Source organism: Dendrobium catenatum, unplaced genomic scaffold (genome assembly GCF_001605985.2).
Source record: "Dendrobium catenatum unplaced genomic scaffold, ASM160598v2 fragScaff_scaffold_1680, whole genome shotgun sequence".
Lineage (NCBI taxonomy): Eukaryota > Viridiplantae > Streptophyta > Magnoliopsida > Asparagales > Orchidaceae > Dendrobium > Dendrobium catenatum.
The window spans coordinates 1,264,274-1,408,452 of record NW_021320142.1 but is presented as its reverse complement, the minus strand read 5'-3'; the positions used below and the strand labels follow the sequence as shown (position 1 = coordinate 1,408,452).

At 33.7% G+C, this 144,179-nt stretch overlaps 4 protein-coding genes and 2 non-coding genes across 9 annotated transcripts in view; 5 read left to right on the top strand and 1 right to left on the bottom strand.

Moving 5' to 3' along the window:
* The window catches only part of LOC110106874 (tRNA-dihydrouridine(20/20a) synthase), a 49,944-nt gene extending 40,640 nt beyond the window's left edge, over positions 1-9,304 (bottom strand). The window contains exons 1-7 of one of the 3 annotated variants that reach the window (XM_020836940.2): positions 9,176-9,304; positions 8,094-8,321; positions 7,888-8,014; positions 3,051-3,178; positions 2,892-2,961; positions 2,675-2,777; positions 1,700-1,817 (exon numbers count right to left, since the gene is read on the bottom strand). In XM_020836940.2, coding sequence (XP_020692599.1) covers positions 1,700-1,817; positions 2,675-2,777; positions 2,892-2,961; positions 3,051-3,178; positions 7,888-8,014; positions 8,094-8,290 — 743 coding nt within the window. In that variant the 5' untranslated portion in view covers positions 8,291-8,321; positions 9,176-9,304. Of the gene's footprint in view, positions 1-1,699; positions 1,818-2,674; positions 2,778-2,891; positions 2,962-3,050; positions 3,179-7,887; positions 8,015-8,093; positions 8,322-9,001 lie in introns of those variants that run through there. The other 2 variants (XM_020836938.2, XM_020836942.2) reach the window with 2 other exon arrangements.
* An 11,004-nt stretch (positions 9,305-20,308) lies between these two features.
* LOC114581371 lies at positions 20,309-20,415 on the top strand. Its single transcript, XR_003703300.1, has one exon. It is a non-coding gene; the product is annotated as a small nucleolar RNA R71 (small nucleolar RNA).
* Positions 20,416-53,148: 32,733 nt separating this feature from the next.
* LOC110106869 lies at positions 53,149-69,641 on the top strand. The gene is made up of 3 exons (XM_020836931.2): positions 53,149-54,227; positions 68,501-68,795; positions 69,134-69,641. The coding sequence occupies exons 1-3, from the start codon at positions 53,349-53,351 to the stop codon at positions 69,268-69,270; spliced, it is 1,311 nt and encodes a 436-aa protein (XP_020692590.1). The 5' UTR covers positions 53,149-53,348; the 3' UTR covers positions 69,271-69,641.
* Positions 69,642-78,762: 9,121 nt separating this feature from the next.
* On the top strand, positions 78,763-78,869 carry LOC114581372. Its single transcript, XR_003703301.1, has one exon. It is a non-coding gene; the product is annotated as a small nucleolar RNA R71 (small nucleolar RNA).
* Positions 78,870-90,874: 12,005 nt separating this feature from the next.
* Positions 90,875-93,583, top strand: LOC110106868 (rust resistance kinase Lr10-like). The gene is made up of 2 exons (XM_020836929.2): positions 90,875-91,726; positions 92,417-93,583. The coding sequence occupies exons 1-2, from the start codon at positions 91,003-91,005 to the stop codon at positions 93,517-93,519; spliced, it is 1,827 nt and encodes a 608-aa protein (XP_020692588.1). The 5' UTR covers positions 90,875-91,002; the 3' UTR covers positions 93,520-93,583.
* Positions 93,584-112,854: 19,271 nt separating this feature from the next.
* LOC110106876 lies at positions 112,855-142,138 on the top strand. Of its 2 annotated transcripts, none has more exons than XM_020836945.2 (7): positions 112,855-113,039; positions 113,192-113,313; positions 119,664-119,793; positions 119,875-119,933; positions 120,035-120,233; positions 140,865-140,978; positions 141,730-142,138. In XM_020836945.2, exons 1-6 carry the CDS (start codon positions 112,979-112,981, stop codon positions 140,972-140,974), a joined length of 681 nt encoding a protein of 226 aa, XP_020692604.1. In that variant the 5' UTR covers positions 112,855-112,978; the 3' UTR covers positions 140,975-140,978; positions 141,730-142,138. The 2 variants fall into 2 exon arrangements, with proteins under 2 accessions (XP_020692604.1, XP_020692603.1); XM_020836944.2 differs by having other exon boundaries at positions 112,859-113,039; positions 141,747-142,138.
* Positions 142,139-144,179: the final 2,041 nt, after the last annotated feature.

Below are 144,179 nucleotides of genomic sequence, written 5' to 3'. Positions count from 1 at the left end.
TATGTCATTTGATATGTTAACCAACAATCATTTGGAATGATGAACATTTATTTAGGTTAAAATATTTAATTAGATATATACAAATGTTTCATTATCATTATTATTATTATTTATTTTAAATTAATTATGCGCGGATCTTTGTTTTGTTAAAAATTTCGGCAAACTCCAGGCATCCTCTCCCATAAATGGAGGTTGGGCAGGCACTTGCCTTTCAATCCACCCGGCCAGATTAAAGATTCGATGGCTGAGGGCTTCGAGACAATGATTAGTCTCAGCACAGATCTTTGAGTCTCAAAGTGAGGTACATGTTATTCATTTGATTTTTTTACAAACACTCTTACACACTCATATGCTCACATCAGCTATTAGCAGGATGACAATCCAACTAGCAGGCTGTACGCGGCCCCGAATCTAGTCGGTAATGGGAGCGAGATCAAATAGAGTCAAACGCACAATCCGCATATGTGATGGATAGGGGGTGGGGGGCTGATCGGGTCACACGAGGAGAAACGGAGATGGAGCAAATGGGTTCGAGCCCAGGAGATCGGGACAGGGGTCTCAGTGCAGCAGAGGTAGTTTGAGCGAGAGGGATCGCTAGCAGGTAGCGCGCAGGAGTCTTACGGACGAGAGAGAACATGCGGGATAGAGGATTGAAGTTCATGGCGAGGCTGGTCGGGATCGTACGGGATAGTGTGGGTGAGATTGGTCGAGCGTGAAGGTTGGTGTGGCTGGCACTCACGTGTGGCAGAGGGAGATCAAGAGAGAGGGTTGGGGATGGAATCAAGACGAGCGGCTTCGACTGGGGACGCAAATGATCGGGACGAATCATGGGAGGGACACGGGAGTGAGTCCTTCTTACGTGCGTGAGAGTAGAATGAATCCTCCAACCGCTCCTACGAGCAGTTTTGAGGAAACGAAAGAGTGTCCGTTCAATTGCATCGTTTGGGAGCGAGCGGTTGCATGAGTGGGGCCAGCGGCTGATTTGTGGTCAACAATATTTAAAAGAAGAAAAATTAAAAAAAAAATGAAATGTGATTGCCAACATGTCAAGGAAATACAATAACGCCATATGTCTCACAAGATAAGAGAGAAATAACTTGTAAGAGATATCAAAGAAAGAGGATTAAACAAATACTAAAAATTACAAACTTAAAAAATTCCTCAAAAATGGCACCATCATTTCATTGAAATGATATTTTTTTTTTTATTATTTCATTGAAATGATACTTTGAATTCTCATAAGTCATAAACGAATTTCTAGTGATTCTCTTCTTTTTCATTCACCATTTATCCCATCTTCTTTCTCTTCCCAATTTCTTTTGAACCTTTAGAAAAGCTCAAGATTATCTTATGGTTACACCAAAATTAAACTTGCATGCATTAATTTATATAGCCACCAACCTAATACAAAATTACCAAACATATTTTCAAAATTTCACACAAGAAGCTTTATACCTATCTCATCATCTGATTCATGTATAGATATTAAGTCAACAACTAAGCTTTCATACAACAAGTTTGAAGCATGTCTCTTCATGTAATTCATGCATTATATTATGTCAAAACTTAACATTTGACTAACAAAATACACTTGATAAGATTCAGTAAAATCTCTAGAATCATTTGATTTCATAATTTAATGATTTACAATAAAAAAAATGCGTCCAAGTTGAATTAACAAGACCATATATATACATACTTCAAAGGAGGAACCTTTCGATTCTCAGCAGGACTGAGACCACTAAGTAATGCCTTCCGAGCATGTATGACAAAATGGTTCGTGGGTGACTGAGAAGAGACTGTATATATGAAGTCACCTGATAATAGAAAAAATAAATTCATCTCCATGCATTGCAAGCAAGTTTACCACACTTAAGCATGTAAAACGCATAATTTGAAGATAATGATATCCACCGACATCGAGAAAATCAGTTTAATTGTTATTTGAGGAAAAACAAAAGAAGTGTCGACTACTCTCAGATAAATGGCTACGATCGTGTTTAGAAAAACAAAAAAGATAGATTGCATAAAAGGAAACTAAGAGCAATATTTCCATCCAATCTGACTGTATAAATAGGACAACTGTTGGTCATGAACATTGTTGAAATAATCAAATGAAATTATTAAAGCAGAACAACTGTGATCAATATTCTCAAAGAAAATAATCTTAATGCCAAAATAAATTAATTCAAGAGCACTGTAAGTGTTGTCAAAAGTTTTTTGGGAATAAAATCCTTGTTTTTCATGAATATGAGAATCTTTAGATATTTAGTGCTATTCTATATAATATTTAAGTTCCAATAGTCCCAAGGAAAAAGAGGTACAGGGTGTCACATTAGACAGTGATATTTTAAACAAATTGGTTGTGTATTTAGCAGAAATTAAATATTTCCGATTAAAACAACACCTGCACTTTGAAGATTTAAGATGGAAGATAAACCAAACTACATAAGCTCCGGGTGGAACACCTTAATTGACTCGGGTAAGCTCTAGAAACAACCTAAAGCGAAGAACATACAGTATTCTATTTGAAGTATTAACGCTTAATTGTTTAAATCGATATTTATGAAATTAACAAAAAAGCTCAAAATTATATTTTCCCACTCAATCAGCATTCCTGAAAAGAAACAATAACAGAAATATGGTATAGCCAACATAGGAAGTAGGGCCTTACAGAGTTCATTATATGAATCACGATCATCAACACCTATTCTGCATTTGACACTAACAGGAACGTCAGAATTGGCAGCAATAGCAGACATAGCATGTCCAACAAGCTTTAGACAATGCAAACAAAAAATTTCAACCAAGAGGAAGAACAGGAAGAAAAAGAAGATAAAATAGATAGTAGGCATAATATTAATAAGGTTTCTTTAAGTTAAACACCAAACCTTTGGATTGAACATAAGGCGTGCACCAAAGCAACCATGACCAGCAACTTTTCCACTAGGGCAGCCGCAGCTGATATTATATTTAGAATAAAATTCAAGAATAAGAGTAAGAAAAGACACAAGATGATGATAAATGGTACATTTAAAAGGTTAACCAACTTGAAGTTGATTTCATCATAAGAGTATAAATTTGCAAGTTCAGCAGCTTTTGCCAAGTTCTCCAAGTTGCTTCCACCAATCTGAAGAACAATTGGGTGTTGATCTGGGGAGAATGCCAAGAACCTATCCTGAAAATTTTAACACAAAGAATAACCATAGGATCAAAAATCAGCAAACATCCTTCTACAAAATATTATAGAACATTGATAGAATATGAACGAAGGGGCATGATAGATATTATTTTGGTTTTTTTTCTTTTTTCTAATTAGAAAATTGAATTTTTGCATTTATTTTTGCACAATTTCAAGTAATCCATTGTGTTAATGTAATTAATATGATTTATGTTGGCAATCACAATTTAGTTAGATTTCAAGTGCTAGTCATGCTAAAGGAGTAATTGTAGTCATTTGAATAACATACGGTGCATCTGGTGCAATTGGAGACCTCTGACACCCAAGTGCCCAATCTCAAATTTTGCCATTTTTTTTTACAGAGAACATGGCGTCTGGGCATTTGACCCAGAGCCTAAGAGCCTGACCCATGTCTACGCACCCGACCATAATGCCTAAGCACTAATTACATTTTTTTTTGGAGAAGTTCCATTCCAATTCAGAAAGGTTATTCAAGTGTCAAGGGCCCGATTGGGTGTCAGCCCCATTTTAAGCGATTGATGAGCTAAAAATTGCTAGTTTTGGAGGTAGAATTCAAAAGGAAATAAAAGTAACATTGTTAAGTACCATGTTGGATCATAGAATAGAGATGCCTATATGAACCCATGTAACTGTAGGGATCCCTTATGTCAAATTATTGAAATCAACTATCATTAAATTTACCCTAGAGATAGAGGTAGGCTGTAAGAAGACAAGATACAAGTTTAGCGCCATACATTATAGCGAACACTGAAGAAGTTGTTGTAGACCTGACTAAGGGAGAGCCTAGCCTTGAGCGACTATGCCTTGCTAACCATCCACAACATACCACAGGCTATTGTCAACCATGGGATCCAACATAATAATTTTGAGATCAAGCTGGCAATGCTTCAGATCATCCAAAACTAGTAGCATGGAGACTTAGCCACCAGAGACCCGAATTACCACATTATAAATTTTCCAGAGATTTGAGTTATCTTCAAGAACAAGGAGATATCTGACAATGCTATAAGACTAAGATTGTTCCAATTATCATTGTGAAATCAAGCTAAGAGTTGGATCAATTCTTTGTCAAGCGATTCAATCACTATCACATAATGTGCTCCAAAAGTTTCTATCCAAGTACTTCACTAGCAAGGATGGCAATGATGAGAATAGAGAAATCCAATTTCGCCCAACTAGAGGGCAAAACAATATATGATTTTAGGAATAATATACCGACTTTTTAAGAAATGCCTACAATACAGCTCTCGAAGTGGATGAAAGCCCAAACCTTCTAAATGGTCTATGTGGAGCAATGAGTACATTGATTGGTGCCAAATCTAGCATCACATTCACAATTAAGACGCAAAAGGTGGCTTACAATATGCACGAGGAGATGTCCATGAAAAACTTTGGGAGTCCTCCTAAGAAGAATGTTGTTGCCATTCAAGACTCTAACCAAATGGAAAAGCTCACTGTTAGGTTGATTCACTAAAAAAGCAAATCAACACTTTCATTGTCAATGTCATCCACACACCTATTATTAATATTTGCTATAAATTTTGTGGAGGCATACATTATAACAGTAACCATCAAGTAAATAATCCGTTCACCCAGCCTTATTTGGAGCAATCACATTTTGCACAGACTATATACCGCAATCCAACAATGCCTAATCGAGCACCTACAATATGAGATGGAAAAATCACCCAATTTTTTTAAGGAAGAATCAACAAATCAGACAACAACCTCTTGGTTTTCAACAACTGACAGGATTCCATCAATGATCCGAATTTCAAATATTTGGATATCAACCACAGCAGAAGGATGGAAAAGTCTCAATCAAAGACGCTCTCGCTCAGCTGAATTCGACAACAATGCAATTAATTTCACGTATTGATGCCACCTATGATGCACGAGAAATGGACACGGCAACATGCACACAAGACACGTCAATTATTAAAAAATCTGAGACACGGACAGGAGTTGGACATGGTATTATAATTTTTTTATTTAAAAATAGTATCTAGAAATTGAATAAACATAATATTAAGAATAATTGTGAAATAATAAGTCATTTAATTATGATATATGCTTAAAATAATTAATATTTCAATGTCGAGAGATGGATGTGGATGTCGTGTCAGATATCAAGAGAGGAGATGACAACGTTGCTGAGAGTCAGGTATTGATGTCGAGACAGCATCAGCCTTCGATGTTGATATGACGAGTGTCATCAATAAGGAGATGCTGATACAACGCATGAGCATGATTGTGGGTGTAAAAATTACTAGAGTGAACGTCAAGGTCAAGACAGCATCAAACTTCGATGTTGATATGGTTTTACAATATTGATGTGTGACGACATCGGACGTCAATATTGAGATGGCATTGTGCATTGTTGTGAAAATCTAGTCATAACCCGCTAGAGAGAAATGAAAAATGGGAATGTTTGGTGAATAGGTTGTTGTGTACAGACAATTGATTTAGGGTTGTGGAGAGAAAATAAGAAATTTTTTTCAAAATATAAATTAGAATGTTAACCTAAAGATAAGAACCAAAACTCAGCTCAAATTACATACCTAAATCCACAAAATCCTCCGTAATCCCTCCCGAAATCCCGCAAGGATTTCTGCAACTCGGCGTCGTTGTGTCGCTTCTCTGTGTTTCCTTCCAAAATCCCGTTCCAGCTGAGCGTTCCTCTCGTCTTTAAAAGCTGGATGAGATGAGGCTTCCGGCTCCTGCTGAACACCGGACAAAACCCCTTCCATTCACTGCTCTCGACCTCTCTTCCACGGAAAGAGCTCTCCCGATCTTCTCTGCGTCCGAACTCCTCTTCCTCTCCCGCTCCAAGCCACGACCTCCTTGCTTCCCCGACCGCTGCCTGTCTCGATTCCCTTTCTTCCACTTCATTCGTCGGCACAGAGAGAGAGAGAGAGAGAGAGCTACTATCAGGAACATTGAGGACCAAATCGTTCAGCTACCTCAACAGCTTTTTGCAAGGCAGCCTGATGCTCTCCGGATCAACAATGAAACAAAGCCAAGTGAGTAGGTGAAGACTGTCAATTTAAGAAGCAAAAAAGGAGTGTATGGAGCCAGAGGGCAATGAGAAGCCCAAGTAGAGGACACAGGAAAGGAGATTAAAAGGGGTGGGAAGCCAAAATCCTAGCTATTCCTAAACAATCCATCACTAAATGTCCCGCCATAATCATACCCTCAGTGATTCCAGAAGCAAAACTCAATAAACAATTTTTCAAGTTCCTGAATGTATTCAAGTAACTTCACATAAATATCACATTTACTGACACATTGGAACAAATGCTAATCTATGTAAAATTCATGAAAAATACACTTTCCAATTAAAGAAATTTGGAATACAAAAATGTAACATTTTTTGAGGGGTGCAATACAATGTTGCAAAGGAAACTGCCAACTAAACAAAAAGATCATGGCAATTTTATTATTCTGCTTTCAATTTACAAAAAAGTTAGATTTAAGAGAGATAAAGCTGACTACAGTATCAATGCAACTAGCAGATGGTTCGGTGCAATATTCTGAATGCATTGTGAAAGAGGTGCTAACACAATTCGACACATTTATCTTCTTAATAGATTTTATCATTCTTTATCACTCTTGATATGGACGATGAAGACCCTAAGTACCTGGACATTTTAGGGCGACCATTCCTAGCGACGAGAAGAGCCCATATTGGTATTCACAAGGGGTAGTTTCATCTCTGAGTACAGCATGAAGACAAGCATCAATCTGAGGAGACTTGTCGCTATATAAATATTGAAAATGTCAACCATCAGGAGCACCAAGTTGCTTCTTTGACATCAAGAAAATTTGGTGAGAAGGGGTTGCTCCTATGAGCAACTTAATAACTAGGAAGAAACGGGCGGACACACTGAACAAGACACGATAGGAGGTGAGCTATGTTAAGTTGAACTAAGCGCTCATTTGAAGGCAGCCCAACTTGTCATAATATTAAAAAAATTGAGAGCAATGTGTTTTTTTTTTCAAAAAATAAATAAATAATTTTTTTGGCATGTCGTTGCCATACCCTGCAACGATGCACTAGTCTAATTTTTCAAAAGATTTACATCTCCCATGCATAATTCAACTCAAGATCCCAGGAACTTGAATTAGGCAACTAAGTGCCTATCATGTTTTTTCTAGAATTCTCGTCATGAAATTCAAGGACTAGGCCAACACCTAGGCGTCTAGCCAACTATTAATGAAAATTTTAGTGCTTTCAAATAGTGGAAGAAGATATATGTATGATTGATTCCCTCCATGTCACCTTTATAGTATTGGAAATACTTGTCCACATTTAATCTACTAAAAGGCATTGAGGAAGACAAATGGCTAAAATGCATTAAGAATGGCAACATATGCAATCAATTGAAGTAATGGTGGGTGACACTAAGGCAACATTTTGTGGATAGTCATATTCTATTTGGAGACTATAAATAAGAGGTAATTGTTAAAGAAAACTCACACCACCTCCAAGCAAAGCCCTCAAACATATTCAGAACCTACCTATATAGTTTTTAGTAATCCCCTTCCACTATTAGTCTGAGAACAGTTGGTTACATGCTCAAAGGCTACATTTACCAATTTCAAACAATATTGCCTCTTTAAAAAAAAGCAATCACTATGGCTAATGCCCGCTATTAGTCTGAGAACAGTAATGGGTCTCTTACCAAATTATCTTTTTGATGAACAATTGTCTCTGCCACAACCATTTCAGTGTAGAGCCATGCATGTCTTGATATGAGGCGAGCAAGTGTCCTATAATGATTATCTGTCCAGTCCATCATCGGAGCAACACTGGACAAAAGAAACTTGGTTCAAATTGCCAGATATCATGCACGAATACTTTACTGTGTTGCGTCCTAAAAATATTCACCTGAACAAAGGAGGATGACTCTTACCACCATCCAAACATGTTTCTGTATTAATTTCTAGTTTCCTCTTTAAAGATTGAACTCTTTTAAATTGAGCAGAGGCATCATGAAGCATACTAATGGACTTCCGATAAGCTGCAGCATTGCCATGGTAAATAGGAATCAGCGTGCACAGCAGAGTATGCATTGCTGTCTTCATGATAACGGGTCAGAAGCATTTTCCACTAAAGCTGCATAAAGAATGAATTCAAATAAATATTCATCAGGACAACCTGATTGAATCGCATAACGTTTAACATCTCACAAGGGTAGCAAAAATATAATTAGTGGTCTTTTTTTTTTAGTCCAGAGGATATCTTACTCGCAAAGTTCTTTTTTTTTTAACAAAGGAAAAAATTAAAACCTCGTAATAACCGAAAAAAACAATCCATAGTACAGAAACAACTGAAATTTTTTGGGTATCTTCAGATGGGGTATTTGAGCAATACATTGCAAGAACACTTATTAATAGTTCAGCTAGCATTACAAAATCATTAAGATGGTTTCACTTTATGTTTGAATATTTCATACCCTTCCAATTTTGGTAGAAAACTTTTACAGGTTATTTATATAAGTTGAGTTCTATTACATGTCACAACATCACAATGAGAACAAATACCTTCAATCAGACATTTCAACAAACATCTTTAAGGAAGTTCCAGACCCAAAAAAGCAACCTTTCGCATTCACATAGAAATTTCACCCTTGATCAAAAATTTTGCAGTTTTCACCGTGCCTAAGTTTCAAAATCGTAGAAACAAAAAAAAAATGAGTCTGTTAACAGGTCTTGATGCTTCATAGTTATCTCCTACTATCCCACCATCTCTAATCCACAAATTTCCAATTCAAGAAATTGAGGTCATATGCTTACCGGGTCATTAAACAAGGTAGCTTGTTTGATGACTAAATCGCAAAATATTTGAAAAGCACCAAAATAAATTCATAAATCGCTCATTTAAGCAAGGTAACTTGTCAAGACTTGGGCATTGAATCTTATTATGGAGGCGAAGCGTGGAAAGGTAGAAGGACAAATATTAGGGTTTACAGAGTTTTGCTCGACCAAGCTCAGTTTCGTCTAATAAATTTGTCCGCCAGAGGATAAAGCAAGCGCGCCAGAAGAGTTGGAAGGACGAAAAAGTTTGCGTTATGTGAAATTTTAGTATTAAAATATGATATTTTTTATTAATGGAATATAACACTTTTATATCTTAAGATTTGATGGATTTATTTTCAAAAATAGTATAAATTTAGTGCTTTAAATATATAACAAATTAATATAAATTTAAAATAAATTATTTAAATATTTAAATAGATAAAATATATTATTATCAATAGATATTTCTTTATAATTTTCTAAAATAATCTCTTAATATATGTGTGATCATGTTATGATATAGAGATTGTTTGAAAACAACACTATAATTTTAAGAGGTTTTTACATATCTAACACTTAAAAATTTTTTATTTACTCATCTAACACCTAAACTTACCTATTTACATTCCTACCACCTAAAACTAATTTTGCTTTCAAAAATACCATTTTGTCACCATTACGTCTTCCAATGCGTCAAAACCCTCCTGGTACCACACAAATCATCCGCCTTGTTGTTTGTTCGCAAGAAACTCCAAGGGTCGAACCCCATTTCCTTCTTTATTCCGCAGGTCGCCAGTCCTACTCAACACCGCCGACCTGTCCTAGCCACCAGCTTTCCTTCCTTAGCAAGGTGAACTCTCCCTATTCTTCTCTTTTCCTCCTCCCTATTCTTCTCCATGTAATCTCTTATCAAATATCCTTCTCATTCTCAAGTAATCATTCCATTTTTTGTTCTGATTTTATGTAGGGATAAGAGTATGTGTTTGCTTTGTAATATACTTCCTAATCAACCCTAAAATTCTAGGTTTGTTGTCTATTCGCATGCTTTTGGATATTTCATTTTTATGTGTTGTTTTATAGTTGTCAGATTGGTTTTCCATTGATAGTTTAGTTATATCATTTTCATCTTTTCACAATTGTATATAAGTTGTTCGATAAAATGACACTAGGAGAACAAAATGAAAAAAAAAAATTGTAGAGATTAATAGACCTATATAGTTCAATCTTAAGTTGGAAAGATATAATTCTGAGGCAAGATACAGTGGTTTATATGATTTAGTTAACTACATTTACAATTTTGTCTTTTCTTGTCATTGCAGTAATTTAGGATTTCTAACATGAGCTCGAGTCGCTCCACTCCATCACCGAGAAGCGAAGATAATCCAATGTATTGTTATTGCAATCTGCAATGTCAAATCTATATTTGCTATAGAGATAATAATTGCATAAGAAATTTCTATAGAAGCCCCAAAAACAGATCGAAAAATGATTGTAGATATTTTAAGTGGTTTGACGAAGAAAATGATGAAGCAGAAGATATGAATCTCTTAAGGAGTGCAAATGCGTTAGAAGTTCATTCCAAGCATGCAATCTCAGCTACATTGAGTTGTTTCAAATTAAACTCTTGTTGCTTATCCTAATTTTTCTTATTGTTTTTGCCGTCAATTATTTATCGAAGCCTTGTAATTGCAAATGAATGTAATTTAGAATGTTATTAAGAAATTCTTGTGTCTTATGTTTTAATGAAATAAAAATTGAAGCTCTATTGACTTTTGTACTTGGCTTTGTTATAAATATAAAAGATGAAGTTCTATTGTGAGCAGAAGATGTGAATCACTTGTTCTTCGTACTTGATTTTGTAAGTGCAGAAGTGCTGTTTGTGACAAAGCTATTCAAAGGATACCAAATTAGTTTGTGTTATCAGAATTTTAGTAAGCTTTCATAGTGTTTTGTGTATATGTTATAAGGAAATTATTGTGTGTCGAATTCGGACATAGAGCCATGTGTGGATGCCAATAAAATCCTTATGCGTGGTATGCTTACAAGGAAAGTGAAAAGTCTGGGATATTCATTTGACTTGCAACTCGACCCATTTGTCTTTTCAAACCGACTGGAGACGAACAGACACCCGCTGGCCCAAAATAAAGGTAAAAAGATGAAAAGGAGGAAATTTTTCACATTTCAAACGCCTATACAGTTTTTAATTTCCAGCATTCACAGTCCTCCGAGGTTCCGGCATCGTGCAAAAAATTCTTCTCAAAACTTCCAGCATTCTCTTCGACTCCAATGGAGGGAAAGGAGTCACCTGCAAAAACAAAGGTTCGTTCTTGCGTACAACAGATAAGATGTACTCCGTATTTTTTTAATATTCACTGCGTATTGCTAAAGAAATCATACAAAAATAAAAACATCCAGATAACGATAAAAGATTATATATTTTTCACCTTCTACGTGTTTTCTGCGTATATTTTGCTTAATCTCTGTGTATATGTTGAAGACTCAAAACCTAACATTTTAAAATAAATACTATGGATATTAAAACCATTTAAAAAATTCCAATAAAGAAAAAAAGATTAGTCATTTCTTGACTTCTAATTACTTTGAGTGAAAATAATTCTTGATTGCGTATAGATTATGTATCGTATACATACCGAATGTGTACCGTCTTATCCCGTATAGTATGTATATCATATGCGTATAATATGCATATAGATTGCGTATATTATGTGTATATTCTGCTTATCTTATGTGTATTTTCTGCGTAATATCTGCGTATCAACTGCTTATCTAATTTAATATTTATTTTCTTAATTTAAGCAGATCTATGTCCATCCTATCTCTTATCGCTACTATATTTCAACATTAAGAATAATATGTGATACTTTTTCCGAGATAATTCCTCCTGAAATTGAAGACAAATTGAAGAATCTAAATATCTACCAATTTCTTAGATTCGAGCAAAAGGTCCCACTTATTTACCAACTGATGATAATGTGGAATATAACAAAGTAAAGTTTTATTATAGAGGGTCATGTTATACCTTTCATAGCTCATGAAGTGGCCCTCCTTATTCGTCTTCCAAATAGAGGTGAAGAGATTACATGTCTTACCTTGCCCACTACAACCATCACCTCAAATGATATAAAGTCGGAAATGCTAGAGTTAAATAGACATAACCCCCTAGAGACTATGTTCAAAATATTTATTATGTATTTATGTTCAAAATTATTTTTCAAACGAACCAACTTCAAAATCCCTATGTTGATACAAACAATATCAAATAATGTATATAAGTTTTCATCAATTAACTAGGCATGGTCGATTTGGAATTGCTTGGTTGAAGAGTTTAATAATGTATCTACCAAGATTTCAAAGAATAAGTAATGTGGTTACCTCAATGGTTTTGTGCATATGCTAATTATTAGTTTTAAAATCATTCTAATTTAACATTTAATTTAACTAATTTATTTGTTGAAATTAACTTTGATCTTATACAGGTTTGATTCATGGAGAACACTTCTATTCATCACACTAAGTACCCTGACAAAAGGCTCTATTTCCTTCGATGAGCCGATGACATTATATATAATACCAAGAAGATCGCTAAATTATTTGTTAATTTAAAGAAAAGATAGGTACGTATACAGATCTATTTGTTAATTTTATTAAATATCTCTTAAAGATAGTTGAGAATAGGGTTTTGCTAACAAATTAATTTTTTATAGATTTTTGTTGACCTCCAAGGAGTTACCAAGGAAAAAGCTAATCTTCTGAGCATCAGAAATATCCATCAAGCCATTATTCTCCCATTCAAACCCCCACTCCTGAACAGCTTCCCCCCCATAATCTCCTCAGCAACCCCAACCCAATCTGGCCATTAACCCCTACCCCAACCCCAATCACCTAAGCAATCACACTTTCCATTTTCACCTTAATCATTCGATGTTCTCAAAGAGAAAATAATCAAAATAGTCCAGGATACCTACACAAACCTTTTCCATGAATTTGAAGGTAGGTTAAGTAAGAAGTTTGAGCAAATAGTTCAAAGATTGGATTTGATTGATTACAAGCCCCATAATTGTATTAATAAAGGCACTCTCTATCATGATCAATAACCTGCTCCCTCCTCATTATGTAATTACCCTATACAAAATATAGGGATATCTTCTGAACATACAAAGACTCAAGGCCCAGCGAAGACCAAACCCCCAACCGAAACCAAAGTCCTAGAGAAGTCCAATGTCCCAGAGAAATCCAATGTCCCAGAGCAGTCCAATGTCCCAGAGTAGTTCAATGTCCCAGAGTACTCAAATGTCTCAGGTCAATCCAATGTCCCAGAGATGACCAAAGCTTTTAATGATGAAGAAGCTGGTGAATTAGAAGAGGATGTCAGTTTTATAAAAATTCAAATAGTGTACAAGAAGCAAAAATTACATATTTCTAATCCCTCCCATAAAGAACCCTCCCACAAAGAACCTTCCCAAAAAGAATCTTCCCAAAAAGAACCATCTCAAAAAAGTTCCATCCCAAAAAGAACCATCCCAAAAAGTTCCATCCCCAAAAGAACCTTCCCAAAAAGAACCATCCCAAAAAGTTTCATCCCCAAAAGAACCTTCCCAAAAAGAACAATCCCAAAAAGTTTCATCCCGAAAAGAACTAATCAACGTTGATAATGTTATAGTAAATCCTAACTGCAAGTCTAATAGTGAACTACATTGGCATAGAGATGTTGAGTCCTAAGAAGAAATATTTTATTATAGCTATAGTAGTGCTCATCCACATATGTCTACCACAGATTGTGATGATTTGTTCCAATAAATGCTACACCATTCATACATGGTAGTTCATATAATTGCCAAAACCCACCACTACACAAATGGTTCTCTATGTCCACCTCATGACGCTCAAAACTTCCATCAACTTTGACTTTTGTTGAAGTTGATTGGAGTATAATGAAATGTTATTTCTTGTTGTAACATCTCTAATATAGTCATCTACAAATGGAACCAAAGGGTCCTTCCAAGATGTAGAGTTTAATTTCTGTTGCAATCATTATTCCATCAGCATTCCCTTTATCATGTCGATCAAATCCATAACAGGCTTATTCCTTGACTCCTCTATGCACAAATTTAAGGATTTAGCCATGTTTTTTATGTTGTAGTGGTTCTTAATATGCTTTGAGAAAGTAGCTTTTGACCACTTAGATGTCAAAGAACTTAGGTAGGAATGAACTTCAGGACTAATGCAATCTATTTCTTCGATCTTCACATTAAAATCATGTTGATTGTAATAATTTGTAGCACTCCACTATTGCAAACCTGGATTCAAAGATTATTTGATGATAACAAATATTTCTGGTATTTATGTTTCTCTACTATTTCCCTGCCTAATAATGTTTTAGGTCCACAAGATCAATTGCAAATCAAGCTAGCTCAAGACTGGGTAGATTAGGACTGAGTTGATCTATAAGTGTACTTCAAGTATTTTTACCTTTTCTTTAGTCAAATGTAATAAAGTGGATCCTGATGCTAAGTGACCTTGCACACACACTCAGGGGGAGAAATCCTATAGGTTTCAAAGTTTTTCTATTTTTGATCATATCGTAGAGGACGATCCAAAATTATCATGGACGATCAGTTAAAAATAGAAACACTAATTAGAGCACCTGTGTTAAGACAATCAAATTAAGCAAATCGTCCTTGACGATATTAACATTGTCCTGGCAATAGGCTCAAATTAGAAAGAATCAACCGCCAACTCTTTTAAGTATGCTATTATTTTAGAAATCGTATAGGATGATCTCATATCATCCTAGAAGATTCATTACAATTATGCATAAATTAGTCAGATGATTAAGAAAAGCAATTAAAGTTTGATTGATCAATCATATAATCCTGGATGATTCGTTAGAAAAATCTTAGTCTTCTCTTGGATCACCTAGATGATCAAAAATGATATGCTGGACGATCAGTTCAAATTCTCAATCGTCCAAGTGTTTCACCTAGACGACCAGAACGATGTTCTGAATGATAATCCCTATTTTTGAACTAATCATATGGGATGATTCAAGAATCATACTGGATGATAAGTTATGTTTCTTCATCATCCAACATAAATCTTTTGGACGACCAAAACAATATGCTGAACGATATGTATGGTTTTGAACTAATCGTATAAGGTGATGTCCTTATCATCCTTGATGATCATAACAAAGAAGGGTTTTAATCGTCCAGCCCTCCCTGATCGTCCTAGCAGAAAGGAATAAAAATACACTAATCGTATAGAAGTATCTGTCGATCATCCTGAACGACCTTTGTCGGCAAGTTGCAAATTAGGGCAATTTTTAAGCCCTTCTTTATAAGATCTCTTGTTTATTCAAGGATTGTCCTAACCTGGGAGAACTAAGAGAAGGAGAGGGAGAACTTAAGAAAGAGAGAGAGAGAGGATCTTGTGAGGGCGAGTTTCTGAGGGGTTCACAAAGGTTTCTCCAAACAAGGATCTGAGTCATCTTCTCCTATCGACGTCCTTGGTTCTTTGGAGGCTTTAGAGAAGTCTTCTTCAACAATTGATCAATGTTCTCTGCTTTCTTTAGGAGGAAGCAAAAGGAGGTCGGATTCTCTGCCTCACCAGGGTCGGTGGAAAGGAGTTTGTAAATGCTTCTCCGCCTTGCTGTAGGAGCAAAAGGAGTGTCACTGTGTTTTAGTGCAATACCTTGAGGAGAGGCTCCGGGGAGTGAACGTAGGTCAAGTTGACTGAAACACAATAAAATCTGGTGTGCTCTTTCTTATTACATTTATGCATTTAAATTTTTGCACTTTCATAATAGTGAATGGTCAGGTCCACCTAGATTTTCTTCTATTCCCTTAAGATAAAATTTTAATTCTTTTACAGCCTAAAACGCCTTATGCTCTAATTTTATAGGAAGTTGAAAAGCTTTTCCAAAAACAAACCTTTAGGGAGACATGCCAATATGAGTCTTAAAAATAATTATATAGGGTCATAATGCATCACCTAATTTAATAGCCCAATCTTTCCTATTAGAACTAATAGTTTTTTTTTTTCTAGAATTCTTTTAATTTTCTTATTTCTTATTTCAAATTGGCCACTAGTTTGGGGATGATAAGATGTTGCAACCCTAAGATGAATACCATATTTCTTTAATATTGCTTCTACTCTCTTATTATAGAAATGACTTTTCCTGTCACTAATTAAAACTCTAGGCATCCTAAATCTAGAATAGGGTTTGCACTCCTTCAATTCATTTTGATATATAGTCAACAACAATCAAAATATACTGGCATCCATAAGATTACGCAAATGGTCCCATGAAATCCAATCACCAAACATCAAATATCTCAATCACCCAAATATAGTTCTAGGATGTATTTCATTTCTTCTAGAAATATTACCCACTCTTTGACATTGATCATATTTTCTAACATAATCATTAGAATCCTTAAATAAAGTAGGCCAATAAAATTCTTATTGGAGTACCTTAGAAAAAGTTCTAAATACTCTAAAATGCTCTCTATAATGAGAATCATGACATTCCCTAATTTTGGGATATACTTGTTCCTCGGGGACACATCTCTTAATATTTTGGTCATTACATGCTTTAAATTAATATGGTTCATCTCAAAAATAATATTTGACATCATGCAAGAACTTTATTTCTGAACAAAGGATAACTTAAATGGAAGCATAATAAAATTGACAATATCAGCATATCATGGGGATTTATTTAAATGCAAAGAAAATAGTTATTCATCAGAAAAAAAAAAGTCATTAATCTCAAGTTCGTTAGATGCATGGTCTGCATTTGAAATTCTTGACAGATGATGAACAATTTGAATTTCAATTCCTTTTTACTTGAAATTTCTACATCAAATTCATGTAATAGAAGAATCCACCTCACCGATCTAAGTTTGGTATCTTTTTTGTCATAAGGTATTTGATTGTAGAATGATTACTATAAATAATTATTTTTATGTTAATCAAATAAGCCCTAAATTTATTAAAAGAAAAAAATAATGGCTAGTAATTCTTTTTCAGTTGTAGTATAATTACACCGTGCAAAATTTAACGTTCCACTAGCATAAAAAAATGATATGGAATGTCTTATTTTACTTTTGACCTAGAACAACACCAACATCAAAATCACTTGCATCGCACATTACTATAAAAGGTATGGAAAATTAAAAGCAATAATAATTGAGCAATAATCAAATGACGTCTCAACATATTAAAAGCTTCAAAACATGTAGTATCAAATATAAAAAGAACATCCTTTTCCAACAAATGACATAAATATTTTGAAAATTCGAAAAAATCCTTTATAAGCCTCCCATAAAAGAACTTTTATTACATCCTCTGACCGGATGTAAATCTACGTTCGGTCAAAAGATTGTTACTCAATTTTTGCTCGGTATTTGGTCGGTATTGCTAGGAATTGTTTGATAATAACGAGGAATATCGCTCTGGGAAAACCAATACCGAGTAATACCGAGCAATACCGGGTATTACCAAAAAACACCGAGTTTTTCTAGAAAGAACTCGGTATTTTTTGTATTACTTTGTATTGCTCAATATTGCTTGGTATTACTCGGTATTTTGTCTTCACATAATGATATTTCTCGCTATTATTGGTATTGCTCGGTATTTGCTCGGTATTTCTCATTTTGTGCCTGCGATCTTAGTGCCGGCCAAATGTAGCTCTACGTATGTTCACCGGACCAAATAAAAGTTCCCCATAAAATCCTGCATGCCCAGAAAAGCTCCTTATTCCTTTAACAGAAGTGGATGGGGGAAGTTTTTCTATAACTTGAATTTTTAAAATGTTTACCTCTAATCCTTCCTTATAAATTTTATAATCTAAAACAACACTCTTCATCACCATAAATTGACATATTTTTAAATTAAACACTAAAATTTTCTCTACATATCTTTTCAATATACAAGTTAAATGCTCAAGGCAAGAATCAAACATAGTGCTAAAATAGAGAACTTATCCAAGAAGATTTTAGTGCCCTGCTTAATTAAATTGGAACAAATTGGCATCAAGCATCTTTGAAAAGTAGTAGGGGCATTGCAAAGACCAAGAGGCTGTCTCTTAAAGGCAAATGTCTCATAAGGACTAGTGAAGGTAGTCTTATCCTAGTCTTCAGATTTTATAAGAATTTGGTGATACCCTGAATGGCCATATAGAAAATAGTAGAATGAATGTCTTACCAACCTATCTAACATCAAGTTAAGGAAAAAAAAAAAAAGGAAAATGATATTTCTAGTGGCCATATTTGGCTTCATATAATATATGCAGATTCTCCAACAAGTGACAATCCTATTATGAATAAGTTCATTGTGTTCATTAGTTATTACATTTAAACCATCCTTCTTAGGGACATAATGAATGGGGCTGACCCAAGAACTATATGAAATAGGATAGACAATTCAATATCAAGCCGTTTAAGTATCTCCTTTTTGACAACTTTTTTTTATAAATTTTAGTCCTCTTTGAGGATCAGTTTTGATATTGAATTAAAATCTATTAAAATTATATACATACAGATCGACGGGCTAATTCCTTTAATAGTATTTAATCCTAATCATATTTCTTTCTCATTCTTTTATAATCATATAAAAATAATCATAGGCAAAGTTAAATTTTTACCAAAAAGGCATACTTAAGATGGCTGGGAAAAAAAACCTTTAGCTCTAGGTCAGGTGCTTCTAGAGAAGGTCTCTAAGTTTTATCCAAAAAATGAATTTTATAAAGTTTCAAACTTCTCCCTAAATATTTTAATATTATCTCTAATTAATTGAATAGATTCTCCTAAGTCCTCACAATCTTCCTCAATATCTTCTAATGATTCCCCTTATAACAAATCTTCTTTAAATCTCTCCACTATAGTGTCTTTCAAATTAACTCAAATAATATTTATTCTTTTCATGAGGGAACTTCATAGATTTAAGAAATAAATAGTCACTTATTGATCTTGAACCCTCATTATCAATTCTGCTTTATAAACATCAATGATAGCCTTCCTAGTGGCTAAGAAAGATCTTCCTAAAATAAGAGATATCTCCATATCTTCTTTCATGTCAAGAATAATAAAATCAATGGGGAAAATAAACTTATCAACCTTAATCAGGATATCCTCTACCACCCCTTAGGATAAATGAAAGATCTATCAGCTAGATGAAGGGTGGTAGTGGTGGGTTGAACGTCACTTAGATTTAATCTTCTAAAAATGGATAAGGGCATATGATTGATGCTAGATCCTACATCATATAAAGCTCTACCAAAAAAAATTATCTCCTACAATTATGAGAATGGTGAAGATATGGGGATCTTTTAATTTTTCAAGAAGTTTCTTTTAAATTATAGCACTACACTTTTCAGGTAAGGCTACCATTTTGAATTCTCCTAACTTTCTTTTTATATTTAGAACATCCTTCATGAATTTAGCATAGGTGGGCATCTACCCTAGTGCTTCATAGAAAGTTATGTTGATGGTTAACTTTTTATACACTTCTAAGAACCTAGAGAATTATTTATCCAAATGTTGTTTGATCAGTCTCCGAGGAAAAGGTAGTAGAGGTTTCTCTACAACTTTTCTAATTGGTTTTTCAATTTTGTTGATGAATTCGGGTTGTTCAGTAGGGGGCTCAGCCTCTAAAGGTTCTTCTACATCATTATCCTTTAGAGATTGATTTATGTCCTTATGTGGGCCTCCTAAATCTATCCACTCCTAAGCTAGATATTATTACATTGAGCTTTTAATTTTTGACTGTTGATCAACCTAGCAAGCTTCCATATATGTCTTTTATTTTTTTAAGCGTTATAGATTGATCATACAGTTAAGTCTCCAATTTTACTACTATCTCTTCCAATGTTATCTTCCTATTCCCAAATTTATAATTATGATCAAATCCTAAAGGGTAATGGTGAGGTGCTGTAATTGTGGCACTATAGTGCTCATATGTTTAGGATCAATTGCAGGATTAGAGTAACAATTATTCCTATATGGTCTAGTTCAAACTCCCATATTGTCTAATCTCTTTGAAATTGTAGATACTTAAGTAGTAAAAGTTGAAAAAGAATATTATTCATAGACTTTAGGTACTCTCTTAGGATTCACCCTATCAGCAGGCCAATGAAAATTATATATAGCCATTTCCTGTATTAGTTCATATGATTCCTAAAATGGCTTAGACATTACAGTTCCTCCAGTTGCAACATCTATGATTGATCTAAGGGATCCTACCAATCTATTATAAAAAGTTTGAATAACCAACCAATTGGGTAAAGCATGGTGAGGGTATTTCCTAAGCATTTCCTTAAATCTCACCCAACTTTCAAAAATCAATTCTCCCTTAAACTATACAAAAGATGTGATATCATTCCTAAGTTTGGCAATTTTTTAAGGTAGAAAATACTTAATTAGGAATTTATGATACAACTCAATCCAACTTGTTATAGAGCCTTAGGACAAAGAATTCAACCATTTCTTAGCTTTGTCTTTTAGATAAAATGAGAACAATATACGTCTAATAATATCATCACTAACACCAATAAAATTAAATGTTGCACATATTTCCAAGAAATTGGCTAAGTATAATTTGAGATCTTCAACAGGAGTATCCCCAAAGTAAAAAATTTTAACCATTTAAATTATAACATATTTCAATTCAAAGTTATTAGCATGGATAGCAGGCCTATTAATACTCTGATGGATTCCTTCAACTACAGGGTTAACATACTCCCTAAGAAGTCTAGAATGGTATGATCTTGCACTGGTTTAGAAATCTATAAATATGTTTAGTTTTTCAAAAAATATTTGTGAAGGTCCTTTCTATTTTAGGGTCAAATAACAATGGCCTCTTATTAGATCTACTAAGCATGCAATAATGATAAAATACCTAAAATAAATACCATGAGCTAAATAATTAACAAAACAATTTTTTTTCTTTTTTTAATTTTTTATCAAATACAATAATGATAAATGGTACAAGTAGCTTTAAATATGCAATTGTTTCAATAATATAGTAAAAATTGTAACACATATGTTACTTCCCTGAAAATGATGCCAAAAACTTGATGGGGGTTTACACTGAGCTACTATGTGACTTATTGAGTTTGAAATATGCTTGGACTTTTTAATATAAAATTAATAAAATCCCACTAAAATATGTAAGTATACACGTCGAATAAAATAGTAAGGTGATAACGTAGAGTGTCAAACCCATGAGAAATATTCTAATTAATTGTAACGTAACTGCTGATGCTTACTTCAAATGCATAACTTATCATACTGAAAAATAAAAAAGATTTTTTGGAGTTTTTTTCATTGAAAGAAATAATTGTAAGGAGATTTTGATACTTATAAAAATAAAGTATTTTAAACTAATAAATATAAATAACATAGTTTTCCTGATGAGACTCTTTTGGTTTTAGATGTGGATCAGAGCATATTCATCGCTAGATTTCTATCGAGCTTGTAGGAATAAAATGAAACATTTGTAGCCTTCCTATAATTTTATTATATCCATATAACCTAGAATATTAAAACATCATATGTCTAGGCATGATAATATTCCATTTCAATACTCACTTTGTTATCTTTTTGAACAAAAATGGTAATATTGTTCCTCCACTGATCAAAGATTTTGGTCTTTGGGAAGTATCATCATCATCCAATGAGAAGGGTTTCAATTTTTTCATATGAATTGAACACCTATGGATTCTAACAACTGATTGTATAGTTAATCATTCAGACCTTTCAATTCATAAATGTGGATCTCAGACCATCCACTTTATCATCTCTATGGGATTAGATCCTGAATTATTGTGAAATAAGAAAACAAAGAGACATTGGAAGTTAATATTCTTGCGCTTATTGCTATTGCACTGTTCATTTTAGTTCCTAAACTTTTTACTTATCATATACATCAAAACAGTCAGCCAAAATGATTAATTTGAATGAAACTTGAATTATTCATTTTTATCAATGATTGAAGAAATGAAAAGTTTTAAAACTCTATTTAAGTCTTAAAGAATCAGAAGTATCTAAGATACTATGATAAATATTCTAACATTCCTCTATCAAGACTATACATTATACTCGGTATTAATAACAAATATGACAATTGTATATATTAAATGAAGAAGGAGAGATATTAAAAAAATTTATTTTATCATTCAAGGGATAAGAGTCTGTATCGGTACTTGTTATATTTTTAATATCATCAACCTAAAACTAGAGAATTAGTAAAACATGAAAAATAGAGTAAGCAAACTCATCTTCATTTCATTCATTGAAAGATAATATAAAAGGGAAGTAATATTAAATTTTCACAAAGAAGGATCAAATGATCTTTTCCACACTCCTTCCTCCAACCACAGAGTTTCTTACACAAATAGGCTAAGATATCTACAAGAAAAAGTATCTTATACTTACCTATCCTCCCTTAGACTTTACTATAAGGGGCACTAAAGAAATACACTTAAAATAATAAAATTTAACTTAAGTGATATAACTCTCTAAATAATAGAACTAACAAACCATTTGTAGGAAGTACATGGATGGGCTCAAGCTCTACATCACTGACAAGGTGGCACTCTGGCGGTATAAAATGAATTGACACTTTGGAGTTGCAATTTTGGCTCCAATATAGTGCTGGCTAACCTAATATTATTAATGATTGAAAAAATGCATCTTTTGGCTGACTCAACGTGGCTACTCACATTGGTAACTGCTCAATTATGACGCTACATAAGTTTGAGCATTGCAGTGCAAGAATGTGAATTTTGGTACTGAGGCAGTATAAGGATCAACACTTTGGAGCTAATTTCTTGATGCTCTAATACTACAGTGTTGAATTTGGGTGTAATGACATTATGTTACACTGCAACACTGACCTAAGTGACACTGTGATGCTTTAAAATAGAGAATATGGCATTGTAATGTCTGAATTTAGTGCCAAGGGGTTGTGAAATCCAAAGCTATGGCACTATTCAACACTTATCATTTTTGTCCTTCCCTATATATTTTCTGTGCAAAAACCACTAAAACAACACATTTTTATTAAACTTACACATAATAAACAATACAATTTACACTTAACAATAAGTAACTTGTAGGGATTAGCTGAATTCACTATCTATAAAGGAGCTCGACTAGGAGGGGTACTTATCCAAAATATGCCTCGCCAAGAGGGGAACCATCCCAAGCAAGATTTAACAAGGGAAATGTAATAGCCCATATTTTGATCCATGTAAATACAAATATATATATATTGATGTTTTAATTAATAGTTTTATTTCTACTGGTTTTTATATTGATAAAAGAAATTAGGTAGCTCTGGCTATTAATTATTGAAAGTTATGAAAAATATTTCTTCCAAATTAGATTCTGATGTATCTTAGGAAGAAACTCAACTTACTAAAGCTCACCTATGATGAGCTTGACAAAAAAAGTATACACCTTAGGCATGTTTTATTAAAAGAGAAACCCACATTAATAAACCTCAATCCAAGGAGGTACTCGCCATAGGATAAAGCACCCTAAAGGATACCTTACCCTAACTGTAATAAATTGTCCCTTAGAGGGCCCCTCATTCAAACAATAAGAGGCACACACCTACAAACCCCATATTAGCAGCCTCATTAATCATACCAATCCCTAACTCAAAAGAACTAGCTCAAGGCGTATAAATGAGTCTTTCATTCGAGGGGAACCATCAAGAGCACTTACTATAGGATCTCACCTAAGATAACCATAGTTATGCTAGATATGGTTACCCACATGTATCTAGAGATACTTGTCCACTTATTTATAATGTATTATTTATAATTTATCTAGGTTTAACATCTACTATAGCCTTTTCAACCCTATAAATAATAGGTTGAAATGATTTTTTTACATCATTATGATGTTTTCACTATTCACATAGAGCAGCAAATTCTTGAGCTCTTGTCCTTACTTACGCACTCATTGTCATCGTACCCGTCCACATCTTCCTATCTAAACTCTCTAATAAGGTCATGATGTTGCCCATGATAAATTTGAATCCAATAAATACTTTTCATCATGTACACAACAATGAATTATTCTCCCTTATCCCCACTATTTCTTATTCCAATTGTTCAACATAAAGCCCAATATTTAAGAGGACATCTTAAGGATCAAGTAGGAGATTAGCTGTTGAGAGGGGCTATGTAATAGCTCAATCTAATTCAAAAGAAAAAAAAGCTACTTATGAGGGCTATGGAGTGAACTTTGAATTGTATAAAAATCTAGGGCTCTATCACCCCAAAATAATTCTCAAATTTTCTTTGATATAAAAATAATAAAACTCCACTTAATATATGCAAATATACACGCTGAATCAAGTAATAAATTGATAGAGTAGAGCGAAAAATTTGACTTTTAAACAGATGCGGCATGACCAAGCAAAGTTTCACTATAAGTAGTGCTGCAACTGTCCTTTCACTCTCTTAGTTTTTTTAATTAATGACTACTATTGCTATATCTAATCTACCAAGCACGTAAAAATTAAAAGCTGCTTTGCCTCCCATATAACACTAAGTTTATTATCTTTAGTTAGACTTGCCTAGATTTATCAATTTGGATGCAGTATATTGCTATCAATCTTCAAATGATTTTATCTTGGATCTTTTTCTTTTTCCTTTGGGTTAACTTCAATATTGCTAGACATTGATCCAAGATGTATACTATTAACTAAAATTCCAAGCTGACATAGTTAGATTTCCAAATGTTTAATTAAAGTATCTTGATTTTGTAATTGAGTCCCTAACTGAATCACTACATCTTCCAATGGTGATTTTCTACTTCCAAGTTGATTGCTTTGATTAAATCCTAGAAGATATGCAAGTCTAGGATTAACAAGAGATTGATAATGATTGTTCCGATTTAATCATTGATTATTTTGATTAGAATTTCATTGATTTTCTAGAAACTTATTTGACCAATTAAAATTAGGATGGTTCCTCCAACCTGAAATATATATGTCACATTAGGTATTATTTTGTCTTCCAATCAAACTAAAATTTTCAATCCCTTACACATTAATATTTTCAATTAACTTTTGATCCTCCAATTGTATGAATAATTTAGTTTTGAATTCTATATTTTCTTTTACTATACTCAACTTCTTAGAAATTGCTACAACTTTTGTAGTCAAAATTAACAAAGCATCATATTCATATACTTCTGCTACTCCCTTAGGATTTAACTTATCAACAGACCACTAAAAATTATTAGTAGTCATTAACTCTATTAGTTCATATGCTTCCTTAAATGGCATATGATTTGGATCATACAACATGATTAGGTAAATTTAAATTGTTTGACCTTCAAGTACAATAAAGATCATCCTAGACATAAAAAAAGTGAGCCTCCTGAGGAGTCATCTGGACTTCTATTTTAACTAATGTATTGTACAATATGAACATGTATTCAAACAATATAAAAGTACAATTATTATCGTACCTACATATTTGAATTCATTCAATATTTGTTGACATGTGGATCACATAGTACAAATTGTGGTCGTATAGTATGATTACTAATTATTGGTCAGATCCGGACAATTAAATTTATGAGTGGTGAGGATATGCGGACATGTCAATATTGTACAAGATTAATTATGTTCGTATAATGTGAATATGGTTCAAATAGTATGATGTGAGCAAATTATTTGTTTCTCATTTTTTCATTTTATTAATAAAAAAGGTTGGTGTGTGATAATCAGGGAATAACTACTGACTACAAAACATCACATTAAATAAATCAAGTAGGAAAAATAAATAAACATAAGTCACAGCATTTAACATACACAATATATATGATTATAAGTCTTTTATGATTTCACTTTTAACCTGGATCAATAATGAATATTAATGACACAATCTAGTCCTTAATGTGCTAAAGGTATCATAGTTTAAGTGTTTGGTGAAAATGCATCTCAATTGATTTTCAATGGCTAAATGATACAGTTATATATCTTCCGTGGTTATATAATCTCTAACAAAATAATGCCAATGTCTATATACTTAGTGCAGGAGTTTTGAATTGGATTTTTAGAAAGTATTGTCAGACATGATAAGAACGGTTCTTATAAATAATCTAATATCTAGGATTTATTGTTTCAGCCATAAAACTTAAACAACACAGCTTTCTGTAGCTATGTATTCCATCTTAGCGGTGGATAGGGCTATTGTATTTTGCTTCCTACTAGACTAGGAAACTAATGATTATCCTATGAATTGACAGGCCCCTGAGATATTTTTCAATCCTACACCGTACAAAGTCCAAGTTTGAATATCCTATAATTTCAAATGATGAGTTATATATAGGATACTTGATATCTAAGTTTTAGGGGTCTAAAAGGTATCTAATGATTCTCTTAATTATAATCATATGAGATTCCTTAGGATCATCTTATAATCTAGCACAAAGACACACTAAATATGACATCAGTGATATTATCTCCCTATACTTCTTTTGAACTAGATATTTTTCATTTAGATACTTTTCTAATGGAATGATAAAGCTCATGGGTGTATTTATAACCTTAGCACTTTCCATCTCACACTTCTATAGAATCTCTTTGATATATTTGCTTTAACTAAGAAAGGTTTCATCATATTTTTTATCAAGTTTTTCTAGAGGAGATTTACCCTTAATGAGAACAAAACATATACACCCAAAGACATACAAATGAGAAATATTGGGTGTCCTTCCCTTAAGTAGCTCATAGGGTGTCGTATTGAGTGTATATTTAACATTAACCCTCTTTAACACATAACAGGCTTTTTTTTTTTTATTTTAAAAATTTTATTCAGTTTATTAAATTTAACACATAATAAACTATATTTACTACTTCTATCCAAAATATATAGGTAGAGAATATTCAACTAACATAGCCCTAACAACTTCTACTAAGATTCTATATTTTTTTTTTCAGCTACCCCATTATGATGAGGCATCCTAGGGGAAAAAAAGTTGTGTTCTATTCTCAGCTCCTTATAGTATGATTCAAACTTATCATCTTAAAATCTCTACTATGACCACTATGGATAGTTGAAAATTCTCATCCTAATTTTCTTTGAATCCAAGTGGAGAATATTCTAAACTCCTTAAATGATTCACTCTTATGAGATAAGAACATAATCTATATGAATTTAGATAAATCATTAACAGTTACATATCTATAAGTTTTCCATCCTAAGATGGTTGTACGAACATGCCCAAACAAGTCCATATGAAAAATTTCTAGTGTCCAAGAGGTGATAATATCCTTAATGGAATGAAATGATAATTTGAATTATTTTCCTAGTTGGCAGACATCATAAAGGTGGTCCGTAAAAAAATCTAGCTTGGATATGTCTTTAACTAGGTTTTTCCGGGTGATCAAGCACATAAAAGTTAAAAGCTACTTTGCCTCTCATATAGCACTAATTTTATTGTCTTCAGCTAGACTTGCCTAGATTTATCAATTTGGAAGTGATATATTACTATCAATCTTAAAATTATTTTATCTTGGATCTTTTTTTTTCCTTTGGGTTAACTTCAACATTGCTAGGCAATGATCCAAGATGTATACTATTGACTGAAATTCCAAGTTGATATAATTAGATATCAAAGTGTTTAATTGAATTATCTTGATTTTGTAATTAAGTCCCTAGCTGAATCACTACATCTTCCAATGGTTATTTTCTACTTCCGAGTTGATTGCTTTGATTAAATCCTAGAAGATATGAAAGTCTAGGATTAATAATAGATTGATAAGGATTGTTCCTATTTAATAATTGATTATTTTGATTAGAATTTCATTGATTATTTCTAGCAATATGATTTGACCAATTAAAATTAAGATGGTTCCTCCAACTTGAATTATATATATTACATTAGGGATTATTTTGTCTTCCAATCAAACTAAAATTTTCAATACTTTGCACATTATTATTTCCAATTAACTTTTGATCCTCCAATTGTATGGATAATTTAGTTTTGAATTCTATTTTTTCTTCTACTATACTCAACTTCTTAGAAATTGCTACAACTCGTGTAGCTAAAATTGACAAAGCATCATATTCATAAACTTCGGCTACTATCTTAGGATTTAACCAGCAAACCACTAAAAATTATTAGTAGCCATTACCTCTATTAGTTCATATGCTTCCATAAATTGCTTATACATTAATGATCCTCTAGCTACAACATCTATGATTGCTCCAAGATATCATACTAATCTATTATAAAATATTTAAATAACCAACCAATCATGGGTAAAGCATGGTGAGGGAATTTCCTAAGTGTTTTCTTAAATCTCTCTCAACTCTCATAAATCAATTCTCCTTCAAATTGGGTAAAAGAAATGATATTATTTCTAAGTTTAACCATCTTTAAATGTGGGAAATACTTAGCAAGAAACTTATAAGCCAACTCATTCCAAGTGGTTATAGAACCTGGATGTAAAAAATTCAGCCACATCATAGCTTTATGTCTTAGAGAAAATAGAAACAATCGAATTCTAATAGCATCTTCACTAATACCATTATACTTAAATGTTACCCAATTTTCTAAGAAATTGGTTATGTGTATATTAGGATCTTCAATAGGAGTTCCCCCAAACTAAGAATTTTTAACCATTTGAATTATAGTAGGTTTAAATACAAAATTATTAGCTTGGATCGTAAGTTTATTAATGCTATGATAAATTCCATCTACTAAAGGGTTAGCATGATCCCCTAGAGGTCTAGAATGATCTTTATCTAATATATGTTCAAACTTTTTTATAATCTTTTTAGTTTTTCAAATTTTTGAAAGGGTTCTTTCTATTTCAGCATCAAATAATAAATATTCCTTTCTATGTTTACAAAGTATATAACCATGAATATGCAATCAACAAATACATTAAATAAAATAAATAAAATAAAAGATATAAATATGTCTAATCATATAATTAATTCAACAATATAGTTACAATTATAAAAAGTAAACTTCTTTACCGACAATAGCGCCAAAAATTTAATGAGGGGCTGTGGAGCTAACTTTTGAATTGCATAAACATCTAGGACTCTATCACCTCTAAATAATGCTTAAATTTTTTTGATATAAAAGTAATAAAATCCAACTTAATTTAAGCAAGTATACGTGCCAAATCAAGTAATAAAGAAATAGATATATTGTTGAACCCTCGAGAAAGTATGCTTACTTGTAATTAACTAATACTATTTACTTTAACTGTAATAATTATCATACTGAAATAAAAATAATAATTATGGAGATTCTATCACTGAATAAAATAGTAAAAATATTGAATATAATATTTTATTGTAGAATTTTGGATTGTTAAGTGTAAATTGTGAAAGTTCAAGTGAGGTAGTTAAACCTCATTGAACTACCCAAGGCACACCACGGGGGGGGGGGGGGGGGGGGGGGGGGGGGGGGGGGTTGGATTAGTTATTTAAAAATTCTCTAAAATAATCTCTTTTTCATTTTTGGATTAAACAATAACGCAAACAAAAGCTCTTTATAAAAGCTATGTTATTTTGCTCCTTTGATTTTTGTAACAAAAAATAAATAACAAAATATTTTTAAATCTATTTTTCTATTTTTATTTTCTTTTGAAATAATAATCAACATAACTGAAGGTTTATAAACATAACACATATTTGCAGGAATAATAATTGTAAAAGAAATTAAAATGTAAGAAAAATAAAATAGAGCGAGCACACTCAATTTTATAGTGGTTTGGTCAAAACTCTACAAGCATACACTCCCCGGAGTCCTCTCCAAGTATTTCACTAAACCTTTAGTGTCTCTCCTTTAGCCCCCATAGCAATAAAAAAAATCCCTTACACATTCTCTTCCACCCGATGCAGTAGAGTACAAAAATCCTTTTTCATCCTCCTAATAAAGGTAGAGAAGATTGGAATCCTTTTCACACTCTTAGTGAAGTCAGAGAACCTTAGATCTTGAGCCTTGAAAATTTCACCCCATAGCAACCCTAACAGACCAACAAAGCCACTAGAGTAATCAAGGTGCAAGCCTACTAGAGCAACTATATGGAATCCCCTCACACTACTTCTCCCTCTCTCACAACTTCACCTACTCCTTCTCCATTGCTCAATGAAATCACAAAGCTTTATATTATAATTCCTTTAACAACCAAAGATTTCTCAAGAGTCTAATAAGAAATATTTTATGCAAGTCTTTAAAAAATTTAGTTATGCTAACTCTGTTAGTATAGTACGATGGAGGATCGTATAGTATGATTAGTTTAAAAAGTAGAGTTTATTCAGTATAATGGAACAACCATAGGATGAGCTATTCAAGTTTTATATATCAATCGCATAATATGATCTTTAGATTGTATGGTATGATTAGTTTAATTATCTTAAGACCATACAGGATAATCTCTGGGACAGTAAAAAATTATCTCTACTAGTTGTCCAGTATGATTGCCATCATACTATATAATTAGTTCAAAAACTAAGGTTTCATCTAGGATGATCTCTGATATGATCATACTTTGTCTATGTCTATCATATGGTATGATCCACATCGTGCGGTTCTATCTGCTATAATAATTAAAATTTGATTTGATTGAATAATCATGGGGATTAATTTAAGTAATTTTTAAAATATTATACCATATGAGCATATTCATACAATATAATTAGTTAAAAAAAATCAAAATTTAAAATATTTACTTAAATTTTATTGGCGGCTAGGGTTTTCTAGTCCAACTAATAGGATGATCATGTTTAAACCCCATGATTAGTTTAAAAATATTAATTATAGAAATATCTATTTTCATTACTTTTTTGAATAACTGATCATTCAATATGATCTAAATTGTACAATATGATTAGTTTAATTTTTAAAATTTTGTTTTCTCACTCCCTAGTGTATATGCGTATGATTTCCAAAATAACATACGCCCATATACGTCTTTGACACAAGAAATTTAAAATAAAAAAATGAAGGTTACAGGCTCTTATAAACATCATCTCATTCTACCCAATCTTAAGTTTGGAAAGTTCTTGGATGGTGTATGATGTACTTGAAATGTTAGTGCACATAAAAAGCATATATGCAATATAAATTCTAGGAGAAGTAGAGATTCATTCAATAATTTTTATTATCATAAAAAATATAAGATCGAGAACCTAGATTGCAACAATCATCCCTTGTTAGATGTTGACAAATATATTATTTTTTAAATTGCAAGTTAATTATATTTGCTCCTAAGATCCCCCTCACTAATTGAAGTATTTTAAAAATAGAGAAACAAATTTTTTTTTCAAACCGAAAAGCAAAAACAGGAATATAATCATAAAAGAAAAATAGACTTAAATAGAATAAGCATGATCTACAAGCCAACAAGCCAAACCCTTCTTCCCCTTTTAACATCACAAAATGGAGGAACAATGATACAAGAAAGAAAATACAAGCATAAAATAAAAAAAAGGTAGCATAAGAAACCAACATAAATTACAACAAAATTCATTCCTAGAAGTAGGATGACTCCTGATCAGGTGGTGGTGGTGGTAGAGAAAAACAATATGAGCAAAAACTGCTCAGTGAACCACTCCGTATTAGCCTCATGCTACTTTTATAACTGCTAGTGTCATTTTAGGAAGGCCTCTTTCTTCAGATGTATCTCCTCCTAGTGCAGATTGTACTCATTAATATGCAAGGTGATCATGGTATTTAAGTGAGCAAAGCCATTGGAGATCATATTTGGCTGTTATAGGAGCTAGAGTAAGTGCGGGTGTTGGTGCTAGTGGTGGAGTAAGAAGATCTCCCTCCACTTCATTAATATCTAGCTCGTCGACTGGCTTATTTTTCTAGTGTCGGTGAAAATGAACGTGAAATAAGCTGTCCGTATATAAGGTAGGAAAATAGTCTACAGTGCTAGGATAGATAAGTTAATATTTTTGGTTGAGGACATATGCTACTATATGTCCTAAAGCAATGTTTTGCTTTTATTTTGTGAAAGGTAGGCAGATATAAGTGAGGTTTTTAAGTAGCTAGTAATCATGTTAGCCTCGTCAAACTAGGTGTCAGACATAATGAAATATGTAACTAAAGGCTAGAATGTAGTGATGTTAACTTAATCCCCAGCTTTAGCTAGAATTGAAGTTCTAAGGATATGTTAGATGATTCACGTACTCTGATTAAGAGAGTGGATAAAAGGTTAATATTGATTCAACAGGGTATCCCTAATAATGAGGTTTATAGCAGTCTAATTATAGTTTCCTTTAGAAGATAACAAGTGGGATTTAGGGCCTTCAATGGTTACGTGAAGGTATTGGCATGATCCTTTTTGGTGATTTCTACAAGTCTCTTATAGACATATGAACACATGATAGAGAATTCATCCTTGACCCTAAGGTTGGTAAAAAACTCATAGAGGAGTTCAGAGTTGAAAGGAATAGCTACGGTCAGGAGAAAGTGTAGGGAAGTAGAAGCAAAAAGATTCATGACCTAATAATTAAGGGAAGCTTGGTCTAGAAGACGAGAAGGTGTGCTATGAGCAATTTTGAATCGATGATAGGCAGAATCATCTTCAACATTTTGAAATATATCATCCACAGGATGACGTGAAGAGCTTCCTTGAGTCAAGTGAGCATTCTTAGTGCCTCTAGCCATTTTGAATATTATGGTTACAAATGCAAGTAAAAGAAAGTGAAAGAAAGTTGAGTGATTGAAAATTCTTAAAAATCCCTCTCATTATAAAGATTTTTCAATATATTGTACAATATGATTTAGATCAAACAGCATGATAGGGAAAATTTAAATTATTTGGATGACTGTTGGAAAAATGTGGTCAAACTGTCAAGTACAATAAAGATCATCAGGAACATAAAAAAATTGATCCTCCTAAGGAGTCATCTGGACTTCTTTTTTAACTAACGTATCATACAATATGAACAGGTATTCATATAGTATAAAAGTACAATTATTATCTTTCCAACATATTTGAATTCATTCAACATTTTTTGACATGTGGGTCACACAGTATGAATTGTGGTCTTACAGTATGATGACCAATTATTGGTCAAATCTAGGCCATTAATTTTTTGAGTGGTGAGGATGTGCATACATGTGAATATTGTACAAGATTAATGATGTTTTTATAATGTGAATATGGTTCATATAGTATGATATGAATAAATTACTTTTTTTATTTTTTTTATTTAATAAAAAAGGTTGGTGTGCGACAATCAGGGAACTTCTACTGACTACAAACATCACATTAAATAAATCAAATATGAAAAATAAATAAATATAAGTCACAACATTTAACACACATTTAAACACACACAAAATATATGATTATAAGTGTTTGATGATTTCACTTTTAACCTGGATCAATAATGAATATTAATGACACGGTCTAGTCCTTAATGTATTAAATGTATCATAGTTTAAGGGTTTGGTGAAAATGTCTGTCAATTGATTTTCAATGGGTACAAGATACAGTTATATATCTTCCTTGGGTTATATTATCTCTAATCAAATAATGTCCAATGTCTATATACTTACTGCGGGACTGTTGAATTGGATTTTTAGATAAGTGTTGTCACACATGATGAGAACTGTCCTTATAAATAGTATAATATCTAGGATTTATTATTTCAGCCATAAAAATTAAGCAATACATCTTTCATTAGCTATGTATTCCATCTTAGCGGTGGATAGGGCTACTGAATTTTACTTCCTACTAGACTACGAAACTAATTATTATCCTATGAATTGACAGGCCCCTGAGATATTTTTTCAATCCTACACCCTACAAAGTCTGAGCAATATCCTATAATTTCAAATGATGAGCTATATCTAGGATTCTAGATATCTAAGTTTTTGGGGCCTAAAAGGTATCTAAAGATTCTCTTAATTGCATTCATATGGGTTTCCTTAGGATCATCTTAGAATCTAGCACAAAGACATATACTAAATATGACACCAGGTCTGCTAGCAGTTAAATATAGAAGTGATCATATTATCTCCCTATACTTCTTTTGATCTACATAGTTTTCCTTTAAATACTTCTTGAATTAAATGATAAAGCTCAATGGGTGTATTTATTGCCTTATCACTTTCCATCTCACACTTTTATAGAATCTCCTTGATGTATTTTCTTTAACTAAGAAAGGTTTCATCACATTTTTGATCAAATTTTTCTAGACGAGATTTACCCTTAATGAGAACAAAACATCTACACCCAAAGACATGCAAATGAGAAAGATTAGGTGTCCTTCCCTTAAGTAGCTCATAGGGTGTCATATTAAGTGTATATTTAGCATTAACCTCTTTAACACATAACAAGGCTTTTTTTTAACTTTAAAAATTTTATTCATCTTATTAAATTTAACACATAACAAACTGTACTTACGACTTCTATCCAAAATATATAGGTAGAGAATATTTAGCTAACATAGCCCTAGCAACTTCTACTAAGATTCTATTCTTTCTTTTAGCTACCCCGTTCCGCTGAGGCATCCTAGAGGCAGAAAAGTTATCTTCTATTCTCAGCTCCTTATAGTATGATTCAAACTTATCATTCTCAAAATCTCTACTATAATCATTATGGATAGTTTAAATTTCACATCCTAATTTTCTTTAATCCAAGTGGAGAATATTCTAAACTCCTTAAATGATTTACTCTTATGAGATAAGAACTTAATCCATATGAATTTAGATAAATCATTAACAATTACATATTTATAAGTTAGTCATCTTAAGATGATTATACGAACATGCCCAAACAAGTCCATATGTAAGATTTCTAGTGGCCAAGAGGCGATAATATCCTTAATGGAATGAACTGATAATTTGAATTATTTTCCTAGTTGACAAACATCATAAAGGTGATATATAGAAAAATTTAGCTTGGATATGCCTCTAACTAGGTCTTTCTGGGTGATCTTCCTATGGGTTTTCATGCTTGCATGACATGGTTGCCTATGCCATAATTAGGATTCATCAACAATAGTTTTTAAACATAAGGAATTAGAATAATCAACACAATTTAAGTCAAGCATATAAATAATATTTATTACTTTTTCTTCTAAAATAATATCTTCATTTAAGCTAATTAAACACTTAGTATATAGAAATTTAATGTCAAAATCTTTATAACACAATTGACTAATACTCAACAAGTTGTGTTTCAAATCATTTACTTCTTCAACATTTTTAATAATAAAGTTCTTTGAGTTGTCAATCATACTTGTGCTAACTACTTTCATGATGGTGTTATCTCCCAATGTAACTTTTTCTCCTGCCCTAGCCTCGATCGTGATGAATTGATTTAAATATATAGTCATGTGTTGGGAGCATCCACTATCTATATACCGCTTTCTCTCACTAAGCCTTTTGTGAGAACATCCCTACAAAGTCAATTAAGTGTTAGATTTGGGAACCTTAGTGAGTTTGGTTTCCACCTTATGCTAACTTGAATGAATGATATACATGCTATATTGTTATGCACTTGATGTTGGCCTCCATATTAGATGTATTCTACGATGTATGGTTCAAGTGCAGGCTATGTGTCCTAACATGCCAAAGGAATAGTAGCTAATCCCATGGAATGGATTTTCTAATCTATGTGGGGTGTTGTGCCTCTTCCTTGGGATATGAGATGCATGTTGAGTCCTAGAATGTGGCTATGTATGAATAGACTTATGATTGTTTTTTTGTAGTGCACTAATTTTCTTTGGTAGATATTTATTTGCACTTCTTTTTGAAAGTGCTCAGATGACACTAGAAAGTGCTCTGATACCACTTGGAAGTTCGTTAGGGATGTTAAGCCCTATAGAACTAGCCCGAGGCTAACCAAGAGGGGGGAGGGTGAATGGGTATTTAAAAATTTCTTTAAGCAAAGCACAAATATCACAAACCAAATCACCACAAAAACAAGTGCAGAAGAAAATAAATACGGAAGCAGTAAAAACAAGAACATAAGGGTTTATAGTGGTTCGGTCAACTCGACTTATGTCCACTCCCCGGTGGCGCCCTCTGAGTATTGCACTACAAACGTGACTCTCCTTTAGCCCCCACAGCTAGGCGGAGAAGCCCTCATAAAAACACCTCCTTTTTGCCACACCCGACAAGGCAGAGAACCCAACTCCTTTTGCTTCCTCCTGAAGCAGGAAGAGAACCACGATCACTTGCTGGAACTTACCTCTCCCAACCCTTCCAAGGACAAGAGACTCTAGGGAAGAAGAAGTGGAACAATGCTTAGAGCAACCCTTGTGAATTCCCTCACAAAATCCTCTCTCTCTCTCCCTCTCTCTCTCCTTTAGGTTTTCTCAGGTCAAGATATCAGCCAAGGATGTTCAATAACGTTGAACAAGAGCTCTTAAATAGAATAGGTTCAAAGGATCTCATTAATTACAAGTTGCCGACTTTATCGTCCATGACAATATGGAAATTGTCCTGGCCGACCAGTATAAATCTCATAAGATTGGCCAGAGCATCGCCCTGAATACAAGATGGACGATTGAAAATTTGGCTTTATCATCCAGGACGATCTCATGATCATCCCGGCTGATCAATTCAAATAAAAAAAATAGTCCAGAGCATCATTCTAAATTCAAGCTGTCCGATCCAGATCGGCTAGAACATCACCCTGAATTTGTGCTGGCTGATATTTATCGACCAGGAGCAATTAAGGGTTTTTGAATGAATCGGCCTGGCTGATCTTGCGATCGTCTAGGAAGATATGATCATATCAATTATCCTTAATTACTTTCTTGATTGTCAGATCAATTAAGGCATAATTGTGAATATCGTCCAAGCCGATACAAGATCGTCCTGGCCGACTACAGAATACCTTAATTGTTTATGGCGATAATTTCATTATGTTTCGAGCCTATCATCCTGGCCGATACAAGTATCATCCAGGACGATTGACTAATGACGGCTGCCTTAATTAAGAACCCCTCGTTAGATGTTCTGTTTTAAGCCAGACCGTCCAGGACGATGTAAATATCATCCTGGCCGATATGAGTAAAAACAGAAATTCTAAGTCTCTCAAGTGTGTGTGTGTAGGATTACTTTGCATCAGTCACACTAAAGATTACAATTGACTCAAGAAGGGAAAAATAAAATTACAGACTAACTCAACCCTAATTTGCCCATTCTTGAACTGGCTCCGTTTTTCCGTCCGATCTTTGATTCCTGAAAAGTCAGTAGTAAAAGACAGTCCAAGACAAGTAAGAGTGTTTGCCAATCATCAAAACATAGTTCATGGACCTGAATTTGCAACACTTTCAACGCCTAATTCAACTAGTAATTCATGCTCTTTACTATTTAATTGTGATGTAAGTGTTTCAAACTCTTTAAATGTTTCCTCTAAACCAATATGCTGGCCTTTCAAGGAGTTATATAACTTTAATAATTCAATATGACTTTTATTCAATGTTTCAAATTCATCGAGTAAAAAAGCATGTTCTTTATCTAATGAAGAATGTTCAATTCTCAAACTATCATGCTTTCTTTACAACTAAAAAAATTTCAAGTTCAAACTAGCATGGAGTTTCTTTAGTTTCCTATATGATACAAGCTTTTTTTTCAAAGATAGAAAATAAATCATCATAGGTGAGTTCACATACATCATCTTGATTAGAGTGAAGTATGATAAATATGTGCTAGAATTTTCCCAAAAAGCCTTTTGCATCCTTTGTTTACTCTTTATGAAGTTTATCTTCTCCTCACCCTTCTCCTTGATAGGGTGAGCTATTAAGTTGGCGTATTCAGAATTTAAATGTCTTAATTTCCTTCATTCAAAATAAATAGTGTCAATGGAAATCATAGTAGTTCTTCCTAATTTTCCTTAAGTCCTGTGTTGATGACATCTTTACTTTTTTTTCAGAAAACTCTTGAATTGTCAATACTATATCATCACCCTCATCAGCAGCAAAACTATCACTTTCTTAATTATTATCCTTCTGTGGCACTTCTTTCTTTTTTCTCTTATCACCTACATCCAAAAGTCTTTGACTCACACTCTACTCATAGGTAATGAGTGAGCCAAGCATATTATAAATAGTATAGACATATAAATCTTTAGATTCACATATGGTAGTAACTGTATCATCATAATTATCAGGTAAACAAAACATGATTTTATTGTTGACTTTCTCAGAATTTAATAGTTTTCTACCTTGAACATGCATGGATGTCACTATCTGTGTAAACCTAGTGTACATTTCTAAGATAGTCTAATTTGGTTTTATGCAAAAAAGTTCATAATTATGCAACAAAATATTTAAGCGAGATTATTTTACTTAAGTAGTACCCTCATAAGTAATATATAACATATCCTAAATATTCTTGCCAATAGTACAGGTAAAGACTTTCATATAATATTTTGATTTAAGTGAACAAAAAAATAGTTTAGACATTGGCATTCAGTTGAGCAAAGTCTTTATCCTTATAACCCCATTCATTAAAAGGAATTTCTTACTTGTTGCCATTAATAATACGAGATGGAGGTTTTTATTCTACTTGAATCATGAGCCACATGCGATAGTTAATAGATTGCAAAAGTATAGACATGAAAATTTTCCAAAAATCAAATGGAATGTTGTCAAATATTGGAGGACATGTTATTGAACAACCCTCCATAGTATTTATATTCCCAACATATGTCATATGATCTTTTCTCAAAGATTTTAAATCAATAGCTCTAAGACCCTCTTGGATACCAATTAAAAGTTCAATTGAGAAGGTTAAACCTCATTGAGCTGCCTAAGACACACCAAGAGGCTGAGAAGCCCTTAACACACTTTCTTCCACCAATTTAGTGTGATAGAGTACTGAAATCTTTTTTCACTCTCCTGGTGAAGGTAGAGAACTTTGAAATCTTTTTTCTCGCTCTTCATGAAGTCAGAGAACTTTGGAATCCTTTTTTACCCTCCTTGTGAAAGCAGGGAACCTTGTAATCATTTTTCACCCTCTTAGTAAAAGTAAAGAACATGATGATCTTCAGTCTTAAAGCTATTCTCCATAGAGCAACCACAAGGGACCAACAAAGCCACTGGAGGAATCAAGGTGCAAGCCTGCTTGGAGCAACCATGTGAAGTCCCCTCATACTACTTCTCCCTCTATTACTACTTCAACTTCTCCTTCTCCAATGTTCTATGGCCTCACAAAGACCTCTCTTAGAATTCCTTCAACAGCTAAAGATTTCTTAAGAGTATAATAAGAAATATTTTATGCAAGGCTTTAAAAAACCCTAAAAATTCAATTTTGTTGACTTTATTCGTAAAATAGGATTGAGAATCGTACAATATGATTAGTTTAAAGACTAGATTTCATTCAGTACGATGGAATAGTTATAGAATGAACTATTCAAGTTTTATATATTGATTGTACAATACGATCTATAAATTGTAAGGTAATATTAGTTTAATTATCTTAAGATCGTATAGGATGATCTCTAGGATGAACGAAAATCATCTCTGCCCATTGATTAGTATGATTGACATCGTACTTTATGATTATTGTAAAAACTAAGGTTTCATTTAGAATGAACTTTGGAATGATCATATTTCATGTTTGTCTATCGTACTCTACGATCCATATGGTATGGTATGTTTTCTCATATTATCAAACATTGATTTGTTTGAATAATCACGAGAATTAATTTAAGTAAGTTTTTAAATATTATACAATATGAACTATTCATATAATATGACTAGTTAAAAATTAAAATTTAAAATAGTTACTTAAATTTTATTGGCGGCTAGGATTTTTAGGTTAAATTGTTCATATAGATCGATCGTGTTCATACAATATGATTGGTTTAACAACATTAATTATTTAATTAGCTATTTGAATTGATTTTTCAAATAATTGATTATATAGTATGACCAGGGTCGTATGATACGATTAGTTCAAATTTTTTTAAAAAATTCATTTTTTTTACTCCCCAGTGAGTGTGTACAGTCGTCAAAACAGCAAACACCCTTACATGACTTTGACTCAAGAAATTAAAAATAAAGAAATGAAGGTTAAAGACTCTTGTAAGCATTATCCTATTCTACTCAATCTTAAGCCCTGAAAGTTCTTGGAAGGTGTATGATATACCTAAAATGTTGGTATACACAAAAAGTTGATATGCTATATAAATGTTAGGAGAAGTAGAGATTCAATCAATAATATTTGTTATCAATAAAAAAAAAAAAATACAAGCTCAGGATCCTATATTGCAATAAATTACTTATATTTCTTAATGAAACTTTTAATTATTGATGTGATTCAAAGCATATGCATCTCTAAATCTCTATTGAGCTTTTATGAGTGAAATAGGTATCTTTTGACCTCCTACAATTATAATATCTTCATAAGAACCTAGAATTTTTTACATCCTATGTCTATGCATGCAAACAATCTATTATAATATTTATATATCACATTATGTTTTAACAAAACATAGGGCTACTATGTGCATTAAATAACAAGTGAGATTATATTGAAAACATTTTTTTAATGTTATAGAATAAGAGTCATCATTAAAACTCAACATGTAGTTTACATCTTCAATCTCAAATAATAGAATCAGTTAGATGTAGAATGCTTAACAATCAAACTCATTTTCATTTTAACTCATGGAATAATGAAAATACAAGAGAGGGATATCACCAGGAAGGATCAATATATCTCTTCTATACTCCTCCCTTAACTTATAGAGTTACTTCAAAAAATATATACTAAATACTTCAAATAATTATATCTCGTACTTCCCTACCTTCCATTAAATTTTACGCTAAGAGGGAACTAGAGAAGCACTCTAAAAAATACTAAATTTTACACAAGTGACTGAACTCTCTTATAAATATAACATTATAACTATTTATAGAAAAACATAAAAAAACATATGGAGTTATGGCGCTTAAAATAATAGCAATATGATGCCCTTGAAGTGAATTAGCACCTCAGTCACAACCTGATCTAATATGACCCAACACTGCACATGTCAAACCATATTAGATTCACTACAAGAAATTTAGTTGTTACCGGTGACCTTGACTGGCGGTTACATGGCCACCGGCAACAAAGGCGATTTCACCGGCAGTTTGGCCGCCGGTTAGTACCGGCGGCCTACCGGTGGTTATTTAAGTTCAGATCACCAGAACTAGCGGCGGTCATAGGACCGCCGGCAGTCAAAAGTACCGGCGATATAACGACGGCTTACACCGCCGTTGTTAAGTGATTTCATTACCGGTGGTTATGGCCGCCGGAAAGCTGCCGGTTAAAGCCCTAAAATGAACAGGCCCGAGCCTCCCATTTCATTTCTCTTCTTACCTTCTCTCACTTCAGCCGAGTTCCGCCTTCGCCTCCGCCCGCCTAGTGCTCGATCGAGTGGCCTCTCTCCGGCCGACGACTTCTCTCCGGCCGCCGACCCCACACCAACAGCCCTCGAAGGCTCGATGTCTTTCCGTCGTCGATCTCTCACCGGCCGCCCTAGCGTTCGTGGGTGTCGAAGGAAAATCGGGATTGCAAGGTATACTTGAATTTTTTTTCTGTGATTATTTATTCTCACTAGACATTTGTAAGAGTTTGTAATCTAGTGTATGCTTTAGGTTTTAATGTAGACAATTGCAAGAGTTTTACCAGTAAAGCCGTCGGCAAAAACCGCTGGTATTAACTGAATTTCTTGTAGTGATTGTTATAAGAGTGACCCCAAGATCTAGTTGACGAAGTACTAAAATAAAGCTTCTAATTTATATACTATATAAAGGTACTATTTAATGCAATATAAAGTGAAAAACTACTAAATCTCAATATGATCTATATATCATCTAAAACATATATAATATGAAATCTATCTATAACAGTGTTTATCAATAAAGAGTACAATAAAAAATAAAAGTCAAGCCTGCAAAAATGAAAACTAACCAAAACATAACTACAACACAGATCGCAGCATGCTATCCAAACTTCTCAGGTCACTTCTTACCCTTCCCTAAGCCTGAAAAAACAAAAACAAAAATAGGAATGAGCTTACACAACTCAGTAGGCTATCGTAGCCTAAAAATAAAATTAATAACAAAAACTAAAAGAACTTAGATCACTGTGTTGAATCATATATTAAAATTAAATAAAAGTAACTAAATATTGAAATGAACTGAAATATAAGCAAATACTTCATAACAGAATCCCACCTCGGTATCCTATTGGCTCTGGCATAACAACACTTATGTAATAGAATCTCACAGCTATAATAGAATCCCACCTCGGTCGCCCACTATCATCGACATAATAGAATCCCACCTCGGCCATCCACTGGCCCAACATAATAAAATACCACCTCGGTCGCCCACTAGTGCCGACATAATATAATCCCATCTCAGTCGGCAACTAGCACCACCATCATATCACAACACTTCACACATTATTTTCAATGCATTTCATTAATTAAAATACAACTTGACTGAATTCAAAAATTGCCAAAATATCCTAATGGCAGATAACAAAAATACTACTAATTAAAAATTAACAATTTCTAAATATAACCAAATTACCACAAATTATGCAAAACATAATTCTAAAGCTTTAATTAAACTGTAGCACTACTTATAAATGTCAAAATAAATTCTTATGTGGGCGAAAATCATTGCTTTTTTAAAATCACATGACAAAAATTTTTATAGTATACTAAAAATATTTGTAATCATAATCTCTATAACATATAAAAAGTTTCGCGGTGAAAGTTTTATCAAAACAAAGTTATCATTATTTTTCTGTAAAGAAAAAAACAAATTTGATTTAAAAAGTATCAAAAGTAAAAAAAATTAGTAAAATCTAAAATAAGCAAAACATAACCAATCTCGAGACGAGCATATTTATGAACTGGGCCAACGGATGAAAATTGCTCTATTGCTGTTAAAACTTAGCTTCCTTTTTATCTCTCCTCACTTTTCTCTTATTTATCCCAAAAAGCTTCTTTATTGTTTCACTGATTTGGAAAAAAAATGCTTAAAATGAGGTTTAAGGAATTTTAAATGACTTTAACTTAAGTGACTTTAGATTTTTTTTAAAAAAATAATATAATAATATTCTAATCATATTCAATATAAAATTTATATAAAGATGTATTATATTTTAAAAATTATTAAAAAAATATCCATAAAATAACTTATTTTATTTAGAAAATTTTAATAAAATTGATTTGCAAAACAGACACCTGAAGATCCCAGAAATCCCATTTATACTGTAAAGTGCCAATTTGTTATGGAATTTCATTAGTGCCCAAAAATTATAGAAAAAATAGAAAAACTAAAACAAAATAATAGTGTTAGGGAGAAGTCTGTTTATGATTTGAGTTTATAATGACTCATGAATAAATTTTTGAAATGTTGTAAATAAAAATGCAATTTTTAGAAATTTGAGTTATAACAATTCACCCACCTTAAAAAAATATCTTCCTCCACATTCACAAATCAAATTATGTCAAAATAAATTAGGTAGAGCTGTCTCATCTTATATTCCTTCTCCAAAGTAGCCTCTCTGGCAATTATGTGTTTTCACTGCACCTTGACCATCAAATTCGTTTCCTCCTTAATTTTATGACATCATATGCCAAAATTCTATATGGTTATTCTCTATACTGTAGTCTCAAATGAACCTCCATATCATCAACATATATATGAAATACACATTTTTTATCAAATATATGATCAGGTAACAACAACCTGTAAGCAAAACTATCAATCCTCTCAACAATCTCAAAAGATCTAATGTACCTTGTACTCAGCTTACTAATTATTCTAAATCTATTGTCACCTTTCATCAGACTGACTTTAACATAAACAAAATCACCAACCTGAAATTCTAACATATTATGTTTCATATCATAATACTTATTTTTCCTATCATGTGCAACCCTCAATCTTTCTCTGATCATCTGAATTTTTATTATAGTGTCTTCCACAAAAGCTAATCATATCACTTGTATGTCATACACCTCTATTAAAGATAAAGTTGTCCTGCACTTCTAAAGTATAGGGCTTCATAAGAAGCCATGTCAATGCTAGATTAATAACTATTGTTATATGTAAACTCTATCAGTGGGATTTTGATCCTCCCAACTGCCGCCAAAGTCCAAAACGTAGAGTCTCAAAAGATCTTTCAGTACCTGAATAGTTCTTTCAAATTATCCGTCTGTCTGCAACTGAAAAGTTGTACTAAATTGCAATTTCATACCAAGTCCATGCTGAATGCCTCTCCTTAATTTAGAGATAAATCATCCATCATGATCAGATATAATCACCTTTAACACACAATTCAATTTGATAATGTCTCTGACATATATTTGTGACAATCTATCTACCAGATTAGCCTGTTAGATCAGAATAAAATGTTCTGATTTCATCAAACGATCAACAACAACCCAAATGACATCATGTCCCTACCTCGATCTTAAAAACCCATAGAAAAGTCCATTGTCACCTCCTCCCATTTCCACTCAGGGAAAGGTAACGACTATAGAAGGCCACCTAGTCACTAATGCTTCGCCTTCACGTACTAATTGACAGGCCTCACACTTTGAAATAAACTCAGCTATATCTTTCTTCATTCTAGGCCACCAAAACATACCTTTTAATTAATCTCTATACATCTTACTGCTTCCTAATTGAATAGTATAGCCTAAGTAATATGCCTCATGTAGGATCTCAACTCTTAGATCACAAATAGAAGGAACTCATAATCTATCCTTATAAAAAATGACTCTAGAATCATATAAAGAGAGTTCAGGTCTCTTACTAGCCTTAAATATAATCACTCAACTTTATATACTCTGTATTTGATTTCAAAGCTTCTTGAATTCATTCCTGTATAGTAGGCTGAATAATCATCAAAGCTAAAAATTTTGGATCTGTTTCAGCAGATACCACCTCTATCTCCAATTTATCCAAATCTTAAATAAGAAAGTCAATATAAATAAGCAATGAAAGGGAAGTGCCTGAATACTTCCTACTCAAAGCATTTGCTACCACATTCGTCATGCAAAGCTGATACTTAATAGATATATCATAATCCTTAATCAACTCTAACCATCTTCTGTCTCAAATTCAGATTCTTATGAGTAAAAATGTCCTTCAAGCTATAATGAGCAGTAAATATCTCATATCTAACTTCGTATAAGTAATGCGTCAAAATCTTCATTGAAAATACAACATCAGCTAACTCAAGATCATGTGTCAGATAGTTCCTCTTATGTGATTTCAACCGTCGAGATGCATAAGAAATCACTCTACCATCCTGCATCAGCACACAACCCAAACTTCTCAATGATGCATCACTATAAACTTGAAACCCCTCAAAGTGCTCAGATGACACTAGAAAGTGCTTCTGAAATCACTTGAAAGTTCGTTAGGGATATTAAGCCCTCATGAACTGGCCCAAGGCTAACAAAGAACAGAGGTGAATTGGATAACTTTAAAACCTAAGATAAAACTCAAACCAAAATCACCACAAAAATCAAAGTGCGGAAGAAAATAAATGCGGAAGCAATAATAAGAAAAGAACACACCGGATTTATAGTGGTTCGGTCAAACCTTGACCTACATCCACTCCTTGGAGGCACCCTCCAAGTATTGCACTACAAAAGTGTCTCTCCTTTAACCCCCATAGCTAGGCGGAGAAACCCTTACAAAATCACTTCCACCTTCCCCAGTGCGGCGGAGTCGCCAGGTCCTTTGACACCAAAAAGATTTTCTTCTTTGGTGAACTTCCCTCGAGACAAGCCTTGAATCCGACGATATTCAAGTGCGAGCTTGCCGGAGCAACCGTGTGGATCCCCCACCACACTCCCTTGAGTCCCCCCTCACAGGATCTTCTCCCTCTCTCAAACTCCACCATTTACTCACTCTCTTTCAAGCTTTCTCTTCAAGTTTCCCCCAAAAGAACGAAGCTACAATGGCTGCCAAATACACTTACCAAGTGTCATGTCATAGCTTAAATAGAAGATCTCAAAACAAGCTCTGCAAGTTGCCGACTTTATCGTCCAGGACGATATGCATATCGTCCTGTACGTCAGTACAATTTAAGCCCAATCAGCCGGGACGATTTAAGACGATCAGAAGAAGTTTGTTCATATCATCCAGGATGATAATATATCGTCCTGGATGATCAGTACAAATTATGGAATATCGTCATCGACATCGCCCTGAAAAACAGCTATCCAATGACCAATCGTCTAGCATATCGGCCAGGACAATCTGGCGATCGTCCAGGCCGATTTGATCGTGAAATCAAGTCATAATTGCTTTCCTTAAATTTCAGAGAAATTTTGGAAAAATTGACCTGGATCGTCCTGGACGATATTTTATAGTCCTAGACGATCCACTTGGACGATGTCCAAAAAATAGGTTATTTATAAATAAATCTGGCGGTAGATTCTTTCTATATTGAGCATATCATCCTAGCCGATACAAAATCGTCTAGGACGATGTGTTTTGCATAATGACGGCTGCTTTAATGAGGACGCCCTAATTAATGTTTCTGCTTTTGAACAGATCATCCAGGTTGATATAAATATCGTCCCGGACGATGTTACCAAAAATAGAAATCTTTAGGGAACAATAAAAATTCTTCCAAGTTACAAATCATCAGGTGCCACACCAAATACAATAGACTCAAGAAAGGAAAAAAGATACAAACTGACTCAGACCTAGTCTACCCAATCTTGAGCTGATTCCAAATTGCAGTCTGATCATGTGAACCTGAAATGTTAGTAGAAAACAGTCATAGAGAAATAAGAATTATTTGCTATCATCAAAATCATAACCCATAGATCCGCAACAATACCAAAAAATCTTGTCATAACCTGATATAATATGACCCAACACTTTATAGTTCATATCGTATCAAATTGTGGCAAGACTGACCCCAAGATCTGGTTGGAAAAGTACTAAAATAAAATTTCTAATTTATATACTATACGGAGCTATTATTTAATATAATATAAAGCAAAAACTATTGAATCTAAATATATATTTTTATATATAATCCAAAGCATATGTAATCTGAAATATATCTACAACAGTGCTTGAAAATAGAGAGCATAGCAAAAATAAAAGCCAAGCTTACACAAATCAAAAACTAACCAAAACAGACCTACAACACATATTAGAGCATGCTATCCAAACTACTCAACTCGCTCCTTACCATTCCCATGGTCTGAAAATAAAAGCAAAAATAGGAATGAGCTAACACAATTCAATAAGCTATCGTAGCCTAAAATATAAATCAATAATCAAAATCAAATGAACTAAGATCACTATGCGGAATCATATATTGAAATTAAATATAATTAAATAAATACTTAAATGGACTGAATTATAATCAAATACTTCATAATAGAATCCTACCTCGGTAGTCCATTGACTCCTACATAACAATACTTAGGTAAAAGAATATCACTGCATAATATAACTCCACCTCAACCTCCCACTATCGTCGACATAATAGAATCCCATCTTGGTAACCCAGTAGCGCCACCGCGCTAGCATAATAAAATTCCACCTTAGTCGCCTACTAGTGCCGACATAACAAAATCTCACCTCAGTTGCCCACTAGCGTCGGTATCACATCACAACACTCCATAATATATTTTTCAATGCATTTCATTAATTAAATCACAATCGGAATTAATTCATAAATTGTTAAAATGTCCCAATGCTAGACAACCAAAATACTATCCAGTAAAAATTAATAATTTCCAAATATAATCAAACTATCACAATTTGTGTAAAACATCATTCTGAAGCTTTAATTGAAGTGAATCACTATTTTTAGATGTCAAAATAAAATTCTAAGTTGAAAAAAAATATTGTTTACTCAATAGTTATGCAGTGAAGTTTTTACAAAAATTTTTAGAATATACTCAAAATATTCTTAATCACAATCTCTATAGCATATAAAAAGTTATGCAGTGAAGGTTTTACAAAAACAAAGTTATCGTCAATTTTTTGGTAATAAAAATAAATATTTGATCGGAAAAACATAAAAAATAGAAAATTATTTAAATCTAAAATAAGAAAAATGTAACATACCTAGACGAGCAAATTTCTCAACTAGGTCGATGAACGAAAATTGCTCTTCGGCTGTCAAAAACTAGCTTCCTTTTTCTCTCTCCTTTCTTTTCCCTTATTTCTCCCAAAACCTTCTCTCCCGTTTCACTGGTTTGGAAAAAAAATGCTTGACATGAGGTTTAAGGGATTTTAAATGACTTTAACTTAAGTGACTTAAGATATATTTTTTAAGATAATATAAAAATATTATAATCATTTTTCAATATAAAATTCTTGTAAATACTTATTGAGCTTCAAAAACTGTAGACAAAATATCCATAAAATAACTTATTTTATTTAGAAAATTTTTATGAAAATCAATTTACAAAACGGATGCGTGGTGGTCCAAAACCCTCATTGTACTATCAGGTGCCAGTTTCTTAAGGAATTTACCAGTGCCCAAAAATTTTGAAAAAATTAGAAAAACTTAAACATAATAATAAAGATGTTGTGGAGAAAAAGATTTATAATTTGAGCTTATAATGACACATAAATTCTTGAATGTTGTAGGTAAAAATTCTGTTTTTAAAAATTTCAGTTTTAACAACCTCATCACTGTGGCATTTAAAAGTATAAAATTTGGCGCTGCTAAGCTGACTTTTTGACCCAACGACACTATTAATTCTACGGTGGTGGATGTATTATCGTGCAACGCTTGCAAACAGAGAACTTGGTATTGCAATGCCCAATTTGTGATTCCTCAGTGGTATTGAATGTGACGCCGCCGTGTTGTTTCGTCATACGCCACGGTGTTGTAGTCTTTTTAGAAATTTCTACTATTTTTTAATTTTTTCTTACTCAGAAATAACTAAAACAATACAGTTTCATTGAAAATAAAATAGATAAAATAATATGTAATTTATACCTATTAGCTACCTATTTTATATCTGATTTATCAAATTTGTCAGCTTGCATAATGAGTTTAGCCATTTATTTATATATTGGTGCAGGTATGCATGCTAAGGATTCTTCCACTACCTTTTGGGTTTGAGGACTTTTTTATTAAGTCTAATAAGGGCAAAATAATAATAACCATGTGAATTTCAACATTAATAAAGTCGAGCCAAATTTAAAAATCCCTCATCTTTTAGGCTTAAAATGCAGGAATAAATAGTTCAGGGACCTACGCAGTTCATCTTTTGATGAAATAGGCTATATGAGTTACTCCTTCCAATGGTTACCTATTCTCAATAATAAGTGTATTGATTGCATAATAAATATTTTGAATTACTATTAAATTAAAAGATTCTTTGGTTTAATACACCTCCAGAGTTAGGTTAGGGAGTTTAATAATCAATTTTAATTACTTTAATAATTCATTCCTACTGGCATGAGTTGTTGGACCCTTATAAAGAGCTGAAAATCTCGAGTTGATTATTAAGCTTATCTATAATAAGAATCGCTTTGCATTGTTTCATCACGTTCAAAGGCAAGGTTTCCTAAATTTGAACATGTATGTCAAGTTCAAATATCAAAACTAAGAACTTTTAGGCAGCAAGATTATTAACTTATCTCCAACATCCATTGCATATTCGATCAATATACCATAGTTGCTGAGAGTCTTTTGTTGTTACTAAGGTCTATCTTGTTTAAGATGTTTTTAATTCTCTTGACTGAGTCTAGCAATTTTAGTCCAAGCAACATGCAAGTAACTAAGTCTAGTACCCTTTACTTGATTCTATTGCATATATTCTAGAAATGATACAAGAAGCCTTTTACTTTGTTTCATGATGTGATTGATTAAATTAAAGTTAGTCTTCACCAAATAATTTGATGAGTTTGATTCCACTCTTTAATTCATTCTTAGGTAGATACCATTCTTATCTTATTTATAATCTTGATTCAGCTCATAGGCCGTGCTAATTAAGACCAACTCAAGAATGATCATAGAAGCCCATCAACCGATAGGAGAAAAACTTAAGTCTTTCAAATCTTAATCTTAATCCTCTATTTTTATTTCGGATTGAACAAAGCTAGCTCTATGGTAACCCTAATTGTGCCTTAATTCTAATTAGTATTTGTGGATCATTTGATGGTATAAGCACTCAATCATAACCTCTTAATCATTCAATTGCATTGTAGTTGATTATAATTGATCATTGGATCCCTAGATTGAGATTGTGGTCTTAGACTTAACTCATATATTGCTGCCTAGACCCTAAATCCCCTATACTCCTTGACATAATAGATCATTTTGAACTAATTGATCCAATTAACTAACCTAACATCTTCTATAGAGTACTTCTTGATAAACCATAGATGTTTTAACCCTAGTTTGCCTTTAAACTAGGCTAACCACTTTGAAATCTAATTAGCTCAATTAAACTTAATTAGGCGAAAAGGCCTAAACCTTAGATATGGTGAAATTGACCTTGGCCAATGATCTTAATATGTTAGACATGACCTAGTTGAGCCCAAAAAGCATTTGATCAAGTTAGTCAAAATAGTTCAATTTAGCCTAATAGAACATATATTCAAATTAGCTAAATTGATTAAATTGAAAATTTTTATTCAATGTTAACTAGTCAGCCATTTAACTTTGCTAATTGGTCAAGTTAGCCTAACTTGACCTAATGTGATCCATTCGATAAAATTTATTAAATTGATCAAATTATTTTTTAACAAACTCTTTGAGCTCAATTGACTATTAGTTGAACCAATTGTATCCAATGGACAGAACTTAGCCAATCGAAATCATATGGACCTACTTAGCCCATTTGAGCTTAATCATTCAATTCCATCAAATTAATTGAATTAAATCCTTTAAATGAGTTCAAAACATCTTAAGTAAGCATAAATGACCAATGGATTAGCCCAAATGCACATTGACTATTAAAAATAGAATCTTAAGACCATTTTGGCTAATTTAATCAGTTGACTAAATTGGCTAAAATGGATTAACCCAGCTTCTTTAATAGACCACACTTGATCAATTACATGCAAATATAGTCAATTGACCCATTGACCTATCCCAATTGAATCAATAAAACCAAGTTAGCCCAATGTTATCATTTTGATTACAGCTGAACTAAATTTTAGTTCAACTCAAATATAATCGAACAAACCCTTCAATTGGCTAGCATAAGTCCTAATCTAATGTAAAGCATCAAGGTTAGGGTGAGGTCTAGCCACTAAATAAATGTTATGTCACAATAAAAAGGTGAAAGGATTTCCTTTTAAAAATAATTTTAGCTAGTAAATGTTTTTCACAAATTTATATTTGGACTATTTGGTTGGCCAAAAAAGGAATGCAATGTAAAAAAAATATAGTGTAAAAGAAATGAGTGTATAAGACATACTTTGGAGTTATTTGGAAGAATGTAAAGTAAATTCAAGTGAATGAATTCTTTTTTATTTGAAATAATGAATGTAGTGTAACGTCAAAAAATGGTGGTAGTTGGTGAGGGAGGCAGAGGTAGTTGTGGTGGTCAGAGGCAGGTGGCAGCACTGGACGGTTGTGGTGGGCGGCGATTGCGACCTACAGATGTGAAACCCCTTAAGTAAAAGAAAGCTAACTCTTAAATATCAAGGCTCCTTTTGTCGTAATGGCTGGAATTTTCATAAGAAACTCAACCGTTAAGTGTGCTCATTTCAGGGCAATTCTGAGATGAGTGACCTACATGGAAGTTACACCAATATGACAGAACTGTGAGACTTTTAGGCAAAAGCAGATAATATCTCGATAGTTAAGAATTTGGGTTGTTACAAATGGTATTAAAGCAATACACTAGTCGGAAGATAGGAGCTAAGTGTCATACAAGACAAAGTGCTATGCCATGGGAGCCACCTCTTGAATCATATATGGGACAAAATGTTATATGAAAGATCCACCATAAGAACTTGTAGGGACCACCTCTAGAGTCCTATCTTCATGGTGGCTAATTTTAGGATTTAGATGCTAACGAGGATGTCAGTTACTTAATTGGGGGAGGAAACCCCTTAAGTAAGAGAAAGCTAACTCTTAAACATCGATGCACCTTTTGTGTAGTGGCTGGAATTTCCATAAGAATCTCTGCAGTTAAGCGTACTCATCATAGAGCAATTCTAGGATGGGTGACTACTCGGAAGTTACACCAATAGGACAAAATCGTGAGGCTCTTAGTTCAAAGTAGATAATATTTCGATAGTTAAGAGTTTGGACTATTATATTGACTGTGGTGGTTGACGATGGTGTTGGTGGGCGGCAGCAGGTGGTGGCTGACGGTGGAGGCTGCCGGCGGCGGTGGTGTTCGGTGGTTGGGTGGTGATAGTCGTGATGGTGGCAGTTATGGTGGCCTTGCGGATTGTGGTGGCCTACGGCCATGGAGGTGGCCGGTGGTGGTAGCGGCCGACTACAGGTGGTGGCGGCCTCCAACGATGGTGGTGTTAGTGTAGGTGGCAGTGGTGGTTGCCGACTGTGGGTATCTACGACATCCAGTGGTGGACAACATATGGCGGAGGTGGCAGGTGACAGTCAAGCGAGCTTACTTGTGGTATAAACTGTTCTAATTTAAAATTGGGCGAGTTTGATTTACTTCAAAAATAAACTATGATGATTACACTATATTTACTTTACATTTCTCCACTTTGTATTCCAACGAAACTCCAAAATTTTCAAAACCCTTGTATTTAAAATACTTCTCACCATTTTGTATTACAACCAAATAGTTTTATAGAATAAAAATAATTTTTTTAAAATCTAGTAATGACATACTCGATAATAAATTCGAGATTCAAATGCTCTTACATAATACAATTTTCACAAAACGATCATCACATTTTCTTATACAGAAAAAATTTCAAATTATTCCTCATTGAAATAAAACTTGTTAATCCTATTTCTATCCTGCCATGTTGACCTGAATTCAATCTCTTATATTTTGGTTCAAATATCAATGTTGAATTGGGCTAGGAACGTTGCTAGGATGGTGTAGTCAATTTCAAAATGAATCATACCAGTTGATGATGGTCGAGTTCCAAAGTTAGCGTTATTTTCGAATCGCTCGATCAATCACCATAAAAAAGGGAAGCGGCCAAAGATATCTGTGCTTTCCCCAACCAATTCTCTCCCCTGTATATTTCAGCTGGAAGGGAACGGAACGGCGAGAGCCCAATTCCCTTCCCTATTTTCCAACGGCTCCTAACCGCTTCCGATTCCTTCCCTTCTTCATCCTGTTCCCGACCTACACTGCCGCTGGGAAAGAAAGCCGAGTCCTTTTCACACGTATCCCGCCGGCAATGGCCGACGGCATAGCCTTTAGCGGGTGCGGCGACGAGCGGGAATCCCTTTTGCCGCGCAAGAGCTCGTATCAGCGTTCCTTCTCGCATGCCGCTGACGAGCTGAAGAGCTTCCGTTCTTGTCTCCGTTGGCTCTGCATCGACCACTCAGATTCCTTCCACGCTGCCATATCCTGGTTCGTCTTTTTCATCTTCAGCTTCGCCGTCCCCCTCGCATCCCATTTCATAATGTCGTACTCCCCCTCTCGCCGCGCCTACGACTCCGTCGTCCAGCTAGCTCTATCCGGCTCTGCCGCCCTCTCATACCTCAGCCTATCCACCTTTGTCCGCCGCCACGGCCTCCGTCGCTTCCTCTTTCTCGATAAGCTCCGCCTCGAGAGCGAACGCGTTCGCCTCGGCTACACCAATCAGCTCAACCGCTCCTTCCGCATCCTCTCGGTCTTCGTCCTCCCCTGTTTCGCAGGCGAGGTCGTCTACAAGCTTGCGTGGTACCTCTCGGGAGAAGAGCGCGTGCCCCCCGGCCTCTTCTTCATGGGAAATGCCGTCCTCGCCGAGTCTGTCTTCGCCTTCCTCGAGCTCGCGTCGTGGATCTACAGAACCGCCATCTTCTTCGTCGTCTGCGTGCTATTTCGCCTGATGTGCTATTTGCAGATCCTAAGGCTCGAGGACTTTGCTGGGGCTTTTAGCGACGGTGCTAACGTCGCCTGTATCCTCCGCGCCCACTTGCGCATCCGCCGCGAGCTTCGGATCATAAGTCATCGTTACAGGATTTTTAACGTATATTGCGTGGTCATCGTCACAGTTAGTCAGTTCGTTACTCTCCTCGTCACCACCCGACCCAGCGCCGTCGTCAATTTCTTCAACGCCGGAGAGATCGCCGTAAGCTCCTTTTCCTCCTCTGCCATTTCCAATTTTGCATTGATTGTCCAATTGTGTTGTTCGTTCCTTTTTTTTTTTGGTATCAAACATTTTATTCTCTCAATTTGCACAATTAGCTTATCGATTTCTCTTGTCTAATGCGAGGAATTAATCATTTCGTAAGCTAAATATGTACATTTCGCCTCTACATGTGCCTCATGCATAAAGCTTATATGATTAAAAAAAAATTTATATAAGCATGGCATAACACGGGTCATTTTTTTAGAAATTTTGACAATGGCAAATACTGAGTCTTTCTTTCATTGCCTCATTGACAACCCCAACCCAAAGTTCATGTTATTGTCTTCCCAAATGTTAATTGGCACAAACAAAAGGGTATATAGTCTGGTTTTTTGGGTTTGTCCCTTGGCTGATTGGCAAACTCTGCATCATTGAACAAAGTTAGTGAAGTAATAATGCATTTGAAGCCGATAGAAACAATCTTCAATGGCTACAATTGCTTTATCAAGTCTAGTATGTGTTTTTAGACTGCGTAAGTGTAGGTCTTGAATGATGTATTGCATAGTTGATTTGCTTTGAATTAAAATTTGTTATGGATGTGGAAGTTGTTGGCTTGCATTTGCTACTTATTTTGTCCAATTATTTAAGTTGGCATCATCAATACACAAATTCTTTAGAGCTTCAAAGCCCATTAATTCTGCCTATAATGTAACAAGTAGGTTGGCTCGCCTACTCGAGCATATGCTGCTTGTTTCATGTGTCCAACTTAGTGCTTAAACACAAATGTGACTTTCTTCAAGAAAATAAACCATCAAGCATGCACACGAGATAACTTTTTTGACAGCTATGTAGAATGAATTCCAATTTTATAAGATATTATTCCTAATGCTTATGAGATGGCATATAGTTCTTGTTTGTATGGTGTCTACTTTTGTCCTGTCTTATTGAGCTTTGCACCATAAAATTTATTTGGGTGGGCTTCCGTGATTGAGAAAGGCTCCAATTCCCATCATGCATGCATTGGCCTCAACCTCAAAGGAAAAATCGAAAGAGCAAGGATTAGAGTTAGGATTAGAGTTGTGCTAAGTGTTTTTGAATAGAACAAAGCTTGCATCTTGTTATGGTGTTCAAGTTAATTTTTCTTTTTTAAGGAAACTGGTAGATGGTAATGGAAACAAATGAAGTACTCAAAGCATGTATAAAACATTGGTAAAATTTTGCAAAATTGTGAAATCTTTAGGCCTCATAGATAATAGTGGGTGTCACACACTCTTGAACACTGTAGATACGATTGTGAAAATCGGACCTAACATAGAGCCGGAAAGAGAGGTTCAATGTTCAATAGTTCGACCGAGGTTGAACTGGTTAGCATAATAAATATTGTAAGACCTAAGTGACATAATAATGATATAATAATTATACAATAATTTAAATTTTATACACAAATAATATCTTATGTAATTTTAAATTTAAAAACTTATGATCTTTAAATTTAATTCACATATAATTTTATAATTTAATATAAATTATTATTAATATTATATGTATAAATATAATTTACTCCCATAGATTATATTACCAAATTCACATTAAAATTTGGATTTATATATCATTTATGTTAGATCATCTATCTTTAATAAATAGATAAAAAAAATTAATTTTATGGTGTATAATTAAATTAATAAATTAAATAAATATTATTAACTAAAAAATTTATTTTAGTCACATTATAACAAATTAATTTAAAATTTTGTTATTTATAGATATGTTTAGAACTTGATATGTTAACTTAGTTATTTATTCCACACATTACTTGAAAATTTTCTTTTAGTATTGTTTATATATTTTTTTCGGTTTACATGTATTAAGAATTCACATGGGGTGGTGGAGTAATATTAGAATGCTTAGATGGTGCTTCTTTGGGAAATGATTGTTATAGGAATTTTGTAATTATACAAAATTAAAATATATTAAATCTAAATTAATTTATTAAGATTATTTATTTATTTACTATTTCATGCTAAATTTATTAAATTTATTTATTTAATTATTTAATATTTCAACAATTAAATTGGCCGATTCAAAGAAACCAAGACAGGTTTGTTTGACCGATACGATCTAATTCTCAAAATTATGCTTGTAGACCTTCACCTCACCGCTTGAATGCCACGAATACTAATAACAAATCCTAAGAATGATGCTTAATTAGTGAGGAAATCTCACTTCTTCAAATTAAACAATAGTTTAAAAAAAATTAAACAATAGCTTATGTGCTCCAATGCTTTGAATTTTTTTACAAATGTGTGCGATTTCTTCCCTTATTTTAATTTAAACTAGGGATTTTCATAATAAACCATGATAAATCTACCAACAAAAGTCTTTAACACTTGATTCATTAGGCACATAAAGTAATAAGTGCATTGCAGAACCTGAAAAGCATTACTCACCATTTGTAAAGGTCTTTCCTAGTCTTAAATGCTGCCTTCCACTATACTCTCTGCCTAACACGAACTTCTTCGTAACCACTTTTTAGTTCTAGCTTAAAAGAAATGCATGAGTTTTCCATTTTATCTAGTAGATACTGAAGGCAAGAAATAGGAAATCAATATCTTATTGTGATCCTATTGATAACTGGGTTGTCCACACACATGTACTAGGTTCCATCCTCTTTTGGAAAACCTATAGTACTAGCACAACATATGGGCATACACTTGAATCAATTTTTTAGCCAGTAGCTCATCAACAATGCTTTGTAAGGTTTCATGCCCATTGGGACTCATGTGCTAATGCAAAAAATTGGGAAGATTCAAATATGGACGTTGATGCAGTGTTATATGTTTCATAGGGGTGGTAACTCACTTGGAACATCCGATGATTTCATGCTGAGGAACTCTTCTTAGCCATCCTTTAACCTCAGGCGGAGCTATTCATGTAGCTATTTGAGGTGCCTTGGACACCAGAAGCATCACTATGTTATTTTTATTTCATCATATGTGTAAGTGTTTTATATGGTTAGGATTTAGGTGTGAGGGGCAGTGAATGGTTTTCTTCTCATGCCATGGGAAGGAATAACTATTCTCTTTTCACTTGTGGAAGGCATTTAAGTCATATATTCATGATCGATGGAGCATAATGTAACAAGTATACATATCCACGACATCGTAAAGGTCCTCATCTTGATAAAAAATTTCCAATAGATCGCAGCATGTGAGTCTCAACATCTTTCTTGAAGTGATCAATCTTGTAGGGATCGGAATGATTTTCAATTGATAAGTTTAGAGCACGTACCAATGCTTTGGAATTTGGAAACTATATTCTCATCACATTACAGCCACCTTCATCATCTTCGTAACCTACCAGGTGTAGGCTTTGCATTGAGGTCATTCATTAAACTTATGGCCCATCTAATTACATAAAAAATAGCTGACAACCACAAGTTGAGCCTATTGATTGGTCTTGATGAGGGTGACTGGAACCTTCTCAGCATTTCTACAGCTACTGGAGTGTGTTTACAATAGCAACTGAACTAGTAATTGTTTGTCCTGGAGTTTGTAGGTTTGCGGGAAGTTATTAATTGTCACATGTGGTATCATTCTGAACTCTGCAATTGAAGGAAAACTAGCTGGAAAATTGGGACAAGCTGCTCTCTGCTTTGTAGGTTAGATTATTGGCTTAGCACATTTCAAAATATTGAAGAGCCAACTGATCACAAAGGGATTCTTTGAGCCCACACTAAGGTAATGTGAAACTGGCGTCATTTTTTTGCAATGAGTGAATAAATTCTTCAGTATACTCACTAACAAAGCATCCTCTATGTTGATATTTACGGGTGTCAATTTGGGTTAGCAGGTCGGGTTGTGTTTTGACCCGACTTGAATATATTTGATCAGAACTTGACTGATTTATTACATGTATGAAAATATTTGACCCGAATTTTTTGAGCCATGTTTATATCGGGTTGTTGTGTAAGGTCATTTATTGACACTCTTAATTGATTGTACATGATATGATCATCATCGATGTGTAGGAATCACTCCCTCAACAATTTAACATTCAAGCCTAGGAGTGAATCAAGCATTTGCCTTCACGATGCCATTGTTGTGTATGTAGTCACTACCACCAAGCGGAAATCCAACCGTTAGTTTGTATGCCACAAGGTTGACTTGTTTTTCCTCAGGTATTTCCATATGCTCAAAGAAAGTTTCCATAAATTTAAGCCAGTCAAGATAATCTTCAATGTGTATGTGCCCATTGAAATCCGGTATATTAAATTTGAGTTTGGTGATAGTGGCATGTGATTGGATTGTAGAAAACTTTTTCTTGTTAAAATCCCAAGCTGGCATTTCATCATCAGTTTCAGATTCTAGTGCTTCTCTCCTTGAAGACACCACGAGGAGGTATTAGCTCCATTTTTAGGGGAATCATCGAACTGCTCATCGCATAATGTTCTTTGTTGAATTGAGAGTTTTTCTTAGAGACGCCTGTCAAACATCTCAATGTAATGGTTGGTGTTTGTGATTGTAGTTGGTAGCTTCTCGTGGTTGCTAAGTAGTAACTGTCTACCTATTTAGATGTTAACCTCTACTCAACCAGCCAAAAGAAAAAAAATAAAGAAGATAAAAATAATGGCTAAAAATGATTACCTGTAGCATCCCATGCTTGAATCCTGCGTCGAATCCCGCTGCTACAGTCCTATCCACAGTTTGCAATGGCGCTGAATGGTCCCGTCACATGCGTATGGAGGTCTGCTCAAGTCGCACGACATTCTTGTCATTAAAAGGCAAACAAAAGGAAGACTTCAGGCTGTTCTTCTTCACCTCTTCCATACAAACTCCCGTCGCTGATTCCTCTTGCTTTCTTCCCCGTCTTCCTTCTTCCGCCTTTGACTACAATATCCAACTACTTGCCAATTCCTTCACTGTATTCCACTCGACATCTTCTCCGCCTCTTCAAGTCGAGATCTGTCGCAAACCTCTAAGCCATAGCCACCCAACCCCGCCGACTCCAACTAGCACTTGATATTTCTGATTCTCTTGATCTCGCGATTATCTATCCGAACACTAAGCCATGACTGGCCCCCACCTTGCCGATCTTGTCTAGTTCGCAGAAGCCGAACTTTTTCCCTGCTACAAACTACCTTTTGTCTGCTTTTCCTTAAGTTGAATCAAACACCTCCTACCCTAGCCTCGTCCTCCCCAAACCCTATTCGACATTCTCCCTAGTCCCAATCAAAGGCCACCTTCGACCAAACCGACCCATAGCCCCTCTCTGCCGTGAAGCTGGCCTCATACCCAGTCGAAGACCCTCTTCCTCCCTATGTCTCTGTTTGATCCAATCCTGGATGCTGAATCCAAACCCTCTGTTAGTTATCTCCCCTAGCCAACTTTTGGTATAGTTTGGCTTTATTTTTTTTAGTTATTCATTACTATTAATTTCTATTCTTCTTATAGTTATTATCATACTTATTATTATTTGTATTAGTGATGTTAATTACTGTTTGTATTAATTATGTTATTATTAGTCTTACTATTATTTAGTATATATATATATATATATGTGTGTGTGTGTGTGTGTGTGTAAAAAAAGTGAGATGGATTTAAAAAAAAGATTATCTTGACTGGCTTAAAAAAAAAAGAGGAAAAGTTTCAAAAAAAAAAAAAAAAAAAGAAATAGATTTTTTCATATTTTTGCTAACTATTGATGTCGTTGTCAACATCCCCCCTCAGGTATAACTTTCCAGCTAAAAAATCCCCGCATTCAGCGTTTATGTCGAGTTGGAAAACCCCCTATACGCGCTCTTGTAGCACGGTAGGAGAAAATCCAGTGCGATGCATACGGCGAGGCGGGTAAGCCCTATACACGCTCTTGTAATATGGTGAGGATGACTCTAAGTACCTGTACACGCCCTTGTGATGTGGCAAGGAAAGCCACTTATGTTTTCGAACAAGTATCTGAAGCCCCCATATATGCTCGTGTAGTGTGGTGGGATTGAAGATGTACGACCATGATGTCACCCGACACCAACCCTACATGCTCTTGTAGCATAATGGGATGACCAGTTTCCCATATTTCCCCTAAATAGGGGAGACACCGGGAGGCTGCCAAAATTTCGTTTGAAATGCATAAGGACTTGGACAAATTAACAGGGGACTTATGAACTTGATTTGGACCAAATGACAAGGACCTTATTTGGACATGAACTTGAACACAAATGAACCTGAACTCATTTTGGATTTGAATTGAACTTGCATATGAAACTTGGCCTGAACTAAACATGAACTGCAGGGGATTTGAAAAATGGATGGCAGGGAATTAAACCCAAGTGACAAATAATAAACCAAGTTTTAATTTGACAAATGTATAATAAAATTGAAAATATAAAAAGGGCTATGTAATGGCCTAAAGCATTCAAACAAATGTGGGATTTACAAGCACCACTCACTTACAAGTAATGGTGGAATACTGGAATCATAAAAGAATATCATTTAATAACATGGTGCTTTTAATGAACCGCATAACTTGCATATGAACGAAAACAATTGGTTCACAACATTTATCTTGAGCATGTGAAAAAACTACAATAAATACAATGACATGTTCATAAGTAAAATATGAAGGAGGTAAGTGACATGTAGCAGAGGTGATGATCCACTAACAGAATATACATGGGAGAGTTGCGATGAACACGACTTGCTTAAAGTCAATGCCAATTAAGTTGCAAACAAACATATCAATCTTCCCATAAGTGATGGCAGCAATAGACATGCGATGAATACTACAACATTCTTCCAATCTACATCAACCAATTAACAAATAAAAGCTGCAACTTCCTACAAGTACTGGAAACTAATGTGCGGTGAATGTGATAACATATCATGGATGTTATCAAAATACATCAAGCAATAAAGGAGCTCCATGCAAACATACATGTTAATGAACTATGTATGAATGGTAGTGAGAAATAGGTAGGAACATGCGCATAAGAGAAGCGTAGAGAATGTACGATGGATAACATACGACAAACACAACAACTTGTTAACTAGTGTGTATTTATAAAATTCAAAATAAAGTGCAGTTTGCGTACTATCAATATGGCTTGGTTGCAAACGGACGTAGTAATATGCCTGCAGATGACAATACTATGTAACAAACGTACATAATGCATCATACGACAAATGTTACCATCTGTTGACAGCGATAGGGAACGAGTTGTATGTATAACAATACACATGCCAATGATGATCAACAACATTAGACATGTCACAAGAATGACAGATCCTACACATGCATAGATGCATTTACGATGGGCTATCTATGAGCAGATGTACAAGTTCCCTGCAAGTGAAGGAAATCTACATATAGCGAACACTAAAGCATCCCTTCATCTAATATTCGCTAGTTAGAAGGTGAAAGTTACAGTCCTCCACAGGCATTAAAAATTAATATGCAATGAATATTGTAATGCCCTCACAGTCAACATCAATTAAACAACATAACCTCTTATAAATTTGCCCATGGAGCACACAATGAATGCAAATACCCACTACTAACGACAGAGAATGCCATAATACTCCCACAGTCAACAATCATCCAATTGAAGAAAAATACATAGATCCCTTGCAAGAAAAAGGTGATCGATTGGCGATAATGCAAATGCTTATGGGTTGTCGCAAAAGACCTGTTTCATATCCAACATTTTTTCGGCAAGAAAAGAAGAAAGAATAATTGCAAGAGCAAGCTCTTAGGAACAAAAGTAGGAGATCTGTTAATGCACTATAATCCATCTGCATGAAGCAACAAGTAGTGCACGATAGTCTACCTATATGAAATGAGTAAATGACCACAGTACGATGCCACACCAACAGATCCACAACATTCATACAAGTGGATAAACTTTATGTACGGACTTCCAAGTGGAACGTTACATTTAAATGATGGTTGCCCGCTCAACTGATGAATGCTAAACATTCAAATACCCCCACACATGCACTATAATATGTATGCACATAGGTGCACATAAGGCCGTGTGTAATCACACGACCCGTATGGGCCCCGACGAGCATGTTATGGGTACATATGTGATGTCAAGGGATGCTGCGTGGATTAATATCCCATGTTGAGCCTGATCCTTCTATATAGATGGATAGGAGTCGACATTGTATGAATTATCAAACAGTTATATACATTCATATTAGGCATTCAAGGTCTTCTATAAAAGAAATTCATCTAGTAAAATCATACACCTGCATGGGGCCCGGCAACGTGCTATAGGTATACATGTGACATCTACGGATGCCACGCAGGTCAACAAATAAACCTGAGTTTGAGCTCGATCTTCCTATATGAGTAGATACGAGCGACACGACTCGAACTATTGAATAAATATTAAGTCACGTTGACGACCAAAATATTTATAGTTCATATTAAGCTTTCAAAGCCTAGTAAATGAATGATTCATTATCAAAGACATAAAATCAACAGGAGACCCGATCTTCTGTTAACGAGTTGATATAGTTGACAAGGTCCAATCAATAAAATATAATTATGCATTAAAACCCTGATGATGGTTGTGTTGACAGAAATCCCAACCATATGAGCTAATTTCAAATAATTCAAAATGCCACCCAGATACCCATAAAAATCCAAATTTCTAAAAAGTTATCCTAAAAGTTCAAAAATATTTAAAATTGAAATTATCCTTCAAATCACTTAAAGCAAAACTCATCCACCCTCCGCAATAGTTTGCCAAGGTGAACAAATTGAAACTACTTCGGTTCAAACAGTCTCATGCCAATAAGGACGTGTCACATGTCCTCTAATCAATGGTTTTGCCGCCAAATGATACCGCAGGTAAACTGTTATGATTGGGGCCCTCTAAATTGGGTAGTTTGCCGCCAAATGGCACCACTACATTACAGTTATAGCCATATCCCATATGCTAGGGGTGTCAATTTCGGGTCACGGGTCGGGTTCGGGTCGAACCCAAAACTGACCCGGCACTATTCGGGTCAACCCGAACCCGACCCGTTTTTAAAAACGGGTCATTTTTCCTGACCCGAACCCGACCCGCTTCGGGTCCGGGTCAACCCGACCCGACCCGAATGACCCGTTTCCAACAAGAAAATGGCTAATTTTCGGGTCAAAATCCTCTTTTCGGGTCAAAAACGGGTCAAAATCGGGTCAATCTCGGGTTGCCGGGTCAAAATCGGGTTTTCGGGTCAAAATCGGGTCACTTTCGGGTCAATTTCGGGTCAAAGGGTTAACCCGAACCCGACCCGATTTTTGAAACGGGTCGAAATGTCTAACCCGAACCCGACCCGTTTCGGGTTCGGGTTGACCCTAACCCGAAATTTTCGGGTCGGGTTCGGGTCGGGTTTTCGGGTCGTGTCAAATATTGACACCCCTACCATATGCTCTCCAATGACATCAAATCCTTGAGATATGAATCAATAGGATATAATCGATAGGGCACAGAGCCCTTTGTTAGTTAAGGTGGATTCAAATTTGTCTTCTTAGATAAACACTCCCCTCAAGTCTACAGGTACCCTTGGACGACGCAATCTATGGCTGCCGACAAGGACCCTTCTATCAGGTTAGGTTGACTTCCTCCTCTAACTAAGTAGATCAGGGACCACGATGGCCCGGGATGACGAAGCTATGGGATCTTGATTGGGTCCATCATTCATTCCCCCACCATCCGCTTTAAGTGCAAGGAGGTAAAATTTCTAATGTTAAATATTAAATTCTCCAATACCCAAGCACATGCTGTTACTATATGCCAGATGCACGTATTCCTATATATCTGATCAACAACTAGCCTTAATCAAAAGTTCTTTCTTGTTATCGGGAGGTGTAATTAACTTTAAGGGCTTGCGCCTATAAGAAACTAGAACTCATATCATAAAGTCCTTGCAAAATGATGACGAAATCTCTTGGTTGTGTCTTTTCTACAAATCCATATGGCTTCCCAAAATTTACCCCGGAACTTAATTCGTTAAAACTCCCCTGAAAAAGCAGCGAGGGAGGCCGAGGGTGAATTTTCGGAGCCCACATTAGAGTAGTGACGATCTTCTACAATCCAAAGGCATTGAATCTCTACTCTTACGTGATGATTGATGCCCAAATGGCCTACACGTCGTGATCTGCATTTGCATAACAATTACCAATACAATTTCCACCAGCATGTGGGTTGTTAAACTTAATTTTTGCCCATTATTATTTAGGTTTTTGTTATCTAAATAGAGTTGATATGCTAAACTAATCTTTTGAGCATGCTAAAAGCTTTTTTTAGAGTAATCCTTGGAAAGATCTAAAATAGCATTTAATGACTTTTTGATAGAAGATAGAAGACTTTTTTGAAGGTTATTTGTAACCATTGAGTTAAAATGATTCTAATGGAAGTGTCGCTAATGTAAATAGTGGCGATGTCTTATAAATTTGTATCATGCAAAATGAAAAAAAAAAAAGTAGCTTCTTTCATCTTCTCTTATCTTCTCAACTTAAGTAACTTTTTTCATATATTTTCATTTCCTTAGTTTTGTCTAGTTCAAAAAGTTTTCCTATTCTATAAAAGTGGTATCAGAGCCCAAATATATTTTTCTAAAGAAATAATGAATGGTAGTATGTTTTCCTTTCAACTGAATTATGAAGATGAAGATGCTCCTTAGAGAGCATGAGTCCATGACATTTAGAAGGTTGCGGAGAAAGGCTACGATGGGCCAAGTGATGAATTAGATCTATTGTCAATGCAAAAAGTTAGTTTAAGAGCTTAAGAAAGAGAGGCAAGAAGGCTCTCTTCCTCATTTATCAAGTTTTATATGATGATGATTTTGATATTATTTGAAGGGCTACTTGAACAAAGCAAGTGTGAGAGGAGCTTCAATTCTCATACAAGGGAGAAGAGAAGGTTAAAAATGTACAACTTCAAATGATAAGAATTCTATTTGATGCTTTGAATATGAAACAAGGCGAGTTGGTCCCAAATTATTTTTTAACGTCATTAACATTTCTAATGAACTAAAAATAAATTGTGAGAAATTAGAAAATGTGATCGTTGGGAAGATTATTTGATCATTAGAATTGAGATTTGATGGTATTACAATCATCATCGAAGAGACCAAAGATTTACAAGATACGATAATAAAATAACTCTTGGGTTTATTATAAGCTCATGAAGAAAGGTAGAAGATGATTGAATGGATTACCAGATGAATCTCTAACCAACCAAGAAAAAGAAAGCTTCAACAACAATAATAGAATCCTTATGAAAGAGGCCATGAATAAAGATGGGTCATGCTAATGAACGAGGAAGGGGTTTCAAAAAACAATAACAATAACCATGAAAGAGGAGAGAACTCATCAAGAGGACATGATAAATGAAGTTTAAACTCAAGGTATGATAAATCTCAAGTTTAGTACTATAATTATGATAAATTTGAGTATTATGTTAAAAAATATAGAGCACCAAAAATAAAGTATATGAATGAGTCAATTACATAAAAGAAAGGAGAGAAGATGATATTTAATTGTTAGCATACAAAGATAATAAAAGAGGTGAAGATGGAGTATGGCATGTAGACGTTGGTGCATGCTATCATATATGTAGAAAAAGAAGCATATTCGTAGAACTTGATGAATTGGTGAGATGCAACATGTCTTTCAAAAATGAATCGGCTATAAAAATAGAAGATAAATATAACATTTTTATTTTCCTGAAGAATGAGAAGCATTAATTCATTTTCAATGTTTACATTATACCAAATATGAATAGTAATATCTTGAGAGTTTAGGATAACTCTTAGAGAAATGATATGATATTCACTTAAAAGATAATTATTTTTTCTTAAATGATAATATGGACAATTTGATTGCATCTGTGCCAATCTTAAGAAATAAATTGTCCTTGATAATTATCCAAAATGATGTTTTCAAGTACCTCAAAGCTTATTTTAAAAATATTTCTTGGTTATGACATCTTTAGTTTGGCATCTCAAATTCATAGGATTAGAGCTACTTTCAAAAAAAGAGATGGTGAGAGGTTTTCTTTGCATCAAACACCATGATCAATTATATGAAGCATGCCTATTCATGAAGCATTTCAAGATTAACTCTCCAAGGGAGTCAAGTTTAAGGGTTTGAAAGTCATTAGAGCTCATACATGCAGATGTTTATAGTCCAATAAAGTCAAGCTTATTTGGTAAGAGTAACTATTTCCTTGTGTCTCTCATCTAATAGTTTTTGGAAGCATAACTCATGTGCATGTACTTGACATGACTATAAGTAAGCTTGATAAAAAATAAGTTAGATGATTGGAGTGAGAAGTTCATTTTCATTAATTAAGTTAAAGAGCTATTATCAACTATGATGAGGTATTTGCTCTTGTTGCTCAATAAACAAATAAACTAGTCATTTATTTGGCACCCCAAAATAATTGGAGAATACATTAAATATATTTATAATCTACCTTCCTGAATGAAATTCTTGATGAAGAAGTTTATATTCAACAACCACCATATTACGTGGTCAAAAGACATGAACAAGATTAGAAAACTAAAACTCTCTCTATGGGTTGAAGCAAGTACTAAAAGCATGGAATGACCGAATACATAAGTACTTAAAAGAGAGAGATTTTAGCTGATCCCATGTAGTGGGATAAAGGATTAATTTTGTCGTCGTCATCCATATGAGCATGCTCTTTATATCAAAAATAAGAAAGTTGATGTTTTGATTGTTTGCTTGTGCGTCGATTACTTGATTTTCATTGGAACAAATCCAAGCATATTTGGAAAGTTTAAACAAGAAATGATTAGTGTTTGAGATGACTGATATTGAGCTCACAACTTATTACCTGACCTTAAAGTCAGCTGAATGGAAGATGAAATCTTTATCTCATAAGAATGTTATTCAAATGAGAGATTAAAGAAGTTCAAGGTTTGACAATAACAAATCTATAAGCACTTCTATAGAATGTGAAGTTAAGCTATCAAAGTATTGTGAAGGAGAAAGAATTGATTCAATATTTTTCAAGAATCTAGTTGAGAGTTTGTGCTACTTATTGTGAACAAGGACTGATGTTCTTTATGTTGTTAGATTTGCCAGTTTCTACATAGAGACTCTAATTACCATCCACTTAAAGATTACTAAAAGAATCCTATGCTATACAAAGGTACAATGACATTGTATTTCTCTATTACTTATTAAAGATTTAAAGCTTGTAGGATATAGTGATAATGGTTGGGCTAGGGCATGGATAGTAGAAAAAGTACTATTGGGTTTATATTCTTCATGAGAGACATTGCTTTCACTTGGATGTCAAAAAAACAATTGATTGTCGTAATTTTTATTTGTGAAGCAAAGTATGTGATCGCAACCTTATGTATTTTTCATGCAATATGACTTCAAAAATTGTTAAAGAACTAAAGTTATCATAAGAAGCAACAAAGATTCATATTGATAGCAAGCTTGCGATATAACCAGTCAAAACATATAGTTTTTTATTATAGATGCAAGCATATTGATACACCTATCACTGCATTAGAGAATCAATCACAAGAAAGTGCAAGTTGCATATGTGAAGTTTCAAGACCAAGTTACTCAAGTATGATGGTTTTGTCAAGATGAGAAATTTGTTTGGTGTTGCAAAATCAAGTTTAAGAGTTGATGTTGGAAGTTAAACTTAAATTTGGTTTATGTTGGGCTTTAATTATCTAATCGGAGCCCATTCTCTAGAATAATCTTTTGGCGATGCTAAATGCTTATTTTAAAATTATCTATCGAAAAATCTAGAATTGCATTTAATAACTTCTATGATTGAAGGTAGAATAGTTTTTTAGGGACCTATTTCTAGCCATCAAATTGAAATATGTTAGCATAATCTTAAGCAATTTGTTACTAATATAAATTGTGGTGAAGTCTTTGAATTTATATCAAATTAAAGTGAAAAAAGGTAGTCTCTTTCATCTCCTCTTATCTTCTAAGCGTAAGTAGTTTATTTCATCTTCTCTTATCTTCTTAAATTTTGTCTAATTCTAAAACCTTTCCCATTCTTGCATATCTTTCCAAAGTGACTCGCATGCCTCATTACAGAAAGAAAAAAACTCAATTCATCATTGACTAAAAAGCAAAAAAAAAAATCATTTTGTTCTCCACCAAATAAGTGAGTGAATACTAATGTCAATTCAATTATGTTTATCATTTTCATTTTATTTCCTCTCAACCAATTCCATTTTTATTTAATAGAGCCTCAATGTTCCATTAAAAATACATGATTGCAGCTATGCTCAATTGGGCTCGTGACCGGGCTGCTGATGTGCCTGCGAAGTGCTGCGAAGATCACACACAAGGCTCAAGCAATAACAAGCCTCGCAGCGACCTGGCACGTATCAGCTACCATTGATTCTTATGGGGAGGATTCAGAGGTCCCATCTCCTGAAACCTCCGTCTTTGTTAATGAAGCTGGAGAAGAGGAATCTGAACACCAGGATTCTGATGAAGATGATGAGCTCGAAGACGCAAAGCTTGTTTCCTCAAATATTCACACATTTTCTTTCCAGAAGAGACAATCCCTAGGTGAGTTCAGAAAGATGCACAGATCAAAGGATTTGTTGATTTTAACTTTATGCTGATCTGCCTTTTTTTTATCTTGGAAAAAATTATTCTAAGGGTATCCTGATACAAAATATATCAGAATTAGGCTTCATTTAAGACGGCTTTTTTACTGCTTCTTAAAGTAACTTTCGAGTATAAAATTTTTAATTTTTGTACTAGAAAGTTGTTTTAAGAAGCAGGAAAAAAACCGTCCCAAATGAAGCTTTTGTGTGATTCAGAATATCATATATAATATTAATCTTAATGTAAATCTAAGAGTTTAAAATACATCATAATATAAATTTTTTAAAATCTTGCAGTGACCTACATGGAAAACAACAGGGCTGGCATCACATTGTTTGGGTTCGTGGTCGATCGAACTTGGCTTCATGCTTTGTTTATGATTGAGTTCTCTCTTGTCATGTGGTTGTTGGGCAAAACTGTTGGGATTTCTTAGGCATTAGGCATGCTTGAAGTTGTGCTTACAATTTTCTCATCCATTTTTTATTTGCTTGTTTTACCATACTTTCCCATCACCATGTAAGAAGCAAAGTTGATTTAGGTTTCGTTTGGGGCAGTTTTTTAGCTGCTTTTTAAAGTAGTTTTGCAGTTAAAAATTTTCTTGAAAGCAGCAAAAAAGCAGTGGCCAAAAGCTGTCACAAACGAAGCCTTAGTTGTAATAATTGAATACGGAGTTAGGAGTGTGAACGAGCATTGCTCGAGTCATCCTTAGCTTAAGTTTGAATTTGATTACTTAATTGAGTTTGAGCTCAAATTTAATTGTATGAGTTCAAGTTGATAAATATATGAAAATCTGAAATTTTCTTTTAATTCTTGTCCCAAAAAATTTTATTGGATCCCTTTGTAGTAAAAAAAATTGATCTAAAACATTAATCAACAAATAAAAAAACAGTTATCTTAATTAATATTATTAATACAAAATGTCCAAAGATGTTTCTAGAAGTAAGTAAAGAGATTTTATGATATCATTAGTAATTTAATTATAGCATTGTAAGACAATTGAGTAATATTATTGTAATATAATAACTCTCTCTCTCTTAGCATTGTCAAATTATTACGACACTTATATATTTTCTTTTTATTCTCTTAATGATTTATTATAATAAAAAAGAGAATTGCATGCATATCATCAAAATAAGTTTATTTACAAAATTAGAATCCAAGCTAAAAAAATAACCTAATACATTTATGAAAGTATGGAAAAGTAGATGATGTCATTGATATATAACTATATAAGCCATAAATGATAGTAGCTCCGCATGTGCTTTAATATGTGAGGTCTCTTGATTCTTTATGTACTTTTGGTTCAAAAGAACTATGGTAAGATATGGAAAATAAATGGATTATAGCTATCCTAAGAGGTTCTATGCCTGAATTTACCTCTTAATTCAGTATTCATGAGTATAATAGCAACATGCTTGAGTATTTTTATAATATAAGGCATTTCTCAAGAGACTTTTTTTTGAAGATTTAAATGTTCAATAATGTTTTTTAAGCTAAAAATATTTTCTTATCAGCTAAAAATAGCACACTTTCTTATTTACCACATAAAAATCTCTAAAGAAAATATTAAAATATCTAGAATACCTATATTTATAATATACATAAAGTTACATGATGATAATTTAATTGGACAAAAGTTATTCTCATTTTCACACTACGAAATTATAATTTTAATAAAAAAAAATCACAATTTTACTTTTAACTGAGATTGGTAGAATGTAATCTGCCTTAATATGGACAACTTTTCAAACTAGGTCAATAGCAAAAAATGGACTAAAGCCACCCAAATCGAACTTTCTCTCACTAAAATCTCTAACTCTTTCTCTAGGTTACAATTCAGTTGGGTGGGGGGATTTGATAAGATTAGGATTTAGTGAAAAATGGTATTTTTATTAAAAATTTTGATCTAATATTGCGACACTCAAGAAAAAAAAAAAGCGGCAAATTATTGCATCAGGTCACCTGATGCAGAGATCCGTTCGGATCCTCTCTGTCTACAGTAACCTGCGCTTTACTGTAGCAGTGCTACAGTAAAGCGCATGTTACTGTAGACAGAGAGGATCCGAATGGGTCTCTCTGTCAGGTGACCTGATCCAAGAAAGCAGTGCCATAGGGTTCACGAAAATCTCCAAAATATAAAGAACTCAACCTCCTCGGCTAATCTTTAGCTTACTGAGTTCTACTACAGCCTAAAAAAGAAGAGGCCTTAGCCTTATACACTTATAAAATATAAAGAAAATTATGCAGCTTCTTCCATGTTTAATTACAGACCTTTTCCTATGGCTTTCATTATGGTTGATTCATTTAAAACTTTACTCTTATACAACTCTATTATGCCTGAAACTAGCGGTGTCAAAATAAGTTTTTGGGTTGGGTTCGGGTCTAATCTAAAATTGACCCATCATTATTTGACTCGACCTAAACCTAACTTTATTATAGTTTTGTGTTAACATCCTTAACCCAAACGAGACCGGATTTTGTTTCAAATTAGTCATACATGACCCAAAAACTTATTTTTTTTAAAAGGTATTTAAAATTAAATTGTTTATTACATAAAAAATATAAATTTAAGTAAGATTTAAATTTAACATTGGTATAGTGCAGTTTCAAAATTCAAATTCATCTTTGAGCAAATTTTGCTTTTTAAAATTTAGCAACTTTAAGATGTAGTAAAAATATTAATTTATCTTTGAGCTTAATTCAAATTTATCTTTGTAAAGTATAAATAGGAAAACTTAACAAATTTCTATTACCATGCAAGAACCAATATCCAACAACCAACTAGGAATCAAATTACAATTTATTGGATAGTGAATTGTAATACTATATATATTACAAATCAAATTACAAACCTACACCGACGCTGATTGGTCATCCGACTCCTCCGACCGGAAATCCATTTCCGGTTTTTTTACCTTCTTAGGTCCAACTCTCATTTCATGGACAGTCAAGAAGCAAGTGACGGTGGCTAAATCGTCCACCGAGGCCGAATATAGAGCTCTCTCGGCTGCCACCTCCGATGTCATATGGTTGCGTCTTCTTGTCGCCGAACTTGATCTTCCGCAAACTTCTCCTACACAAATCTATTGTGACAACACATCCGCAATTGCTCTCGCTCGGAATCTAGTGTTCCACGCCCGAACCAAGCATATTGAGATAGACTACCAATTTATTCGCCAGCATCTCAAGAACGGCGCTATCTCCCTTACTCATATTCCGTCCGAAGAACAGATTGCTGATATTTTAACAAAATCCTTTTCTGCTATTCGCTTTCATAACCTTCGTCGCAAATTAACCATTCGTCCACAGAATGATTAATTTGAGGGAGGCTGTAAACAAACGTTACTTATATGTATCTTTATTTACTATTTTGCCATTTTACTGTCTTTATATACTGGATCACTGTATACTGTAATATTTCATTCAACTCAATAATAATTCTATTTTTCTCTATCTCGTTCTGTGTTCTTGCTCCGTCCATCTCTGCTTTCATGTTCTAACACTGAAACTAGCGGTGTCAAAATGAGTTTTTGGGTTGGGTTCAGGTCTAACTTAAAATTGACCCGTCATTATTTGACTTGACCTAAACCTAACTTGATTATAGTTTTGTGTTAACATCCTTAACCCAAATGAGACCGGATTTTGTTTCAAATTAGCCATACATGACTCAAAAACTTATTTTTTTAAAAGGTATTTAAAATTAAATTGTTTAGTACATAAAAAAATATAAATTTAAGTAAGATTTAAATTTAACATTGGTATTCGTGCAGTTTCAAAATTCAAATTTATCTTTGAGCAAATTTTGCTTTTTAAAATTTAGCAACTTTAAGATGTAGTAAAAAAAAAATTAAGAAAATTAGTTAATAAAGTTATCTTAATAAATAATGAAATTAAAGTAAATTAGTAAATTTTGTGTATAAAATTCAACAACTGTAGCATCTAAGTTCAACAAATGCCAACCAAGAAATTTGTAAAGTTTAAACTAGGAAAACTTAACAAATTTCTATTACCATGCAAGAACCAATATCCAACAACCAACTAGGAATCAAATTACAATTTATTGGATAGTGAATTGTAATACTATATATATTACAAATCAAATTACAGAAAATCTATATTTGAAAAAACTCTTGGAGAACAATTAGTCTCCAAGTAGATTTAACAATAACAAAGTGTAAAATAAATAGCACTCTAAATTAGAACATAGTAAAACACTAAATAAATAGTTCAGATTAATCCTCCAACTCATTCAACAACTAATGAAACGTAAGTAAATAATGAATATTTCTATTACCATTCAAGGCGACAATTTGTATTAAGCTCAGTTAATATTTGTTTAAACTTTTAATCTTCTTAGACCAGCACAGAATAAGACAAAACAAATGCCAAATGGATGAAATAGTTTTCCTTAATGGACTTTCACTTTTAGTTTAGAAGATTTCTCATCCAAGTTATATGCAGCAAACCAACCAAATATAAACACCTAATTATTTATTACCATTTTTGTTGGTACTAATTCAAAATAGAAAGAATATAATGTTGATAAATATGACAAAAGTCAATCACAAGAGGATCAAAATTCAACTTGTTACTAAACCAACAGAACTATTGATTTTTCAAACTTAGCAACAAAAGATAAAAGAGGTCTTAAAGAGTTAAGGGATTTTATAAATCCATAAAATAGAAGATTTTCACAGATGCCCAACAACAAACAAATTTAACAAACTAACCTTAAAGCATCCTAATGAAAAATCATCTAATAACCAAACTTTCACTTAGTTCTCCATCAAATTTTCTCACATTTAAACTAAGCATTTCATCTATAATAGCATCAAGTTTAGGGTTATTGAAGAGGGATATGGATTAAACTTTTGAAATGTATAAAATTCTAGGGCTCTATCCCTCCTAAATAATGATTAGGTTTTCTTTGATATAAAAAATAATACAATATCACTGAGTATAAATAAGTATATGTGCAAAATTAAGTAATAAAGTTATAGAGTAGAGTATCAAACCCATGAGGAAGTAGGCTTACTTACAACAAACTACTACTATTATTTCTAATTACAATAACTATCCTACTGAAATAAAAAGGATAATTTTTGGAGATTTTATCACTGAATTAAATAGGAAAAATAATGAATATAATATTTAATTAGAGTATTTTGGATTAATGAGTTTAAATTGCATATATTTTATGTTGAGCTTCTTCATGATAATGTGATTTAAAAAATATATATCCGTAGATCTCTATCGAGATTATAAGGGTGAAAGGATATCTGCTAACCTCATACATTTATAGTATCTCCTTAAGAACCTAAAGTATTTTACATTATATGTCTAGGCATGAAAAACATTATATCTCAATACTCTTGGTTGTTCTTGCATTCCTCCATCGAGACTATACACCATACTAAATTTTAACTACAAATATGGACACTATATGCATTAAATAAAGAGCAAGATAATATTTGAAGACATCTTTTAATAGTTATAGAATAAGGGTCTTCATTAGTATTCAACATGCATTTTGCGTCATCAATCCAAAATAAGATAATTAACTAAATATAAGATGAATAACAAGCAATCTCATTTTCATTAAACTCATGATAGAAAGAAAATGAAAGAGAGTGATATGATCAGGAAGGATCAAAGTATCTCTCATATACATTCCATCTCCCTTAACTTACAAGTTGCTTCAAGAAACACATGTTAAATACTCCAAATGATTGTATCTTGTACTTCACTTGCCTCCCATAGATTTTACTATAAGAGGGAACTTGAGAAGCACTCTAAAAAGTACTAAATTTTACACAAGTGATTGAACTCCATCATAAACATGTCATCATAACTATTTATAGAAAATATAAAAAGGTATTTGGCACTGTGATGCTTAAAATAATGGTATCGCGGCTACCTTAAAATGACCTAGCGCCTCAGCATTGAAGCTTTTGCACAGCCTTGGCGCTCGCTGATGTGGATCATTTATTTAGTGAAATGTTGCATCTTCCAATTGAGATAATATGACTTTATAAGTTACAACTGTAACACATTGGTGTTGTTGACATTCGAGCTCTACGACACCCAAGTAGAAAAAATGGTGCTGAGGAGTAAGAAATTGTGTGCGCTATTGAAAATATAGATTTTGGCGCTTCCAAGCTGACTTTTAGATGCTACGGTGCTGGTACTATTGCGGTGCTAGATGTGTTGCCACCATTGCATTTGTAAATAGATAACTCGATGCTGTAATATCTAATTTGTGGTGCCTCGATGATATTGGAAGGTGTGTTGTGACATTATTTTGTCAAACGACAAGGCTTTGTAGATTGCTTAGAAATTTATGCTTTTTTTAGTTTTTCCTACATAGGAATAACTAAAATAATATATTTTTACTAAAATAAAACACATAAATAATATATAATTTACACTTATCAAAATTTTCCTAGCTTAAATTTTTTCTTGTCCTCAAGTAAATAAATAAATCTATAATTTTGATTAATCAAATAACCGCAATAAAAATTAATAATTTAAAATTACTAAAATATAGGATAATATATCGTGATCTAGAAGTAGTGAAAATGAACAAAGTTATAATTTTAGTTTGAAGCAATACTAACAATTATCGTGACCAGTCATCCATATTATTGCCTAATATGAATTTATATGTTATGAATGTAGTCATTGACTTTTGAATTTTATATTAAATAATATAGATTAAATATTAGATGTTTTTGAAGTTAAATTTGAAATTTCATATGTTCACTAGAATTTATACTAGTTCTCCAATCTTATCTTTTATGAATTTAAGTATGATCTAAAATAACCAAAATAAAAATTAATTATTTAAAATTACTAAACTATATGATAAGATATCATGATCTAGAAGTACAAATATAAATAAAATGCAAATATAGGAAAGAAATGAAAAATAAATAAATTACAAACATGTTACCAAACAAAAGTAGCATACAATATATTTCTCTCCTCATTCCAGGAACAACTCCCAACTAGCTGAGTCTGGGTCTTCCTCCTCCTCTCATCATCATCATCATCATCATCATGGCCTCTCTCACAAGGCTACCAACAAAAGGATCATAAGAAGGTGCAGATGGAAACTAAAGTTGATCAGGCCGGAAGCTCCATAAAAGGACTACTTTAACATTCCTATAAGAGCATCATTAAAGTTAGTAGTGTGTCTGTAATGCTTTTCCTGATGATCCATACTATGGGCCATCTTTATCCTCATATCATGCTACCAATATTTTGATTCCTCATGTAATTGAGTCATATTTTCTAGCTTTCTTCTAAATTTAGCTACCTGATCTCCCAAGTCTTAGGAGTTCTAATACTATTGTTATTGCTTCTGCAACTAGGCCTCCCAAACACTCTAAGCTCACTAAGGTCTCCTTCTTCCTCCTCTCTCTTAGTTTGTTTCAAGCCCAAAATTTTTCATTTTGTAAGGGATATAATGGGGAATCATTTCTCTTTAGTTTTATCTCCCCTTACACCAACTACAACAACTAAAGCATAAACTAGTGAAGGGTGCCATAACAAAACATAGTTGGTACCCATAATGATGTACATGAGAGAGGAGAAAATAAGCTTTAACACATCAATGGAATGCCCCATTTGAATAGCATAGTTTAATAGAGCACGATCACAAGTAACTTCACTATTGTTTTTACTATGCAGTAAAATGGAAAGGATAATATTGTGTCAGGCCTTAGAGATTTGGGTTAGGTAGGTGGCAAGGAAATTGATAAATTTTTCTCTCCCTTCTCCACACAGCTATGCTATTGGATCTACACAGTATATTCAGAATATCTTGAGGATCTATAATTATCCCAATAAAAGTAAAAATTTCACCAATTTCGAAGTCCCTAAGTTTGTAAATTTTGTTTATTGTAACTGAATTTAATGGAACCCTCTTACCCCAAACATAATATTTGTTATCCATAGCCTCTGTTTCATTTGGAAATATATCTCTAACTGTATTTACAATTGTAGTAAAAATCTCTTCACAAAAATGCTCCCAACCCTTACTAGTAATGATTTGCATGATTTGGTAGCTAGGATTATGAAAAACCAACTTAGGAATCAGCTATTCGGTCACAACTAAAGAAATATATCTCGATTGATCATCACCAAAAAAAGAATATGCTCATATCATAAGAAAAGGAAGCCCTCTTCTTCCCAAACTTCTTAAGGGCCATCAAGCTTAAAAGGGTTAGAAAAGAGAAGAGTTTGAAGGAATGTATATACTATGAATTATATGAAAAATGTAACCAACAAATTTAAAACTCGATAGAGTGCAACTGTAATGCGGGAAATAGCTCTATGGATGGCACTCAGTCTATGAAGAAAATTACAAAATAGTCAAACTGACAAGCACTATAGCGGTCTAGGCCATATGGAGCAGCGGTGTTTGTTTTAAAAAATGATAGCATTGTTTTGGAATTGGCTTCAATAACAAGGCGTTGTGGTGCTCAAATTGTCACCACAGCGGTGTTTAATTAACCAAGAGGTTTCAAATGAGCATTTCTCAGGGTTTAATGCTATACAGCATATTTTTGAAGTAGTAGCGCTTCAAGAACTCAGCACTGCACCGCTCAATTAAATTTTTGCTCACTCTTATTTACTAAATTTAGATTATAACTTTAATCATCAAAATAAAATAAAAGATAAAACATAACAAAAATAACAACATATGTAACATGACTCATGTATATTCAAACAAAATAACATTTCATACTAAATATAAATATGGGCTACCTTCGATGCAATGCTAAGTTTATGGTTTTCAGCCATACTTGTCTAGATTTATCAATTTTCTTGTGGTACATTGCTACCAAATTTTAAAATGATTATCTGTTTGATCATTTTTTCTTTTTCATTAGGGTCATCTTCAGCATTTCTTGGCAATGATCTAAGCAGTCTACTGCTGACTAAAATTGTGTGATGAATTAATTAGTTTCAAGCAGCTCAGTTATATAATTGACTTTTTAATTACATCACTACATCTTCAAATGTTTAATTTCTACTTACAAACTGATTACTTTGATTGAATCTTAGATTATATGTAAGTTTAGGATCAGCAGTAGGTTGTTGAGGATTATTCCAATTTACACTTTAATTATTTTGACTAAAGTTTCATTAATTGAAACCAATAATATTATTTGACCAATTAAAATTAAGATGATTCCTCCAACCTGGATTATATATATTGGAGTATTGATTATTTTATCTTCCAATCAAATTAATAATTCCAATCCCTTACACATTACTATTTTTAATTACTTGTTGATCCTCTAATTGCATAGGTAATTCATTTCTAAATTCTATATTTTCTCCTATTTTGCTCAACTTCTTAGAAATTGCTGCAAGTTGAGCAGTCAAATATGCAAAGCATCAGATTCATATACTCTTACTACTCTCATAGGATTATCCTTTTAATAGGCCACTGAAAATTATTAATGGTTAGGGCTGTCAATATATGACACGACCCGAAAACCCGACTCGAACACGACCCGATTTTTTCGGGTTCGGGTCAACCCGAACCCGAAACGGGTCGGGTTCGGGTTACATTTTTTGACCCGTTTTAAATATCGGGTCGGGTCCGGGTTGACACCCGTTTTTGACAGCCCTGTTAATAGTCATTTCCTCTATTAATTCATACACTTTTTCAAATGGCTTAGACAATAATGATCCTTCAGCAACAGTATTTATGATTGCTCTAAGAGATCTCACTAATCCAATAACAAGAACATCAAGCCTTTGTCCCACTATGTGGGGTTGGCTACATGAATCCTTTTTCTCCATTGTGTCCTATAAAAAGTCAAATTCTTGTTTAAATATAACAAAGAAAGATCATGACATGAATATTACTAATCCATTATAAAATATTTGAATAACCAATCAATCAGGTAAAGCATGGTGAGGGATTTTCCTAAGCATTTTCTTAAAACTCTCTCAACTCTCATAAATTAATTCTCCTTCAAACTGGGTAAAATAAGTGATATCATTTCTAGGTTTAGCAATCTTCGAAGGTAGGAAATACTTAGTAATAAACTTATGAGCTTACTTAATCTAAATGCCTATGGAGCCTTGGGAGTAAAGAATTCCACCACATCTTAGCCTTATCTCTAGAAGAAAATCAGAATAATATATGCCTAATTGCTTCAACACTGACACCGTTATACATAAATATTGGACAATTTTTAAAAAACTAGCTAAGTATAAATTGAGATCTTCAACAGGAGTTCCTCAAATTGAGAATTTTGAATCATTTAAATTGTGGTAGGTTTTAATTCAATATTATTAGCTTGGATCATATGTTTAATAATACTCTGATAAATTCTGTCTACTAAAGGGTTAGCATAATTCCTAAAGAGATCTAGAATGATTTTGATCTAATATAGGTTCAACCATTTTTATAATCCTTTTAGTTTTTAAAATTTTGAAAGGGTTCTTTCTATTTTAGGGTCAAACAACAAATGTTTCTTTCTATGTACATAAAGCATGCAACCATGAATATGTAATGAGCAAATAAAATAAATAAAATGAAAGATATAAGTAGGCCTAATTATATGATTAATTTAATAATATAGTTAAAATTATAAAAAGCAAATTGCTTCATGGACAACAGCGCAAAAAATTTAATGGGGGGTATGGAGTGAACTTTTGAATTGTATAAAATTCTACGGCTATGTCACCCAAAAATAATTCATAGTTTTTTTATATAAAAATAATAAAACTCCATTGAATATATGTAAAAATACATGGCCAATTACAATAATTTTCCTATTGAAATAAAAATGATAACTTTAGAGATTCTATCACTAAATGAAATAGTAAAAATATTATATACAATATTTAATTAAAGTGTTTTGGATTGATGAATTTAAATTGCATATCTTTCATACTGATGCTCTTCATGGTAATGTGATTCATAACATATGCATCCTTAGATCTCTATCGAGCTTATATGGGTGAAAAGGATATCTGCTGACCTTTTATAATTATAATATCTTAAAAACCTATAAAATTTTACATCATATGTCAAGGCAAGCAAAACATCCTATCTCAATACTCATAGTTATTCTTGTATTTCTCCATCGAGGCTATATTTTTTACATCACACTAAATTTTAAATACACATATGACTACTATGTGCATTAAATAAAGAGTGGACTAATATTGAAAACATCTTTTAACAATTATAAAATAAGAATCTTCATTACTCAGCATAGTTTATATCATTAAACCAAAATAAGATAATTAGTCAGACATAAGATGAATAATAAGCAAACTCATTTTATTAAACTCGTGGAAGAATGAAATTACAAGAGAGTGATTTCACCATGAAAGATGAAAGCATTAAAATCCTATTTCTAATTTCTCAGGCATTATGACTTCCTCTTTAAAAGAATTAAAATCCTAATTGTGAAATCGTTAGAAATTATATATATATATATATATATATATATATATATATATATTCTTTATGTTTGTAATTTTATAGGTATGATTACGATGCAAGGAAAGCCTGTACGAATCCTTTTTAATACAGGAGCTTCACACTCATTCATTTCAGAAGAATTTGTTAAAATAGTTGGGCTGAATATTTATGAGACTATTGTAATTTTGGAAGTTCTAATGCCAAATGGATCAATTATGAATGAAAAGGTGTATGTAAAGTGACTTTTAAAATGAATGAAAGAGAGTTTGAAACCTCAATGAATGTTTTACCATTACAAGAGTTTGGTATGATATTGGGAATGGATTGGTTATCAAGGTACTTTGTGATTATTGACTATAACAAGAAAATTGTAAAGTTTAATTTTCCTGGGGAAGGAGAGTTGAATTTTTTTGGTGAGAGAGGAATTTCTTCAATGATAATTACTTATTTTACAGCATATAAATTTGTATCTAAGGGATGTTAGTATTTTCTTGCTCAAGTAAAGGATACAAATAAGAAAGTCAAACAGTTAAAAGATATATCTGTAGTCAGAGAGTATCTAGAAGTATTTTTGGATGATTTTCCATGATTATCACTAGAAAGGGAGATAGAATTCACTATCGAATTGATATTGGGTTCAAAACCAGTGGCAAGAGCACCTTACAGGATGACAGTCAAAGAGTTATAAAAACTGAAAAACTAGTTGCATGAATTGCTAGATAAGGGGTTTATCTGGCCAAGTTTCTCACCATGGGAAGCTCCAGTACTGTTTGTAAAGAAGAAAGATGGGAGCTTAAGAATGTGCATAGATTACAGGGAATTGAATAAGCTTACTGTTAAGAATAAGTATCATTTGCCCAGAATAAATGATCTTTTTGATCAACTGGAAGGAGCTACAGTTTTCTCTAAGATAGATTTAAGATTTGGATGCCATCAACTATGAATTAAAGAGGAAGATATAACAAAGACAACTTTTAGAACCAACTATAGCCATTATGAATTTGTAGTAATGCCATTTGGGATGACAAATGCACCAGCTATACTTATGGATTTGATTAACATAGTTTTAAAGCTATTTCTGGACATATTTATAATTGTCTTTATTGATGACATTCTGATTTATTCAAGAGATGAAGAAAGCCATTTCAATCATTTACAAGCAGTGTTGTAAATATTAAAGGAGAACAAGTTATATGCTAAATTTTTAAAGTGTGAATTTTGGTTGAGCAGTGTAAATTTTCTAGGACATGTGATTAGTGGTGAAGGAATTTTAGTTGATCAGAATAAAATTCAAGCCATATCAGATTGGCCAAGACCAACAACAGTTTCAGAGATGAGGAGTTTTCTAAGACTTGCTGGTTACTACAGGAGGTTTGTAGAAGGGTTTTCTCAGATTGCTATGTCGCTATCCAGATTAACTTAGAAAGTAGTAAAATTTGAGTAGAATGATCAGTGTGAAGAAGCATTTTAGAAATTAAAGAATTGTTTAATGAATGCCCCGATATTGATAATTACATCAGGTTCAGAAGGGTTCCAAATTTTCTGTGATGCTTCCTTAAGGGGGCTTGGATGTGTATTGATGCAACATGGTAGAGTGGTGGCCTATACTTCAAGACAACTGAATTCATAAAAGGAACTACCCCACTCATGATTTAGAATTGGCAGCTATAGTTTTTGCATTCAAAATATGGAGACATTATCTATATGGGGTCAGATGCGAAGTGTTTATAGATCATAAAAGTCTCAAGTATATTTTCAATCTAAAAGAGCTTAATTTGAGATAGTAAAGGTGGTTAGAGCTTATTAAATATTATGACTTAGACATACAGTACCATCCTGGAAAGGCAAATGTGGTTGCAGATGCACTTAGCAGAAAATCACTTGGAATGTAAATTGGTTAATCACCCAACATGAGCAGATAATTAGAGATATGGAAATGTTAGAAATTTCAGTGGTAAATCTGAAAGAGACAAAAGATATGATGTTTAATCAACTGATGATCCAACTACTTTGAAAGATAGAGTACTTAATGTATTATCTCATGATGAAAAATTTCAGGCCATCATAATAAAGGTGCAAGCAGAGCAGTTAGAGAACTTTGTTATGGATGGAGAAGGATTATTAAAGTATAAAGGAAGAATCTGTATTCTAAATGTTGGAAATTTAAGAGAAGAGATATTGCAGGAAGCTCACCTCTCAACATATGAAATTCACCAGGCAATACAAAGATATATCAGTAACTTAGAGGGTTATTTTGGTGGACAGGATTAAAGAGGAGTGTTGCAGAATTTATAGCAAAATGTATTCCCTATCATATGATTAAAGTAGAATATAAAAAGCCAAGTGGTCAACTGCAACCTTTATCTATACCAGAGTGGAAATGGGAAGACATTACAATAGATTTTGTAATTGGATTACCCAAGTCAGGGCAGAGTCAAAATACAATATGGGATGTTATTGACAAATTAACCAAGTCAGCTCATTTCTTACCAATCAGGCAGACAAATTCAGTAGAGAAGTTGGCAAAATTATATGTCGATGAAATTGTGAGATTGCATGGAATTCCAAAATCTATTGTTTCAGATAGAGATGCCCATTTCACTTCTAAATTATGGAAGAAAATTCATGAAGCTATAGGTACCCAATTGACTTTCAGTACAACATTTCATCCTCAAACAGATGGGTAATCAGAAAGGATGATTTAGACTTTGGAAGATTTAATGCGATTATGTGTTTTATATTTTTGAGGAAATTGGGAAACTCACATACCATTTATTAAATTTGCTTACAATAACAAATTTCAAGCTAGCATTGGAATGGCACCATATGAGGCCCTTTATGGAATAAAGTGTAGAACACCCTTGTGTTGGATAGAAATTGATGAAAGAAAGGTAATAGGAACTGAATTGGTGGATAAAGCTACTAACAAAATTAGATTGATCAGAGATAGACTAAAGGTAGTTCAAGACATGCAACGAAAGTATTATAATGCAAAGCACTAACCAGTGGAATCTTAAGTTGGAGAGTTTAATTTCTTAAATGTCATCCCAATGAAAGGTGTTTAAAGGTTTGGAAAGACAAGAAAATTGAGCCCAAGATTCATAGGTCCCTATAAAATCATTGAAAAGATTGGAAATAAGGCATACAGATTGGATCTACCAATGCATATGCAAGGAATTCATAATGTGTTTCATATATCAGTACTTCGGAAGTATGTATCAGATGATTCCAAAAGAATACATTCTAAATCCATTGACTTGCAACCTGATTTGAAATATGTTAAAGAACCTGAACAAATACTGGATTATGATGTGAAACGACTGAGGAATAAGATAATACCTTTTGTGAAAATATCATGGAAGCACGAACCTGAAAGAGATGTCACCTGGAAGCGGGAAGCTGAAATGAGAAATAAATATCCTCGTCTCTTTAATTAAGATACGTTCCTTCTACTTGATTTAATTGAAAGAAGGGGAGATTGTAATGAACCGGTTGGGGGCCGGTTCAACTGAACTGGCCACCCTTCTCTTATTAAGGGCCACGACAGAATGGGTCGCTATTCGCGAACAGCAAAATGGAAGGAGGATAGGGCGGACGACCGAGGGCTTCGTGTGAGAGCGAGGTAAATTCTATTTTCCAATTTTAGCAATGATCTCCTTTGATGATAAGAATCAATCATTCCTTTTCTTTCCCACAGTTAAAGGAGTACTAATTTGGGAGAATTTGCAATGAGCGAGAGGAATGACGAAGAAAGAGGGAAAAGATTTGATTTGCAATTTAATTGTATAAATTGTTTCCTAATTATTTCTCTAACCCTTAGAATCATTAATTTAGAGATAAAAGAAGGAATCGAAGGCAAGGGAAAGGAATTTTGGGAGAGAATGGTTTAGGGATTTTGAGAAAAATATCCATTTTTCCTTCGTAAGTGACTCTTTTATTATACAAGTTTATTTCAATTTTATTATAAAAGCACATTTTTATAAAAGTTACATTTTGGGATAGTTGTGGGAACTTGAAGTTGAGGTTGCTCCAAGGATCGAAGTTTTGGGAGGAATAAAGTGGGTAATTTATATGTGTGAATTTTCATTATTTTATTTTAATTTTGAATTTGGAAGTAATAGTACATATAATTAATTAATTCTTATGGAGAATTTTAAATGCATTGATTGAAAACAATTGTAGCTTTAAGAATAAGAAAGTACCAAATTATGAAAGAAAACAAATAAAGAGAAATTGGGAGGTGAAAATGAAATGCATCGATAAACTCTGGATAAACCAGAGATATATGTATATGATACATGTATATAATTATAAGAATATAAAATGATAGCAAAATGAATGAATCAAAGGAAAAAGAGAAAATGTTATGCATGAAAAGTGTACAGGAGTTCACCCCCTTATGGTACTAGCTGGGGACGCCGTACTCGTGCACGTGAAAAGGAAAAGGAAAATGTAATGGAAATGGAAAAGGATAAACGGAAAAGGTTGTACCTTTGGGTACTTTGAGCACGAATGAAGTAGTATTATGTTTAATGAATTTTATCATCCGACTTTTTGTACCCGCCTCTTTAGATCGAGCATCTTGGCCGAGTCGTGACAAGGACTCTTCCCAAACTCCAGATAAATCTTGACCCCAGATCAGTCTAGCCTCCAGACCAATCTAGATTCAAGGATCTTCTTAGACTTCAGACCCTAGGACCTACTCTAGACCCTAGGATTCTTTCAAATCAATTCAAACCTTATGATCTATCAAGAACCTAGGATCCTTCTAGACTCTAGACCCTAGGATCTATCTAAATCCTAGGATTCTTCCAGATCAATCCTAACCTCAGGACCTTGCCAGACCATACGATTCTTTCAGACTCCATGATCTTCTTAGGCCTCAGGATCCATCTAGTCCTTAGATCAATCTAGATCTCAAATCAGTCTAGATTCCAAACATATTCAAACCTCAAATCAACCTTGACCTCAAGCCAACCTAGAGCTTAATTTAATTCAAACTCCAATCAAATCAAGACTTCAAATCTACCCAGACTTTGAACTTTTCCTAATTCAAACTCTAGTCTAAACCTTGATCCTTCCTTTGATCTAGTTCAACTATATCCTATCAATTATGATCATCCAAATTATCATAAATGATATAGATAATTCAAATCCAATCATCCAAACTCAAAACCCAAATTCAAACTTAGAAATCCAGCCTGAAATCTAAGGCTAAAGGCTTAGGTCATAAAAGCCTTTTTAGTGATTTTTTAAACCTTTCAAACCCCAATCAAATGACCTAGGATTTAGATTCTATCAATTTAATATTGATAGGACATGTCTATGGAGGCAACACTCCAAATTTGAGCTAATTTTGAGTTCTCTATGCCCAGAAATTGAATTGAAATCCAAAGGCCGTAAAACCTTTAAATATTTACGGCCTATGCCACTAAACTTGCTACCCAGTGGATCTTGACCTTGGAGCCTTCTCCTAACCCTATAATCACTTCCAAGCCCTTAATCCTGATTTGTTAAGCATTAAAATGCATTTTTGTGGACCCACTTTGACCCCCAATTGACCAAGGGTCAAAATGACCAAAGTTACCCTATTGGGAAATTTTGGAGTTTTCCATAGGCTTCAATATATCTTTTTCAAATTAAGCCCTAGAACTTCTCTAATGCATCCTAATCACTATTAGGAGCACATTAGAATCAAGCCTAGACCTTGGTCAAGCCTAGACCTTGGTCAAGCCTAGTTGACCAGGTCACCCTTTTAACCAAAATACCCCTTAAGGATGTGAATAATCATTTCAAACCAATTGAAATTCAAATTACTTTTAACCACTTCCAGTAATTTTCAAATATCAAGCCAAATCAGTTAGATCAAATCCCAATCTCTATTTTGACTTATTAAGCCCTTTAGGGGTCTAAATGGTTATGTTCACCAAATGACTTCCCTAGACTCCAGAATCACCTCCACTAGACTCCAAATATCCAATCAAACCCATTGAGCTTAAACCTATGTCATGAGTCAGCCAAGGTTGACCTAATGATCCCTTAAGGTTCTAAATGGGTTAGTCCAACCCATTTAATCAAATCAAGCCCTTTAAACTCTCAAGCTCACTTCGATGATTGATTTTATCATATATAAATCATTGGGAGTAAAATTATATAGGTTTGACTTGGTCAAGCTTCATTGAATTTATCAAGCCTTATATTTAATATATACATTTACTCAAAATCTAGCCTCAATGCTTTTAAAATCCTTGAATTTAGTCCATTTCATACTTTGAATATTTTTTAGCGTGCCATGAGCCAAGTCAGGTCAATTTGACTAAGTCAACTTGCTCTAGCTTGGTCAAAGTCCAACATACACATATGTAATTCATCCAAACTTCAAACAAATTCTTATATTCAATCTTTGCTTGTTTAGATTGCACACACTCGCACTTAGCTTAGGCTCTCTTATATTTAGGAGTTGTGTGTGGTTGTGCATTTACATGTTTATACAAGGTTAGTGACGTTGATTCAAGTCCACTTAAACTAGTGGCATCATTAAGGATCATAATTAAGGATCTATCTAAAAAACTTATAATAATTCTAAAGATTAGGATACGCATCCTCTTGACTTAAAACTTTAAACACTTGAACTTAGTGACACATACAACCCATAAAAAAATATTAACTGATTTTAAAAATCATTAAGATAATTAATTAATTACTTCTTTAATTAAATCAAAAATTAGTCAAAATTAAAAAGTCAAGAATCCGATCAAACTTTAGTAAAAAGCAAGTCCAAACTTCAAATCTTTATAATAAAATGTAGAAAAATCCAAATCTAACATACTTATAATCTAACTAATTGTATTAAGGTTTAATATTTTATTAAAATAGTAACTTTCTAGAATTTAAGTTTAATTAAAAAGTCAAAATTTGACTCTTTCAATTAAATATATTAAATAATTCAAATAATTCCAAAAAAATAAATAATTAATTTAAAAATCCAAAAAACCTTAATCAAACTTTAAAACCAGTAATCAATCAATTTTAATTAAAATACATCAACTTTTAAACCTTAAATCAAATTAAATCATTTAATCATATCGATTACTACTAGGTAACTCAGGCGTACGAGGCTATTGACTTAGCCTCAATGAAGGTGAAATAAACTTTATGGCCTTGATTTAACAAAGGTAGTAATTACCCAAGTTTTAAAATACATCATAAAATTAATTTTAAGTAAATAAGATTTAAAGTTTAATTAAAATTTTTCTTAAGCCTCTCAGCCAACTAGAACCTTAAACAACTTCAATTAAATATCATATATAGGACATAACCAAATCACACAACCTTTTACACACACTTTAAATGGTTTGCTAGGACAATCAGTCCAAGTTATAGGCTAGGCCAGTGTTTACTTTTCTACTATATGCTAGGTTTTTGAGTTTTCATTACATTTTGGTTGTTAATTTTTATTGATTGATTATTTACTTAATTTTTGTACTCTATGATGTGATTGATTGTACGTTAGATCTACCCCTATGTTTGGAATAATTTATATTAACTAAATCTTATGCAGGTGGTTATGCTCATACGTGGCACTTATTAAAGGGGGCAAAACAATAATTAAACTTTTAAAGTTAATGATGTTTTATGCAGGCGCTTCAGAAATTGATAAGCCCCATTTAATATTAAAAGAGCATGGCCAATTTTAGCTGTGATTTAAGCAATTTAATTTTGATAAATATAACTGCTTGAGATTTTAAATTTGATTATAACTACTTAGGATAACCGTACATGTTAAGTTTGAGTTTAGAATTTTATATTTTAAAATGTAAATTTATTTAGCATTGAGTTGTGCTTTCAAAAGTGACATTTGAGATGGGGTGGCTGCCAATTTGGAATCCAAAGAGGAAGGGACATCCATTAGGGGAGAGTCCCTCTACATTTGGAGATCCAAATTAGGATAATTTAAAAATATCCAAAGAGAAAAGATAATATCCCTTTCGAAGGGGAGTTCTTTTCATTTGGATATCCGATCTAAGGAGCCACAGAAGGACAAAGAAGTGGATAACGGGAATACCCATTCTCAAAATCACTTGAGTCTTAGAAGTAGAATCCGAGTTGTTTTTAGTGGTGTCCAACCACTTTACTTTTCCTACATACCCTAATTTGTAATATTAAGTGGCACTTGCCACATGTACTTTAAATTTAACATTAATTTAATTTAATTTAATTATTTATTTATTGATGTGTTGATTACGATATAGGATTTTCTGCTTTTATTATTTTTTTGGCGATTCTTGCATGCTAATTTTAATTTAGCGTGGAATTCGATCGGAGGCTCGTGAGGGTATGAATAAACTATTTCTACTTTAATCAAAATTAAAATTTTTAAGATAGCCTAGAAAGTAATGATTTTAAGAAGTAAGCCCGAGATTTTCGGGAGTTCTCATACACCCTTAACTGGCCAGACTCATGAAATAAAAAAAGTAAAAAGAAAATAAAAAATGCAGACACTATTGAAAGACATCATATTCTAGCCAAACTTGAGTCTTTATCACTCTTGAGCAGGTGTATAATGTACCTAAAATGTTAGTATGCACAATGAAACAATATCCAATATATATTGTATGAGAACTAAAAAAGTTCAATCAATAATGTTTGTTATCATTAAAATCACAAGATAGGGATCCTGGATTATAACAGATGTTCATTTATTTAAATAACTGAAAAATCAATAGAAATTAATCTTAGTGGAAATTTTATGACTGCTTTCTTCATTATGACTTTTAAACTATAGTGGAGCCCCTAGTAATTTATCCATGCTTTTTTAAGCTTAATAACGAACGTGTGGCAATCATTTGTAACATATGCGTACATGTATAGTTTCAACTATATATATGTAGAATGTTATTTCTTCTTTTTAAGTTTGTTTAGAAGAAATGTACTTTGTTGTGTGTAAAGAGGTTAAAATCACTTGTCAGAGTTAAATCAATCTGTTGTAAAGAGGTTTAAGGTTAAGCTTTCGTATTATTATGTTTATTTTATTAATTTTTAATAATATTACTATTCATTTCGTCACTCGATTCGATCCCGATACTACTGGTCGAACTGTGAACCTCTCATCCTTCTAGTTCGTTGTTCAGTCCAATTTTCACATTCTTGAATATAGCATAATAGAATTAAACATATAGTGCACTTAAACATCTCCTATATTAACACATCAGCATGACATGATATGCATATGCAGATATTAACACTAGAACATGTTTGACTTGCCACATGTATTTTATTTCAGGGGATAAAACTTTTATAATTTGCATGCATATTTAACATTTGTCATTTGAAAAATCGTTCAAAACAATTCTTAAAAATATGATTTTAAAGCTTTTAATGAACAGTAGCAAATGCTAGAAATGTCATATTCAAAATTAAATACTCAGAAATTTGTACTAACAAAAAAATGGGGGAAAAATAATTTCTTATACTTAAACTGATCAGAATGAGACATTCTATAATATATTAAAACTACAAGTGAAAATTTTCTAAAGTAGTCATGCTTTTTTCCATAACTTTTCGAACAAAAAATTAAAGTTGAAATTAGAAATGAGGTATTTGGAGCCTATCTCATGCTTCACAATTTCATTAACAGATCCGCCGAATGAATTTTGCACTTTTGACTTCGAAACCATGTCTTTTTTTCTTTTTCATCTACCTTCTTTCCTTCTCCAGCAAACTGAGACATGAAATGAGGAATTAGAAGTTGAATTTGGATATTTGTGTATAAAAACTAATTTTAGTGTTCAACATCACGACAGGCGAACGTTCAACATCACTGTGCTCGATCGGAATATTCTAGATATGGCAGAAAGATAATTTATTGCTGCAGTGCTCCCTCTTTAGCACTGTAGGATTCTCCTTCCCTCCAAAATGAGGGCTCCGCCACAACTTCATCAAGATCAGTGCTATAGGGGTCCCAATGACTTTTTGACACTTAGGCTTCATTTGAGACGGTTTTTTTATTGCTTTATAAAACGGAGTTTTAATAAAAAAATAAAAAAATTTGTACTAAAACTCCATTTTAGAAAGCAATAAAAAAGCCGTCCCAAACGAAGCCTTAATATTTTTTTTATTTTTAGACTTCAAAACTTCCTTATATTTATAATAACTTTGGATTAAAATAAACATAAATAGGTTATGAAATTATTACCAATTATGTAGCAAGAAAAGTGAAATGTCAAAATTAATTTAGGATCGAGAGAGTTTTCTTTTCTCTAATTAACACCACATGGACGGAGTAGTTATAGATTTTTCATTCTTAAGTTTTACGATAAAAGATTTATCATTAGTCCATCAAAACTTTAACAAAAAATGCAGTTGTTCATTTTCATTAATTGATTTGACTTGCTGACCATTAATTGGGTCTAAGTCTTGCTAGTCGTTATTTCCACTATCCTAATAAGCTGGACTTTTCAAAACTTGGAATTCCAAACCATATCAAATACCTCTTTTCTTATTGGCCACATAAAATTAGTCATCGTCGTTTTTTTCTTCAAAGCCTACCCTGATCCATAATAAGTCTTTTGTTTAATACAATTGACCAGTAGAGTCTTTTCGGTGGAATAGTCAAGTTTAGAAGCTGTAATTAATGAATTAAATGCTGTTTAAAAACTGCATTTGCAAGATGGGCTACGTTGTTGTTCCCAATTCGCCCTTCTTGCAATGCCTTGGTACCATCTTCTCCTGCTTGGGATCTTCCCAATAGCCTATGCCCTCTCCAATGACTGCCCTTCCCCCATGTGTGGAGATATGGAGATCAAATTCCCTTTTACTCTTGAAAGCAGCTCCAATAGTTGCAGGACAGCAGGAGCAAGTGCGAATCTGTCCTGCTCCTCCACCAACGAGACAATTATCACCCTCCCTTCTTCAGAATCTTACAGAGTAACATCTATTGACTATGATAATTATTATGGGATCTTTATTCAAGTTCTTCTATCATCTTCTTCGATTAATTGCCCATGGAGAAAAGGTATCCGAAATCTGCCTAACGTCAACGGCTCAATTTTCACTGTAGCTGTATCAGGTTTTGTTCTTCTGAACTGCACAACCAAGCTAAGTTGGAGAACTGGCTATGATAACATAGTTGGGCCAATCTCTTGCCTCAGTGAACCAGGTTCTTTTGTTTATGCTCTTACTAAATATGTGAGAATGGGCATACTTCCTTCTTCATGCATCGAAATATATACCGGCGAATTTCTTTCTGATTCTTTTGGTCAATCGATACAAGTAATAGCATCGAAGAGCATGCAAGGAGAAACGGCTTCTTTGTATCCGAATGTAGTTGATAATTTTCGGGCTTGTTATTCATGTTCAAGTCAAGGCAAAAAATGTGGATATAATATCCGAATGGATAAAAAATTTTGTTATTCAGAGGATTCTCACCATGGTGAGTTTGTATCTATCTGAATCTTCTGTTTAATTTTTTTGCGTCGAGAGATGAATTGCATCTTTTCTTTTCTGTTCTTTTTTTTTGTAAGGAATTAATATTATAAACTTCTTATTTTCTCTATAGTTTATTTATATGTTTAAGACAATCAACAGCCACAGATCCTATTTTTAGTTTAATGATAAAATTTTTAGGGGAAAAAAAAAAAAGAAATCAAAGAGAAACCATGAAATCATTTATATATATATGGCACCCAATGAGAACCAATAATCATATAGGAATAGAAAATTTATTTTAACTAGATAAAACTTTCATGGAAAAAGGTAATTAGCAATCATATTTAGAAGGTTACGGCAGAGATATTTTCATGCAAAATTCTCTCTTCTATCATAGCAAAGAAAAATAAGTTCCAAACATGTTTTATTACTCTTATCTTCAAATTTATGTTACTTTTATTAATTTTGGCTTAACAAACTAATATTTTGTCCATGTATGTTTTTCCAAGGTTTACATCTGATCGTTGTAGATATTTGGAGCAATCACATTTTTTTTTTTTCAGTTTTGCTCGGACTTCCAACCTAAATTTCTTTTAAAAGGGTTATATGCCTAAAATTTTGCAAAATTTTGGAATCGTGGTGCTTATAAATAGGAAAGTTGCACTAATGAATGTTAACATTTTCTTTTTTGCAGGCATTGCCATTTGTACATCACTTGTGATTTTTCTAATTGTAGCTCTTGTGGTTCTCTACTATTTCAAAAAATATAGAAATAAAAAACAAAAGCACATAAAGGTGGAAAAATTTCTTGCAACCTACAAGTCCACAACACTAACTCGATACAATTTCGCTGATATTAAAAAAATGACAAAGAAATTTAAGCATAAGCTGGGCCAAGGAGGGTTTGGAAGTGTCTACAAAGGTGAGCTGACTAATGGAATTCCTGTAGCTGTTAAATTACTAGAAGCATCAAAATTCAATGGAGATGATTTTGTCAACGAAGTTGCCACAATAGGAAAAATTCACCATGTCAATGTAGTTCGTCTCTTGGGGTTCTGCTCAAATGGAACTAACAGAGCCCTTGTGTATGAGTTTATGCCAAATAACTCATTGGAAAAGTATATTTTCTTGGGTCAATCAGAGAAGAGACATGACTTTTTTACTATGGAGAAGTTGCATGAGATTGCAATTGGCATTGCCCAAGGGATTAATTATTTGCACCAAGGATGCAATCAAAGAATTGTTCACTTTGACATCAAACCCCATAATATTTTGTTAGATTATGACTTCAATCCAAAAATTTCAGATTTCGGCTTGGCCAAGCTATGCTCTAGAGATCAAAGCATTGTGATAATAAGTGCTGCAAGAGGCACCATGGGATACATAGCACCAGAGGTCTACTCTAGAAACTTTGGACCTGTCTCTCATAAATCTGATGTGTATAGTTATGGAATGCTTCTGTTAGAAATGATTGGTAGGAGGAAAAATATTGATCCTACAATTGAGAACCTCAGTGAAATTTATTTTCCAGAGTGGATATATAACAAGTTGGTCCATAGTAATAGCTTGGGATTAGCTTTGGAAATGGAGGGAAATGAAGAAATTATGAAAAGGCTTGCCATAATAGCACTTTGGTGCATACAGTGGAATCCTGCAGAACGTCCATCAATGAGAAAAGTTGTTCAAATGCTCACAATGATCTTTCAAAGCTTGGAGATGCCCCCAACACCATTTGTTCCTTCCTCTGATCAATCAGACAATGTTTATGTCTCAAGAAATCATAAAAAAAAAAATTGAAGGTCTGCATCTCAACCAATTATGAGGAAATTTTGAAGGATTAATTAATTAGTTTCATATTTTGGTGCATTCAATCTGTCTTTGTTGTTATTTTAATTATTTTTTACTAAATGTGTTTTAAAACATTTTATTTTGATGAAGAAATTTATGTTGATTTCTCATGAATTTCTTATTGATGATATCAATCAAGTAATACATGTCAATATTCTACTTAGATAACATTAAGATACTGCATGATACAATCTGTTGGTTGCATGAGCTAATGAAGTGATATGCTTGCTTAAATTATAGCAAATATATGTTATGTTGTACAATATTGAAATTAAGTTCTTGAAAGATTTTTTGGATGCAAGGATCTAATGCATTTTTTGATCTAATGCATGAATTGGTTAAATTTAAAGACTTAGGTTTGTTTGGAAAGGCCATAGTATATATTTTATAAAGGAAGTTGAAAATTTGTTGTGGGAGAAGCAAATTTTTTGAAAGTTATTATAAAAAGTAGATTCCTTGCATGAAAATTTCTTCAAATTAACAAAAATATAGTATGCAAGTAGCAACTTTCACTATGTTCTAAAAAAATAAAGTGGTAAGAAGGTCATCACAAATAGACACTTAGCTTTGTTTTGAAGAGCTATTCAATTGCATTCATGTAGGGGTATAAGTGAGCCAAGCTAGTTCATTCGTTGACTATGGTTTCTTTGACCATCATTATATGTTGATTATAGTCTTTTCCGACCACCATCACCTAACTACGGTCATTTTTGTTGCAACCCAAGAATCAAGATTGAGCTTGTTATTTTGATGACAATAAAACTAATTATTGTGCTGATAATTTTATTATTTCTACTAGCATATCTTGGATATTTTTATTTACTTATTTTAGTGTTTACTAACATTTCAGGAAAATCATATTCAAAATTGTTGACGACTTCAAGATAGAGTAGAATAGGGTTTCATGTAATAGAGTTAGTATAGCTCTATTTTTATTTATTAAGTGTGAGCGAATATGATTGTAATTGGGTAACTGTGCACACACACACTGGAGAGATAGAGAGAGAGATAGTTAAAACTTAAAATTTTAACACTAATTGTACTATACGATATTTAATCGTATTGTACAATTTGACTTAGTTTTCCTCCAAACACAGTTCATCAAATCATGGCTTGAATTATTTGAACTAGTCATACAGTACGATGTCATGTCATACAGACGACTGACAGAGTATGAAATTTCTTTTGTATGATATCGTACCAGATGAACTTGTTCAATTTTAAATAATTCATACAGTATGATCCGAATTCGTACAACGACTAACAGAGTATGAAATTTTTTTCATAGCATATTGTATAAGGCGAACATGTTCATTTTTTAATAGTTCATATAATACGATCTTCATTCGTACAGACGTCTAATAGAGTATGAAATAAGGTTCATACCAAATCGTACTAAATGAAAGGCATGATTTTTTGAACTATTTGCCCCATAGGATATACGATCGTACCGTACAATTGTAGGATGGATCTCTTGTAAATTTCAAATTTTGGATGGTTTTTCATGGGTTTTCTATAAATTAAGTCCTAAAAATTGACTGAGAAAATCCTTTGTTGTAAACTTTTTTTGAGAGTGACCATTGAGAGTGTGTTTGGGAAAATTTTTGTGAGTGAAGAGTGAGATATCTAATGAAGGGAAATTGTGAGAGATTCATAAGGTTGCCTAAGGTAAGGATCTTTTTTTGTCTTCTTCTTTAAGTTTCTTCTCGACTTCTTTGGATGCTCTTGGGAGAAGATCTTCAATATTAGATCAAGGTACTTTGCCTTCACCTGGTGGATGAAAAAGGACGTGATGATTTTCCGCCTTCACCAGGAGGGTGAAAAATGATGTATCAATTCTATGCCTCACTAGGAGGGCGAAAAAGGATGTGATGGTACACTGTCATCACTTGGAAAGTGTAAAAAGCGTTGGTTCTCTGCCACACTAGGTTGGTGGATGAGAGTTTTTAAGAGCTTCTCCGTCTTATTGTGAGGGAAAAATGAGTGTCATTATTGTTTAGTGAAATACATGGAGAAGGACTTTCTAGGGAGTGGATATAGGTTGGGTTTGACCAAACCTCTATAAAATATGGTGTTCTTCTTGTGTTATTTATTTATTTTGCATTTTTATTTCTTATATTTAAATCTTTGTAGTTGAAAGATTGTGTGAAAATTATTTTACTAAGCAATCACATATTTGAGGATTATTGACCTAAATTTTTAAAAAGGTTTTCAAGAAAAATTTAAATAATCAATTCATCCCTCTCTTGGTTAGCATTGGGACAGTTCTATTAGGTTTAACAATATGCACGAACTTTTAATTGGTATTAGAGCATATTTTTATAAGTAAAACTCGATCATGGTGACTTTTGGAAACCGAAATACTCCTAAAGGAAATATGATTACTAGACCACCTATATTTGATAATATTCTATATGATTTTTGGAAAACTCACCTTTTTACTTTCTTACAATTACTTGACTATCGCATGTGGATATTATTATAGGAAGGTTATACCAGACTTACTAGACTTGTTGATGACATTAGACTTAAAAAGCATCATTTATTGATTGGACATTTAAGGAAAAAGAATTAGTACACTTGAATGCAAAATATTTAAACAATTTTTTATATGCTTTAAATTCAAAGGACTATATGCGTGTTTTTACCTGCAAAACTGGAAAAAATATCTAAGATAGATTTTGCATAACTTATGAAGAGACAAAAGAGGTGAAACAATCTAGGTTGTCTATTTTATTATATAACTACGAACTATTTTGCATGAAACCAGATGAGTCAATTTCTGATATGTATACACGGTTTACACATATTGTTACCTCATTGCATGCTTAAGGTAGAGAACTCACAAATTTTGAAAAAAATTAATAAAATTTTACGTTGTTTACTTACTGCTTATAATGCAAAGATAACTGCCATAATTGAGTCTAAAGACTTGAAAATGTGTATTCTATTGAAAATATTCTTTGATCACTGATTGATTATGAGTAAGGAGTGAATAAAAGATAGATTGACACAGTTGATAAGTGGAAAGAAAAGAATATAGCCTTGAAAGTTGAGAATTTAGAAAGTGATCAATCAATACCACAGGATGAAGAAGATATTGCATTGATGACAAGACAATTCAAAAGTTTCCTTAAGAGAAAGCAAAGAGGACATCAACATTGGAATAATGATATATTTAATAAGAATACAAATATTTCTAATGAAGCTATTTGTTATGAATATAGAAAGCCTGGATATATAAAGACTGAGTGCTCAAATATCAAAGCTAATATCCTAGTAAGGAGAAAGCTGAGGAGAAAACTAACATCATGAAGGGCAAGAAAAGGATGCAAAGTGCTTTTTGTATTGACTTTGTTTTAAACTCTTCAGAAATAAAAGTAGAAGAGGAGGTTACAAATCTAAGCTTAATGATAGATAACATTGATCATTCAGATTAAGAGGAGGTATGTGATCTATTTTATGATGAATTATTTGAAGTTTCAAAGAAAATTCATAATGCATATAAGAAATTCAAAAAATTAAGTGTAAACCTTATTATTGAGCATTTGAATTTACAAAAAGTGTATGAAAACATTAGAAAAGTTTATGATGTTATAGATATCAGTCACATGGCTTTGCTAGATAAATTTGATAATTTGAATAAGAAGCATGATTTATTAAAAATATCTTATAATAAACTTAATAATAATTTTAAGGTATTTATGGCTGAATTATATTAAAGAGAACATGAGTTAAAAGTTAAAAATTCTGTTTTAGAAAGTGAAAACTCATATCTTAAAGTAAAATTTGAAAGCTTTTAAGGAAGATAAGACACCTCCCACACTTGAATAATTTTACCATCCTGATTTAAAGTGTACAATTTCAAAATTTAGGAAAGGTATTATAATTCACATAGATTGATAAATTCTTTTCTTGAAGTTAAATTATTTTCATTTGGAATGATGAGGCATATTTCCCACACTTATATTACTTATCGTATAACACATTTAGTGTGGAGATCTAAGCTGCATCAATCACAACATATCAAACATGAATATGAATTTATTTGGGTTCCCAAGATGAACCTTTGATAATTTTATAGAAACACTCTCATATAAGCCCTCGTGAGTACATTAGTTGTTGATCCTTGTTGAATCATAATTAGGTTGTTAAACCTAAGTTAATGTCCCAAGGCTAACCAAGAGGGGGAGGGGGTGATTGGTAATTTAAAAAATTAACCTTCTTGGATTTTAAAAGAAACCGATTAATGATTCATAGCAAGTTAATTTTAAAATTTTCAAAATAATTTTTCAACCACGTAAATAATAACTTGCAGTAAGTAAGTAAACAAGAAGCAGAAATAAAAGACACAAAGATTTATAGTAATTCGGTCAAACACAACCAACATTCACTCCCTGAAGCCTCCCACTTCAGGTATTGCACTATTACCAGAGTGACTCTTATTTTGCTCCCACAGCAAGGCAGAGAAGCCTTCACAAAAACTCTCTTCTACCAATCCCCGGTGCGGTAGAGAACCATCATCCTTTCACACCCTCCAAGTGTCAGGAGAGAATTGTCATCCTTTCACACCCTCCAAGTATATATAGAGAACATTCAGCTTTTCACACTCTCCAAGTATCAGCAGAGAACCTTTGGCTGTTCACACTCTCTAAGTGACAGTAGAGAACCAAATTTTCTTGAAAGATCTTCACTTGAATAATCTAGAAAGATGAGAGAAAAAGTCAAGAAACATAAACTACACACAAAGATCCTTACATTTGAGTAATCTCGTGAACCCTTCATGCTCCACTAGAAAGAAATCTCTCTTAAACACTCTCTCACACTCTCTTCTTTAATTGACCTTTACAAATCACGAAGACCAAATGATAAAAAGGCCTTTGATAGTTTTTAGTGAATCTTTTATACAAAAGACACAAAAAACCGTCCAGAAAAAATGAACTTTCCAAATTTGACATCTACGATCATACTATACGATCGTATATTCATACATACGAGCAATTCAAATATTGTTGCGTACAAACTCATTATAAATTGCTATGAAATGAATTTATACCCGATCATCGTCTAGTACGAATTGAAAATTTTTCAAAGGTCGTATGTCCGAACTGTCAGGACGAAATGAACTATGACAATCCAGACCCGTTCGTCCCAATACGATAAAAAATTATCGTCCATACAAACTTTGTTCGAGGATGAACCAGAGGCCATCGTCCCATTACGATAAAAAAATATCATCTATACGAACTGTGCTTGAGGATAGACTAGAGGCCATCATCCCAGTATGATCGAAAAACATCGTCCATACAAACTGTGTTCGAGGACAAACTAGAGATCATTCTGGTATAATAAAAAAATATCGTCCGTATGAATTGTGTTCGAGAACAAACTAGAGACCATTATCCCTGTACAATTAAAAATTATCTTATGTATGAACAATGTTCGAGAACAGAACATAGACGTTCGTCTTGGGATGATATAAAATTATCGTATGTACGATCTATACTTAGAAAAATTTTCTGCTCATTTCATTTCTTGTCAAGAAAAATAACTATCAAATCACCCCATATGAAATATTATCGTACTATACAATCAGTTTAAAAATATGAATTCTAAAACTCTCCCCAGTGTGTGTGTGCTAAATTACTTATTTATAATCACACACTCTCAAACTTAATAAAATAAAAATTAAAGACTTCAATTTACAATACACTCTAAACTGATCTTTTGATTTGAAGTCTTCAACAATCCGGAGTATGATTTCCCTGAAATGTTAGTACACCCATGAGCAAAATAATTCTTCCAAAGATATGTTACGAGAAATAATAATCAATGCAATAATATTTGAAATCATCAAAAACATACAAGTTGTAAGAAGATCAACCATGCAAAACTAAATAGCAACTATCTCAACAATCTCCCCCTTTTTGATGTTGGCAAAATAATTATTATTTGAATAAAATCTTAATCATAAATTTCTCCTTAACTCCCCCTAAATTAATAAGCATGTGAGTATAAGGGATCTTCTATTAAGAACATTGCAATTTTTTTTAATAAACACGCAAAGCGCAAACAAAACAAATCAACATACTACTACGAATTTAGAATAAAGTGAAATCGTCCCATTACGATAAAAAAATATCATCTATACGAACTGTGCTTGAGGATAGACTAGAGGCCATCATCCCGGTATGATCGAAAAACATCGTCCATACAAACTGTGTTCGAGGACAAACTAGAGATCATCCTGGTATAATAAAAAAATATCGTCCGTATGAATTGTGTTCGAGAACAAACCAGAGACCATTATCCCTGTACAAATAAAAATTATCTTATGTATGAACATTGTTCAAGAATAGAACATAGACGTTCGTCTTGGGATGATATAAAATTATCGTATGTACGATCTATACATAGAAAATTTTTCTGCTCATTTCATTGCTTGTCAAGAAAAATAACTATCAAATCACCCCGTATGAAATATTATCATACTATACAATCAGTTTAAAAAATTAGATTTTCTAATGAATTTAATTTTTGTATTTCATTTCAAATTATACTACTTTTTAGATCAATTAAGTCAGGATTATCATATAGGCAAACAAACATTTCAAATAAAGAATAAAATTAGCTAAATAAAAACATAACAATTTTTATTGATATCAATATAAGATAATACATTCAAGCTCAGATGATATCAATAGTACTATAACGAAACACCAAACATAAAAACAAAAATAAAAGCCAATCATTGAAACTATGAAAGTCATCACATCATATCACTAAGCACAGGCAAAGACAATCACATAAGAAGCACATCTAACACTCTAAGGGTCGCTAGTCTAGAGGAGGTGGCTGGTTGAACATATTAAAATAGCTATTTATCATAGTTACATTTTAGTTCGCCAAGTCGAACTGAACTCGGATCCAACCCATGTCCTGCTGGTATTGTGCATCCTGTTGGTGAAGGTGAGTCTCAATCTGATCAAAGTGTTGATCAAAATGAATCTCAAGTCTATCAAAGCGCTGGACCATCTCTTGAAAGGCTGGTCCTCGAGCAAGCACAGGTGTAGGTGTAGGTGCTCCCCCTTATCCCTCAGAATGCTCACTTCCATCACCTCTCCCAAAAATTACTTGGAATGAAGCTTCAGTGTAGTATACAAGCAATTCTAGATGAGGATCAGGATCAACTAGATTGTACTTCTTCTTAAGAATATAGGTCACTAGGTGTCCTAAGGAAATGTTATTCTTTCTCTTATGAGAGACATGACCAATTTCATATAGCCCATAAATATAGTCAAGAATGAGCTGGGCTTTATCTATAGGTTGACTAGTCATGATCAGGTAAGTGATAGTGGAAAGAAGAGGACTAATATTAATACAGTCACTAGCTTTAGGAATTATAAAGGTTCTAAGAACATGACGGATGATCCTAGCATTTTGGTTTAAAGTGGACTCCTTAGGAAAATGACACACTTCTTTTATCCATCTAATTACTTTGTTTATTTCAGTTAGTCAAAAATCAGAAGCAGAGGTCAAAGTGTGGTCTCTTATTCCTTGGGTCCTCAACTGCAACTAGGTTCCTAAATCTTTCTTGGTTATCTCAACCTGCTTTTTTAGAACATAAAACAAAATCCTACTTTGGTCAGTGCAAAAGTTCATATTGGCAAGAAAGTAGTGAAAGTTTCCTGATTGTAAGAGTGAATAAGAGTCGGGATAAAATCGAACTGAGCGGAAGCAAAAAGAGGCATCACTTGAAAGTTTATGTTTTATTGGAGAAGAACTCTAGAAGGTGTGATTTTGGCTGATACAAGCCTAGGAAATGATTACTCATTTGTTCTGAACAGAAAGTCGTCGTCTTCACTCCTGGAATACGGACCCTTAGTAAGTCTACCCCTCTTGCTAGAACTTGCTATTTGAAGGATTGGAAAATGAGAAGGATTTGAAAGGCCAATAAAGTGAATGAGATTTGAGTTTTAAAGCCTTCTATATAAAAAAAATGATCTTTCGTATGTACAAAAATCAGTTTGTACAACACGATTGATATGTCCATACGTACGAAAATAAATTTTGTATTTACGAATGAATACGTTCAAAATGAAACAACTTTTCGTATTCATAGAATTTACGAGACATTCTTTCGTACAGACGTTTTGACCATACGATCGTACAGATGAACAATTGTTCATCCGGGATGATCGATTATTTAAGATTATTTTAATGATAGTTTGATTCATCCCTCATATTTGAATGACACATGGTTTATATGTACGAACTCCATGTTCGTACATAAGATCAATTATAATAATTGATTATGCCCGTATAACCATCTATATGCGTACATACGAATGAGTACACATTGTCCTGGATGATCTGGGGATCGTGCAGTACAAAGTGTTTTGAAAATAAAAGCTATACACAACTAGACATACCCAACGATCGATACGTTACAGAATTTGTAGGGGACAAAAATAATTTTGTACAGTACGAATATAACACTTGGAAAAATTTGCACGATCAATTAGAAACATGAAATTCGATGTGAAAACATTTGAAAATCACACAAGATTAAAAAAAACACAAAATCACAAAACACACATGAAATACTAAAATAGAAAAATACACAAACACAAATATCAAGTTTGAAGAAATTTATTTAAGCATTTTGGTTGATCACACTAAGTCTTGTTCTTAATTTACTGAAAGTATCAAAGGCTAGTGGTTTTGTAAAAATATCTGTAATTTGATTTTCAGTTGAAATATGATTTATTTCAATTTCTCCTCCTTTGGATACATGATCCCTTATGAAATGATGCCTTATGTCAATATGTTTGGTTCTATAATGTTGAATAAGATTCTTTAAAATGTAAATGGCAATAATGTTATTACAATAAATTAGAATTGTGCCTATAAAAAATCCTAAGTAAATCAACTGTTGTTTTAACCAAAGAACTTGTGCCACACAACTTCCTAAGGTGATGTATTCAGCTTCAGCAGTAGATAGGGATACAAATTTTTATTTTTTACTGGACCAAAAAACTAAAGAATTTTTAATAAATTGACATGTTCCAAATGTACTCTTTCTATCAACCCTACATCTACAAAGTCCGAATCTGAATATCCAATTATTTCAAATAAAGAGCTGTACTTAGGATACCAAATCCCTAAGTTTTGAGTTCCCAAGAGATATCTCAAAATCCTTTTCACTGCTGTCAAGTGTGATTCTTTTGGATTTAATTGACATCTAGCACACAAACAAAAATTGAATATAATATCGGGTCTGCTAGCAATCAAGTAAAGCAAAGATATAATAATTTATCTAAATTTTTTTTATCAACAGATTTTTCCTTTGAGTCTTTATCTAACTGAACTGAGTAACTCATAGGTGTACTAATGGGTTTAGTATTATTCATTTTATATTTTTTGAGGTTGTTCTTAACATACTTCGACTGACTAAGAAATATTTCTTTCTCAATTTGCTTAATACTAAAACCTAGAAAGTAACTTAAATCTCATGTTAGGCTTTTCTCAAATTAACCACTCATTATTTTAGAAAAATCATCACAAAAATTTTTATTTGTAGATCCAAATATGATATCGTCAATATAAATTTGTACAATGAGTAAATCGACTCTCAATTTCCTTCAGAAGAGAGTTGTGTCTACACTTCCTTTTTCAAAAGATCTCTCAAGTAGGAAAGTGCTCAACCTCTCATACTAAGCTCTAGGTGTCTGTTTCAATCCATATAATGCCTTTTTCAATTTATAAACATGATTTGAGTATTTTGAATTTTCAAAACCTAGAGATTATTCAACATAAATATCCTCTTGAATCACCCCATCCAAAAAGAAATTTTTAACATCCATTTGAAATAATTTGAATCCTCTAAAATAGGCAAAGGCTAATAAAATCCTAATTACTTCAAGTCTTACTACAGGGGCAAAAAGTTTCCTCAAAATCTATCCCTTCAATCTGATTAAGGGGTTAGAAATTTTAATTAACTTGATTGGTTGCTAGTTTTAAGGTTAAATTTATATTGTTTGGATTTTTAATTCAATTATTGAATTTTTTGAAATTTTCTAAGTTATTTTAATCATTTAATTCAGGGGTCATAAAAGACTTTTTGAGTAAGCTTAAATTCTAGAACGTTAGTATTTTTATAAAATCTTAAATCTTAAGATGATCAATTAAAATATAAGTATGCTGGATTTAAATTTTTCTATATTTCATTATGAAGTTTTGGCTCAATTTTAACTTAAGTTTGACTGATTGTTAACTTTTTTACTTTGATCAATTTTTGAAGGCTTGATATTTTTGACAAATCTTATATTTTAATTTGAGTTGCATGCTTTTATTTTGATCAATTTGGAGTTTTTTGAAATTAGTTATGATTTTTCAAAATTTGTATATTTATTTTAATTTTTAAATTGATTTAATTAAATGCCTTTTTATTGATTTTAATTCAAATGAACTCTAAACTTCTTAAAATCACCTCCAAAGGTTAGGAATGATCTAAAGAGTGATTATCAAGTATTTGAGTTTTTTTTAGAATTATTTAATTTTTTAATTAATTAAATTAATTAAATATTGATTTTTAATTAAAATTGAATTAAACTTAAATTTGATGTCAAATTAAAGGGGTTTTAGTTTTCTTGAGTTAAGGTTTTTGATTTATGGTCAATTTGAGGTATTATGTACATTTTTTGAGTTTGGATATGATTTATTAGAATTTTTGAAAGTTTCAAAACTTAATTGAATGTTTAAATTAAATAAATAAATTAAGGGGCTTAATGATTTTTAAAGTTGCTCGAAATTTTTCTTAGGATAGAGAATATCACTAAGTTTAAGTGTGCAATGTTTGAAGTCAATAAGAAGTGTATCCTAATTTATTTAATTATTATAAGTTTTTTAGGCATGTCCTTAATTATTGTCCTTATGATATCGCTAGTTTTAAATAGGTTTGAATAAATGGTTTGCTAACCCTTGGGCTTACAATGAGACTACATATACATAATCACAATCAACTCCTAAAAATAAGAGAGCCTAGGCTAAGTGCAAGTGTGTGCACCCTAAAATTAAATGTTGATTTTAAATATTAAATATCTTATATTTAAGATCATTTAAAAAAAATTAATTAATTTGAATTTTAAGTTAAAGATATTTTTTTCTAGAAAATATAATATATTATATTAATTTTTATATTTAAAAATATTTTTTAGTAATTTTTATAGAAAATAGGTTTAAATGATTTTAAATCATTTTTAAACAATCTGGCATAGGGATGCCACGTGGTACATCCGTACTAGTGGGACAAAACCATACGGTAGTGGGCAATCATTGGTAATGATTGCATCGGCACCCAATCATTACCGTGCTACTTAATTAGCGGTGGGCCCCACGCGCTTTTGACTTAAATGACTCAGATATGTACAACAGACGTTTGATCCTCCTCCGTTTGTATTGAACGACTATGATCTCGTCAAACCAAGATTAGAATAGGTGAACGAACCATGCGGTTATACTAAACCACAAATTAGCAAGATCTACACTGTTGATTAACGAATCAACAGCCCAGATACTGTATGGCTCGAAAAAATCTTAAACTGAAGACCTAAAATGATATTTGGCTTGTTCTCCTAAACAAATCAATCAAAATATTTGAAAATTTAAACTTAGATTCCTTGAATGAATATATTACATGGGGGATGTTTACTCCAGCTTAAAACAACTTAATGAAAAGCTATTTAAGTATATGTATTCTAGTTTAGGGTTTAAGTTTTCACCTTATCCAATCGATGGATTTTTACTTTCTTGGACTCTCTAAGCTTCTGGATTGTCCATGCTTAATTTCTTAATTGAAGTTGTGGCTTGAAATGCTTTGGATTGAAAGATATTGAGCCTGAATTAATTTGAAGCTTAAGGTGGCTAGAGACTCGCCGACGATGACTTTAACCTGCAGGGTTTGAATGGGGAAATGTTGAGGGATTGTTTGAGAGCTCGAACAAAAAGGAAATTTTCCCAGAGAGCTTGAGTGTGGAGAGATATTTAAACTTGAGGGAATTAGCTCAATTCCTAATTCCAAAACCCTAAAACTATAAGGGATGGGTAGGATTAATATGGTCTTATTCCCTGATGGCTGACACTTTGCTAGGATAGTTGGGAGGGCAGGAAATTTGACAGGCCAAGGACGTCCATGTGGAAAGGTGATTTTTGCATATAGTCCACATGGGATACTTAAGAGTTGATTTAAACCTAATATAGGGATTAGGACCTGTTAAGAACCTTCTAGAGAATCTCTAAGGCTATTGGAATGACTAGGTTTGGAATAGATTAGCTTGAGTAGGTAATTTGATCATTTAAGGGACTTCAAAAGGAATATTAACTAGTTTGATTAGTCAACAGTCATCTTGACTTCCAAGTGTCGAACTCTAGCTAGTTAGAGTGGTTTTAAAAAGGTTTAAGGCTATGGAGTAAGAACTTGAATGCAGGGGATTTGACCAAGTCAAAATAGATTGACTCCAAACTACCATGTCTTGATTCATGCAATGTTCAAATGTATTTGACACAAAGATTAGGATAATGTTGAAGGCATGAAGACATTAATTTGGTCATATGGCTTGATTTGACCTAAATAGGTCAAGATGGGCTAGATTTTCGTCTTAATTGACTTGGTCAACTATTAACTAGGTCGATGGTCCAGTCAAGTCCAAATCATTAAGGGAGAGAGATCAAGAAGTTTTGAGTGTATTTGACATTGATCTAAGGCTTGATTTGATGTGAAAGAGCCTAAGGGTTGATTAGGTCAACCTAGGTTGACTTGGTCAACCAGGTTAACCTAGGACCTGAGTCAGGATTAGATGGATTTGAAATGACAAATGGAGTCTGGTAGAGGTGATTTCAGGGTCTAGAATGGTCAAATCAATCAAATTGATTATTTAGACCCTTAAAGGCCTGTTAGTCTGGTCAACCTAGGTTGATCCAGGGCCTAGGTTTAGGTTCAATAGATTTGGTTTGACATTTGAAGCTAGTTGGAAGTTGTTCCAAGAAATTTGGAGATCATTTGATTTGAAATGATTATTCAAACCCCTAAGGGGTATTTTGGTCAAAATGGTTGATCTGGTTAACTAGGTTTGACTAGGGTCAGGGAATGAGCCCATTACACTCCTAATGATGATTAGGATGTATTGGAAGATATTTTGAAATTTGATTTAAAAAGGCCAAGTTGAAGTTTAGACTTCAAAATTACCCTTAAGGGGCATTTTGGTCATTTAACCCCAGGTCAACTAAGGGTCAAAGTAGGTCCACCAAAATATAGTTTATTACTCAATGAGTCATAATCAAGGGGTTGGATGTGCTCAGAGGGTTTGGAGAAGACTCCAAGATTAAGATCCATTGGATGAACGATTTAGTGGCATAGATAGTAAATATTTGAATTTTTTTATAGGTTTTTTTAGATTTCAATTCACTTTATGGGGTTAGAGACCTCAGAATGAGCTTAAATTTGGAGGGTTGCCTCTAAAGACATGTCCAATCAATATGCAATTGATAGACTCTAAATCATAGGTCATTTGACTAAAGTTTGAAAGATTTGAAAAATCACCGAAAAAGGCTTTTAGGACCTAAGCCTTTGGACCTTGAATTTTGGTTTAAAAGTCTAGATTTGAGCTGGATTTTTGGTTTGAGTGTTTAAATTTGAATTATCCACATCGCTCGCAATTAATTGAATGATTTTAAGTGGATGGATATGATCAAACCTTGATAAGATGTTGAAGTGACTATGCCTGGGTTAATTGAAGGCTCTGATTATCTTTAAATTTTAAATAGATATGAGATCTAGATTGACTTGTAGGCCTGGATTGATCTTAGAATCTAGAGAAAATATAGAATCTAGAAGAGTTCTAGGGTCTAGATTGATTTAAGGCTCTAAAATCTAGAAAGATCATATGGTATACATTAATATAGGGTCTAGGTAGATCCTAGGGCCTAAGAAGATCATAGGATTTGGAGTCTAAAAGAACCCTAGGGTTTAGGAAGGTCCTAAGGTCTAGAGTCTAGAAGGATCCTAGGGTCTAAATAGATCCTAAGGTCTAGATTGGTCTGGAAGAATCCTATGGTTTAGAGTAAATCCTAGGATTTAGATTCTAGGAGAATCCTTGAGTCAAGATTGACCTGGAGGCTAAATCGGTTTGGGGTCATGATTGATCTAGAGTCTGGGAATAGTCCTAATGACCTCATACAAAAATGAGGTCAGTACCCTATTAAACTATGTTATTGAAATAGGGCATTCCATTGATATAGGGAAGCTTATTTTCTTCTCTCTCATGTACATTATTAGGGGTATCACCTCTGTTTACACTCTTCTCTTGTTTATGCTTTGTGGGTTATAGCGGGTGTAAGAGGGGAGAAAACTTAAGAATAATTATTCTCCATTTGTATCCCTTACAAAAAGAAAAATAATTGGCTTTAAGCAAGCTGAGATAGAGGAGGAAGAAGGAGACCTTAGTGAGCCTAGAATGTCTGGGAGGCTTGGTAGCCACAACAGTAGTAGAAGTGCCAGAACTCCTAGAACTCTGGAGGATTAGGTGGTTGAATTAAGAGAAAAAATGTAAGAGGTTATTCACTTTTTTGAGGAATCTAAAGATTGCCAAATTGAGATGAGGATGAGGATGGCCCATAGTATTGACCAACAAAAAAGTATTATAGATACATTACTTACTTTAATGATGCTCTTGTTGGAATGTTTAGAAGTAGCCCTTTATGGAGCATGCTGATAAACTTCAATTTCCATCCTCACCTTCTTATAATCCTTTTATTTGACAACCTGGCGAGAGAGGCCATGATGATGAGGAGTAGGAGGAAGACCCATATTCTGCTAGTTAGGTATATTCCTTTTGGCTTGAGAAGAGAGAGATATTGAATGCTATTTTTATTATCTAGCATATTTTTATTTTTATTTCATTTCTTTGCTTGGGGGGGATCCCAATGATATGTTAGAGTGACAATATTATATTATTATATTAACATGATGATTGGTGGTGGCTATGAGAGCCAGTGTAGTGTGATGGTGCTTGTGGCACTAGTTATCTTATATGTTGTATTACCTTATTTTATATCGCATGTTTTGCACATTTCTATCATTGATATAAAAATATATGTATTTACTAATGTTCAGATGTATTTTTATTTACATTTGATTAAATTTCCCTTATACTTATACCATTATATTATCTTCTATTAAAATCTCTACAATTCGATTATTTATTTAACCCAAATAAAAGTTATAATTAAAAATTATATAAAATTAGGATGATAATAAAATCCTAGATCATAGTTTAAATTGACATCGCTTTATAATTCATAGAATGAAAAAATTAATAATGAATTAAATTAAATCATTTAAATTATTGACTCAACTTGAATTTATAAGTTATACATTTATATATTGACCTTTGAATTGAAGATGAATAATTAAGGTTAAATATTATATATATGGGTTGATTAAAATTGAAATCTATAGCAAGTTGAATTTAGAATTAGTTATCTAATTAAATCCTTACATTAAAATTATTAAGATTGTAAGAAAATTTTAAATAAAAGTGATATTCAAAATCATTAACTATGTATTGCACAAAAATAAAAAGGAAAAGAAACATGAAAAGATTCTAAAAAGAAATGAAAAGAAAAAAAAAGAAAGAAAGAGAATACATTTAAACATTGGTATACGATAAAAGCTTAAAGCTTGACTGCAATCTTATACTTAAATTCATAAGGGATAAGATAAGAGAACTTGTACAAATGATGGTGAACTAATAAAATTTTAATTTTAACGACAAACACATCTAATTTTTAAGCTACATTATTCAATTCAAAATTCAAAAGTAAATGATTATATTCATAACATGTAAATTCAAATTAAGTAATAATAAGGGTGATTGATTAGGATAATTATTAGTATTTTTTTAAACTAGAATTATAAGTTTGATCATTATCACTACTTCTAGACTATGATTTGTTATTCTATATTTTAGTAATTTTAAATTATCAATTTTTTTACCTTGGTTGTTTAATTAATTAGAATTATAATTTTTTTATTTGCTTGATGATAAACAAAAGTTTAAGCCAGGGAGATTTTGATAAGTGTAAATTATGTATTATTTTATGTGCTTTATTTTTAGTAAAATTGTGTTGTTTTAATTACTTTTTGTACAAAAAAATCTCAAAAAAGAAAGAAATTTTAAGAAGCTTACAGCAACGCGACGTTTAACAAAACAAAGCCACTTTCAATATCACCGAGGCGATACAAATTGGACATTGCTGCATAGAGTTCTCTATTTGTAAGCGTTACAGTGGAAACACAACCAACACTGCAGCATTACTAGTGTCACGATGTCGAAAAGTCAGCTTGACAACATTGGATTCTCTGTTTTTAAATGCCGTGACACCTTAATTTCTCATGCCTTAGTGCCATTTTTTACCACTCAGACGCCTCAATGCTCAAATGTCAACAACACCATGATGTTGCAGTTATAACTTCTAAGAGCCACATTCTCTGAGTGAAAAGACGTGACTATTCACTAAGTAATCGATTCACATCAGCAAATACCGCTACGGTGCAAAAGTTTCAGCGTTGGGGAGTTAGTTCACTTTAATGGCGACACGACACCACTCTTTCAAACACTGTAGTGCTAGATGACTTGTTGTGTTGTCCTATAAATAATTTTGATTTTATATTTATAAGAGAGTTCAACCACTTGTATAAAATTCAATATTTTTTTACAGTACTTCTCTAGTTCCTTATTAGAGTAAAATTTATGGGAAATTAGGGAAGTACAATAAACAATCATTTAGAGTATTTAATGAAATGTTAACTCCACTAACCCCTCCCACTAATGCTAGCCGTGGGATTCAAAGGATCAGTCGCTGCATGACTCGATTAGTGGAAAGGCAATGAATGCTATAGTTACATTTAATTACAATTTCAAAAAACATTTTTTTAATGAAATGTTAACTTGCTTAAGGTAAGAAAAATATTATTAACCTTGTAATTTAGGTATACTTCTATATATCAATGTGCTCGAAATTAATAAAAAAATGATTTAATGAAAATATGTTTGTGTTTTATAGATATGATAAAATGAGATAAATTTTGAGGCAAGTTTTGCTTACATTTTTGAATATTTTGAGTATTATAATTTGAGATTAAGTACCTTAAATTAGAATACATTTATATCTTGGATGTTAGAATGAATTTCGTTAAGGACAAATATGGCTTATTATATATATATATATATAGTAGAAGGCCTTTTAAAGAGGAGAATATTTGAGTTGCTTGTAAAACTAAGGCTTCGTTTGGGATGGCTTTCATACTGCTTCTTAAAACAGCTTTTTAGTGTAAACATTTTAATTTTTGAACTAAAAAGCTGTTTTAAGAAGCAATAAAAAAGCCGTCCCAAACGAAGCCTAAGTGCCCAGTTTTACCAACACTATGCTATATCTACCTTATATTCTGTTATGTTATGACAACAATGATATTGCATCCTAGTGTATCAACATTATAATCAACTCTATTAAAGTTGTTTGAACTCATTCAATTGCTTGAATTCTGTTTAATTAGAATCATGTTTGAAGTATGTTTTAACCTTGTTTAAGTATATATCATTCGAGGTGGACTTAATAAAGTATTCCATAGTCAAAAGAGAGAATATTTTGATTTGAAATTTATGTATCCACCTACATACTCAAATTTTTGAGAATTTAATTAAATGTTTTGAATAAAAATTTGTATGAATTTTAATATTTGAAGATGGGTAGTTTTATAAATTGAGTTAATTGGATGGAATAATATAAGTAAAAACAAAAATGTGCTATCTATCTCCCCACGAGAACTTATTATGTGCGGATAATTGAGAAAGATAATCGTTTGATTTTTTCTGTCTATAATAAAAATGTAATAAAAATTCAGTTAAAATACAGTGACAACAGTGATATTGCATCGTAGTGTATCAACATTATAATCAACTCTATTAAAGTTGTTTGAACTAATTAGAATCATGTTTGAAGTATGTTTTAACCTTGTTTAAATATATATCATTCGAGGTGGACTTAATAAAGTATTCCATAGTCAAAAGAGAGAATATTTTGATTTGAAATTTATGTATCCACCTACATAATCAAATTTTTGAGAATTTAATTAAATGTTTTGAATAAAAATTTGTATGAATTTTAATATTTGAAGATGGGTAGTTTTATAAATTGAGTTAATTGGATGGAATAATATAAGTAAAAACAAAAATGTGCTATCTATCTCCCCACGAGAACTTATTATGTGCGGATAATTGAGAAAGATAATCGTTTGATTTTTTCTGTCTATAATAAAAATGTAATAAAAATTCAGTTAAAATACAGCTACTAGAGTAATTATGCTTTGAGAGCAACTAATGATTTGTCATCTCTCCACATCTAATAATAAGGGGAAAAAAAATCATTTTCATAAATTCATAGATAAGGCCGGGCACTTAGTTTTTTTTTTTTTTTAAAGACATTTAGATCAATTAAGTCAAATTTATACACACATCACATACACAAAAATTCAAATTCAAGATCTATTAGTTGGAAGTAGGGCTGCAAACGAACCGAGCCAAGACGAGTATGTGAGTGTTCATGTTTGTGTTCATTTAATATCAGCTTGTTCAAGTTTGGTTCATGTTTGTTCGAGCTTTATTGTTTGTGTTCATGTTTGGTTCATTTAAATTAATGAGTGTTCATGTTCGGTTCATGTTCAGTTCATGATCGTTTGTTTAGTGCTTATCGAGCTTGTTCGCGAACATATTTAGCGATTGTTTTTTAACTATCAAACAAACACGTTCATGAACATATCTATGAATAAACACATTTATAATAAAGAAATAGTCTATGTACCAAAGGCAATGATTATTTATATTTATTAATTATATAGTCAAATATTAATTATTTTTATCGAGCTTATTCACGAGTTCAAAATCGAACACGAATTGAGCTTCTTATCGAGCTTAATGTCGAACAAGTTCACGAACTTCAAATGATGTTTTTCACGAACATAAATGAGCCGAACATATTAGTGTTCAAGTTTGTTTATTTAAGAATCGAGTTTTTAAAATATTGTTCAAGTTTGTTTGTTTAGTTAATTAAACAATCACAAACGAACTTTAATCGAACACAACGAGTAGCTAGTCTAACGTTTGATTCTTGCAGCCCTAGTTGAAAGCCTAAGCTCTCAACCTGTTGGTCAAGATGAGCTGTGTGGGCACCTAGCTTCACAATAAGTTTCTTTTCTCCGTCGCTGCTGCAGGCTTTTCTGCGCCGTCGTTTATTCGATCTTCACTGCCGTCGTCTGCGCCGTTCCCCGTAATCGAATCAAAGCAGACGCGCGATGCTAGGTATTTCATATGGAGAGCTCTTCCTCATAATCGGCGCCACTGCTGCTCTCATCGGTAAATTTAGATGCATTTATCGCTGAATGTTAAAATTTTGACATGAATGTGCCCCCCTTTCACCACTTTTCTTTCTATAATCTGCGAATACCCTTCGTTCCTGCTAAAGTTTATCAGTTTATAATTGAGTTTTGTTCTTGCAATCTTTGAAGGGCCTAAAGACCTCCCCTTCATAGCTAAAGCCGCAGGGAGGCTAGCGGGCAGGGCAGTAGGGTATGTTCAGATGGCTCGAGGGCAATTTGAAAGCGTAATGCAGCAGTCCCAAGTTAATCAGGTATTTGCCATCCTTCTTCGTTTCGGATAAAGTGGGAAATTTGCAATATTATTTTACGACAAAGCTACCTTATTCTATCATTTCCACATGCTTTATGGGTATACTTTGAAGACAGCTGCTCACGGTTGAGAAGATGAATCAGAGAAGGAAAGAAAATGAGGAAGCTGAGAAGGAAAGAAAATGAGGAAGCATAAAATAGATAGTTAGAGGATAACTTGTATTCATTTTAGAGAACAAGCGAAATACAGTATTACAGCCAATAGAGCATGTCTATATATACAAGTGTGAGATTCCTAATATGATTAAGTTGCTAGTGGATGTTGCCAGCTGCCTGTAAACTGCAGCAGTAGTGGGGGGTGAATTCTGAACAGAGAGCTGGTTCCTGCATTGCGAAAATAACATATGGAGGCTTGCTTATCTGATAGTTTATCACGGCCTCTCAAATTAAGTGTCAGGAGATTGGAGAGTTAATTTGCTACGAAGAAGGTGAAATTGAGGCAGAGATAGAGCTTTGGTGAAAATGCCAGTGTGCTGATCTTTGGAGTTAATGTGATGGACAGAGATTTCCTGTGATTGTATCGGTCGCAGATGAAGTGGTAATCAATCTCAACATATTTAGTACGAGCGTGAAAGACGGGTTTGTAGCAAGGGCTATGATAGAAATGTTTTAACAGCGGAGGGAAGTTGCTGAGTTGGGGACAATGTTGAAATCAGCTAGTAGTCGACGAAGCCAAACAATGTCAAAAGCTGCAATTGCGAGGACTCGGTATTAAGCTTCGGTTGATAATTTGGCAACAGTGGGACGCTTCTTTATGCTCCAAGATATTAGAGTGTTGCTGAGGAAGGAGCACTAGCTTGTTGTTGATGTCTTGTCAGAGGGATCCGAGGCTCAATCAAAGTTGGAATAGGAGTGAAGTGTGAGGTTGTCGTCAGTAATTGGTAGGCCAAGGTGGATGGTGCCTTTGATATGGCGAAGGAGACACTTCATTTGCTAAAAATATTTGTTTTAAGGTTTGTGCATAAATTGGCAAAGTTGGTTGGTGGCAAAGGCGATATTGGGGTGAGTGAGAGTAAGATATTGGAGAGAACCTACTATTTGGCGATAAAGAGCTGGGTTTTTAAGGGAATCAGGGCTATTCGGTGATTTGGGGGATTTGAGGGAAATGAAAGAAGACATTTGTTTGTGATCCATGAGGTCGAATTCATTGAGGATCTCATTGGCTTATTGAGTGTGCTATAGAAAGTATGTAGGGGGAGTGGATGTGGTTTGAGGCTGAACCTAGGTTCTTGAGGGAAAATTTTTTATGAAGATCGTTAATGAGGGTGGATATGGTGGAGGGGTTATTCATGTTAGTAGAGTATCGCTATGTACAGTAAAAGAATTATGTGGGTGTTGTTATATCGTCTATGTACAGTAAAAGAATTATGTGGGTGTTGTTGTGGGAGTATATAAGAAGAGATGGATCATAGAGGCTGATTTTGAAGACATGTTGAAGCAAAAATTGGAGAAAGTTGAGAACCATTATTATTATTATTATTATTTTTTTGGGGTGGGCTATTAGAAATTAATATTTATGGTATTAAATTAGGCTTGTTTGAGGTCGTAGAGAGCCTTGTGGAGTTGTAAATCATAGTTGGGATGAAGTGGATCATTGAAACTAGTGGGTTGAGCCATATAGACAATTTCGTGAAGTGCACTGTGGAGTAAGGCTTTGGAAATGTCGAGTTGATGGACTGCCCAATTATGATGGAGAGCCACAATGAGTAGGATGGATTTTGGCAATTGGGTTGAATGTCTCAGAGTAGTCTATTCCCTGTTATTATTTGTATCCTTTAGCTACAAGACGGGCTTTGCAACAGTTTGGTAAGCCAACAGGGTTGAGCTTGAGCATGTAGGTCCACTGTCAACTAAGGATTATTCAATTGAGGCGAGTTGGACAAGGGTCCAAGTGCCCTATCTTTATAGAGTAGAGAATTCTGCCAGTATGGCTTGGCACAATTCAGAGAGTTTGGATGCTTGAGAGTAACAGGTGGGGGTTATGTTGGAGGAAAGTGGGGAATGCAAGGTGAAAATATGGTGTGGTTTAGGATGGTTTGTTTTGAGTCTTATTTCCATTGGGTGAATTTGGGAGCTTGATGAGGGGAAGAGTGGGGTTTTGTTGTAGATTTTGGAGGTGAGATGGTTTTTGTAGATGAGGTGGGGGTAGTGAGGAGGTTAGATGTGGTTGAGGGGAGGTTGGTTGTTAAGGGGAATGAGGATGGGATGAGGAAGTACAGGATATGGATGCTAGTGTAGAGTTGGTGAATGGGTAAGGAATCAGTAATAATGGAGAGAGTGAAGGTGGGGAGATAGTGGTTGGGGGAGGATTCTAGTAAGGAAATGTGGTCTCATGGAAAAGTACATGGCATGAGATATGGATTTTGTCGGAGGTGAGATCGAGACAACGATAGCCTTTGTGGCAATATGAGTATCCAAGAAATATATAGGCACTAGAGCATGGAGTAAGTTTGTTTGGGGTTAGAGGTTTAGGCCAAGGGAAGCAGAGGCAACCAAAAGTTTTGAGAATATCATATTGTGGTGGTTGTTTGTAAAGTAGCTGATAAGGAGATTTGAATTTATTTGGTTTGGAGGGGTGTCTATTTATTAAGTTGCTATGGTGAGGGTTGCAGTCCAGAATTTAAGTGGTAGTTATGAAGCATGGAGGAGGGTTTGGGTAGTTTCAATAAGGTGGTGATGCTTGCGTTCAACAACACTATTCCATTCTGGAGTGCAAGTGAAGTTGAATTAATGAGAGAGTTTTTGGGATAGAAAGGAGGCTAGTTGCTTAGATGTGTATTCACCTCCGCCATTGGATCATAGTGTTCTAATGCGTCTGTTAAATTGATTCTAATGAGAATATTACATATTTTTATTTATTTTGCATAGGAAAAACCCAATAATACTTAGAAAATGATCAACGAGTAGGACATAATAGCAAAAAACATTAATTGAGATTTTAGGGGAAGGCCCCCAGACATTGGTAATAAGAAGCTCTAATGTTTTTGATATATTGATGATATTGGAGACAAAAGATAGTTTTTGAATTTTAGCTACATTACATGAGGAGCATAGTTTAGCATAACAGAGATGTGTGGATGACCCAGGCGAGTGTACCACAGGTGGAGGGAGTTGCTTTGTGATGTGAGAGCGGTGGGTGGCTGGTGTGAGCTCTTTTGGCGAAGAGAGTAGAGGTCGTTAGAGCTATTGCCTTGAAGGAGTACTTAAGAGGTTTGTAGATCCTTGATAACAAAGTAGTGGCATCAAATAACAAAGAACAATTGCTAACCGAAGTTAGTTTATGGATTGAGAGGAGATTGTAAGGGAGGTAACATGAAGAAGGTTTTTTGATAAGAAGGTTATGGTTTGGAGGAGTTGGTAGAAGACCTTGGCCAATATTAATGATTGGGAGATTTGCTTCGTTACCAATGAAATTGTATCGTTCCTGTGGTAGGTAGTTGACTGTTAAATGCTGTTGGGTCGCTGGTGCAGTGTGCAGAAGCTCCACAGTCAATGAACCATTTAGTATTTGAGGGTTGTTGTTGTGTGTATAGGCTTGTGTGTAGAGTGGAGGGAGGTGTTGGGTATTGAAGATTGCAATGGTGCTAGCATGTTGCCATTGCATGCCCAAGTTTGCCACATATTTGACATGTGGGATGAGTGCCAACTGATGTTTTAGTGCTGTGAGCAGGAGAAGGTTGGGTGGGTAGTTGATGGAGGACACGGATGTAGGATGACCTCGGGTATAGTGGGAATTGTGACTTCTTGTTGTTGAGAGAGCGACAATGGGTGTGTCAACATATGCTTGTTTGAGTGTGTCATTGGTGAGATTAATCTCTTTACTGCAAAGAAGAGAGTAGAGATCGTCAAAGCTTATGGGAGTTAATTTGGTGTGAATGGCAGTTTTGAAGGATTGATGGGAGGGTATTAGTCTGTGTAGGATATATAGGATGATGTCTTCAACATCAATATGGGATTTGGCAGCTGTAATGTTACCAATGAGTGATTTTATGTTGGAGAGATATTGGGCCTTGATGAGATGTTATATAGCTCATTTTTGTGCTAGATAGCTCTGGATCTATTAGTAGGTTGGAGACATTTTTCTAAGGTTAGCCAAATGTCATGACAAGAGTGGAGGTTTAGGATGTATGTTAATATGTTTGGGGAGATTGTGGAAAACAAGACAATTGACAGATTTTTGGTCCAGCAAATTCCAGTTGATGAATTCTGGGTTTGGTAGTGTCTCACCAATGGTGGAAGTAATGTGTTTATGCGGGCAGTAGGTGGATCTGATCAGGAAGCCATTATAGTTGTTTGTTGTGAATATTTTGAGGGCCTGAAGTCTCCAGATTGGGTAATTGTCACTTTGAAGTTGGATGTGAACAATATTTTTGAGGTTAGACGTGAGATATTTAAGGGAAGAGGGAATGGGGTTTTCTGTTTTGATGGAGGAGGCGGTTTGTTGAGAGGCAGTGAAGGAGATACGTCTTATATTTGGCATTCTTGGATGTGTGTCCAATAAGCTCGAGTTTGCTCTAATGCTATGAAGATAGCTGCTCACAGTTGAGATGATGAAGCAAATAAGGAAAGAAAATGAATAAGTAGAGAAGAGATGGTAAGAGGATAACTTGTATTCATTTTAGAGAACAAGAGAATTGCAGTATTATATCCAATAAAGTGTGTATAGATATACAAGTGTGAGATTCCTGAGAAGATTAAGTTGCTAGTGGATGTTGCCATCGGCCTGCTGTGTGAACAGCTGTAGTGTGAAGTGAATTCTGAACAGAGAGCTGGTTCCTGCATTGTGAAAATAACATGTGGCGGCTTGTTTATCTGATAGCTTATCATACTTTTCTTATGTTTTTTTTTTCTTTTTTTTTTTTGATACGAATACAAAACTTTTGCTAAAATTTATATGCAATTGTGTGAACTTGTTAGTTAGCATTATGTTATATCGATTTTAAGCCTAGTTAAAACTGGATCTTTATTATATATTATAGAGTTATATTTTATATTTTAGTCCAAAATTTACGAAGTACAGTTGTTTTGCGATGTTTGTTAATTTCCTCACCAATCAATTAATTCTATATTAAATCTGTTGCCTTAAAAATAGAGCCGGTTTCATGAGGATTGATCTCGATTGATTTAATTTTTTTTGATATCGCACTAAACAAAAACAGGAAAATGCACTATGGTTCATGAGATGATGCCTTCTTAGTTACATTTCAAAGCTGTCAAACTATAAAATATGTGACTCTACACCTTTTCTTGTACCTATCAACTCTCTTGAAGTGCATCTTAACATATTTTTTGGAAGGACTACCAAAGAATCATTGGGGATTCAATTATCACTTCTTCATCATCAATCACTTTAGCAAGATAGTCTATTAATTCCGTGCAAAGAGACCATTATAAGAGAAGTAATAAAGTCGTTCTTTCAACATGTATGGAATCAATTTTCAATTTCCCATCTCCATTGTTTCCTATAGGGACAACTGGTTCCTCCGCACTTTTTTGAGATCACTATGAAGCTTAATTAATCTTAAATTTTAAAAGGAGCACCACTTTTCACTTTCAAACTGATGGTTAGATGTAGGTGGTGAACATAACAATAATTCACATGTAATGAGGGTGCAATTCTTTACATTTGAAGTCATAGAACAACCTAATCCCTTCCATCTAACTTTCTTCAACCAAACATACATGAATCGATGATAAAATTTACTTTCAACATGTGCATAGGTTTTCTGCCACAAATTATGTTTGATCTAAAATTTTACATGGATATGTTGAAGGATGGCAACAATGATTCCTCGAAGGCATCTAAAAGATTCATTAAGAGGTGGAGGAGAATCTTGAAGGTTGCAAAGGTTGTAATAAAACAATAAAGCTTGCCATAACAAGCATCACTTCGAACGTACATTCTAAGATGAAGATTTGGTTTGTTTGCACTTAGGGAAGGATCAGTTAGAAGATTAGGGTTAGAAAATCAAGTCAAAATCAATTATAGGACAGTCCTAACACCTTAGAAAATCATCAATAATATGTTCCGTTTAGACCTGCCTTCTTATATAATGATCTACTTTGTTATCAATGTAGAAAATTTGAAGTTATTTGACTCTTTGATACCCCTGATCTGATGGGCCTCCTTTGTTGGTAATTGAAACTTGAACTCTTTAAGTATTAAAATTATTATTCGATAATCGATATACACATTCCAAAGGTTATGTGGATGAACTGAGTTGGTTTAGGACTTCTATTACATAAAATAGATCAATTTACTATTGGAGCAATTTTTTGTTTCACAATTAAGGTTCATAAAGAGCTTCAAGATACAATGGCTCAGTTGGAAGCAATACGGTATGAAATCCGAGGCATATCAGTCATGAATCCTATTCCATTCACAAGAAGATTAGAAGGCGTGGAGCCTCCAGCTAAAAATGGTATTGACTGATCTTTTTTTAATACAAAAATAATAATTATTTTTTTCCTTTTTTATGCTAGTTACTCTTCCCATTATTCAGGTGCAGTTTTTGCTGAGAAATCTGATACAGATCATATGTCAGTGCTAAACAATGCTAAGGTTCTTTGCTGATATTTTATTTTTCTTTATAACATTCACCCTTTTTTTGGGATTTTGTACACATTTCAAACTGATTCTGTGTTGTCAGTTTCCCTCTACAGGATCTGGGTTCCACGGAGACAAATTCATCCAGCATCCATAGTCAAGCTATGGCATATGCGAGGTTAGCTAAAACAACAATCATAAAGTTCAATTCTTCACAAGCAAGCCTGAATAATGAGAACCTCAATGGTCAAGATGGTCTTCCATCTGTGTTACCAATTTCTGCTGAAATTGCAGGGCTTCTGTCAAAACGAAATGGTAAGAGCAATTTTTTGGCTTCTCAATTGATGATTTAATATTGGTTTTGTTTGAAATTGGAGGATGATGAGTGGGGGTTGTGAGGGTGGGGATTGGGGCAAAGCCTGTGAGGAAAGGGTACCATTTATTGGTCTAGGTCTTGAAGGTTATACAAGGGCTACTTAGCTTGCATAATTTTGCATTCTCAGATCTTTTTACTTGCCAAGCAGACTAGTAGGAATTTTGAACCTATTGCTTATGTTAAGGTAACTGAAAATAAGTTGATATCTTTTAAAAATATAATCGTGCCTGTGTAAACAAATATAAGAGATAGAATTGGAAAGAAATAACAGGGAGGATATCCTCGATTAAGTGATATATTACATAATAATGGATATATATATATATATATATATTACTGCAAAGATTGGATAAATATAGTAGTTCCAAAGGCTTAGTAGAAATATCTGGCAGTTGTTATTGGAAACGTATGGAGGGATGATCTTCTTTGATAGAACTATTTCTGATGAATTGACAATCTATTTTGATGTGTATTCTTCTATCATGAAAAACAAGGTTGTTTATAATGTGTATTGTTGTCTGATTATTGCACTTAAGAACCATAGGTTGGGGACAATTACTCAAAATTCTTTTATTAGATTTTTGATCCACATTATTTCATAGGTAGAATGTGCTATAATCTTGTATTTGGTGCCAATGCTATATCTTGTAATAAGAGTGCTTTTTTGCTTCTCTATGAAATAATATTCTTTCTCAAAAAAAAAAAAAAAAAAAATCCTAAAGTGTACGACCAATCTTAAATGGATCCAACATAGCATTAGAAAGCTTCAAATTTTCAAAAGGTTGTGGTATGATTAACTAGTCTTTTTTAGGGAAACTTTTTAATACATCTTAAAAACTTTAAGATAACATCCCTATGTTTCTTCATCGAGTTTTACATATGTGGAGTTAACATACCAAAAACAAAGGAATTATGAGGTCAGATGATAGTTAGGCATAAAAGCTTCCCAATGAAATGGCAATACCAGGAAATATTTTCGAAGTTTTCTTCGTCGCTTATGCATATTTGTAACAAGATGATGTTAGAGTAGAGAATGTATACATGAGAGAAGTTATTTTCTTGAGAGCATGTAGAACGAAGACAATCCCTTGATAGTCTCTTGAAACATGATAATGGAAGCAATCATCATTTGGGACTACTGACATTGATGTGAGAACCACATAGTCATAGGCTTACCACTTTTTATATCTGGTGGTATTCATTGTTTCACAAGCTGGGGAGTCTAGATGATGAAGATTCTCATGAAAGCCATGAGATCCTGAAAAAACTTGAGACTATAGGAGATAGTTGGTATGATCGAGCTTGATAGTAGTACACATATTGGAGGAGGGTTCATTTCATAAAGAGTTGATGAAGTCATCAATGGACATCACAAAGTAAAGACGAGGATAGTGATGAGTTTATCGGATGAGGTTGCACAGAACCAATCAACGAGTGAGATCATTTAGAAAACTCATGCACTTAGAAGCATTAGATAATTATCTTGGTAATTGTTATTGAAGATATTTCACTTGATTGAAGGTTAGTAGCTGTAAATGTTATGTCTTTATTATGCAATATGTTTTTTTAATTGATGACATTTTCCTTGTTATTTCATTCATATTTTTATCGCTTGTGTTTGATCGATATATAGACATCAATATTATGTTAAAAGATATGAAGTTGTTTTCAATACCATAGAAAGCTATCAAAAGCTGGATAGGACTCAACCATCGATCCCCTACCTTCTAACCCACCTTGTCTCTTGCTTTTCTTTTTTGCATGCCTCTTCCCTTTTTTTTTGTAGCAAAAACCAATAAAGCTTTATTAAGAAACTATAAAAGTAAATTACATCCTAATAGCATCCGATTCCTCCTTTAACAAGTTGATAAAAGGAGGGATCTTATTCATAACTACATCATCCCAAATGAAAGAACTAATACAAGCATAGTTAACACAAAGATCAACTAACTTATTACTTTCCCTATTAACACAATTAAAGATAACAAATTGAAAATCCTTAAAAAAAGAAAGATCTCCCAACTTGCTTCCTCCTTTGTCCATCATTTCCTTAATGAAACTGATTACATTCTTATTATCTCCTTCAATGATTAAGCCTTTGTAATCATACATCCAATCCTTTACCACATGCTTGACCCAAAGAATCGCCTGAAGTTCCAGAGAAGCAGAGTCCCAATGGACAAAAGCATTGTCGAATGCCAATAAGAACCTCCCCTGGTGATCTCGAAAAACTCCACCAATCCCAGCCTTGTAGGAGTTAAATAGGGAAGCACCTATATTAACTTTAATCCAATCAGGTGGAGGAGGATGACAACAATTAAATAACCTCAACAGTTGATTAACATCCCCGATACCTGAGTTTAAAAAGCTGAAAGATTTGTAAACTGCAGAAAAACTCATAGCATTTGTTGCAATCATCATAGGGTTGGAAGCTATCCCATCATAAACATACAAATTCCTTGCTTTCCAAGATAAGTAAATTGTGTTGCAAAAGAGATTAACCATCCATTGACTTTGTGTATCCATCCAACTACAACAAGCATCAAGAGAAATGAAATTAGGAACATCGAAACCCCATTTGTTTAAGTATTCCATCACTTCGATTACTTTGTTGCAGCCAGAAACCACTTGATCAATGTCTTCCACCTCCTCACATCCTCTTGGACATTTATCATATCCTTGTAACCTTCTATAACACAAAAACTGATTAGTTGGAATTGCCTTATTAAGAATCCTCCACCAAAAGAATTCCACTATGGGATTAAGTTTTGCATTTCCAACCCAATCCCAAGCTGAATAATCTAAGTAATCATCTCCCATTGCTTCGGATGCTAGAGTAGAAATCATCTTTCCAGAGAATTTATGAATGAGTTCCAACTGATCATCTATACTGTCAGCCGAAAACTAAGTGGATGTGATCAGGTTTATAAGCTCTTCACCAAAGTATTTTTGAAGCTCAATGACATTCCACCCTCCATTGCAAATAAATTTATCAATCGTTTAGATACTACCTCCCATTGGATTGACAAATGTAGGTCATTTATCAATGCTTTTGTCCAATAACCAAATGTCTTTAAAGACTTGAATTGATTTGCCATTTACTATTTTCCATTTGACTATAGGTTTAAGAAACTCACCTCCATTGCATAATAATTTCCAAGCCACCGAACCTCCTTTAGTAGCCCGGTCTTCACTGAAAATTGGTCCATATTTAGGAAATAGAATCTTATGCATAAGCAAATCTGTTTCCTGGCAATACCTCCAAGCCAATTTGGCCCTTAATGGTCCAGATTTTTTTGAACAGGAATTGATTCCTAGACCACCAAATTTTTTCGGCCTACACATGAAATCCCAGCTTACATAATGAAGTCCACCACTTCCGTCCCTTTTATTCCATATGAAGCTTCTACACAACTTATCAACTTCATTCAAGACATACTTTGGAACCAAGGAAAGAGTAGAGTGAAAGGTTGGGAATGAGAGCAAAACCGATTTTACCAAAGTAACTCTACCGACCAAGGAAATGAGTTTGCCGCCCCATACACTCAACATACTCCAAGCTTTGTCTAGAATAAATTGGCAATATGCTCTTACCATTCTTCTTAATCCCACTTTGATACCCAAATAAGAAAATTCCTTGATTTTCTTGAATTCCATGATCCTACATATAGCTTTTCTCTTCCTTCTTCTCACTGATTTTCCAAATAGAATTCTAGATTTTTTTTATGTTCACCTTTTGTCCCGTCCATCCACAAAATTCCATAAGAATGCATTTGACTTCCTTAACCGATTTAATTTTTGCTTCAGAGAAAATGATTATATCATCGACATAAAGTAAATGAGAAACTTTAGGCCCTTTGGGAGAAATGCCAATCCCAATTGAATTACCCTTTTGTAAAAAAAGCATTTGAGAGAAGTTGAGCGCACATAATAAACAAGAAGGGATATAATGAGCAACCTTGACGAAATTCACACTTCAATCCAATTTGAGAAGATCCCATTGATTAACAATGAAAATTTAGGACAATAAATGCAATCCAAAATTAGATTAGCAAACTTCAAAGGAAATCCAAAATAATCCATAACTTTGCCCAATGTATGCCATCCCATTGAGTCATATGCTTGCTCCATATCAATCTTGAATGATACTAAACCTTTTGAAGATTTAGAATGCCTAAACTTGTGGAATATTTCTTGAGCCACCAATATATGATCCGCGAGCGACCTTCCTTTCAAAAAAACCACTTGTTCTTCCCAATGAACTTAGGAATAACAAGCAACAATCTATTTAAAAGCATCTTTGCTACAATCTTATAAACCGAATTGCAAAGACTTATAGGTCTAAAATTAGATGGAGACAAAGGGGTTTTGACCTTAGGGATCAATACTATAATAGTATCTTTTTTCAGTTTCTTTCCTAGAGAGAGAAGCTCCCGTTTTCCTAGAGAGAGAAAAACTTGATTTTTGAATTCCTGTTATCCCGCAAAAAGTTTGCTCCTTCGATGACGGTAGTGGGCCATCGGCCTCCATCCTTCGACCTCGGAGATGGTCGACTCTCTAAGTCATTTGCTGTTAGAATCCTTCCTCGCTCTAATCAAGGTTCGTCTCCTCCAGCTTTCGATTAAGCTAACCTGGTATTTGATCATGTGGCTATGTTAAGGTTTTAAACTAGAAAACCTTTGGTGATTAATGAGGGAGGATTACTTCCTCCTAAAAATTATTTGGAATGTGTTGGCAAAGGAAAGAAGATCCTGATGGAAAATTCGGATGTTCAAAATACATCCAACTTTCAAAGAGATGGTAAGATTGATCTCGCATCATTCGGTGGTGCGATTACGGAAACTGTGTCAAAAGCTAAACAGGGGGCCTTGTTTGGTGGTCTTGAAGCTGATAGAATGGAAATCATGGTCGCTGGTTTTGGAAATCTGAATTCTGCCGTAAAGGTAGATGCGTCAGCTGGTGAAAAGGTTATGGCTAATGTGGTTGTTCAAGGTGCACAACATGTTAATGTGGAATTGGAGAAGGTTCATGATTGTATTTCTACAGTTTTCGATAATTGCATAGCTGTTGAAAATTTGGAACCTGTTATTCCCCCTCAATTGAGCAAGCTGGCTGTCAATGTTTGGAACAGGAAGGCAAATTTCAAACCTGTTGATTTTTATTATGGAGAAAGTTTTTCTGAAAATGGCATTGTAAAGCTTCATCTCCAAAGTGAGGTGGAGAATACAAATAAATTACACAAATCTCTGATGGCTAAGGTGTTCGGAGATAATGTTCCATATCATATTATTGGTTTGGAATTAAGGAGACAATGGAATCAGTTTGGAAGGTTCCATATGACCTTGCTTGGAATGGGATGGGTATTATGTGCTTTTGAAGATCCAAATGCTTTGGAATCAGTTCTATCTAGCGGTCCTTGGTATGTGAATGGGAATATCATTGGACGGGATTAATGGTCTCCTCATTTCAACCTTCATCTTTAAGAGGATTAATGGCTCCGGTAGATTAGGCTTCCTAATCTTCCTTTGCAAAGTTGGGATAAAATTAATTTCTGCTGGATTGCTTCGAAGGTCAGAACTCCATTTTTGATTGATGATAACATGTTCCAATGGGGAAGGAGGGAATTTGCCAGAATCTGTGTTAAAATCAAATTTGAAGATAAATTGCCATTGGGAGTTTGGGTGGAAGGTTTCTCCGGCAAATTTTATCAAAGAATTGAATATGAAAGAATTTCAAACATTTGCTTTAAATGTAGTAAGATTGGGCATTTAGAAAAAAACATGTTATGATGTTAGCTTGGAATCCACTTTGGATTCTAACATAATTAAAAATTCTTTGGAAGGCAAGGTTGCTTCAAAAAATGTAAGCTCAAAAGTTGATTCAATGGAGAAAGATGCTAGCAAGGTTAATAAGGAAAGTTATGGTCCGTGGATTCATGTGGATTATGGGAAGAAGAAAGTTAGAAGCTATAAATTTAAGAACACCTGGACTCGGCTAGTAGTGAATGAAAGGAAAAAAAATGAGGAAGTTGCTTGTATGACAAGTCAAAACGTGAAGGATGATGTGATAACGGGTGAAAATAATTCGAGCAAGGGCAATATTGAAGCTCGGGTTGATGAGCTGCATCCTGAGGTATTTCCTGTTCTTTCTTGTAATATTGAAGTTCCTATAACCAATGATTCAGCGTTTACTGGAGAAGGTATTGATTTATATTCTTCTTGTATTCCTACCAATATCAATCAATTTGATGTTTTAAATAATTTGGTGGAGGAAGGGGAAATTGTGTGCCTAGAGAATGGAACTTTAATGTCTCCTAAAGCTTCAGTTTCTATACCTTATTGTGGTGTTGATGTATTGGAGGTTGATACAGAGGTTAATGCTGTTCTGATAAATAATTCGGGAGATGGGTCTAGTAAGGTGAAGAAAAAAGGGTCTAAGCAACTTAAAGGCTTGGGACCCATTAAATTGGTGCCAAGAAGTAGGAGATTGGAAGGAGAGGTGAAGGAGAAGATGGGGAATCTTTCCCCCTTAGATCATTAATGTCTTCCATTGGATTTTGGAATTGTAGAAGACTAGGAAAGCAAAGCTTCTCTATATGTGGAGTTCGTAAGGGATCATGGGGTGTTCTTTCTTGGTTTGGTTGAAACTAAATTGTCTTCGGTTGACAAGAAGATTGTTAATATGTTGATAGGTGATGAATATGACTTCTTTCATGTTCCTGTGGGCTCCAAAAATTCGGCCCCGGCCTCCTCCGCCGCGCAATTTCTTTTTATTCGGCGAGGGAGTTTTAACGAACTAAGTTCCGAGGTAAATTTTGGAAGGCAGATGGGTTTGTAGATAAGACACAGAGGAGGTAGTCGACCCAACCTGACAGAAGGATCCTTGTCGGCAGCCATGGGTTATTTCGTCCAAGGGGACCTTGTAGACCTGGGTTGGATGTTTGTCTAAGAGGATAAATTTGGATCCACCTTAACTAACAGAGGGCTTTGTGCCCTATCGATTATATCCTATTGATTCATATCTCAAGGATTTGATGCCATTAAGGAGCATAACGTCGCTGGCCATAACCGGTATTTCGTGGTGCCATTTGGCGACAAAACCACTCGGTTCAGAGGGCCCCGGGTCGTCATAACCGTTTATCCTGCGGTGCCATTTGGCGACAAAACCGCCGGTTATAGGACATGTACCACGTCCTTACTGGCAGGAGATTGTTTGAGAATGGATCCTAGTGATATTTTTGACTAGGCATTTGGCTCTTTGTGAGCTGAAGTAATTTTTAGATTTGTCCACTTCGGCAAACTGTTGCGGATGGTGGATGGATTTCGCTTTGAGTGATTGATGGATTTATTTCATATTTAAATATTTTGTAATTTGAGATTTGCGGAGTTTGGATTTTGTGTGAACCCCTCCGGTTGAGATTTTCATTCAACACGGCCATCATTGGGGTGTTTGGGGTCATTTCCTTTCTGTTGATTGAACCCTATCAACTCGACCAAACCGTTGCTCGAGGATCGGGTTTCTCGTAGGCTTTATGCCTTTGTTTATGAATTTTCTTGATTTTAGGCCTTGAAGGTCGAATATGAATGCATTAAAATAAATATTCCAGTCGACTTCGTGATAGCATATTTATCCAATGATTCGAGCCCTGTCTACTTCTATTCGCTTGCTTAGGAGGATCGGGCTTCTCATAGGCTTCGTGCCTTTCAGTGAATTCTTTTGATTTTAAGCCTTGAAGACCTAATATGGATGTATTTAAATTAATACACCGGTCGCCACAACCGTGTATTTTTATTTGAAGGTTCGATCCTTGTCGACTTCTGTTGATCCATATAGAAGGATCTGGTTCGAACTAGAATTCATTTATCGACCCGCGCAGTATCCCTAGGCGTCACGTGTGTACCAATGACACGCTTGCCGGGGCCCATACGGGTGATTTTGTATTTACCCCCTTATAGTGTACCTATGTGTATACAAACTATAATGCAGGTGCAGGGGTACTTTGAAATATTTTGTAAACGCCTTCTGCCCGTTTGCATGGATATTGCAGGTCCGGTGGCATTGCATTGTAGGTTGTAGACGCCTTATGTCTGCTTGTATCAGTGTTGCAGATCCGGTGGCGTGGCGTTTTGATGTTGACTCCCCTTTCTCATTCACCGGGGATAGGACTTTCTGGATTTTGGAGTCAAAGACTGCTGATTTGGAAGGAACTCCTTTTAGGCTCTTCGGCGTAGTGGACTTGCTATTTTCGGTATTTGTGGGCACCCGAACTATTTTCTTCTAAATTATAGAACTAAGAAGAGATTTTGGAACGCCAGGAAGTTTGGTTCTAATTTGTTCAAACATTTCCCCCCTTCTGCCAGGGGGTGTCCTTTTCGTACATAGAGTCACCCTTGTACTCAACACACTTGTAGATCTTGATCACCATTGTCGTAGATGATATCCGTACTTGTGTCCACAGTGATTCATTGTACTTTCAATACACTGTTTTTATCCACAAGTAGTTTGTAGTCATTTGTAGGAGATCGGCTGTATCCACTACGAGCTTCTAGAAAATGTTTGCAGGAGATTCATTCTTTCTGCATTATATCCACCCTTTCACCAATCTCGGGTGGTTTGATTGTATTTGTTTGACCTCGTAGGGATCGCCGTAGGAGATACTCGTACTTGTGCCCACAGTGATTCGATGGTGCTTAGATATGCCCACTGTTGTTATCCACAAGTGGCTCATATTTGTTTGTAAGGATCCGTTGTGTTTGCTACGAGCTCCTAGGAATGTTCGTTGGAGACTCTCGTTTGTTCACCTTTCACCAATCTCAGGTGGGTTTGTTGGGTTGCATTTGTTTGTAGGAAACGGGTCTTTGATTGCTTGAATGCTTTGCAAGTGTATGTTGTTGCTTGCAAGCATAGTATATTGACCTTGTGGGAATTGTTGTAGGAGTTCGTGCATCAAGGTCTTGTAGTTTGAGCTTCCCGTGTGTGTTCCAAATTTTGATCTTTGCATGTGTTTGAATCCAAATTCAGTTTCATTCAGACTTGAATTTATCAAGTTTACAAGTCCCCACTTAATGTCGTATAGCCCGAGTTCAAGTACGAGCTTAGAGTACATGTTCAACTTGATTGTTCATAGTTTGTCTAAGTTTGAGCTCTCTTGCATTTAGTTCATTTGAACTTGAGTTCCCTTGCATGTGATTTAGTCAGGTTCAAATTCTGCTCAAAAGTTTACAAGTTCAAGTCTTTGTTCAGGATCTTCTGAAATCTTTGCAGATACAATTGCCTGCTCAGATTGATTCGAATTCAGTTCCAATTTGATTTCATTTTATTTGAATTTGGCATTTAAAAATCATTTAGAATTTTATTTTGATTCAGGTCCTCTGCTCATGTTCAATCAAGTTCGGCGGTCCACAAGTCCAGAGTTTATGTTCATTTGAGTCCCAATGCTTGTTCTTTTGAGTTCAAAACAGGTCCCGAGTAGAGTAATATTTCAACCGAAATTTCGGCAGCCTCCCGACGTCTCCCTCGTTTAGGGGAAAACAACGAGAAAATTGGGCCTTCCCACCACGCGCAATAAAGACGTGCATGGTAGGTGCCCTCTTTCGAGGACACCGCGACCGTGATTTTTCTTCCCACTACGCGCAATAAAGGCGTGCATGGGGTCTTTGACGGTACCTGTTACAAGAAAAGAGCAGTTGCTTTCCCCCCGCCCGGGGGTACTTATGAATTATTCCGGCCGCGCAAAGAAAAGGGTACACCAGGCTCGCCTGGCCTCGCCATGTGCGTCGAACCGGTTTCCCTCCTACCACGCTCACTAAAGGCATGCTTAGGTGGTTTGCCGGTCCGACACGCATGTCGAGACAGGAGGGCGAGGGTCGGTTGCTTACCTTATCGTAGGTGTCGCGCCAATTGCCCCTCCCACCACGCTCAATAAAGGCGTGCATAGGTGGACCACTGACTCGCCACGCATGACGAGGTAAGAGAGCGAGAAGGGAGGCAACTGTCCGCCTTGTCATAGGCGTCGGACCGGGGTCCCATCCCACCACGCGCAATAAAGACGTGTATAGGCGGTTTTCCGGTCCGTCGTACACGTCGAGGACGGAAGCCTGAGTTTAGGGATTATACCTTCAGGGCCGGTGGACCGGCGATGGAGAGCTGTCGACGGGGTAAGAGAGTAAGCATTTATTAATTATAATAATAATTAATTAATTATAATTTATAATTAATTATTAATTATTGATTAATTATAATTAGTAAATTAATCATAATTATAATTAATCGATGATTAATCATAATCAACTGAAATTAATTATGACTAACCAGATAATTATAGTTACTAATTAATAACTAATTATTAATTAATAATAATTAAATAATAAATTATAATTATAATCAAATAATTATCAAATATAATTAATAATTATTATAACTAAAAAAATAGAATTCCCTTCCCCTCTCATCTTCTCTGGCTTAGGGGATTTACGGGATTTGGCCAAAGAAGTGTGTGAAAGGCAGAGAGTTACCTTCACAGCCGAGCTCCTGTTCTTGGCTCCGATCAAAATGCGTAGCTTCTGATCCAACAGAAGGAGCCGAAGAAGCAAGGTAGAGGGACAGAGGGAGCACGACTCAGGGAGAAGGTAAGGTGAGGAGCTCTCTCTCTCTCTCTCTCTCTCTCTCTCACGGGATTCAGCCAAAGAGGCGCAGGAAGGGAGAAAGTTAACTTCATAGCCCGCGAGCTCCTATCGTTACTTCCGATCCAAACGTTGTAACTTCCGATTCAACAGGAGGGAAAGTCGGAGGAGCGAAGTCGATCAGCCCTGGAGGAGCCAGAGAAGCGTCGCAAGGGAGAAAGTTACCCTTAGCAGCCAGCGAACTCCCGCTCGATGCTTCCGATCGGAAGTGTCATAACTTCCGAACCTACAGCAAGGGAAAATCGGAGAAGGAGCGGCGTCGAACAGCTACGCAGGAGTCGGAGAGGGAGAATCGCCTAAGAGGCCGAAGGCCTCGTTGCTTTCGGGCTTTTAACGACTCGAGCGAGTCATGTGAGCGACGTGCGAGACACGACGTTTGGTCGTGCGAGGAATGGCGACGACGTGCGAGGTTCGACGTAGAGCAGGTATGCACGATCTCTCTTTCTCTTTTTTTTTTTTGGCTCCTTTTTTTATACGGGAGGTCAATAGTTCCTTCCGAAGGTTTATCGGGAGGAATTATGGTGTTATGGAAATATAACATGGCTTCGTTCAACATCCTGGAAGCTTCTTCCCAACTTGTTGTAGGTGAACTAGATGTGGACAACAAGGGCTTATGGAGAATTGCTACGGTTTATGGGAGCAAGGATGTTTATAAAAGGAGATCCTTATGGGAAAGGTTGGAAAATCATATGTCAAAAGACACACCTATGGTGGTAGGTGGTGATTTCAATTGCTTGTTATCTAAGGAGGAGAAAAAAGGGGGGAGAAAATTTTCTTTTTCAGTTGGTCCAAAGGAAATGAAGACTTTCATATCTTGTAATGATTTATATGAAGTGGCATGTGTTGGTCCCAAGTACACTTGGTGCACAACAAAAAATGTGCTGAAAGGATTCTTGAAAAGTTAGATAGATGTCTTCTTAACTTAGTTGCTTTGAACTCTTCTCACCATTTAATGGTGAGACATTTGGCTAGACTAGCTTCAGATCATTGCTCGATTTTGTTAAATTTATTGGGGTTTAAACCTTCCAATAAGAAGTTGATCAGATTTGAAGAGGTATGGTCATATATTCCAGCATCTATGGTAGTGGTTAGGGAGTCATAGAGGAAAAAAGCTAATGTTGATCCCTCTCAAGCTCTTAATCCGAAAATGAAAAGGACCTTGAAAGATTTGTATTATTGGAGCAAAGCTAAATTTAAGGCATTAAATCAATCAAAAGAGGTATTAAAAGAAGAAATTCTGGAATTGCAAAACAAGGAAGCAGAGGTTGGGTTTCTTTCAGAGGAAGAGCAATGGATTTTAAAGTCGAAAATTGATGATTTGAATTCATCATTGGCTCGGATCAGCACATGGTGGAAATTGTGACGTCCCAGACATCTATAGTGAAAGGATTCATCTGACATTCTTTTTCTTCTTCTCCCTCATTTATTTTTTTTCAGATCAATACAGACATCCAAAAATGATAATTGCATTACAGAAAATAAATACATTAAAATACTATAATTCACATTTTGATATTTCATATACACAGTCCAAAAGAACATGTACAATAGCCACTCGGGCTACAAAATAATGCGAGAACCAAAAACTACGAAAAGACTATACTAGCATATGAAAGAAGCTTCACGCGGGAGGCTCTACACCTGAAATCATTAACCACATATAATGAGCTTAAATAGCCCAGCAGGTCACCAAAGCCTACAACTGAAATCAAAGCACGATACGGAAACAATATGCATGTCAACCAATCAAATTAATAACAATCACTTACACATGATCATTGAATCGATGCAGGTATGGAAATCAGTACAGAAACATAAATCAATGCAGTAACAGAAATCAATGTATAAATAATAGAATCCAAAATCATCAGTGATAGAATCAGTGAACAGTAGAAAATCTATAATGTTTAATAAATCAGTACATGCATCAATCTCTACAATAGTCGTCTTATCTATCACATAAGTCTAATCAATGGAGCAGAATCGTATCAAAACATACACCTGCAATTCTAGTTATTCAATATCACTTGCTCAATAAATCATATGCAATCCAAAAATCAATATCTCGTACTCGGTGAATCACATGTCACTTGCTCAGTATATTACGTGCATAAAGTTAGTACAGTGAATCAGTAGCAGCAGTGTATGTATCAATATCAATAACAATCCAATGACGATATGAACGATTATGCTATAACAATGAAATCATGTAGTAATAATAAATCCGTACAGAGATGATAAATCCTTTGTAAACGAATCACAGTAAAAGAATCAGTAAAAGAATCAATACTAGTAAATCCGTCAAATCAAATACGATTTACATCACTCAATCATATCAATAGAATCAATCAGATCCATAAAGAAATCACTTCCGGTCAATAATGTCAAATGGTATGAAATCACATAAAACAATCAAATCAATGATAATAATGAAAAGCAATTAAATCTATCAATACAGTAAAATCATATTTTAGATCACGTGCTCAATGCATCACATGAATCACATGTATCAGTCAGTATTCGGTGCATCACATGCTATAAGATCAGTACAATGAATCAGTAGTATCAGTAGTATCGATATCGGTATCTGTAGTATCAATAAATCAATGATATCAATAAGTCTATAGTATCGATGAATCAATAATATCGGTATCCATAAGATAATGAATCAATGAATCGATGCAATATCCATATCCATATCGGTATCTGTGTTCAGTAACATGTATAGTATGAAAAGAAACGAAATGAAACATCAATAAAATCGTGCAATGACAGGAAACTCATAAAGCCGTATAGAATTCAGATAATCACAAAAATCTTATATAATCAAATGAAATACGATATTCAGATACTTGATTAGAATCAAACAGATGATACAGAAGAACTGAATTTATTTCGAATAGCAGAATATTCAAGTCAGATTTCGCAGAACCAACGAAATCGTACAAAACAAACAGAATCATACAGAATAAACGGAATCGTACAGAACAAACAAAATCATACAGAATAACCGGAATTGTACAGAACAAACAGAATTAGACAGAATAAACGGAATCGTACAGAACAAACAGAATCGTATAGAATAAACGGAATCGTACATAACAAACAGAATCAGACAGAATAAACGGAATCGTACAGAACAAACAGAATCGTACAGAATAATCATACAGAACAGAATTCAAATCATAAAAACACATTTCACATAACAGATATCAGATTCCCGGACCCTGACAGAATCTCAACGGATTCTGGCCCCTTATATCTCCCTTTGTGCTTAAAGCACCAGAACAGAACAGATATACAGATTTTTCAGAGCAGATCTTATTTTCAGATAACAGATATCAGATTCCCAGACCCTGACAGAATCTCAACGGATTCTGGCCCCTTATGCCTCTCTTCCCTGACACTGACAGAATCACAACGGATTATGGCCCCTTATGTCTCCCTTTGTGCTTAAAACACCAGAACAGAACAGATATACAGAATTTCCAGAACAGAACTTATTTTCACATAACAGATATCAGATTCCCGGACCCTGACAGAATCTCAACGGATTCTGGCTCCTTATATCTCCCTTTATGCTTAAAGCACCAGAACAGAACAAATATATAGATTTTTCAGAACAGAACTTGCTTTCAGATAATTTTCAGAACAGAACTTGCTTTCAGATAATTTTCAGATCAGAACTTGCTTTCAGATTTCCTAGACCCAGATAACGGAATCACAAAGGATTCCAGCCCCTTATAACTCCCTTTGTTCCTGGACCCAGACAACAGAATCACAAAGGATTTCGGCCCCTTATAACTCTCTTCTGATATCACAGCACATCAAAACATTCAAATCAGAAAATCAGATTACGTCAGAAAAATTGTCAGTGGCATAACGACATTATACAGAATTTCCACAAAATTCACAAATTCAGAAAATCACCAAATTACCAGAAATCGTGTAAAACAACGTTACAAAGCTTTACTTGTAATGAAGCAATATTTTCAAAAGCCAGATAATTTTCTATTCGATAAAAATTGCACAAAACTCAAAATATCCGGTAAAAACTTTACAGAAAATCCTCAAATCGTGCAAAAGCATCAGTTCAATAACATACCAAAAGTTACGCGGTAAAAGTTTTGTCAATACAAATATATGCACGTTTTTCGGTAACGGAAACACAAAACTGAGCAAAAAAATACCAAAACACGAAATCAGAAATACGATTCGGATTCCTTACTGCAAGACGAACAATTCTTTCAACTGCGTCTTCTGACGAAAATCGCTCTGCGGCCTCCGAAATCAAGCCTTTTCTTTCTCTTTCCTTCTCTTTCTCTCTCCTGCTTTTCTCTCTCTTCAAAAATGATCCAAAATATCTCAAATCGGATATTTATCAAATAGGATCGTCCAGGAAGATGCCCAGATCGTTCCGGGACGAACTCCTCTGGACACGGATCGTACAGACGAAAATTAATTCCAATTTATTTCATCTCTAGACGAAACTCTCGGGTTCAGTTCGTCCTGACCCTTACAGGTTCGTCCAGACGAACCAGGCAAATTTCTTCACAATTTTCTTCAGTTTGTCCCGTACTAAGGCCAGTTCGTCCGGACTAATAGCACTCAAAAAAATCAGCTTCGGAGGGGTTTTACAGAAATAGCGAGCTAAGGTTAAATGGCTTGTTGAAGGAGATACTAATTCAAGGTTTTTCCAAGCATATCTAGTGCAAGGAGAAATACAAACTACATTCACAAAAATAAAATGAACAAGGTTTGATTGTTGAAGATCAGCTCCAAGTTGAAGAAGTTTTATTCCGTTACTTCAAAGATAAGTGGAAAGATAGGAGTTGCTTAATGGAGGGGTGGCCCAAACCGTGGAAGTCCTTGAATGAAGAAGATATGAAGATGTTGAGTAGAGATTTTTCTTTTGATGAATTGGAGAAGTTTATCAAGGATCTTGGTGGGAATATTGCTCCGGGATATGATGGTATGTCTTATTCTTTTTTTTAAATCATATTGGCACATTATCAAGCATGACTTGTGGAATGCTATGGATCATTTTTTTCAATGAAGGGAAGATGAATGAAAGATGGAAAGCCTCTTCCCTTGCCTATGTCCACTTAGCTCGTTTGCTTATGCATTATGCCAACTTCATCACTCTCACTCTGCCCAAGCACTACACTTGCTAGTGCAATACGTTTTTCCATGCGCCTTCACCTTGCACTCCCTTGACTTGTGCAGTCACTGTGCTTGCTTGTTATGTGCTTCCACCTGCAACCCCACAACTTGTTGCTACTCACACCTATCATAATCTCTTCTTCCACTAACATTTAACGTCTGCAACTCCTACTGCCTACAACCTTCATGCATGTATGTACCAAATGCATCCTATCACTTGTGTATGTTTGTTCTCATATATAGATAAATACAATAGATATAATATATAGAAAAAAATGAAGTGAATATTCTCAATTATAAAATATAGTATAGAATAAATACTATGATGCACCGACATGTACACGACGACATGGACACGAGACACGATATTTTTTAAAAATATAGGACACGGGTACGCTGTGGACACGACATAATAAATTTTTAATATAATATATAAATTAAGATAACATTATATTAAAAATGGAAAGCAATAATAAATCAAAGTCATGATAAATTGTTTAGCTTATAACATAAAGATGTTTAATACAACCACAAAAATATAAGCAAAAAAATCATTTAGTACAACATGAAGGTCCAACTACTCAATAGAGGGAAAGATAGAATTAGATTCAGAGGTTGGTCTTTGGCCTTCAATATCATCATCATTGAATATCATTGTTACCAACTCTGGTTCATCTAGAGAAAGATTTGCAACCTCTAATAATCCCATATCATCAAGTCACTCGACCCATCTCCAGCAACATCCCACATCTTGTTATCACCTGTCATATAAAATGGGATTTTTCTTGATAGAAGACGAAGATTTGTATGCACATAAATTAAATCTTCAGCCCATTATGGAGTTATTTAATTCCTCTTCATTGATTGAATAAATGAGTATGTGCTCCAATTTCTTTCACTACAGGAAGAGGATGATAATTGATCATGACATTTTATTGCTATGGTTTGAAGAAGCGGTGCTGAAGCTCAATGAATCAACCACCACATTTTTGGATCCATCCTCCATCTATCAACCAAAGATTTTTTATCACCAAAATCCTCTAAATATCCAAAGAACTTTACAAGTTCTATATTAATTTTTCTTCTCTCCTCCTCATTTGGGAAATATCGTTTCAAGCATATCTTTCCCAGATGGAACATAATCTACAAGGTTGTTATTACATGCAAAAGTAAATGCATTTTTGTAATGAGAATTTCTTGTAAGGTTGAAAGAAAGTCCAGCTGAAAAAAACATCATTGCAATTTCACCATCCAATTCCTCTCGCTGCTGCATGTTAAAAGTCTTCTCTAAAGCATTATTGACAACTCCTTTCTTTTCTTTGAATCATATCCTTCACTTTTATATGATAATGAATGATCAACTCTAACAGATGAGGAAGAAGTGTGGGATGAACCATGGGTAGATGGAAAAGATATCTCTTTAGGAAGTGCCATTTTGATCATAGATTCAGCTTCATCAATTTGTCTATTCAATTCAATCAACTGTGACGTAGTAATCTTAGGACACATTTTAATTCCATGGCCAGAAATCTTAAGTAGATATGCTTTCACCCTAGAATAAGATCCTTTGTAGGTGTCACCACAATAATTGCATTTGAATGACACATTCCCTCCTCCTTCAAAATTTTTTTCTAACTTTGTAACATGAATCCATAATGGCTTATCAGTTTTTACAGATGACTCTTTTGAATCACTCCCACTAGCACTTGAGCTCATTTTGCTATTAAATTCACCGGTGAAGTAGAATAAATAAAAACTTATTGTAAAAGAATTAAAAATTGCCAAACAAAGTTAAAAAACAATTAAAGAACTATTGCATCATGCGTTATGATTATCTGACTAAAAATAATTAAAATTTGCAACTATGCCGGGGGTCCAAGGGGGTGCTGCCCCCTAGTAGGGTTCGACCTGTGGGGGTCAAGGGGCAGTGCCCCTACGGGGGTTTCCGGGGGTAAGAGTGAAAGCAAAAACGCAGTGAAAGAGTGAAAGCGTAGTGAAAGCGCAACAAAAGTGCAACAAAAACGCAGTGAAATCACAACAAAAGCGCAGTGAAAGCGCACTTAAAGCGTAGTGAAAGCGCAACAAAAGCGCAGTTAAAATACATTAAATAAATAAATTTTTATTGTAAGAATAATTTTAATCCAAAACAAATAAAATACTTAAAAAAATGCTCTTCTAATCACAAATCTACAAAATCATTGATAAATGAGTAGGAATGGCGAATTGAGAAAAAAATGACGAAATCAACTTACAGGTTTGAAAAATTTTATGCGGTTTAGCGTCGGTTTCCCTTGGCTGCGCTCAGAAAGTAAGGAGGATGGCTTGTTGCTTACGGCCAGAAGGGAAGACCAAGGGTACGATCTCTAGCCGACTGCTGCTCGCCTTAATCGCTCTGGAAGACCACGAATACGAATAGGAATACGGAGTTAAGGAGAAGATGAAGACTTGGGCGTGAACCGGTTAATATGAAATAGCGGGATTAGGGCTTATTTATTTATTTAATTATATAATAGCCGGACACTCGTGTCCGGTTTAATTATTTTTTTTTTAAAATAGGACACACTAGTTACGTGTCCGACACGTGTCCTCGCCGTTTCGGACGCGTGTCCATGTTCGACACTATATACCCTCTTAAAACGAAGTGTCGGTGCATCAGAGAATAAATATTGAATATCTTATAATTGTTTATTTTGAACTTGTTAAAGTCTCTATGATAACAATTTCAAAGATAAATTGACTAATGCTTTTAAGGAAGGTTAGTTGAAATTGTGTTAGGAAAATTTGAAACTTAAACAACAAGAACATCAAGCCTTTATTGCACTATGTGGGGCTGGCTACATTAATCCTTATTCTCTATTGTGTCATATTAAAAGTCAAATTCTCATTTAGATATAATTAAGAAAAAACTCATTTTTAATACTTTCTAACTAAGTGTTTTTAGGTCTACCTATACCTTTCTTAACATAGGTCAAATATAATACATGTACTCTCCTAACTGGGCCATCGGAAGGTCGACGTTTTGAACATAGAAGTAAATCATGTAAAACAGTTATTTTGTCTAGATTTGTTTGCGATGCCCTAGAAAATCACCCCTTTGTTTATTTGTATAGTAAATGTCAATGGGTCTTTTGGTTAAGGAACCAAGTTGAAAGATATTTATAAACTAATTTTTCTTTCTGATCGGATCCATCAATTACCTACAACTTAATGTGGCTTTGAGCAACGATGAGCATGATTGGTTTTTGTCATCTACTTCTCCACTCACTAACCAAAAGAGAATTGCTTCCTACTTGTGGAGTATTTCATCTCGGGTGGTTTGTAAAGGATCTCATCTTTATACTTCTATTAACATTTGCTTTGAAACAAACAACCTGAAAGTCCTTTCATTCATGATTTCATGCATCAGTGCAAAATATGCTTAATTTTTATTAGTTCTAGAATCTTAGAACCACCACAAACTGCTGAAAGAAAGGATAGGATTTATTTAGCTTGTGTATTAGGTCCTTTTAAAGTGATTAGATACTGTTATGTATTATATTATATCATCAACAAGTAATTTAACGAGCCTCAAATCATTAAAAATTTTCTAATAACTAGTGAATTGCCTCAAAATGTAATTTCAACTAGTCACAAACCATTAAAAATTTGCTAGAAACTTGTCAAATACAAGGCTCAAAGTGTATTTTACTTGTTACATAATTTGCTCAATTTTCTGTCTGGAAACAAAATGTGCTATTAAAACAGCATGTAGCCATATTGCATTTCCCTTGGAACATGTTTTCTTTCCAAAACTGTCTGTAACTAAAAAGTTACAGAAATTTAACTTGAACCAAATTTTTAGTCCATGTAAATGTTATAAACCTATAAACTGATACATGTGTGATCTCTCTCCTGTGCTATTGTTCTCTGTTTTTATTTTTTAAGGGGGATAAATTATTTTAGGATTATTTTTCTATTGTCAAGCATAATTTATTCTTATGACTTTCTAAAGTCCCTAATGAATCTAATTATTTTCAAATCATGGATATTTTATTTGCATGTACTTGATGAACATAGTAGTTTGTTGTATCAACATTTCCTTTAGCTATCCTTTGCATATTCCGGAAATTCATGAACCATATTTTTTCTTTGGCCTTGCCACGTTTAAGGTATAAATTTGATAAGCTGTATTACTTCCCTTTATAACATAAACTCATATAATAGTTTATATTCAGATGGAATCTAATTGTATTTGCTCAAGCCTAGCATAACATTTCCTAAAAGAATGTTCTATTATGAAATGGTTTTTTTTTTTAAATTATTTTTTATTTTTTTATTTATTTCTTTTAAATTTTTTTTTTATTCTATTACGAAATGGTCTTTGCCAATAATCTCCGGAAAAAAAACGCAGCATTAATACATTGAACTTGGAAGAATATCTGAGCAACTTCCATTTAATTGGAACACAGCATGAAATGTTTTCCTATTTATATTTAAGAATAGAGGTTGGTGATTTTATGTTTATTTAATTTCACAGCCGGTATGCTAAACACCATTCATATAGTCTATAGTGACTTTGGCAATGTTTTTTTTTTATTTATCCACTTGCCTATTATGTATAGCTCTTGACTATACGTTTGATCTCGCTTGTGCATGGTTCATCATTCACCTTTCACCTTCGCTACTCATGTTTTCATGCAAATCAAGACTTTTCTTGAAATTTTTTTGTGGTTAATATGATTTCAGATGACGTGAAAGGATCAGATATTCTGCATGAAGCAATTGTGGAAGCAGAGGTTGCAAAAAATGCCAAACAATTTTTCTCACAGCCTGAAAACCAAATACCCAAGGAATGAAAAGGTAACTCCTTTTTAACTTTCCGGTAATATAAGGAAATAGCCTTCTTTTTCTGTTCAGATGGAAGAAATAAACCATGCTTCAGACCTCTAGTCTAATGTTTATGCATTTATTAACCCTCTTTTTGGGACTGTTGTAGCACTTTATAAAGTTGTTGTGGGGAAAATAATTATTAACTATTCTGGTAATGAAAAAACAAATTTTCATCACAGAAAATTTTGAAAAATGATGAGAAAGAAATAAAAAATAATAGCCTAATTAAAATTATGATTATTATCTAAAAATCAATGATTAGAGAAATCTGTCACAAACAGATCCTAAGTAGCGGGTGCTTAAAAAATGCTTTATTATCATTGTATTGGAGCTACCCAGGAATGAATGAAATATTACCGAAGATAACAAGATGTAGTATAACAATGATTTGTTTTCTTAATATTGAGTTTTATTATAAGAAGTGCTTGCCATAAGATTTTAGCAAAAAGAATTAGAGACTGGGATCTGAATCAGCAGTTTATATACAGCTGACATTTCTTAATCACTACTGCATCATTTGGTTTGTGTCCAAAAGCTGGATGAGAATGTAACTTAAGGTTTCGTTTGGGGACGGTTTTTTTTATTACTTTTTAAAATAACTTTTTAGTAACAAAAAAAGTTCTAATTTTTGTTCTAAAAAACTGCTTTAAGAAACAGTAAGAAAGCCATCCCAAACGAGGTCTAAATTAGATGAAATAGAAAGACAATGCAATATTTATAGGTTTGCTTATTTTGCAGTTTTTCTACACAAATCCAAGATACGATCGATGCCTGGCATAGCAGTTTCGAAGAGAAAAAAATATCCCATAGTGCTCAGCCTCCAAAGCAAATATAAACATTTTGAAGCCTGTAGCCATGAAAATGAATTATGCGTGCTGTTCTTTGTCAATCATCTCTGTAACATGCTATTGCTAAATTCAGCAGAGCTTCAATGGCCATGTTTACTCTCTGTGCACTTGTTTCTGCTAAACATCTTACCTTATAATCATTAAAGTTTAGGGTAATTTTCTTGTAGAATACTATATTTGAACTCTTGTTTTTAATGTCCTCGAGATTTTTCTAATATGTGGAATCGAGCTTGGCCACTAACTTTTCTAGCAGCCATCAATGAAAAAAATATTTTAGCATCACTGATTGGGCTATTAGATGAGCCAAATTGTAGTTGGTATGTTTATATTAGATTTGTTTGTATGCTGGTAGTTGGACCAATAAAGTGCAGCTTCAGAGCTAGATAACTTGTAAGCTCAGCTAACCTATTATTTATTTTACTTTATGACTATCAAAGTAGTTCACGCAAACTAATCATCCGATATGATAAGGCTTCAATTGGGATTTGGGATGGTCTTCTTATTGTTTTTTAAAGCAATTTTTTAGTATAATTTTTTTTTATTAAAAAGCAGTTGGAAAGCTGTTCCAAATGAAGCCAACTTGGTTTGTGATAGCTTTCTAAAATAGTTTTCCTTAGAAATTTTTTACTAAAAAACTGTTTAAAAAAAAAGTAAGAAAGTTGCCCGAACGAAGCTTTTGTGTCGCTTCATAGATTTGAAGGCCAACTAAGGGCGGAATTTGGATGTCTCAAATCCAACTTTGGTCAGTTATATTGTTGCTCAAGTTTCATGATATTAAATTCTATAGCTTTGCAATGTAATAATCATAATTTGTTTATAATAATCATAATTTGTTCGGATCTTTATATTTGGATTTATCTAGATAGCTTCCTTGTTTTGTAATTTTGCTTGATTGATTCTAAGAGACTTTATAGGCTGGCTCCTCTCGCTTTTAAAAATTCTTTGTATGTTTATAATTTAATCAAATTCTGTTGAGGATATTGAATTTAATTTTAGGAGTGTGAATGCTTTAAAATTTAAAATTTAATTTAAAATTCTCAGCTCAAAATAAATCTAATAATTTTTATTTGATTGGCAAGATTTGGACAAATTTTATTTGATTGACAAGATTTGGACAGAGATTCCCGCCTTGAAAATTTTAAATGAATTTCTGTTGCATTAATGCTTTCAAAGTGTAGATTAATAAGTGAATTAATTGTTTTTGGGTTACTATTTATTTATTGAAATCATAGTTGTGTATGATTTTGGTTTTATTTGAGATGGTTTTCTTACTGCTTTATAAAGCAACTTTTTAATATAAAAATATTTAAAAGCTAGGGAAAAATAGTAGTCTAAAGTTATTCTAAATGAAGCCTTTATTTAGAAATGATTTTTTATTTTGCTGATTGATTCCAAGGTTCTTTAAAGTTTTTCTATAGAGTTTTAATTGAGGTTTTATGAAAGGTGATGGAAGAATTTTTATTTTTATTTTTTGTTTGAAGAGGAGGATTGTATCAATAAAATGACTAGCACAAACACATGAGATTATTAAGGGAGAGTTTTAGGAAGTAGCTGATATTGAGGCTGCTATTAAAGATATGACTCTTTAATAAAATTAGATATAAGAAGGTAGAGAAAATTGATTAGTAGATTGATAAGAAAGAGTTGAAGCTATAATATAAGATATGTATTAGTGGGGGTTGAAGAACTTGTACTTCTTTTGGTACTCACAAGAGCTAGCTCAAGGTTCATATGAGCTAGCAAATCAGATCAATTGATGTTGTAAACATTGATGGATATAGGAGGCTGAAGAATTGTTGATGTGATTGCATTTAGAGGCATTGATGATGCATAAGAATATTATTATGTTGATTATTAATAAGGATAATATAGTGATTCTTTTACTGGAGTTGGTTGAATATTAGTTCATAAGAGATTTATCAAGATAACTCACCATTTGATTTGTAGGCATATTGAGCATGAAACTTACAAATGTCGAGGGTCAAGTGGGCCTATACTCTAATGGTGTTTCATATCGAGAGTAGAGAAAAGACCAGGATAAAATCATATGGGAAATGTGTGTTTTTGAACTATGTTCACACATCTTGATCAAAATAAAAAGAAGGTTTTAGAAGGGGAGGATTGGTAGGATATCCAAAACAAGTTCAACTAAGAGTGTAAACTAAGTCACACCATCACACAAAACCAATTATAGACTTGAGAAAGAAGAGAAAATTGAATGATTAAGACATTCTTAAGTGATGCTTCTAAAGGATTTATAGAAGATGTTCATGCTCTGATATTTGTGTTACATTTAAACTATTTAATGTTGCATCTATAAATA

Excerpts from the sequence above, each read along its gene's own strand:
- LOC110106868 (XM_020836929.2), top strand. The coding sequence starts at position 91,003 with ATGCCTTGGTACCATCTTCTCCTGCTTGGGATCTTCCCAATAGCCTAT. Across the intron at positions 91,727-92,416 it reads TTCAGAGGATTCTCACCATG|GCATTGCCATTTGTACATCA; the intron begins GTGAGTTTGTAT and ends TCTTTTTTGCAG.
- LOC110106876 (XM_020836945.2), top strand. The coding sequence starts at position 112,979 with ATGCTAGGTATTTCATATGGAGAGCTCTTCCTCATAATCGGCGCCACT. Across the intron at positions 113,314-119,663 it reads AGCAGTCCCAAGTTAATCAG|GTTCATAAAGAGCTTCAAGA; the intron begins GTATTTGCCATC and ends TTCACAATTAAG. Across the intron at positions 120,234-140,864 it reads GCTTCTGTCAAAACGAAATG|ATGACGTGAAAGGATCAGAT; the intron begins GTAAGAGCAATT and ends ATATGATTTCAG.
- LOC110106869 (XM_020836931.2), top strand. The coding sequence starts at position 53,349 with ATGGCCGACGGCATAGCCTTTAGCGGGTGCGGCGACGAGCGGGAATCC. Across the intron at positions 54,228-68,500 it reads TCAACGCCGGAGAGATCGCC|CTATGCTCAATTGGGCTCGT; the intron begins GTAAGCTCCTTT and ends ACATGATTGCAG. Across the intron at positions 68,796-69,133 it reads CCAGAAGAGACAATCCCTAG|TGACCTACATGGAAAACAAC; the intron begins GTGAGTTCAGAA and ends AAAATCTTGCAG.